At 43.5% G+C, this 144,179-nt stretch overlaps 3 protein-coding genes, 2 long non-coding RNA genes and 4 pseudogenes across 9 annotated transcripts; 6 read left to right on the top strand and 3 right to left on the bottom strand.

The window, feature by feature from the left end:
* Window positions 1–19,240: 19,240 nt before the first annotated feature.
* On the top strand, window positions 19,241–21,429 carry LOC128588486 (heat shock 70 kDa protein 1-like). Its single transcript, XM_053595317.1, has one exon. It carries the CDS (start codon window positions 19,358–19,360, stop codon window positions 21,281–21,283), a length of 1,926 nt encoding a protein of 641 aa, XP_053451292.1. The 5' UTR covers window positions 19,241–19,357; the 3' UTR covers window positions 21,284–21,429.
* A 19,110-nt stretch (window positions 21,430–40,539) lies between these two features.
* LOC128588391 (uncharacterized) lies at window positions 40,540–54,854 on the top strand. The gene is made up of 4 exons (XR_008380768.1): window positions 40,540–40,936; window positions 41,212–41,344; window positions 43,923–44,008; window positions 52,088–54,854. It is a non-coding gene; the product is annotated as an uncharacterized LOC128588391 (long non-coding RNA).
* A 585-nt stretch (window positions 54,855–55,439) lies between these two features.
* LOC128588390 (protein BTG1-like) lies at window positions 55,440–56,651 on the top strand. Its single transcript, XM_053595146.1, has one exon. The coding sequence runs from the start codon at window positions 55,758–55,760 to the stop codon at window positions 56,271–56,273; it is 516 nt and encodes a 171-aa protein (XP_053451121.1). The 5' UTR covers window positions 55,440–55,757; the 3' UTR covers window positions 56,274–56,651.
* A 21,226-nt stretch (window positions 56,652–77,877) lies between these two features.
* On the top strand, window positions 77,878–83,971 carry LOC128588051 (uncharacterized). Of its 2 annotated transcripts, XR_008380693.1 has the most exons (4): window positions 77,878–77,954; window positions 78,610–78,692; window positions 78,813–79,026; window positions 83,782–83,971. It is a non-coding gene; the product is annotated as an uncharacterized LOC128588051 (long non-coding RNA). The 2 variants fall into 2 exon arrangements; XR_008380692.1 differs by lacking the exon at window positions 77,878–77,954 and having other exon boundaries at window positions 78,286–78,692.
* On the bottom strand, window positions 82,085–83,290 carry LOC128588050 (cyclin-dependent kinase 16-like; annotated as a pseudogene).
* Window positions 83,972–86,678: 2,707 nt separating the features above from the next.
* LOC128588922 (tripartite motif-containing protein 43-like) lies at window positions 86,679–112,786 on the top strand. 4 transcript variants are annotated; one of them, XM_053595685.1, is made up of 8 exons: window positions 86,679–86,924; window positions 87,118–87,271; window positions 105,525–105,939; window positions 106,580–106,675; window positions 109,353–109,583; window positions 110,473–110,495; window positions 111,016–111,113; window positions 112,143–112,786. In XM_053595685.1, exons 3-8 carry the CDS (start codon window positions 105,529–105,531, stop codon window positions 112,634–112,636), a joined length of 1,353 nt encoding a protein of 450 aa, XP_053451660.1. In that variant the 5' UTR covers window positions 86,679–86,924; window positions 87,118–87,271; window positions 105,525–105,528; the 3' UTR covers window positions 112,637–112,786. The 4 variants fall into 4 exon arrangements, with proteins under 4 accessions (XP_053451660.1, XP_053451661.1, XP_053451662.1 ...); XM_053595686.1 differs by lacking the exon at window positions 87,118–87,271; XM_053595687.1 differs by lacking the exons at window positions 86,679–86,924; window positions 87,118–87,271 and adding an exon at window positions 102,530–102,679 and having other exon boundaries at window positions 105,539–105,939.
* Window positions 87,585–89,188, top strand: LOC128588921 (serine/threonine-protein kinase RIO2-like; annotated as a pseudogene).
* LOC128588920 (forkhead box protein K2-like) lies at window positions 99,007–101,447 on the bottom strand (annotated as a pseudogene).
* Window positions 112,787–131,450: 18,664 nt separating the features above from the next.
* Window positions 131,451–132,711, bottom strand: LOC128588793 (succinyl-CoA:3-ketoacid coenzyme A transferase 1, mitochondrial-like; annotated as a pseudogene).
* Between the last annotated feature and the right edge of the window lie 11,468 nt (window positions 132,712–144,179).

Raw genomic sequence — 144,179 nt, 5'->3', positions numbered from 1 at the left:
GGTGGGTGCTTTTTGATAATCATGCTCCTTCTGTATTCCACATTTTCTGGCAGATCCAAGAGGTCGCTTAAGGCATTGTGTTTTTGGTTTTCTTTTTTTGAGACAGAGTCTCACTCTGTTGCCCTGGGTAGAGTGCTGTGGCAACATAGCTTAAAGCAACCTCAAACTCTTGGACTCAAGAGATTATCCTGGTTCGGGGCTTGTAGCTCAGTGGCTAGGGTGCTAGCCACATACACTGGAGCTGGAGGGCTTGAATCCAGCCCGGGCCTGCCAAACAACAATGACAACTACAAACAAAATATAGCTGGGTGTTGTGGAGTTTGAGGTTGCTGTGAGCTGTGATGCCACGGGATTCTACCAAAGGGTGACATAGTGAGACTCTGTCTCAAAAAGCAAAAAAAAAAAAATAAGATTATCCTGCCTCCACCTCCTAATTAGCAGGGACTGCAGGCACCCACCACAATGCCTGGCTATTTTTTTCTATTTTTAGTAGAGATGGGGATTTGCTCTTAGTAATGATGCTGATCTTGAACTCCTGGGCTTAAGAAATCCACCCACCTCAGCCTTCCAGAGTGCTAGAATTACAGGCATGATTCACCACACCTGGCCAGTTAAGAGTTTTGAACCATCTGTACCATAATGTTGGCGGGGGGCTCAGCCTCACTTGCACTTGTTCTGTCCCCACAGAGTTTGGTGTCACTCGCCTGGTGCGCAATGTGGGCATTGTGAGTTTTCTTTTAAGCTCAAGAATAAAAGGCTACTGTGGAAACTAAGCCTTGTCTGGCCAAATTTTTGGCCAATTTATCTCCCTTCAGGTAACAGGGGTTGGAGGCCACTCATCCATTTGGGGGCAGTCATTTGCTTTAATCCATAGCCTACTGCAACCATGCAGCATTCCCCTCTGTGTCCTCCCTCCTCACCAGTCATTCCTGAATGCCATGCGTGCTTCACTTAAAAAGAAACAAACACCTCCGGTCTCCATCCTGGTGCAATTTCAGGTTACTGAGTGTTATAACATCTCTCCTCTGTTTTCCCTAAACAATCTAACATGGGCCTAGCACAATGGGATTGATCATCTGGGGAAATGAGAAACGGCCTGCCACCAGCGTGCACATAGTGACATTTAGTTTGTTGTCAGTAGATGCTACTATGTGTTCTCTCTCGTCTCATTTTTTTTTTTTTTCTTTTTGAGATGGAGTCTCAAGCTGTTGCCCTGGGTAGAATGCCATGGCATCTCTGCTCACAGCAACCTCAAACTCTAGGGCTCAAGCGATCCTCTTGCCTCAGCCTCCCAAGTACCTGGGACTACAGGCGCCCGCCACAATGCCTGGCTATGTTTTGGTTATAGTTGTCATTGTTGTTTGGTGGGCCTGGGCTGGATGTGAACCCGCCACCTCCAGTGTACACGGTTGGTGCCTTAGCCACTTGAGCTATAGGCGCTGAGCCTCTCTTCTCATTCTTCAAAGATAAGCACAGGAAAAGACTGCAGGATTTCCATCCCTGGCTCTTCTAGAAAGCCAAAATAATTGAAACACCACTTGCCTTTAAACATCCTATTCATCTGGCAATTGCAGAATGATCGGACGCCAACCATATGAGAGACACGTTGGGTCTTGCAAGGAATTGTAGACGTGGCCTCTGCTAGCAAGGAGCTTAGAGCTTCATTGGGGAAACCAGAATAGGGAGCACAACAAGTTGGAGATTAGCTTACAGGAGGAATGAGAAAAAAACTCACAAGGCCCTGTGTGCCCAATCCCTCCCGTACACAAAGGACAAGCTGCACCAGGGTTCTCTGGAAGAAGTCACTGTTGCTCTCAATCACGCCTGCAACTCCTGCTCCACACAGACCAAGAATCTTCACAAACATCTTTCCAAGTAACCCAGGCTATTTCATTACAGGAGTTAACATTCCGTTTGGCTGAAAGGGAGACATCAAAATGAATTCCCTCAGTCTTTTGCACGAGTGGTGTCCAGGAACTCCATTGCATTTGTTTTGGGAGGGGCTCAGCCTTCCAGGGAACAGCACAGCCCAGCATGACCATGGTGGGACTATGAGATCCAGAAAGACTCAGATCCCCAACACAACCTGGAGCATGCAGACCTATTTTCTTTCACTCACTCAGTTGTTCATCAGGTCAATCCTTCAGCAAATGTTTACTTGGCCAATGCTGCTTACTATGCTCAGAGTAAGACCAATACCAGCGACCAGAGTCTTTTTCTTAAAGATCTCCCCATCTAATGGTGTAGGTTTGTGTAAAGGGTGTTGGGGGTACTTGATGGAAATGAGAGATGGGATTTTGGATCTAGAACACCCCTGTCATTCCTAGGAGCCCCTGGGCCAGGGTGGCATCTGCAGACTTTCCCTGGAATAGCAAGCAAAGGTGCCCTGCCTTGGTCTCCATGTCTGACTCTGGACTCTCTGTGGGAGGATCCAGTCTTGGTCTCTGTCCTGAGCCCTGGCAGTGCCTTGGGGAAGGGGAACTAGGAAGCAGTGCCCAGTGATATCTGGGCACTCAGCCTGTTTGTTCCACTTAACACCTCTTCCCTGCTCCAGGTCCATTCAGTCACTCACTGGTTCCCATAAAAACTATTCACTATACTGCCTCAAACCCTTTCCAAGCCTGAAGCCCCCTTGATGCTCACCAAACAGTTAATGACTTTCCTTCCACTCCTCCAGGAAAATAAAAAAAAAAAGATGAACATAAAGATTATCACTGTTAACTATTGTCCTCAAGAAACCCCTACATTTCTCAGAAAGCTAAATTTCACATTATTACCACCAACAGACTGTGCAATGATTGCAACATTACAACAAGAAGTCGCTGCTCTGAGATGGGGCCAGGTCTGTGGTGCACGTCAGTACTAAGGATCAGAGAGGGAGCTTGGAAACACACAGGAACAGACCCAGGAAAGTACAGGGACCAACAGTCCTGGCTCATCTGAACCGGAGATGAGGGCCTGAAAACAAAACAAAACAAAACAAACCATGCTTTATTCTTCACTCTTCTCCCTTTCCAATTATTTAGTCTTCAATAAAAGAAGCCAAGGTGAACACAAACAGTAACAATGAAGGCACACTACAAAGAGATAGACATTAACCACAAAACTAGAAATAGTTGCTATACAAGGCAGTGGTCTCCTCGGAGGCAGGCAGACCATAGACTATTTAAATGGTGGTAAAACTATAGCAGGTGTGTAAGCAAGAGAGGGCGTTTAAGGGAGAGAAGAAAAATCACATTGCCAAGACATTGAACATGTGTCAGGTCCTCTGCTTGAAGTCATGACTTCAGTTAAAATGCATTTTACATCTGGGCGTGCTGCCTCACGCCTGTAATCCTAGCACTTGGGGAGGCCGAAGCGAACGGAGGCGGGTGGACTTCGTGAGCTCACAGTTTCGAGACTAGCCTGAGCAAGACCCTGTCTCTAAAAAAAAATAGCTTGGTTTTGTGGTGGGTTGCCTGTAGTCCCAGCTACTTGGTTGGGATGGTCCCAGCTACTAAGGTTGCTGTGAGCTGTGATGCCACCGCACCCTATGGAGAGTGACAAAGTAAAACTATCCCCCCCCAAAAATGCATTTTGGTATAGCTTCAAGAGATTAAAGAACAAATTCCAAAGTGACACATGGGTGCGTGGTTCTGACTACAAAGCCCTTTCTCCTTCCATACTGCCTCCCTAGAGGGTCAGGAGCAGGACTGGAGTCATTTGTGTATTCAGCAGACGCATGTTGAGTGCCAAGGTCCCGTGCTGGTGCTGGGATATAAGAATGCCTAAAACCTGAGGTGCCTCTGGGGGATTCTAGCAGTCTGTAAGGCAGCCAGCACCACTGAGCTAAGTGAACAGGGGACCTCCTGCTCTGCTCCTGCCCCTCCTCACCACTCTGACTTGCCTCCAGCAGCACAGGGTCACCCAAAGGGCAGACCACTGCTTTCCTCTCCAATTCACCTCTTCCAGAAGCAGTGTCCCCCAAAGCACAGTCTTCATGTTACCAGAATTTCTTTCTTCGGTAGGTCTTTGGTCTCCGGGATTCGAAGAGTGAACCCACGGATCACAGATTAGTGGTAAGATAGGATTTTATGAGACAGAAAGAAGGATTACAAAAGGAGTAAAAAGCATCAGAGCTTCTGGCAGAGGGAAACTCACAAGTGAGAGGTTTCTGTGCCGGTCTTTTGTCTAGGTGTACAAGGCCTAGAAAATTACATTTGGCCAGGACTTGCAGTTAATGAGCATTATCGACAGATGAATGAATGCAGTCCCTCCAGCTTGGGGCAAAAGGTCAGGGCTTTCCTTCAATGAATTTGCCCAGGCCTGGGAAACTGGGGTCCCCTGTCCAGTCTTGAATGGGGGAGCCCTGTATCACTCAGAACAGAGGGGCCATAGTATGAGCTTTAGGCTTCCTGGTCCCAGGTGTCTGAAGCATACATCCCTCTTTGAGACGCACAGTGAATGCGGGGGTGCAGCACAGGCTGGAGCTCCAATAACCAGTCAGGTCTCCTGAGACCTTTGCAGCTGTCTTTGGAACAAGGGCTTTCAGAATCTTCAGGCTGGGGTACAGCAAGAATACATTACACGTTGCAACTCTATGCAGATTCCCACACACATACAAACACACGGCTGAAGCCAAAGTTTAATAAAACAGTACTTACCTTTACTTTGAGGAATGTATTCTAACGATTTCTGTTCTTTTTATTTATTTATTTTTTTAGTGTTGGGTCATGACGCTGTAAATCAATTCCATAGACTGCACAGTTTGAGAAACACTAAAGGATACAAGAAGCCACTCAGACTGATGGCTAGATAAACCAGCCCACTCTGAGTCAGGGGATCAAAGAAAATGTCAGGAAACTACCAACCAGGAGATGCCGATACACTTCACTGCTACTGGTCTGTGTAAGTGGAACCAGTGGCTGTGACTTAATATGAAAACCTAATAGTATCAATTCATACTGATACATATTAGAATCCTCCTGGAAATAGATGGCACTCAAGGATCATTTAACAAAGGGACTGTTTGCAGAACGTGTGCAGCGTTAAATCCAAGGGCAGTGGAGGGAGTGTTCACTAAAACCTGGAGAGACCTACCCTCGAAACACAGCCACTGCCAGCCCCAGCCAGGCAGGGAGAAACCATGGCAATGAATATCCTCTTCTCCATCCCCTGTCGATGTCAACATAGGGAGGAGCAATAATGTGGCTTCTGTAGCCATGTACAATTCACAGAGTTGAGGTTCTCATGCCTGTGTCTCTTAAAGTTTTAAAAGGTGTTTCCAAGCCGTTTTCTGGTTTGGATTTTGGGTTTTTTATTTTTATTTTTGTTTTTTGAGACAGGATCTCAGTTTGTCACCCACCACAAAGCACAGTGGGATCAGCCTAGCTCACAGCTACCTCAAACTCTTGGACTCAAGTAATCCTCCTGCCCCAGCCTCCCAAGTAGCCACAAAGCTTGGCTAACATTTTATTTTTATTTTTGTTATTTTTTTAAAGTTTTTTAACTTTTCTGTTCTTTGTAGAGATGGGTCTTACTGTTGCTCCGGCTGGTCTTGAACTCCTGAGCTCAAGCAATCCTCCCACCTCAGCTTCCCAGAGTGCTAGAAATATAGGCATGAGCCACCACACTCAGCTAACTTTCTGACTTGATATTCCATTGTGTCTACTTTTAAATAGGAAGAGCCTCAGGTTTTTCACTGCAAGGGACAGACATGGGTCAGGCTGAGGCTTGGCCTCAGGGAGCTCATAAAATTAGGTGAAGAAAAAAGCCATTCCCTAGAGGACTGTTGCATGAAACAAGAGGTGGAGGGTCCCCAAGGAAAGTGTGGGCCCCTGACATCTGAGAACTGCTCTGACACAGCTAGACCATGCTGTCTTTATGTTACGTATACCGCATCTCCCAGAATACCGACAACAGGCAAGGTCACCAGACAATGAGAAGAGTACTGTCTGCAGCCTACTTAACATCTCCCTCTCTGGGCTAAAGTTAGTGACTGCTGCTTTGCTAATTGCAGCTTTGTTCTCACTCAGGTCTGTCCTGCCTGCCAGTAACAGTTATTAAGATACCAAATCAAAAAATAGTTCCTGCCTTCTCAGTGCGTAGCAAGCATCCACTTCCTTAGACTCTCTCCCCAAATTACTTAACCAAAGCCCAAACTCTATTAAAGGTTTGATCTAATGTCCTCTTACTGAGTGAACATTCTCCCTCACTGAGTCAATAATAAACCCAACATGTCAACTATAGGTGCGTCCTGCCAGCCTCTGAATGGTAGCACCAAGACTAAGAAGAAATGGAATCCATAGTGCTACCCCCAGAATGTCACTTCAGCATAGTGACTATTTTGAGTCAAAGACACATAAAAAAACAGCAAGTACTAGAAGATTACTCTGAATCTCTTTCACTTTCTTAAAAGGAAACTTAAAAGGAGATAAAATCTGCATATGAAAGATGTCCTTTCTGTACCAGAAGGAAAGTATCATTTTTATCACTGAAGATGAGAAGTTGAGTCCAAGGGAAATCTGTACAAACAAACCGGGTTAGACTAGCCCTATCCCCAAGGCCACTTCTCCAAGACATTAACTATACTGGCCCAAACCCCTTTGCCTTGTCCTATATTCAAAATTTACCACTCTTTCTCCAATTCAGTATTTAAATATTGAACTCCAACTGCATCTTCAGATCTTCATTTCCTTATGAAAGCTCCTGTGGTCAGGTAAAATTTGTATTAAATAAATTTGCATGCTTTTCTCCTATTAATTTGCTTAATGTCAATATAATACTCAGGCCCAGCCAAAAGACCCCCTAAGGGTCGAGGTAGAGTTTTGTCTCCCCAACAGTAGCAAGAAACCAGGGCAGGTCCAGAGTTCGTTGAGATCTGGGGAAGGACAAAGACAATGACTCCCTGCTTTTGGATGGTGGAAGGTCCAAGCAAAGCCACCGAGGATGAGGGTCCCAGGCCTGTTTCTACACAAGAAACGGAGGGCTTGGCCAAAGCATCATAAAAAGTAGGATGAGGACCTTGGAGAGTTCACACTTGACTCCAGAAAGAGTTTTGTTTAAAGCAAGAAAAGAACATGGCAAGACCTGCACTTTAAAAGAAGTCTACATGATAGTTCTGTACAGGATTAATCGAAAGGAGGTAAATACTGGAGGCAGGGAACTCAGGAGGGAGACTCTGAGGAGGAGGTGCATTGGAATGCCCAGAGACTGCTCCATGCTGGGAGGAAAGCTTGGAGTCCTCCTCTCCCTCTCTCTCTGCAAACTCAACAGGATGCTTTGTAGCAAAAGTGAAGAAAATCTGAGCAGCTCCCATTCTCACATTTGTTTGCTGGCCCTTGGTCAAAGAGCACTGAAAGAAAATCATTGAGATCAGATCAGATCAGATCAGCTCTCAGAAACGTTACATGCAGGTATCTGAAGAGGAAATTAACCCAGAGTTTGTGGATTAAATTCTCCTTCCATCATACAAGATATGTTTTTAATTAATGGAAAAAGATTTGTCAGAATGCCTTTGGTTTCATGAGGGGCAAATATTTGGGGCAGGGTGGATTTGTTCAAATGTATTTTCTTGTTGCTTCCTCCAAAGAAGCTTGAATAAGAAGGAAAATTAAATGCAAACTAAGTGTGAGTGATAACTGATGTTTTATATATATATATATATTTTTTACTGATAATATCTTGTTCATTTGCCATTTGGAAGAAAGACTTTTAATTCCAGTGAGTACCTAACCAGCCCTTAGCAGGCTCTCTGAACACTAATCAGCACCTATGAAAAGTGGCTCAAACTTGAACTATAGAAAGCTAAACAACAACTTGAGAGTTTGCTGTGATTCTAACTAAAGGCCTTCCCTGTGCTGGGCTGGCAAGGACATCTGCTAGGTGAATGCTGCATGCCACGTGTCATTATGTTAGACAACCACACTCCACCCAAGCCCCACACCTGATGATGGGTAAGCTGTGACAGGCCCTATTTCATGACTTCATGTGGAATTATTCAGCAACTAGAATTTATTCCACTTTTGCCTGGACCCATAAGCATACATATTTATTAAAAGCTTTTGCAATTCTGACATTACATACTTTAAGACACTGTCCTCCAATCTGTGGATAAGTGGCACTTCATGAGTATTAGATTTCTGCCTTAATTTCCCCAGTATGCCTTTTTTTCTTGACCAAGAAAGGTCAAGACTCAATCAGGTGAATACTGCTAAAAAGCAACAGGACAAACCCCTGCCCTGGGCAGGAAGACGTCATGATGCAGGTGGAGGACTGGGCCTTCTCCCCCAATTTTCTTGGGCTCTTTTCTCTGTTCTCAGTGCTCTCCTGCCCACACTCCACCCAACCTCCCTGCCACACTGTCCTGAGACACTAAGTGGCTAAGCGGCTTGCTCACTAAATAGAAGCAAAGACATATCAAAGGCATGAGTATTTGCATAGCGACAAAGATCAGAAATAAACTATGAGCGAGTTGCCAGGAGGGAGCTAAGTTTTGCACTGAGCTCTCCAGAGTAGAGACAGATCTCTCTGCTCCTGTCTAGGCCAGAGACTCACGTCCCAGCCCAGCCCCATGTCCGCGAGACACCAAACCCACTGAGAGGGGTGCTGATGAGGATGGTCTGTACAGCAACTAACACAGTGCTCAAAACATCCTAAAGTCAGCCACACAAATCCGAAACCAGAAATTGGGAGCCGGAATCAAAAATAAAGGAATATCCATTTCAATTCAAGTTGGGGGTCGGGGTAGTGAAGGAGGGGGAAGGGAAGGTGGTTGGGGTCCTCTCACTGAACGGGTATGGGGTGTGGGTGTTTGGCACACCTTTTGCTTGTGAGTCACAAACACAGAGGGACTGTACCTAAACTGGTTGATGTCCTGGATGTTTAGACCTGGATGTTTGTACCCTCACTTTAACCTGAAATTAATTTACTTAAAAAAAATCTGCAGGCATATCTGTTATATCACATATTTTAAAAAATAAATAAAGGAATATCAAGGGAATTAAACAGCTGGGCCCAGGAGTGGCAGTCCCAGGGCTGGGTGCTGTCTTAGCAGGTTTGGGGACCAGGCTGGGCCCAGACACAGCTGTGAGGCATTACCTTCATCAACCTTTGATCCAGCCAGGTAACTTGAATTCATGTAGCTACAAGCAAGTGAGCACCAACATCCACTAGATGTGGGGCTGAAAACTGAGGGTACAAAGACAAATCAGACATTGTCCCAACCTTCATCCATTGATCCTTTCATCCATTCTTCAAGCATACACTGATCACTGTTAGGCAACAGACATTGCCAGCTGTGGGTTTATAGCAAAGAGCAAACCAGATGTGGTCACTATTCCCATGAAGCTTTGAGTCTTCATGGCTGAACATAGCTTGTTTATGTGTCCATTTGCTTGATAATAAGTTCTAAATTATAATAAGCACTGGAAAAATGATACACTAAATTTTGTCACAAGAAAAACAGGAATACTCCAATCTAGCCTGGGACATTAGAGAAGGCTTGTCTGAGGAAATAAGTTGAGATGACAGGAGTGAGGGACCAGGTGAGGGGCTTAAAGAGAATTCCAGGTAGCAGGGACAAGAGGTGTGAAGACCCTTACTTAGGAAGAATTTGTTGCATGCAAGAAGGCACTGCCCGAAGGCCAGGAGCCTGGGGCAGAGTGGGAGAGAGAGGGGCAAGAGATGAGGTGGGAAGGCAGGAGTGCCTGACCAGCTAGCTTGAGTCCAAAGACAACCGCCCCCCCATCACCAAGGAGTCCATGGGAAGAATCCAGTGAGTCTGTGAGCATGGAAGGAAAAACTACTCTTTTCTGTTCATCATCCTCTAACTGAAATTTAGCATTTTCTAACAGTATTAGTAGTACCTGGGACTTAGCTGTCACAGCAAAATTGTTACAGATAACACAATGCATCAGTTACACTGATCGCTATTTTGAAATTATGATGCCGATCAGATACACTGCTATACTATATTAATAGAGAGGCATATCTGTTATATCACATTTTAATGTGTTGATAATTCTATTTCAGTGTAATTCATTTTCTTTGTTAATTCTGTGTGTTTTACTCCATGCATTTAAAAATATCATTCAGACAAGGGATCCAACTGGGCTTGCCCAAAGTACCATGCACAGCAAAGTGAAGGGCCCCCGGGCTAGCTAAAGCATCCTCAAGAAGCTTACAATCCATAGGAAAGGCAGTCTGGGGTCAGAATGGGCTGAACCATGAAAGAAGCGGTGCCAGTTCTGGGCAGACAGAGGAGGCAATCCTTGCCCAGTCATGAAGGGTCATCGGTCACCACCAAGGTGGCAGGAGGCACTCTTCTCAGAGCTGACCCTAGCCCTGCAATCAGCCAGAGGTGGGCTTAGCACAGAAGAGGCCTCTGAGCCAGGCCCTGCCCCAGCTCTTGTGACCTGGTTTGCTTTACTCCAGAAGGTCAGGGGCAGCCACCCCCCACTGCATCCCATCACTATGGGAGACCAGCAGGGCAGAACCCAAACAGACTGAAGACAGTGTGATCCTGGTCACCATTCATTCATTTCATTTATTTACTTTTATTCTCCCTCTCTCTGGTCCATGTGTCATTCTTTTTACCTCTCCCTTCTCATTCTGTCTCTCCTCTTTGATTTTTCTTCTCTGCCTCCCCTTTTCTCCATCTTTCTTCCCCTTGCCAACGCTCTCCCATCTCAGTTCACTTCTGCTTTATTCCTCTGCATTTAGTCCACAATCTTTTGCTTCAAAACCTACCACAGAGCCCCAGAACATTAGGAACGAGATAGTGAGGAAGGAGAAATAAATCTTACTTTTCTTAGTGGTCCTGAGAATGCAGCAGACAGCTGCAGAAGAATGCATCCTCCAAAGATCAAAACAAACAACAACAACAACAAAAAAAACTCTTTACACTGACCAGGAATAACCTTGAAAGAGTCAACGTAACAAATATCAGCACCCTGGTTTCTTGAGAAATATAATCATTAACTTTGTGATTTTTTTTCCCCTGCTACCTAAAAATGTTCCCATGATCTAATATCTGTATAACTGTAACTTTTTTAATTGTTACAGAGTTGAGAAAAAAAATATAAAAGAGTTTGAGGGGGGAAAAGAAAAGATTCCCCAGAACTTGTTTTACACCCCAAGGCAGCTGAGTTTCCTCCGTGATTAAAGTTCCTCCCTCCAGCATTGGTGTAAAAGTGTCTGTTGGTTTCATGGGGCAGTTTCCGTGCAGCAACAGGAGCACCCACATATGCTACCAGCTGCCTCAGGGTGTAAATGTCAGTTAGAGGATGGTGAACAGAAAAGAGAGTAGATGACTCAAGATTTGTTTGGCTGTTTGATTGCTTCTCAGAGTTCTTTTACTTTGCCGGTGACTATTCCTGACCGATTAACAAAGAAAAGACATTCTTCTCCCAAGAAAAATGCACGTGCCTCCTTTTTCTGCTGTAATTAAATCTGAGGCTGGGTGATTTTGGAGGACTACTGCAGCTACAGAATTAATTGATATTGTAGGGTAACTAAAGAGTTGGCTACAGAATTAATTTGGGATTGTAGGGTAACTAAAGACTCGGCTACCTTTACCATATCTTTGTTGAGTTCTAAAAAGAGTTGGTGGTAAAAGTGGGTTGATGTACCGATGCCTGCAATGCCTATGCCAAGTCTAGCTGCTACGCCTGTTCTGAGGAGTACGGGGAGGAAAAGCTCTTTTTTGTCTGGAAGTAGGGGGATGCATCAGGGCTTGAGTTAGGGAGGACTCATTCACAAAAGAGACTTGGGAGTGAGGAAAACTCAAGTGGAAAGACCAGAATGGTTAGCATCCAGGCACTGATAGGTTGAGTGGCTGCAGAGGAAACATATTCCCAGAAGAAGTTAGACCTAATGGAAAAGTTGAGTTGGGGGAAGAGAGAACAGGCTTTATAAACCCTCCTGTACTGGTGAGATTGAAGCAGGTTAAATTGGGGGAGGCCAGGGGTGGAAAGCCAGTAATTATGGGGCCGAACAGAGCTGTGTTATTTTCTGCTGGAATGGAAGAGTTCTATGTGTCGGGTATGCGTATGGGATTGAAAAGATGTTGGTATAAAGAAAGGCACATCCAGCATCCTGAAAGGGAGAGGAAGAGTTCAGTGCAGCTGAGAAGGAGGTGTTTAAATGCCGGGGAGTATGGAAGTGTGGTTGTAGGTCTGACAGGATAGTGAGGTCTAACCCTTCATAGGGTGGAGGGGTTGTACTGTAAGAGAGGAGTATTTTTATGCATTTTCCTGTTTCTTGCTGATGTGTATATCCTGGACTCCCCCTCCATCTGATAATCCCACATGCATGAGGTTGGTCCCACAGACAGTAAACCTCTGGGCCATCCAGTGCCTGTTATTTTGTTGGTCCAGTATTTCTTTCCTTCCTAAGAACATTCAGAGGCTTTGGTCACATCACAGCGGTGTTCTGGCATGTAAGTGTGGCTAGTGAAAGAAGGGGTATCAGGGAAGAATTGGACATAGTTGACGTGGGAATGGGAGTTGGTAAGGTATTCATGGATATACGCGGTTCAGGTAGCAAGATGACCTGTGCACACAGGGAAGAGGTTGATGGGAAGAGGAGATGGGCCAGGATTGACAGGAGAGAGATCCAGAAGGAAAAGGAGTAGGAAGAGGAAAAGTTGGGTTTTCTTACGGGGGCAGGATTGGAAGGTGCCTTGTAGCCACAGATGTTTAAAGGCTTCAAAAGAGGTCATCCCAGCTTTGAACATGTGAGAGTAGCCAGGCATCTCATGAGAAGTTATGGAGAAAAAGGAAGAAAGAGGAAGGAATGTTACGCATTTATGTGGAAGTGGACTATCCGGAATCCTGGTGAGTTTTAAGGTGGGGGCGGTAGTACTTACGATTTCCAGTGGGGATTTTCCAGGGTTGGAAGTTTTTCGGTAGGACACAGCTTTATTCAGGATCAGTAGAACCAGACTCGGGGGGGGGGTGTCCAAGAGGCAAATGGCCATGGGGTTGCTGTAGAGAATGATGTGAGGGCCTGTCCAGTGAGGGGACGACATCCTTCCTGGCAAAGGAGATTGAGGAAAACTTGATATCCTGCCCATTAGTCCCTGACTTTCTGCTGAGGGTTGGGTTAAGAGCTGGTTTATTGTTTTTCTAAGTTTGTCCCTGATTTCCTGGAGGATGGGAAAATAATCTCCTATGATGGAGTCTGGAGGGGATCCAGGGCCTAGAATAGTAGTTTTGCCATACATTATTTCAAAAGGGCCATAGCAGAGGGGTTTGTGAGGTGTAGAGCAAAGGTGAATAAAGCATTGGGGAGGAGTTTAATCCAATCTCGTTTGTGTTGAAATACAAATTTAGTGAGATGTTGTTTAAGGATACTGTTCACTTGTTTTACTTTTCCTGATGATTGAGGCCTGTAAAGCACATGTAAGTGCCCCTGGACTTCTAGGACTTGGGGTTTGGGAGGTGAACCTGGCTAATGAAAGCTGGGCCATTGTCGCTCTGAATGGTGTGAGGATCCAATCTAGGAATAAGGCGGTGGAGGAGAGTGGAGACAACTTCATGGCTTTTCTTGCCTGTTATGTGGAAGGCTTCGCAACCCACCCTGAGAAGGTAACAACCCAAACTAGGAGAGATCTATATTTTCATACAAGGGGCACGTGGGTGCAGTCAATCAGCCAGTCTTGTCTGGGAGTTTGGCCCCAGGCCTGACATGTGGGAAAAGGGGATTTTTTTTTTTTTTTTGGCCAGGGCTGGGTTTGAACCCATCACCTCTGGCACACAGGGCAAGTGTCCTACTCCTTTGAGCCACAGGTGCTGCCCAAAAGGGGATTTTTTATGCCCCCCTGGGATGAGACCCAGGTGCAGATTGTGCAGAGCTGGGTTATCTGTCTCAGCATCCATAGCTCAGTGCTTAGGGCACTGGACACATGCACTGGAGCTGGTGGGTTCAAACCTAGCCTCTGCCTGCCAAACAACAATGACAACTGCAACAAAAAAATAGCCGAGCATTGTGGCAGGTGCCTATAGTCCCAGCTACTTGGGAGGCTGAGGCAATAGAATCCCTTAAGCTCAAGAGTTTGAGGTTGCTGTGAGCTGTGATGCCATAGCACTCTACCAAAAGTGACATAGTGAGACTGTCCCCACATGAAGGAGGGGTCCTCAGGTGAAAGAGCGAGGTCCACAGGGGAAGGAAGGATCCCCAGTAAAGAAGAGAGGCCCCAGAAGATTGAGAAGTGTCTTTGGTGAAGGAGAAAGGGTCCATTGGTGAGCCCTCTCCCTCCCCACAGCTGGTGACCTCAGGGAAGCCCCAGGCACGGTGCTCACAGGAGGAAGTTGCCATCTGCCTACTGGAGGCGCATGGTGACAGGAATGCTCTGAGTCAAAGAGCTTTAAAGCAAAATAACTAAGAAAATGCTACAAAAGCTATGTTAACTAAGGTGATGAAAATGTGTCAAACAATCTACGAACCAAGTGTATGGTGCCCCACGATCATACTAATGTACACAGCTATGGTTTAATAAAAATAAATAAATATAAAAAAAAAGAATGGAAAGAGTTTATTCTTATCTTTCCCATTATATAAAAATAATGAGTGCTTATTTTTTTAAAATTAGGGGAATAGAAAAAAAGTAGCAAGATGGGAAAGGGGTGAGTCAGGGTCTCCAAGGTCTAGACAACTCTGCCTAGGATAATTTCCTTCTTGATTCTTCCTGAGCTTAGTTTTGAGGACATCTGGTCACAAGGTGGATTCTGCTTCTGTATATGGCACCATCCTACGATGAATTTTCAACAGGTCAGTGGCTTTCTCTTTAACGCCAAGGGTGGTATAGCCCCAAAAGGTGGATTCTTCCTGGCCTTGCCACTTTCTGGCTCTGTCTCCCAGCTGGAGTTGTGGCCTGACCAGTTTATCAGCTCAGTCAGTGCAGCTTGGCAGGAAATTCAAGGTGGTGCTGATGGTGTTTGATGGGGAGGGCCTGAGCTGGAAACACCTGTGGAAGCCAGCTGTGGTGGTCCACCAGCAGGTTAGGGAGGCAGCTGGTCTGAGGACGCGCCCCTCCACAACCCCCTCCCAGCCCCGGAACCCTGCCCACCTGCAATTGTCTTGGGCCTCTGTTCTGCAACTCCAGCAGAATTGCCCCAGAGCCACCAGCCAGGCAACCCTCCCCACTTGCATCCTGCCCATTTCACATCACCTCGTGATGCTAGCCTGTGGTCCACCTTCCAAAGAGAAAGAATACCTCAGAGAAGGAGGCACAAGTTCCTGGGGAAAGTGACATGGGCTAGGGACAGGCCTCTTGTCTCAGCAGCATCAGATACCACAGAAACCCATGATGTTGGGCCCCAGGGAAAAATAACCATTTTGCTGAGGGGTATATTTCCCTTCCACCAAGAAAAAGGCAAGTTGCAGAGCAAAGTCCTTGCCTGTGCTTCCAGTTCATGGCCAGTCCATGGCCAGTCCATTTCAGGCAATGAGTGGTGGCCCTATATTTTGTTCTTGGCTATCTGCAGGGCTACCTCCACCCACGTAGCCTGCGAAGTGGTCAGGATGCAGGTGGGGAGGGTTGCCTGGCTGGTGGCTCTGGGGAAATTCTGTTGGAGTGCCACCAGAAAAGGGGACCAAGACAATTGCAGGTGGGGAGGGGGCCAGGGCTGGGAGGGGGATGTGGAGGGCCACAGCCAGGCAAGAACAGGGGGCTCAGAGAGAGGTGTGGAGGGGGCCACCAGGCAGGAATAGGGGTCTGGGAGGGAGGTGTGGAGGGGGACACCAGGCAGGAATAGGGGGTTGGTGCTGTGCAACAGTGAGGTTGGGCAGGGACCAGAGGTGAGGAAGGGGACACATGACTGGCAGGGAACATGGACAAAGAGGGGTTGATGACCTAAACGGGTCCAGGGGGCACCAGAGGCGAGGAGGTGGCATGAGTGGGGTCAGGGGAACAGGCTCAGGATAGAGAGGGATGGGTGGGACATGTGGGAGGTTTGAAGGGCAGCAGGGGCAGGAGAAACATTGGTTTGCTGAAACAAATGAGATAAAAAGCAAGATAAAAAGTTAGATCTACACAACCCATAACAGAGAGATCAAGGAACATTCAATATATATAGATGAGTGAAATGTTAGTCTAAAACAGCTCCATTATATATAATTCCGACTACATGACATTCTGGAAAAGGCAAAACTACAAAAACAGTGCAAAATTCAATAGTTGCCAAGGTTTATGGACAAACAACAGAGATAAAGAGGTAAGATAAGGGGACTTTTAAGACACAGAGAGCACAGTGTGAGGACACAATAGGCAACACAGCTTTCAGCGTGTCACAATTTACAGAAATGCCCAGTGGAAACTGTGAAACTGAATGTAAATGATTAACTTTAGAGAATAATGTATCAATTTTTTGATTGATTTTAACAAATGTATCCCAGTAATTTAAAATGGTATTGATAGTTGCAAATATGACATTGACATGGGGGAAGAGAGGAAAGAAAGATAAGGGAACTCTGATCCATTTTTATGTCAATCCCAAACTCCTCTCGATGATATTATTCCTGTATTAAATATCATAATGTGGCACCATTTTTTCAGGAAGATATTTTCAGGGGAAGGGCGAAGAGAGGGTCTCACTCTGTCTCCCTGACTAGAAAGCTAGAGTGCGGTGGTGTCATCATAGCTCACTGCAACCTCAAAGTCCTGGCTCCAGTGATCCTCTTGCCTCAGCCTCCCAAAGTGCAAGGATTACAGGCATCACTCACCAAGCATGGCCCAGTGAGATATTTTTATGCCAATGGGCAATAATCAGGTAATATCTACACATGAGCTTGAATTATTGCCTGCCATTGAATGTGAACAAAGCTTGACTTTAAAATGTATATTGAATTCTGTGGTTGTAGCAGCACTAATGACTAAGAAAATTAAAATATTGATACATGAAACATAAAAGCTTATGCTCTTCATAGATTTGTCTTTCATGTGGGACATTAAGTAATACCAATTGTTGTTCTGAATAACCTTCATGGCCACTCTAAGTTTTTCCAGTGACCTAAACTGATGCAGTACAATGCTCTGGTCTGGGGCGGGGTGCACGGGGATGGGGGTGGGGCCGCTGTCAGAAAAGAACACAGTTAGTGCCTTCACAATAGAGAGAACTATAGGCATCTTCCTAACAAGTCCAGAGAGAACTAGTAAAAATTTATTCTGAGTTTGAATAGCTGATCTCATTGTTTACTGAGTTCCAAGCAGAGCCATCTGATGAAAGCTGGGTTTCAGGGAAATCATGCGGTTCAGGGAGCCTGTGTGGGCCATGTCTTCATGGAGATGAGACCACACAGAAAGGCAGCCAAGCAGAGAGACAGAGAGCAGGGTGCTGGTGGTGCAGAATTGGGGACGGGGTCCAAGCCCATTTATAGCACCTACTAACCAGAGAAGGTCATGACATTTCTCAGTCCTCAGTTCTCTGCACTGTCATATGAAAATGGTAATAGGCCTATTTCTTGTTATCACATTAGGAGGCTAAAATGCTTTAATCTAGGTGAATCATCAGGAAGGGGACTGGTACCTTAGTTGTCCCTCCTCTGTGTTTCCTAAATGGCATGGGGAACAAACTGGACACCAGGTAGGGTGCTTGCATCACTCCAGGGTGGTGGGGGGTGGAGGGTGATTTCTCATCCCTTCTGTGGGTATGATGCTCTGCAGCTGTTAGGAAACGTCTGGCATTATGACCTGTGATCCCCACATCAGCCAGTGGGTGAGCAGAGGAAGTGCTTTACCTCCTATTTCATATTGATTGGTTGTGACTTTTAGAGAAACATGGGAAGTGTACATGGTTCCATGGAGGCACAGACCTGTGACAACCGGGACTTCTCCATCATATCCTGGAGTCCTGATGAAAGAGCTCCCCTGACTCTCTTTCTTCAATTTTCCTATCCATTGTTCACAGGGAATCAAAGTTGATGCCCCAGAGGACATGCCTGGATAAGGAGGTTTCTCTAATCACAACACATTCTCTCTCCTCTACTTGACACATCCTCCATCCATAATACGGTTCTGTTTCCTCTAAAGGAAATCCTCTGAGGGTCTTGGCATCACATGTGTGGCCTTCCTCCCTCAGGACTGTCACACTGTGAGCTGCCCCTCAGGACCACACTGAATGACCCGTGTCTGCTTGTCCCCCAAGTGTGCTCAGACTGTAGGACATTGCGACAAAGTGCCTCACGATGTTTTCACAATTACCTTTCAACAACTGATTAATCCTTAGTAAGCAGCTAATGAGAAGTAACTGGAGGAGTGGCCATCTGGGCTAGTGCTTTGGTAGTTTATTGAATTAAACCAGTAACCCTCACTGCCTCCAAGACTACTTATCTGAGCAGCCTCAACAGACTTAAAGTAAATGTATTTTGTTTTGTATACTGGCACACATTAAGATTTTTTTGTTTTATAAATTAACGTATGAACAGAAATGACTAAAAGTTTACTGGACTCAGCACACATTTCAGGAAAAAGAAGAGAGAGAAGGGCAGTGCCTGTGGCTCAGTGGGTAGGGCGCCAGCCCCATATGCCGAGGGTGGCAGGTTCAAACTCAGCCCCAGCCAAACTGCAACAAAAAATAGCCGGGTGTTGTGGCGGGCACCTGTAGTCCCAGCTGCTTGGGAGGCTGAGGCAAGGGACTCGTGTAAGCCCAAGAGTTAGAGGTTGCTGTGAGCTGTGTGAAGTCATGGCACTCTACCCGAGGACAGTGCAGTGAGATTCTGTCTCTACAAAAAAAAAAAAGAAGAGAGAGAAGACATATAAAAAATAGACTTTAACATGTAAAAACCCACAAAGTCATCTCCTGCCTTCTGGATTTCCTTTAAATTTTTTAAAATGAATGGTTTTAGCAGGTACTTTGTTACGTTAAAATGACATTGAAATAGACGTTCCTATATTTTCCAATGTAGGGGACATCTAATTGAGCAATGTTTGAGGATCACAGGATATAAGGAAAAAAGAATCTATTTTTTAAAGGATGGGGCAACCTGCTTGACAGGAGAATCCAATCCTGTCCACACTGCCCTAAAATTTTTCCTTTATTGATAAAATTGTATGGATGGTATTTTCTTTGTCAAGACCTGAGGCTTTTCCAAGGTATTGGCATATGGCAAAATGCTTATTTGTTTCATAAGTACAATTTTGCCAGTGACTTGCATTCTGATAGAATGCAGATAGAAAGTCAGCCTCCCGAAGAATCCCAACCCGAGCGCAGGATAGAGGAGGTGTTGTGTTCTAGGTGCGACTCTGCCAGACTTAAAGCCTCCTTCAAATCCAGTCTCCGGCTTTCAGAAGAAACCGAGCTCCTGTGCCAGATCGCGCACGCAGATCTCTCCCGGATTCTCTCAGTCTCAGACCAGAACCCAGGGAACAGGCACCGGCATGGCCAGAGCCACAGCCATCGGCATCGACCTGGGCACCACCTACTCGTGCGTGGGTGTGTTCCAGCACCGCAAGGTGGAGATCATCGCCAACGACCAGGGCAACCGCACCACCCCCAGCTACGTGGCCTTCACCGACACCGAGCGGCTGATCGGCGATGCGGCCAAGAACCAGGTGGCGCTGAACCCGCAGAACACGGTGTTTGACGCCAAGCGGCTGATCGGCCGCAAGTACGGCGATCCGGTGGTGCAGTCAGACATGAAGCACTGGCCTTTCCAGGTGATCAACGACGGCGACAAGCCCAAGGTGCAGGTGACCTACAAGGGGGAGGCCAAGGCGTTCTACCCCGAGGAGATCTCGTCGATGGTGCTGACCAAGATGAAGGAGATCGCCGAAGCGTACCTGGGCTACCCGGTGACCAACGCGGTGATCACCGTGCCCGCCTATTTCAACGACTCGCAGCGCCAGGCCACCAATCATGCGGGAGTGATCGCGGGACTCAACGTGCTGCGGATCATCAACGAGCCCACGGCTGCCGCCATCGCCTATGGCCTGGACAGGACCGGCAAGGGGGAGCGCAACGTGCTCATCTTTGACCTGGGCGGGGGCACCTTCGACGTGTCCATCCTGACGATCGACGACGGTATCTTTGAGGTGAAGGCCACTGCCGGAGACACCTACCTGGGCGGGGAGGACTTCGACAACCGGCTGGTGAACCACTTCGTGGAGGAGTTCAAGAGGAAGCACAAGAAGGACATCAGCCAGAACAAGCGAGCGGTGAGGCGGCTGCGCACCGCCTGCGAGAGGGCCAAGCGGACCCTGTCGTCCAGCACCCAGGCCAGCCTGGAGATCGACTCCCTGTTTGAGGGCATCGACTTCTACACGTCCATCACCAGGGCGAGGTTCGAGGAGCTGTGCTCGGACCTGTTCCGAAGCACCCTGGAGCCGGTGGAGAAGGCTCTGCGGGACGCCAAGCTGGACAAGGCTCAGATCCACGACTTGGTCCTGGTAGGGGGCTCCACGCGCATCCCCAAGGTGCAGAAGCTGCTGCAGGACTTCTTCAACGGGCGCGACCTCAACAAGAGCATCAACCCCGACGAGGCGGTGGCGTATGGGGCGGCAGTACAGGCAGCTATCCTGATGGGCGACAAGTCCGAGAATGTGCAGGACCTGCTGCTGCTGGACGTGGCTCCCCTGTCGCTAGGGCTGGAGACGGCCGGCGGCGTGATGACCGCCCTGATCAAGCGCAACTCCACCATTCCCACCAAGCAGACTCAGATCTTCACCACGTACTCGGACAACCAGCCTGGGGTGCTGATCCAGGTGTACGAGGGCGAGAGAGCCATGACGCGGGACAACAACCTGCTGGGCCGCTTCGAGCTGAGCGGCATCCCTCCGGCCCCCAGGGGGGTGCCCCAGATCGAGGTGACCTTTGACATCGACGCCAATGGCATCCTGAACGTCACCGCCACCGACAAGAGCACCGGCAAGGCCAACAAGATCACCATCACCAACGACAAGGGCCGCCTGAGCAAGGAGGAGATCCAGCGCATGGTGCAGGAGGCCGAGAAGTACAAGGCGGAAGACGAGGTGCAGCGCGAGAGGGTGTCCGCCAAGAACGCCCTGGAGTCCTACGCTTTCAACATGAAGAGCGCGGTGGAAAACGAGGGGCTCAAGGGCAAGATCAGCGAGGCGGACAAGAAGAAGGTGCTCGACAAGTGTCAGGAGGTTATCTCCTGGCTGGACGCCAACAGCCTGGCGGAGAAGGACGAGTTTGAGCACAAGAGGAAGGAGCTGGAGCAGGTGTGTAACCCCATCATCAGCGGACTGTACCAGGGTACGGGTGGTCCCGGGGCAGGCGGCTTCGGGGCTCAGGCCCCCAAGGGGGGCTCTGGGTCTGGCCCCACCATTGAGGAGGTGGATTAGGAGACTTTTCCAAGATTGACACATTTTAGAGATGGTTGGAATTTGAGACTTTGGATTTCCTTATTTCTCCCTTTCCTCGGTTCTCGTCTTTGCATGTTGCATTATTGAACTGAGGTTTTTTTCCTTGTTTGGAGAGAACCTCCCCACCCCCGTCTCTGAATGTGGAGATGAATTCATACTGCCACCTTGTGTTTATTTTCTTTTTTGTAATACACTTTACTCGGACCTTATTTTTTTACTGCTGGCTACTTCGAAATAAATAAACTTTAAAATGGAAAAAAAAAAAAAAAAAAAAGAAAGTCAGCCTCCCAAGCAGCTGGGACTACAGGTGCCCGCCACAACACCCGGCTATTTTTTGTTGCAGTTTGGCCGGGGCTGGGTTTGTACCCGCCACCCTCGGCATATGGGGCTGGCGCCCTACCCACTGTTGTTCTTGTGCCCTGAGGTAGTGACTAACATACATGCTATTTTTCCTGAAAAAATTTTCTAAAACATTGCTGATAAAGATATAAGGAAATAGTTTATAATTTGTCCAAAAAGAAATAACCAGATTAAGTGTAATAGGATTTTAAGAAATACTATTCTTGTTATTAGAAGGGTGTCTGGACCTTAATTCAACTAGTAAACTAAAATGGTGTATGAAGAATAAATAGGAATTAATACCTCATTAGTGAGCAGTTGGAGGGTTGACTGTCAAACATAGTTAATGGATCTGTTAGTGTTCATTGAATCTACCTTTCCAAAATTTCATCAGTTTATTTAGAGATGCAATATCAAAGATAAAGAGAAAATTCAGCTAAATCATCAGTAGGTAGACAATAAGCAACTTAAGTTTTAGGATTTCGTTTATACTTTGGGTTATCAAATTATTGTCAAGAAGCATTATTTGTGTCCCCCAAAAGGCTCGCATTTAGTTTAAAAGTGCCCCCAGGAAATGTATGATTAAAAGTATCTTCCTGGATAACATTAGCATCATTAAACTGCAATTATGTCACATCATAAAAAAAAAAAAAAAAAAAAGAAGGGTGTCTGGAATTTTGGGAAATCCAGGGCAATTCATGTTTTAACCAGTTTAATTTTCATTTCTCTTGACTTTAGTCTCATAAGTGTATAATGATGTGCATACTCATGTGTTTTTTACTTACATTTTTATGGGGAAAGAACCTCAGATTCAAATTCAAAATTCATATATTGAAAAGTTACAGTGAGAAATGTAAGCACTTTTCCCTATGTGTTCGCTCTGTGTACACATCCTACATATCAGGAGGAGGGTACTAGGAGCTACGCCGAAGAGGTTTTAATCTTCCTCTGCACCAGAGAGTGCACGGAAGGCACCCCCAAGTTCCTGGTTGTATGAGCAAAGCATAGACAGTGCTGTTGGTGAGTCCTCCATATTCAAAAGAGGGTTAAGTTCACTTGATTCAAAGTGTTTAACTCCATTCACTTCAACCCATCTCTACTGAGACTGTCATCTTGGAACTGGACAAGTGCAAAAACTTCCTAATTTGTCTCCCTGCCTGTCATTGCATACGTCCCTGCCTCCAGTTCACCCTCCCCCTGAGCTCCTAGTGATATTGATGAAGTGCAGATGGGATCATCCAGTGTAGGTTGACACTTCAACATTTCCCTTGGTTTCCAAGACTCTGCAGGTGAAGATAAATCCTTAACATGGGCCCAGAGCCCTGGGGGATGCAGCTGCTGCTGACCTCTCACCCTCTTCTCTGCCTGGATGTCTGGGCTCCAGCCTCTCTGGGTGTCCTTTAAGCCTGAATGGTGCTTGTTCTTGCTACAGATCACTTACATCTGTTGTTCCTTCCCCTGCAACGGTCTCTCCACAGTTAACTTCTTACTCTTCCAATTTGATCTGGAGCGTCACTTCCCTGAGCTCTCTCTTGTTCTCAATCAGCTGGTTGTTGATTCTATCCCCCTGTGTACCTCCATGTTGCAGTGAATTCCTGTGTGACACATCTACATGTGTGTGAATGTGTGTTTATGGTGTGTCGTTTTCTGTAGAATGCAAGTTCCATGAAAGTACTGGTCAGCTCTCCTTGTTTGTTATTGCATGTTCAGTTTCTAGCATGGTGAAAGGCATAGGATCAAAACTCAATACATCTCTGAATATAGGAAAGAATAAACGAATGGATTTAAAGACCTAGTTAGCAGGTGCAGTTACCCTGCATAACCCTGTGGGTGCTGGTGATTAGTTCTCAATGACTGGTGTGTGTAGTGCAGTATTTTGTATTTGTTTACTCACATTTACCGGTGAGTTTTACCATTTTATATGCTTTGGAGACAGAGTCTCACTCTGTGCTGTGAGTAGAATGCTTTGGCATTATCTTGGCTCACAGCAACCCCAAACTCTTGGGCTTAAGCAACCCTCTTGCCTCAGCCTCCTGAGTAGCTGGGACTGCAGGCATGTGCCACCGCTCCTGGCTAATTTTTCTATTTTGGTCCAGATGATGTCTTGCACTTGCTCTTGCTTTTGCTCTTGCTGGTCTTGAAGCTCCTAAGCTCACGCAATCCACCTCCCTCGGCCTTGCAGAGCGCTAGGATTATAAGCATGAGCCACCGTGCCCAGCCTATTTTGCCTTTAATATAAACCCGTTTTAGCTGAGTTTGTGTCAAATGGACATATCTGTACACATTTGCAAAAATGAACACAGGGTGGAAAAACACCAATCCTGTCACTGAGTGTGGTTGTACACAAGTAACAGAGAAAGAAGAGAGCACACAGTGCTGTGTTAATTTGCTAGGGCCGTTGGAGCCAAGTGTCACCACACCCTGGGTGGCTTAAAACAGCACAAGTGTCTTGTCTCATGATTCTAGAGGCTGGAAGTCAAAAAACTCCAGATGTTGTCTGTGTCATGCTTCCTTTGGCAGCTCTAGGGGAGAAGCAGTTGCCTGCCCCTTTCCTAGTTTCTGGTGCTTTGGGGGCAGTCGTTGATGTCCCTAGGTTTAGATACATCACTAATCCCTGAATTCCATGTGACATTCTCCTTGTGCTCTTCACATGCTCTTCCCTCTTTGTGTCGCTCTGTGTCCAAATTTCCCCTCCTTTGAAGGACTCTAGTCGTATCGTACGAGGCCCATCCTACTGATGTCATTTTGACTTGATGACCTCTATGAAGACCCTCATGTTCAAACACAGTGACATTTGGAGGAATCAACAATGAGGATTTGACCTGTCTTTCCTGGGTACACAAGTCAACCCATAAACAGCTTTGTTTTAAAAGAACAGAAGGACAGAGTGGCTACAGGGACTTCCTGTGTGGGTGTGGGTGTGGGAGTCCCTTAAGCTGGGGTCTGAGTGTGAAGCACTTGTGACGTTACTATGGTAGCCAGCCTCCGGGATGGTTCCCGATGACCTTTGACTCAGCCCTTCACAGCCCGTGCCATCCTCTCCCTTACTGGAGCTCCTGAGCAGAGCTGGTCTGGGTGACCTATAGATTATGTCTGTAGTAATGGGGCGTCCCTTCTGAAGCTAGGTTATAAAAGACATTTGGCTGACCTTGTCCTCTCGTTGAGAACTTGCTGTGAGAAAACCAGCCACCATGTAACAGGGACACTCAAGCCATGAAGGGGCAGAGAACTGAGGCCTCCAGCCGGTCACCATGTCAGGAGCCTGGTCAGAAGGGGACCACTGCGCGAGTCAGGCCTCCAGACAACCACGGCCCCTCATGATGTCTTGATTCTGACATAGTGAGAGAGCCTGAATTAGCTTCCCATTGCTGCAGCAGCAAGTAAGCCCAAGTGTAGCAGCTAAAACAATGTAAGTTTATTCTTTTAATCCTAGAGGTCAGAAGTCCAAAATTAGTCATTAGGGGTTAAAAAAGCAAAGGTATAGTCGGGTTGATTTCTACTGAAGGCCAGAAGAAATCAACCCGACTGATCTGTTCCAGCTTCTTCCAGCTTCTTCCATCTTCTAGGGGCAGCCAGCCTTTCTGACATCTGGGCTGCATCGCTCCAATCTTTTCTTCCATTCCCATGTTGCTGGGTTTTCCTTCAAAAGACTCTCCCCACCCTCTTATAAGAACCCTTGTGATTCCATGTAGGGCCCACCTGGATAATCTCCCCAACTCAATATCCTAAACTCAATCGCATCTGTAAAATGCCTTTTGCATATAAGGTAACATAATTGCATGTTCCTGGATTAGAGCATGGACATCTATGGGAAGCCTTTATTCAGCCCACCACGATCTTTTGGGCCAGAACCACCCAAACAGGCCCCTCTTGAATTGTCAACCTGCAATAACCGTGATCAATAATAAATGATATTTGACCTTTCAATGCAAGAAGTGTTGAAGTAATTTGTTCTGCAGCAGTAAATAACTAATACAGAATAGGGATCTGTAATTCAGTATTTGGTTCTATAGCCCTTGAAAGTCATCATTCTGGATGTCTTATAACTTTTTTTCTGAAATACATATATAGAGAGTGTGCATATCTTCTAAGTAAACAGTTAAGTGACTTTTTACAAACTGAAAACAACATAATCTTCTTTTTTTTTTTTGAGACAGAGTCTCATTGTGTTGCCCTTGGTAGAGTGCTGTGGAGTCACAGCTCACAGCAACCTCAAACTCCCCTTGCCTCCGCCTCCTAAGTAGCTGGGACTACAGGTGCCTGCCACAATGCCCGGCTATTTTAGTTGTTGTTGCTGGGTTTGAACCTGCCAGCCCTGATGGATGTGGCTGGTGCCCTAACTGCTGAGTTACAGGTGCCGAGCTAACATAAACTGTCTTGAATAATAAAGCCTGGCTAGATCCTGGATGTTTTTACACTCCTTGTAAGTGATTTTGCCTGCTCACTCTCACATCCATTCTCCCCACTTTTTCACTCTGCTGCGTAATTACAGAGAAACAACTTTGTTTCCTGTTTCTTGCCTTCTGATGGGTTCAGCCAATGATTCCGGCAATGATGGACAATTAAAGGAGAAGGAGGAGGAAAGCCAGGGTATTTCTCCTTTGCTGGGTCTTGCTTGAACAGCTATACCTTCCCCTTCTGGATCCCATTAGGAACTCCCCTCCTCCCCAAAGCTAGCTTGTGCTGGGCAACACTGTTGATGTCCCTTGGATGCACCAACTTCTCAGCTTTTCCTTTTTGGCTTAGGCTGGCTGTGCCTTCCTGCTGATTACACAGACACTATTTCTCAAATCCCTCTCGTTGGAGTGTTCCCACTGAGTGTGAGGCACAAACCCAGCAGAGCAGCAGGCGGGCGGTGGAGCGGAAGGGCTGGTGGCAGGTCCCCAGGCTTCCTCCTTGGTAAATGTACTGCCCTCTACTGATAGCTTTCTTGGCCTCACCTCTTCTCACTCTGTCTAGATAATTCATGTTCTATGCTGCCCTCATTTTTTGTTCATATCCTTTCTCTGCAGGATGATGAAAAAGCGTTGGAGCCAGAGTCCTGCATTCTAATCTCAGTGATGTGGGAGTGAATCTGCCCTTTCTGAGGCTCCTCATTTCCCCCCAAGAATTAAATGATAGCAATGCCACTGTTGGTGTTTGATCTGCCAAACTCAGTTACTCCTCACAACAGCCCTGGGAAGATTGCCCCCATTTACCATAGAGACAACTGAAGGTCAGGGAGGTTAAGTAACTTGCAGAAGGTCACACAGCCAGTGAGTACCAGAGTTGGAACTTGAGCTCAGGCAGCTGGGCTCCAGAGACTTGACTCTTTTCAGGGCCCTATTTCCTCTACCCACATGTTTGGTCCCAGACCAGCCCTCTCTTCCCCAGGACCCAGGGTCTGTCTCTCTCTCCTCTACCCACTAGGAGGTTCCCCAAGGGTTAAACTTTAGACCTTTCCTGAACCTCCATGAACTGAGATGGGCCAGGTTAACCCAAATATAAATGGGAGGGGACGTCTGCACTCCTTTCTCATGTGTTGAAACCCAAGACCTGGATGCTCATCTCATCTTTTTTACCCCCCAGCTGTGTGACGTTGAACAGGACATTTTGCTGCTCTGGCCTTCAGAGCTGAGTGTGGGCAAATCCTCTTGTAAACTGTAGGGATTTTTTAGGCAGACACTTTCAAGGTGCATTTATGAGCTGACATGGTGACGTCCTGCGGTGAGCACCCCCTCTCTGTCCCTCAGTGTCCTTTATTTTCTCTGACAGCTGCTGGCCTCCAGCCTGGGGGCCCAAGATGGGGATTCCACAGTTGCAATTTCAATCAACCACAATGTACTGTCAGCCCCGTCTCACGCAGACTCAGCTTCCCTCCACACCACCCCTTCCCTCTCTGAACAGCTTGGCAGACACTCGAGCTGGCTCAGTTTTTCCTGCTGCCTCTCCATGTCTCCCTCTCTCTTTCTCTTTAAAATTAGAAGAGTCTAAATCATTTGAGAAGCTCAGACTTGCAATTTTGTGAGTGGACCAGCTGATCTGCAGGGCAGAGCTGAGTGTGTCTCTATGATGGGAGCTGCCCTGGTTCTCTCTGTCTTCATTTGGAGTGGGGCACTCATTGCCCTAGAAAGATCCCTGGACAGGGAACCCGGAAGACCAGGGCTCTACTCCTTACTTGCCCTGAATAGCCTCATCAGCCTTAGTTTCCTCATCTACCAAATAAAGCAGAATGACCCCAGCCTCGGGGAAGGGCAGTGAGCCATTCATGGTCACACAGCTAGTGAGTTCTGTGGGAAACTGGGAAATGAACTTACATCTGATCCTGAATCCTCACATTCTGTGTTCCTAATCCCCATCCACACTCTCCTCGGTTGATACATGTGTGTTCCTTTAAGCAACAGTCCAAAAATAAACTTCACATAGTTAGAACCTCTTACAAGAAAAATCCCATCCAATAGCCACACTTCACCCCGTCCGTAAATACTCTCAACTCTCTGAGTGAGTGTGCATGTTGTTTGCAAAATTCAGACACGATGTTCCTCTGCTCTATTGTGTTTGCTTCCCATTGTTTCACAGAAGCGTTCCATGCTGCCTGCCACAATTCTATTTCCAATGTTAATGTTTGCCTAATAGCTTCAAAGTGACACACTGTGATTCCCTAACTATTCCCAATTGCTTTGTGATGAAGGAGCTTTCAGCATCTCCTGTCATCAACAGCACCACTCCAGGCCTCCTCAGATACAGAGCTGTGCTCTGCCTTTTGATTTCACCCTCCTAGGATTAATTCCACAGAAAGTGGAATTCTGGGTTTAACCGGACTCAGCACTATTGACATTTGAGCCAGATAATTCTTTGCCGTAGGGTCTGTCCTATGTGTTGTACGATGTTGAGCAACAGCTTTGGTCTCTATCCACCAAATGCCAGTAATGTCCCTCAATTTGTGACAGGCAAAAATGTCTTCAGACAGCACCAAATGTCCCCCGGGGTGGGGGCCGCTGGTTCTGAAGTCACCCTCAGTTGATAGTCATTACATGAAAGGGTAGGGGTGTGTGTGAATGGATGGAACAGATTTCACTGACTCTAGACAAAGTTTAGGGCAGTCCCAGGGAGTACTGAGCACAGGGAAGGAGCACTGAGGGGGAGTCAGATGTTGAGCACGAGGTCCAGCCCTGCCACAAAATCTTCGCTTCTCAATGCCTCAGTTCCTCATCTGTAAAATGGGCGTGAGAATAGTCAACTCATCTACCAGGCTTGTGAGGCGCAAGTAAAGGCATGAGTCTAAAACACTCAACACAGCACTGGCCACAAAAAGCAGCCTGTCGTCTTTGCCTGTTCTGGTGGGAGCCCTGCCAAGGCTTTCCATCTTTGCCTTTGCTGATCTTGGGGAGATCAAAGTGGGGCACCCAGAGCACAGGGTTGAATGGAAACTATTCTTGGTTCTGCACGCACCCTACCTCTCCTCCCACCCACCCCCTTCCATCCATCCTGTGGGTTATTCCTCTAAAACTTGCTTCTGTGACCCTCGTGTATATTTAGTCATTCATCTGAGATGGGCTGAGCACACAGAGTGCCGGGCAGCGTGGCAGTGCAGATCCAGAGCATTATTGGACACACTAGGTGCAGCGTCTACTGCATGGATGAGCAAGCTATGTGTCCCTGAGCCATGCCCTGGCACATCCATTTCCTCCTCTATAAAATGCAGAGAACCTGGCTGAAGGTTTGATCAAGCGCTTCGCAGAGAGCCTCTCATGGAGCACCCACAATGTCACAGGTGCTCACTGGGCACCTGGCATGGCTGAGGGTGTGTCGCCTCCCCAGAGAATGTGTAGATAGGTGGGTAGGGATCTTATCTAAGGCCAGAGTGTGCATGACGTGGTCTCTCTCCAGGAGAAGTACGTGGAGGAGCTTGTAACAGTGAGGCAGACCCTCCAGACAGACTTGTAGACGTTCATCTAGTGCAGCAGTGCTCAACCTGTGGGTTGTGACTCCCAGGAACTGTAGTAAAGGGTCGCAGCTTTGGGAAGGTTGAGAACCACAGATCTAGTGCAGGCGTCCTCAAACTGCGGCCCATGGGCCACATGAAGCCGTGTGAATTGTATTTGTTCCCGTTTTGTTTTTACTTCAAAGTAAGATATGTACAGTGTGCATAGGAATTTGTTCATAGTTGTTTTTTTTTTAAAAAACTATAGTCTGGCCCTCCAACCATCTGAGGGACAGTGAATTGGCCCTCTGTTTAAAAAGTTTGAGGATGACTGATCTAGTGGTTTGCTGACCTGCAGGCAGACTTGGAAGAGGTGGCCAGTGATAGTAATATGGAGAGGTAAGCTGTAAGGGTCCTGGTGGGGCTGGGCAGAGCAGGTGGGCTACACCCTGGGAAGCTCTACAGTCTCTACCTGGACGAGGAGACCACATGAGCTGGGGAACCCATGGCTACTCTATAGGCAGAGGGACACCTTGCTTGCTTGGGGTGAGGACAGACCATTGAAACCGCCTGGCCCTGCTTGCCAAGCCTTTGGTAAAGCAATGTGTCTGGAAGAAGGACTGCAGTATGTGATGTTGGGCAATTTGATGTCTAATCTTGGCTTTATTTGTAAAGTGGACATAATAATATTAGGATGAACCACATAAACTTGCTGAGATTTGCCCTACGGACATGAGGTTTTCTGTTTTCAACCCACCGTCCACCTCAGAGGGCTATTAGGGAGTACATAGATGTAGATCACTTAGAACAGTGCTGGGTACATATGTGTGTGTAAGTGGAAGCTGTGTTTGCACAGAATAGTGAACATTATTATACAAAGACGAGGGCTGTTCAAGGATGCAAGTTCGTGCTAGAGTTCAGCAAAACCACCCAAATTTAATGTCAGGGCTTCTCACCTTTCCCAGAAGACAGACTGTTCCCCACCATCTCCACTCAAGTCCTAACCTGCCACAGCCCACAGGTGGGCTGCTCAGCTGCAAGGAGTTGGAGGTGTCCTAACTGTGTACGTAGGCCCCCGCTGGTCAGTCTCTACAGGTGGCTAAGCATCCTGTTCCCAGGAGCTGCCTTTGTAGCCTTGGCTTCTTGCTTCTCTGGGAAGCCATGGCATCTCTGCCCTCATCCCAGTCTCCGTGTCTAAGCCTGGACTTTACAGTACTTTGTAGTAAGGAACCTGCACGTGCAGTTTCTACCCAATGCTTACCAGCTGGCCCTGCACACACCTGACTGGGCCAAATTGGAAACCACTTTTTCCTGGTCTTCCTCTCTGTGAAAGCTGGTTTGTGCTACAGCCACAACAGTCAAATGATAGCTCTTAGTGTGCAGCTTTCTCAGTTTTCCCACAAGGGCCCAGACCTCAAAAAACATCAGGGTTACACAGCAAATTCACATCAACATTGAGGTGGAATCCAGTTCTCCTGAGTTTCCTACCCAGACCTTTGCTGTGTACAGCCCTGGGGACAGGTGGGGGCAGGGGGCAGGTGCTGGCCTTGGAGAGGTGTGGGTATGAGACAGGCAAGGGAGGGAGAGAGGGTAACAAGCAGAGATCCGGAGCCCAGGTTTTTTGAACTCCTGAGAAGTAGAATAGGAGAAAAGCCCCACAATGGTCCTGCCTTTCTAGAACCTGCATCTTGATGGGTTTATGTGAGTGTGTGTGTCCATGAATAAACTGGACAGCTGTGGTTTAGCCAGTAGGAAGAACCAGATGTCTATATTGACTATATTAGAATGGAGCTTGCCTAGTCAAGGAACAAAAAAATGGAAGGAAACACAGCAACATTCTAACATTGGGGGAAGGTAGAGCCTTGATATTCTTCCTATAGAATCCATGGTTGAGGGTTAATAGTCCTCTACCAAAAATTTCATAAGGCGCCATACTGGCAACATTAAAAAAAAGAAAGGAAGGTTACCAGTTATATTAAATGTGTCTGCTAAACTCTCTGCATGTAATAGAGAAAAATTACTTTCCACAAATAGAGCACTTGACTTGGAGTCAAGAAAACACACCCCTTACTTATCTGCTATATTCCTTATGTTATTTAACTTCACCAAAATTCAGTTTTCATGTTTAAAAGCAATAGGCCCCGTGTTGTGATACCCAATAACTGGTTAAGTAAAAAAAAACTTGAATTCATATTTAATGATGGAATGAAACAGGCATTTATTTAGTCACCTCAGTTTTCATATATATGTTTCATATTATATGTGTATGAATATATGTCTATATATGTAAGAATAAGTGATTTATCATACTGCTTTGTATACAAAGACATGTTAGGAAAGAGCAGTTCCAATTTCTACCCTGGGGGGTATTAATACAAATAGTGCCTCTCAATGTCTTATCTTCTGCACAATTTAAAAAGAATTTCCTTATATGGGTGTCATCCCAAGGATCCTGTCCCAAGGGTCTGTCCCTTAGCGGGTCATACCTCCAGAAATATTAGAGGCATTCTCACATATGTTAAACATTGGTTTATGGATTTATATTAAAATAATTCCTACTTCCAAAATTATCCAAACCCTGTAAGACAGACTAGAGATATTTGAACATGTCATTAAGAATAATGTCTATGTTCACATATTTGAAAACTTTATTTTTAAATCATACCCTGCAGAACAAATTGAGAAGCCTGTTCTCAAAACTGGAGTTTAATTTCAGCTGTGTATACACAAGAATTAAAATATTTTCTTTAAAATATATTTTAGAGTACTATGTTTATGACCATAATAAGTAGTAAATTCTTTTAAAGATAAAAACTATAATTTTGTATTAGACAATGAATTTGGCCTTTAGAGTAACAATGGTATAAGCCCCATGGAACAAATACGGCCACTGGCATAAGATCGCAATTTTCTTTTATTTTAGAAATTACTACAAACTATCTAGAGATGGATTTGAGATTTCATTTCATTTTGAAAATTCAATGAACTAATTTTAGATGATATTCTAGAAGTCAGAATCAAATAGTTAGAAAATAATATGTAGTGTAAAAAGTGAATTAATGGTTTTTACTGATTTTTATCAGTTAACTATTTTGCCAGTATAGCTGTTCCTCAACTTACAATAGGATCATATCCCAATAAGCCCATCTTAAATTAAAAATATCATAAATTAGAACATGCATTTAATACACCTAAACTACTAAACACAGTAGCTCAGCCCAGCCTCCCTTGAACATGCTCTGAACACTTACAAGAGTCTAGAGTTGGGAAGAGTCATCTCACACAAAGTTTATTTTATAATAAAGTGTTAAAAATATTTCATATTCAATTAAATACCATATCGAAAGTGATAATTAGAATGGTTGTATGGGTACTCAAAGTACAGTTTCTACTGAATGCTTATTGTTTTTGTGCCATCAAAAGTTGGAAAGTTGTTAGGTCAAACCATGAAAAAAAGTGATCCCTTGGAATTTGAGGAAAGAGCAGAAGTAGAAGTTCTCTCTGACTTTCTCCCATCCTACTCCATGAGGCAAACCATGAAAGAATTCTCTACCCTTTCCCTAAAATGGGCCTGAAGACTTCATTTGAGAGATGGCTTTTGGTACACTAAGGAAAGGAATCTCTTTATCCCTAAAGACAAAGGGACACAGAAACGAATCTGAACAAACACCGCTTGCTAAATTCCATTTACTACCATTAGGCCACATCTTCCTTGTCCAATTCCACTTCTGCTTTACTGTCCAGTCTTCATCAAACCAAGCATAATCCACTTATTCCTATCAGACTCTAGCACGTAAGAACTTACTCTCAGAGCTAACGAGCCCTTTAATGTTGACAGTATTTCACAGAAGGAGCATAAGAAATATAAGCAGGGTGTGCAGTAGATAAAACAATGGGAGGCCTAAGGTGGGAGGGAGATGAAAGAGCTGTGGAAAGCATCTGACCATGCACAGTATAGTTGGAGTAGAATCAAAAGGTCTTGCGTGCTTCAAAGTAACAATTGGCGTTGACTTTCAGAGTGTCCTGACCATCATCTAGGAGAAATAACTGTTAATTAATTGTTAAATGTTTTAGGTTATTTCCTTGATTACCTAAAGTCTTCTGTAAGTAAAATGTTTACTCTAAGAAATGTTGCTATAAAAATTTAAGAATAAAATATCACCAAAAGATGGAGGTCAAGATGTAGTCCAAAAACATACAGTGGACATTAAAATGTATTTCTGGCAGAGCACTGCAGCTCATGCTTGTAATCCCAGCCCCTTACAGGCCAAGTTAGAAGAATCATTTGAAGCAAGAATTTTGAGACCAGCATGTTTCTGGAGGGCACCATAGCATCTCTACACACACACACACACACACACACACACACACACACACACACACACATGCAATCAGCCAACATGGAGAACGGCACAGGCCTGTAGTCCCCGCTACTCAGGAGGCTGACCTGGGAAGATGGTCTGAGCCCAGGAGTTCAAGATTGCTGTGAGTTATGATGGTGCCCCTGTGCTTCCTCCTGGCAGCCTGGGCAGACACCAAGAACTTTCTCTAAACATAAAAATTTCTTATTTATTTGCCAAGAAAAAGAAGGCAAAGAACACACTTACTCCTGCCTTCAGGAGATCTCAGTAAAAATTATACAATTTATTCAGCAAGTCTGCACTTGAACAACAGGGCAGAACTTATATTGTATTCAATTAATTGGGGGTTTCCAATCAGACAGTCTCACTCTGAGAAAATGCAAAAGTGAGATACTTTCCAACAGATGTGATTTTTCAGGGAAGTTTTAGGTTTAGGGAAAAAATTGTTAAAATAGTTATTTCATTGATATAGATGAAAATATGACATTTTGCATGAACATTTATCACTATGGTGAGTATCTTTAGAAAGAGATAAAGAGAAAATGAGCACAATTTCCAAGATATTGAGGTTTCAGTTGAATGAAGGTCATAGTTTACTTTTTATTTGTACAGTACTTGGTTCTTATCACTAATTTATTTAAAACTTCCATCTTAAATTTGATTATTTTTCGTTCGACTCTTCTTCTGAGCAGTTAGATGCTTTTGGAGTGCAAGTATATGTCTTATTTCTTCATGATGTTTCTCCAGTGACATTGCACATTGCTTGTTATATAGTAAGCACTCATATGTTGCTTATTTAGGTTGAATTTAAAGACACAGCAAAAATCAATATTTTCATGTGCTTAGGCTTTAAATTGGTTCCCACAGAAACTATTATATTCCCCCAGCTACATACCTATTAGTGTGTTTCATATAAAATGGAATAACCTCAAGGAGCTAGTTTTCCTTTCATTTAACTAGCTTTATTACTTTTAGCGCACAGTGTTAGTGCTTTAGGATACAAAGGAGCCTATTTGGTTATTTGATAGCAGGCTTTGGACTGCCAAGTACGTTAACAAACTAAAGGAATGTCATAAATATATGTTAAAGTATATGTAATAAAACTGTCCTACACATGTAACGTGGCATGAAGTAACTTTTATTTTTAATCTACTAAGTGTAGCCATTGTGATTTTGATAGCAAGCCTAACAGTTTATATTATTGGAGCTCTTACTGACAATTTCCTTTAATCAATTAATAATAAAAAAAATTATAAATAAAAAAACAGCATAAAATTGTCTGTTACTTACAGGTCTAACAGTCTAATATAAATATGTAATCTTTCTTTCAGTAGTGGGAAGAAGGAGTCTTCTGTTAAATCTTACTCCATACTTCCATTTATTTTCCAAGAGTTAGGGTTTTACTTTGTCATAGGGCTGACCTGCAGTGGTAAAATCACAGTTCATAATAACCTTCAATTCCTGAGCCCAAGCAATCTTCCTGCCTCAGTTCCTCCAGTAGAAGTATAGGTCCATGACACCATGCCCAGATGATTGTTCCATTTTTAAAGGGACTTTTCAACACCATTGTTTGTTTTTTTGGCCCTTCTTGAAATTTTTCACACTGCTAGTTTTGGCAACCAGAATTTAGGCAATGCCACCGTTCTGGTTTAAAGTTTATTGCTACCCGCACTACTACCACTTTGAGTTATCAGATAAGCTAAACTGATGGGGAGTTTTTCATTTGCACATCAGCAAAATCTGCTTTCAACTAATTTAAAATAGGATGACTTTACTGTGAATAATGGCATATAGATCACAAAGATATAAGCAAAGTGGCCATGGGAAGCAAATAGTACTAAATACAACATATCTCCAGATTGCAAACCATTCCTCCTCTCCTGCATGTGGCCTCCTGTGTCCTCTCCTCCCCTGGATTTCCTTCCTTTGGCTTCCTCTCCTGGCCCCTGTCCATTTTCTTCAGAAATTGATTTTGTTCTGATAGAGCAAACTAATACTTTATGCTGAGGATTAGCATCATCAGACACCATCTCCATGTAGAGCACTGATCTCCATTTTCCAAATATGGGAAATACATTTGTATTGAAAAGCATTGTTACTTTGCACCCAGCACCTGGGTGGTAAATCAGGCCTGGGTTAGCAAACTTTTTCTATAAGAGCTAGGGAGTAAATATTTTGGCCTTTGAAGGCCATGTTGTCACTGCAGTGATTACTGACCTCTGATATGATAGTGCAAAAGCAGTCACAGACAATATATAAATAAATGAATGTGGGTGTTCTCCAATAAAATTTACTTACAAACACAGAAAAGGCTTCGGTTTAACCCATAGACCATATAGTTTGCTGTTTGGGGTTAGGCTAAACCACCTCCATTATCACTCCTGGTGGTCTTCATTCACTGAGGACTCATTTGAAGCAGCCTGTCCAGGTTATCCATTGCTATTTATGTTTATTGATTGGTTTTGATTTCTCAGATACCTCTAACCCTCCAAATTGGTCTAAGGCATTCACCAGTATAAGAGGTCACTTGATCTTATAACAGCCTGTTCTCAGTCAACAAAGAGTGAAAGTGCTGTGCATTCTTTTTTACTGCTTTGATGCATGATAATGGTAAATCTCTGGGACTGCTTACTTCCTCTGGTAGCTGGCTTAGAATTTCCAATGCTCCTGAACTTTCTTAGAAGGCAGTGCAGAATATTTGCTCTGAATTAAAAGCTCAATCTAGCATCAAAACTAGTTTCTTTTGCTTCAAACACTAGTACCGGCTGGGTGATGCTTCTTACAATCAAACTTTTCTGTCTGCTTCAGAAATACCTGACATAGGAGACCCACTCCATCTCTAATTCCCTGATGCTTTTCTGAACAGCCCTTTACCTACTGTTTCTTTTTTTTTTTTTTAATTTTTTTTATTAAATCATAACTGTATACAATGATATGATTATGGGGCATCATACACTCACTTCATAAACCATTTGACACATTTTTATCACAGTGGTACCTACTGTTTCTAATCTTCAGTTTAGATTATTGGTTTGTTAATTTTGTTCACCATTCTCATCTATTATCTTCTATTTCTAAGTGATTCCCAGGAATATATGTTGCTGGAATACGAGTCCCAATGGAGAGAAAGAGCACCCAAACACTGTATTTAAGGGAAAAAGGCTTTTATTCAGCTGGCAGAGCTAATGGCATAGAAGAATTTAAAATGGCCTCGCTCCTAGACTTGATCTTTTCCTTTTTATCTCTAAGTCAAAATGTTCCAACCCATGGGTACCTTTCTTACCGGCCAGATTGAATCAAGTGGGAGAAATTATTCCAGCCCCTTCAGAACTACAGTCCAGGATTTCACAGAAGTGGAAATTTTCAGGTTCCAGGAAGTTAAGTCTATATATTCCTAAGAGCTGAGTCACCATGGAGAGGACCCTGCAGGTGTATCCTGTGATCTCCTTGAGAAGACCTCTGTTCTCCTAGATGTCACCCTTCCTGTGTATCCTCTGTCATTTATAGTATCTAGGAAACTTTATTCATGCATTTATTTTTTGTTCCTCTTTCTGTTCACTTTGTACCCAGGACACTTATAATAATAATATATAAAATTTTATAGTATAAAAATATCCAGTAGCCAGATGAAAGCAGAACGACTTAAATACATAAGTCCAAATCTTGAATGACTAAAATGAGATAATGCAGATAGGTGTATAGAGGGGGAATTACAATGCCTCCTTCCACCCCCCTAACCTGTTCTAATATTTCCAAATCCCTGCAGTTTAGCAATCCTACACAGAAATTACCTATTCACTGGAAAGTGAGACTGGCAATATCCTTTGGGCCAATTGGCCCCTGACCCACTCAAGCCAAATATAAGCTTAGCAGTCATGATTAGCTTTTAAAATGTCCTGGCTAATAGGAAAAATAGTTAGGATCAGCAAAATTGTCCCTGGGAACTGAACCAGAAATATGCCTAGAGGATCACTCAGTTAGTGGCAGGGTCAGAGCAGATGGTCACTCAAAGAAAACAGAATTGTTAAATTATATTAATGCAGCACTGCTGTACGGTGGCCCTGCATGCACTCTGTCCCAGTAGGATGAAGGCCCATTCATCCTACTCCTGCTGGGGTGCATGAAGCTTCCTCCACACTCAACAGGCCTTTTACCTGGTCAGCGGCGCTGGGGCTGTCCTGCCTGCTGGACTCAGGGAGATGGGGAGAGATGAGGAGGGCTCCAGTGTGCCCCAGTCCCGAGCCAGAGGTGCCCTGAGCTGAATGACAGACAGAAGGTGAAACAGGGCAGACACGGGGAGCTGCACATCCCCCCATCCCTCCTGTACCCCTGAATATGGCAGCTAGGGTGATGCTTCCCTGTTCTGTCTGTCCCGCCCTTTCTGGCAGAGGGACACACTCCACATTGGGTCCCCCAATGTGTTGCACCCCACTGTCACCGCCTTTGCCTGGATGTACTATGGCTATTGTTTGAACATCTGTTTACTCTATGACCTCGTGGCATCCCTGATGGCCCCGAGTTGGAGGAAGCAGAAGGAAAGGAAAGCTGGGTTTTCAGGGCCTCGATTGGGAACCAGGGTCAGTGGGGAGAGGCTGTGTCTGTCCAAGGGTGCTTGGGGGTAGGGAGTGCCACTTAGCTTCTTGACACTGGGACAGAGAGGCCCCTGAGGATAAAGATTGGCTGGTCTGAGCTCCTTGCCAGTAGGCCTCTTGGCTGGGGCACAGTGAAGACTGCCCCAGTGTTTTCACTACTGCAGGGGGTGGAGCAGGTGGTCAGCCAGGCTGTGCCAAGAGTGGCTGCCCTCACTTGCCTTTGTCTAGGATCCACCGCATCACAGAGGACACCTTTATCAGGATGCTGTGGTCCCAAAGAGGATGACCACCTTGAGCAGCAGCACGATGGAACATTTCATATGCCAGGAAAGGCTGCCTGGCTGGTCGGGGTCATCAATGGGGATCCACCAGCTTGACCTGCTGCAGCACAGGGCAGCCCTCACTCCTCCCAGCTCCAGGTCTACTTCCGTGCAGTGTCCCAGTGACCAGCATGGCATGTGACACTGACTCAGGGTCCAGTAAGGGTGTGTGAAAGGTGCAAGTGACCCAGGGAATGAGTGACATGGACTGAAGATTCCCATCTCTGAGATGGGATCTCAGAACCCTGGAATGTTGCTAACCTCTTGATAGAACTCTATAACAGACACACTGGAGTAATCCCTGCCCCAAATGGACCAAAGCTACACTGCTTCCTCTTGGTAAGGAATCTAGCTGACTCACACGGTGGTTTGAAGTTCTGGGGACCTGGGCCACCAGCCATAGGGGCCACAGGAGGATGGCCAGGTGGTGGCCTCCCAGGCCCTTGTTTTCATGTGTCCATGCTCAGGTAATCCTAGAAGGGAAGACAGGGCCCTTCTGCCATTGAGCTCTTAAGTCCTAGGAGGAGCATAAAACCCTCAGCCTTGAGCTCATGCAGCCTCCACATGGGATCATGCTGTGACACAGAAGGCCTGCCAGGAAGGCTGGGGGACTATGTTGAGGCTGGCTGCCACCTTCCACCCTTAGGCAATGTCCAACAAGAACAAAACCAGGGGGCTGAGGCCATCCACGTGCATGGTGGCAAACACCAAAGTTGCATCTTCCTACCACGCAGACATGCTTCTTGTAGCAGCGTATGCAAAGCAGCCCCTGCCCCTCTGCTCCCAGGGCCACATAAGTTCCAGGTGTGACAGCAGTAGCCAGGAAGCCGCTATCCTGAGGGATATCAGGCCCATCTTTGTGTGTGTGGGGAAAGGCCAGGTCCTGCTGAGGCACTACATATGTCGCTCTCAGGGTGTCATCTAGCCTCACATTGCTACACAAAGGAGAGTGGACCTCGGAGACATGGAGGGTCACACTCCCCACCCCGTCCAGAGTCACGCAGCCTGAAGAGAAAATTCAGGGATGGTCGCGCGCCACACCCATGACTGCCAGGACAGGAAGGGTGATCTCAAAGAGCCTCTGAGGAAGGCCTCCAGCCAGCTGCCACCCCCTCTTCCACACAGCATCGGATCTGGCTGATGGAATATTGTGGCTACATATGTCCATCTATGTGCTGGAAGAGCTGGTGCAAATGTGCGCAGGGGCTGCCTGTTTCTGCAGGAGCCAGGCAGGGTTTACCCGGAACGGCCAATGTTCAGGGTTGTACAGGAGATCAGGAACTGATGTGGGCTTCCACATCTGCATAGCCCTGGCTCTCTGCAATGTGCAATTCAATCTGAGGCCCACAGGTGAAAGCCAGCAGGAGTCAACGTAGCTCCTGTGCTCAGGCTGAGGTCGCCACTGCTCCTGATGCACATGCCACAGCGCTGCCTTCCACAGTGGGTGCCGCCTGGAAAAGGTCAGACCCTGCTTAGAGAAAGGAGGGAAGAGAGAGAACGAAGGAAGAAGGAAGGAGGAGGCCTGAAGGGGGCGGGGCCGGGGCGGGGCCGCTGCTGACTGGCAGTCACCACCAAGCCGGTGCTCAGCTCTGGCGGCCATGCCTGTCAGTGAGGAGGCGGAGTCACAGTGGGTACTGGACCTTGGTCCCTGCCTGAGCACCGCAGCTGCTCTTTGGCCTGCGCCCTCCTCCCTCGCGCCACACCGGCCATAATCGCGCAGACTCCTCCCTGGTTGCATGTGCCAGAAGGTCCTTAAGAACAGATGTCATCTCAGCAGGAGGCTCCGGGGCAGCAGCGCAGGACGCACTGCGTGGAGAAGATGAAGACCTGGAGCCGCGCTCTGGTCCTCCATCCCACCGCCTCCACTCCCGCCCGGCCCTCCAGGGGTCTCCCAGGTCGCGCCCAGCGGCCGCCCGTTATTTAAAGGTCCCGCCCGCAGCCCCGTGCGCGGTACATTCTCTGCACTCTCCTGTGCCGACTACTGGCCGCGCCACGGTTTCCACAACCCCTCCAAGTGTTTCCCCGAGTGACTGAGATCCTTTCCGTGGAGAGTTCAGCGAGTTGGAGAGAGTTTTATTTTTTCAAGAAAAGACCCTACAGGCTCCATAAGTCCCCAGGTATGCAATCAGGTTCCTCCCTTGGGGAGAAGCCCAGGCCTCGGGTGGGAGGTGGGGGTGAGAGAGCCCTTCCCTTGTCCAGCTGTGTGCTCAGCCCTTAGTCCCCGGGGTGACCTGTGCGCCACTGCGCCTTCACGGGAGCCAGCCTAGAGATGCCACTGCCAGGGATCCCCCAGGTGACCTTTCCACCTCTGACCCTTGGACGGGGCCAGCTCAGAGATACCAGGGCCTGCAGCAATCCCTGAGGTGACCTGTTTGTCACTGACCCCTGGCAGGGCCAACTTGGAAATGCTGGCACTGGCAGGGGGCCCAGAAGTGACCTGTGGGCTACTGCTCCTCAAGGGAGTCATCTTGGAGATACCAGGACCAGTGGCGTGTACCGCAGGGCGGCAGCTGGAGCTGATGAAGGTGGGCATCTTGCTGAGGGCTTCTGGCTCAGCCCCTCGCCTGCATAGGTAGCTGCTCTGGGGGAATTTGGGGTTGGGGGGTTCTCGCACCCACCGCAGAGGTCTGGGCTTGACTTTGCCTCTGGGAGGTGGTGGTCAGAGTGGGAAGGGTGGTGTGGGATGCTGACCCTGGTCACTGGGGACATGGTGGTTTGGCCTGGCCTAGACCCAGGCCCACAGGTCAGCGGGCTATGAGGAGGGTGGAGAGGACTGAGGCAGGGGTCCCTAGCCCTGCTTCTCTTTGGCCCTGGTGACTCCCATGGCTGGAGAGGGGTATTGGCCAGTGCCAGTTTTGGTGCTGTGTGTTTCCTGCGAGAGCTTGGTGGTGGTGGTAGAAACAGGTGATGATTAATAGGGTCTCTCTAGACAAACACAGCCACTAAGTTGTGGGAGGGCTCCAATGGGGGCCAGAACTCCTTGGAAGGGTGCCTACCAGGTGTACCTGGGACCAGAGCCTTTCAGCTCAGAGAGGACTTGGTGTTGATGTTTCTGGCCATGTCCTTGGCTCCCCATCCCCCAACACAAGTCACTCTGATATTTGGCTCTGTTTTTGCTATGGCAGTGGTGCCCTTCCAGCCCCTCTGGGAACAAGTGGCCAATGGAGGGATCATCTAGCTCTTCCTTAAGACCCATGCCAAGGTCATGGGGACTTAGGGGTTGCACAGCCTTCCTACTTGTCCTGATTTTACTGCTTTTCTAAATCTTCTCTCCAGGGTCTTAGGTGGGCCAGAGGGCCATTGAAGAGGGGTGAGAGCCTTGTACCAGGGTTAGAAGTGTCTGAGCTTCCCAGGACCTTGGCTGTGTGGCAGAGCCATCTAGGGGTGTTCATGAACCTGATGTGTATGGGCTGTCGTGCCAGCTCATACTTTGATGTACTGAGGCCGCAGTTTGTCCTCATTGCTTTTCCCTTTCAGAGATGGAGGGACTGTGTGTGTGTGTGTGTGTGTGTGAAATCAAGTCTTCCCAACTGCCTCCTTTCGTGGTCAACTCAGTCCATTCCTTGGGGTTGAGACTCCCATGTGGGGAGCTGCCACTGTATTTCACTGCGGTCACACCAGCCTAACATGTCAGATTCCTGAGGGTGATGTTCCTAAAAGGTGTGGGTGATGGAAACAGTGATACGGGGCTTACAGGCTGTAAAATATAAACTGGGTTATTGAATCACTGCACTCGAGAGGGATTAGACTCCTCTGGCAATGTAATGGCACCTGTGGGCTGTTTCTGTAGAGAGGCACCAAATACACATTATGCCAAAAAAAAAAAAAAGTAAATTGACCTGAACCTGATTCATAGATAACAACTCCTGAATGAGTTGTTTGATATTCTCCATTTAAATCTGGAGGGCTCGGAGATTTTTTGAGATAAGAATTGTGCTAAAGAAGTCCACCCCTTTCCAGCTGCATGATTTCTCTTCAAATCCTATTGCTAGGTTTTATTTTCCTAGCTACGAAGCAGTTCTTTATAAATCATGCAATGGGATACTGACACTGAGCCAGCGACTTAGTTTTCTGTGGTTGCTATGGGAGCAACAGGCAGTTGTCATGCATGGCTGGCGTAGCCCCCAAGACAGTGGGTGAAACCTCTGGCCAGGACAGGGTGAGAGGGGGTGGCAGGGAGAATGGCTTTGGTGACACAGCCTGAACTCGTGGCTGCTTGTGACTCTATTGTTAATTTTACTCATGTATCTCTAGCGGCTGCTTTTAGAGGTGTTAAGTACATAAGATCAAATTTAAGGCATAATTATCTGGATAATTCAAGTTGAATAAAACCTCATTTACCACATGTTTTTGGTCAGTTGAAGCAGGGTGGCTGAATTATATTTATAGACCACCTAGAAAAATTAAGAAAATAACACTATCATTTTAAATATACATAAAAAATCTATCTGGAAGGAGGGATTCCCAAATGTGTAAACATTAAAATTGGAAAGAAAATTTAGAGGTTAATTTCATTTTTTTTTTTTTTTACACTTTTTTGTCCAGGGCTGGGTTTGAACCCACCACCTCCAGCATATGGAGCCGGCACCCTACTCCTTTGAGTCACAGGCACCGCCCGAGGTTAATTCCATGTTTATTTGAGCACTAGTCTGTGCCTTTGCTTTAACTGTTTTTTTTTTTTTCTCCCCTATATTAATCTTTTCTTGAAGACCAGCTTGGGACCTGTCCTGTCTGTGAAATAAAATAGTATCTAGTGGCATGACACTTTGGGGTTAAATAAGAGAATCTATATCCAGTCTTCAGCATAGGGCTGGGCACAAAATAGCAATAGTGTTTTCCCCCAATACTGTGATTAACCTTTAATTGTTTTATTCCCTGACTATAAAAAAAGAAGCTTGCTGCCTATACCACTTATTTATACATACTATTTTAGCTTTTTAAACTTTTGTGTTTTAGATGTTAAGTTTTACATGCATAATGGAACTGTAGGCTCCTTGGTATACAAAAATGGGCAACACAAAAGTCATTGAATTATATTAAATATCGACATTTACTTTCTTTACAAAGCACGTGGCTTTCATTTATTTATTTTGTACTCAACAGAAAACGAAAATGTTAGTAAGAAGAGAGAGGAGTGTTCTATCTCTTCTCCTGAACAAAATCCTTCAAAAACAGCCCAGTACTGGCAGGTAGGTGCAAGGCTTTGTACTACGCATGTGGTGTGTGCTTGAAACTTAGTATTACATGATGAGTTGTTCAGATCACAGTTTTTAATGTGGATGCTTGTTTTTTGTTTTTGTTGTTGCCCAGTAGCACCAGCATTCTCTGCTGGAAGAGAAATGGAAAATAATGATGGAAATTTAATAATGGAAAATTGGACTTCTGTCCTGAGCTTATTTAAAAAGACCCTTTTTGTGGGAATAATAAAGCCTTTTAGATCTGGTGTGTATGCTCAGTTGGGTTAAAATTGATTCAAAAGTGAATTTCACATCATATAGTACGAGAACGTGCAGGTTCCACATTTTACCAAGGTTTATTTGTAGAAACAATTGAAAATCAGGATACTGAAAAATAAATATTTTGTTTATTTCTGTTTGCAGAAAACATTACTTATCTTTTTTGAGACAGAGTCTCACAGTGTTTCCCAAGGCTAGAGTGTTATGGCATCAGCCTAGCTCACAGCAATTTCAAACCGTTGGAGTCAAGTGATCTTCCTGTCTCAGTATCCCAAGTAGCTGGAGCTACAGGCATCTGCCACCACACCTGGCTAATTTTTCTATTTTTAGTAGAGACAGGCTCTCTACAGCATGGTGGCTCATGGCTGTAATCATAGCATTTTGGGAGCCTAAGACAGAAGGATCACTTGAGGTCAGGGGTCCAAGAACAGCCCGGGTAATATAGTGAGAACTTGTCTCCATAAACAAACAAACAAACAACAGCAAAAATAATAATAAAAAAATAAAAAGGAAAAAGAAAAGAACACCCTCAATGTTAAGCTAGTTCTTTGTTTGTTTCAAACAATAGTAGGGCAATAGTCACAGATTGAAATGCTTTCAGGACCCTGAGAGATGCAGAGGACAGAGTAAAAAGTGACAGAGAGAGAATGTGATGAACTGGGCATTCAAAAACAAAAGTTTTTGAAAACTCAGTTTGGGCCAAGTGAAATATGATCATGGGCCATGTTTCTCAAACTCTACTATTTTGAGCTGAGCAACTAGAGTCAAAGTTCCACAGCAGCAGAGAATAAATCTAACTTATCTCCCCAGTACCTTAATTTAGCACAAAACCTATCCATTATATACAGATGCTCAGATGGTATTTCTTTGATGAAAAATTAAAAATAATAAGTAAATAAAGGCTGCCCTATTCTTTCACTAAGTCAATTTGTCTCCACTTCACCACCCACAACTAATCAATATAATCAATTGACAGATGTCAATACAGATGTCAATAATCTGTATTTTTATGTGTTCTTCTATATTTCCTGTCCATTATCCAAGGTGGATATGCAATGTTTCTTAGGTAAAATTACTGCAGTAACTTCCTGACCGTCTTCCTTCAGGATGTCCTCCTCTGTTTTCTTCAATATACAGATTGAATTTCCTTGATCCAAAATGCTTGGAAGCAGCAGTGTCTTGAACATTGGATTTTTGGGAGAATGTTTGCATATTCAAAATCAGATATCTTGGGGATGGGTCCCAAGTCTAAACACAAATTAATTTCTATTTTATATATAATTTATACATGTGGCCTGGAGGTAATTTTACACATTTTAAAAATATTTTTTTCCTAAAATAAAGTATGTATACATGAGGTCAGCTGTGGAATTTTTACTGTAGTTGCTTAAAAAGTGTTAGCTTTTAGAGAATTTCAAATTTTGTGGATTTGGGGGGTGGGGTGGGATTAGGAATGTGTAACTGGTATTACAAGACATTATGTCCTGCTCAAAACCCTTTAGTATTTTACACAGAGTCTAAGTCCCTTAGCATGGTAGGAAAAATGTTCATGGTCTGGTCCTTACCTCATCTGCTGCTCAACTTCCTCAAGTCCTTATAATTTTAGCTTTTCTGAATTTTTCAGTTACTGATGCACAATTTTTGACACATTCTTCCTTCCACTTACAGTGCCCTTCAGCTGTCATTTGTCTGTCTGTCCATCTTTTAAGACCTTGCTTCCTCCAAGACCCTTTCCTGACCAACTCACTGTCAGAGGGGGACGTCTGTTTTTGCTCCTCTTTGTACCACAGTGCTCTGCATTTCTTTCATTGCATTTATCTCACTGGCTCACTTTTGTGTTACTTGTCTGATTTGCCTATTTTATTGCTAACTCCTCGAGGCCAGAATCCAAATCGATTTCCCATGTCTGACACCTGGCAGGTGGCCAGCAGGTACCTTAATCACTATTACAAATAACTATTATATGGCAGTGTATGCTCAGTAAATGTTGAATGATAACATTTAGTATGAGTAAAGCAGAAGAGAAGTGCTAGGTGTCATATAAAAGATGCGAAGCAAGGATTTAGTTGAGAGAAAGTTCTTGTAGTAGAGATGACGTTTGGAATGAGCTTTGAGATATGGGTAAATAGAGAGGAAATAATGATATTTGTTATTCAACAATTATCAAGCAGTGACCATTTGCTAGCCACTGGGCCAGGCTGCGATGTTCTCCAGCTCCTGTCTAGTCGGTGTCATCTCATTGTAATCTCTATTTGATTACTACTTACAAGTGTAGACATTTTTAAGACATATTCTGAATTTTGGTTTATTTTCTTTTGTGATTTATGATGAAGATATACCACCTCTAAAACTGCACTTGAAAATGGACACATTTTTGCTTGTGACAGAGTCTCACTTGGTCACTTTGGGTACAGTGCTGTGGCATCAGGCTGGCTCACAGCAAAGTCAAACTCTTAGGGTCAAGTGATCCCCTTCCCTCAGTCTCCAAGGTATCCAGGACTGTAGGTGCCCGCCAAACAGCTCTGCTAATTTTTCTATTTTCAGTGGAGATGGGGTCTTGCTCTTGCTCAGGATGGTCTCCAATTTGTAAGCTCAAGCAATCCACCCGCCTTGGCCTCTTAGAGTGCTGGGATTACAGGTGTGAGCCAATGCACCCAGCCTTATACTCACTTTTACAATGAATGTTATTAGTGATAAAAATTGAGAGATACTACTGTGGCCAGGTTGCATGAAAGCTATTTGCTAGTTTTAGTAAAAAATGAGTAAGGTCATAAAACTCTTTTTTGCCTTTCAGAAGTGGCTTCCCATACCAATGTGAAAATAAATGTTAACACATAAGAAAAAGACGGCAGGTTAATTCGTAGACTCTGGTCATACATGTTAGATCATTTGAGAGCTCTCTTACTTTTTTTTCTTTTGAGACAGGGTTTGACTGTGTCACCCTCGGTAGAGTGCGCTGGTGTCACAGCTCACAGCAACCTCCAACTCTTGGGCTTAAGCGATTCTCTTGACTCAGTCTCCCAAGTAGCTGGGACTACAGGCACCTGCCACAAGGCCCAGCTGTTTTTTGTTGCAGTTGTCATTGTTGTTTAACTGGCCAAGTGGGGTTCAAACCCCCCACCCTTGGTGTATGTGGCACTGTAACTGCTGTGCTATGGGTGCCGAGCCAACTCTCTTACTTATACTTTGTGAATCTTAAGTAGCGGTCAATACGTTATCCTCTTATCATCCCCTAATTTTCATACTCTAAAAGACTAACATAAGTATTTATCTACATTGCACTCAAAATAAAAATAAACACCTCAGAATCATATAACTGCGAAATACATTTTTAAGTAGGAGACACTAAGGTTATAGGTTTAAAATAAAACACAAAGGTTGTTCTTTTTTCTTTTTAGAAAAGTTTTTTTCTTTTCAATTATGTGAATGCTGAGATGTTTACTTTTATTCTAGTGATTTATCTAGAGATAAATTCCCTAATCGCTTCACATTAGCCTTTATTTATAAGCATTAAAATAGTTCACAAGTTTTGCTTAAATCACAGGTCAGCAAACGTGAGCCAGATAGGCATCTTGGTTTTGTAAATAAAGTTTTATTAGAACACAGCAACACCTGTTTTTTGTTTATCCTATGACTGATTCTCCAGTACAAGGGCAAAGTTAGGTAGTGTTGACAGAGACTGCATTGCTTACAGAGCCTAAACTATTTATTATCTGACCCTTTGATTAATATTAATAGTTTAAAGATTCCTACTTAAAAGCATACTGCTATCTGATAGATTATTACTATAATTTTAAAAAGCAGTTATTTATTGATACCTAAATCAAAACACAAAAGGTGATTTTTCCACTTCCAAAGTTTTCCTGTTATGCAATGAAACATTAAGGCTGCGTGAAATTCTACTGCAGTTATTCTTCATGCTTTCTTTGATAGCATTGCCTTTGCTCTTTTGATGAGAGCAAGTGAGACTCCGTTCTTGTTGTATACAAATTTGAAGATCACCATATACTGAAAGATTCCATTATATCTTATCCATTCTCACACCCCCCAAAAAATTGAGAGAGAAAAATTTTCTCTGTGATGAATGTAGACCTTTTTTCTCTGCATAATTCTAATTTATATTATTGCATATAAAAATTCCCTTTTCTTCGAAAGGTTTGTGATGGGTTTACTTGCCTTATTATTGACATTTATGTCTTTATTACACAGAAGAAAGCTTATTTTGAAATGAAACCTTTATGTGTAATAACCTTAAAGTCATGTTATGTTTCATGAAATGTCTGAGCTATTTGTGAGATGAAGTACTTCAGCTGTTTAGTTTGTTTAGTAAACTGAGTCTTTTCTCTGTCAAAGAAGATTTTTTCCTCTTAAAATCTTCTACTTATCAACAATAAAATCTTGAAGAAAAAAAATCTTCTAATTATTAGTTTGGCTAAATGAATGATTAACTTTATAGTGAACTGTGATTCTGTTTTGTAAAAAGTGGGTTTTGGGGGTAAAAAAGACTAAACAAGAAAATAACATTATATACAAAAGAAACTTGTCTGGTAAACTTTTGTCCTGAAATAGAATGATTGGCTATTTAAGAAAGTGAAAGGAAAGATGAAACAGAAAGTTTAAGATGTTTGTAGATCGTGCAGTTGAAATAGACTCATGAGAGAGAATTTATGAAAAAGTGTACAGGTGATCCAGTAGGCTTTGCTTTATAAAATTTAATTACCTGTTTCCCTTTAATTTACAAATCACACTACTGAGGAGTTATCTTACCTTTTCAGTAAGTGGCCTGAAAGAAACAATCCATGTGTTGTCTGTATTGGTGAAGAGGAAAGATTGAACTTTAATTAGGTTTATAGCCATTAACCTCCTGTATTGTCTTGAAAATCTTTTGATTTGTGACTCCATTTAAACAAATGTTTTAAGCCTTTGATGTTTGGTAATTCTTCCAAAATCAAAAGTCTAAATTCATTTTTTTTTTCAAATAATACGACCATTGAATGTTGGAGAAAGACATATTTGGCTTATTTGGTGTATTGTCAAATATGAAATGGTGGTTAATTTTCTGTGGATTATGTTTATATATATACATATGTTCTAATATTATAAAATATTAGTCTACATTAGTGTATGTTATCAGTAATAATTATTAATTCATCTCAGAAAGTGTGGTTTTTTTTTCTAATAATGGGCTAAGTCCAAAATTTGTTCTTCAGGAAAAGTAATGGAAAGATTGACAGGTCTCTTAAATAGAAATTTCTGATAACTTTAGAAATCATATACCATTGGACTAAGAGCAAATTTCCAGGAATTTAATTTAAAAGCTAAAACAGAACAGAAATTAATTACATGGGCCTGAACCAATTTTTTTTTTTGACTTTTTTGTTTAAAACATTACTGATTCTTTCTGTGTTCTATTTTCCAGAAGTCAAAAACAAAGACTTTTCTGGCTTGGTGCCCATAGCACAGTGATTATGCCACCAGCCACATATACTTAGGGTGGCTGGTTCGAACCCAGTCCTGGCCAGCTAAACAACAATGACAACTGCAACAACAACAAAAAATAGCCAGGCACTGTGGCAGACACCTGTAGTCCCAGCTACTTGGGAAGCTGAGGCAAGAGAATTGCTTAAGCCCAAGAGTTGGAGGTTGCTGTGAGCTGTGATGCCATATCACTCTACTGACGGTGACATAGCTAGACTCTGTCATGAAAATAAAAAACCACTTTTCCATCTTTTGAGCTCGTTATAGCTTTCGACAGTATATGTACTTATAAGCAAAATTCAAAACATTTTTTTCTCTCCTTGATTTCTTCAGAACTTGAAAACCATTTATAAGTATTTTTAATTTCTGAGAATATAATTATTTATATAAGATCAAAAGAATTTGTTTTCTTCTATGAGATGCAATAAAAGACTGGTTATTTTACCAAGTCTTTGACTGAATGACATTTTCAGAGGTGACCAGACTGAGGTAAGGAATTAAGGCTGATAGAAAGCCCATTAGAAAAACTGGCCAGATACCTCATCACTAACATTTCCTGATCTGTAGTGAGTAAAACATGTCACTTTCTGACAGGTCTGGGAATTCCAATTTACTCTGAGACCTCGAGAGAAGAGGAATTTACCGAATACATATAGGTATCTTCTAGCATAGATAAAACCTTGGCTTGTGAGAGACTTTCAAGTCTGACCTCAGATTTTTTTATAAAATGTTCCAGCAGGGCAATGCCTGTGGCTCAAAGGAGTAGAGCACTGGCCCCATATGCTGGAGGTGGTGGGTTCAAACCAGCACCAGCCAAAAAATGCAAAAAAAAAAGTTCCAGGAAATGCAATTGTAAAAGAAAGCCTTTAGTTAAAGCCTCGGTAAAGCTGAGATGGTTAATCAATATTCTCACTGCACTTGATACAAATCATCAGACCTAGTATACTGAAAGTACAGTTTATTTTGACAATTAAATTGATTCTGCTGTAATTTGTTTTTAGTAAAATGGAAAATTAGAGAAAAATATGATCCAAAAATAAATTACTTTGATCCACCTGTATTAAAGTACAGCCTTGTCTACAATGCAGGCTCATAGAATGAGACATAGCTGTTTAACTAAACTGATCTGTTAACAGGCCTAAGAGACTGGCCGATGAATATAAAATTATATACAATTGTCAAATTTGCTCCAAGTCTTGTTTTTCTTCCTGCATCTTAGCCCTGAGACAACATAGTAGGTTTTAATATGTAAAATCTTTTAATTTCAAAGTGAGTACTGAGGAAAAAAACAAAATTCAAAATATTTACCCCAAGATACATGCCACTAACATATTTCAGGATGATGCCCTCAGAAATAAACCACGAAAGCTTGCTGAGAATACTTGTCCCAATCTACAGACTAGATGCCAAAAAAAGTCTGATTAGTAGGGCGGCGCCTGTGGCTCAAGGAGTAGGGTGCCGGTCCCATATGCCGGAGGTGGCACGTTCAAACCTAGCCCAGGCCAAAAACCACAAAAAAAAAAAAAAAAAAAAGTTTGATTAGTGATTTGCCTGACTCTAAGAATGATGGGAAAAAAATTCAAAAGCCTTAAGGCTCAACAAAAATCACCTGTTGGCTACACTGGATGGAATCTGTGCAATATTAAGCGCTATCTTCTGGGTCTATGTAGATATCTCAGGAGAAATTAGAACCCGAATAACAAATTTCCCAGTAAGTGGTGTCCCTACAACAGGGCCTTACAAGTGGCCTCACACCCAGCTGATTTTCAGGTATGTTCACTTAAATTTCCTAGAACTTCAGATCAGTTCTATGGTAACTCTTTTTTTTTTTTTGTAGAGACAGAGTCTCACTTTTATGGCCCTTGGTAGAGTGCCGTGGCCTCACACAGCTCACAGCAACCTCCAACTCCTAGGCTTAAGCGATTCTCTTGCCTCAGCCTCCCGAGTAGCTGGGAGGCGCCCACCACAATGCCCGGCTACTTTTTTTTGGTTGCAGTTTGGCCGGGGTCGGATTTGAACCCACCACCCTCGGTACATGGGGCCGGCGCCCCACCAACTGACCCACAGGCGCCGCCCGTTCTATGGTAACTCTTAAAACTAAGTCTTATTTTAAAGAACTGTGCTAAGGCAGTAAATAAAAATACTAATGTTCTCATCATGCAAACCTTAGCCTCAAAACCCAGAACTTGTAGATACCTGTAGGTTGACTACTAAATGGTTTCATTTTCTTAGCCTGGAAACAATCCTGACTTCATCCCTGTCAGTGTAAAAAAGCCAGGTTGGGCTTCTATTTACTTCTTTACCCTGGAGTAATTTTTGGGATGTATCTTCCAGATCCTACATTCCAGAGGACCCTGTACCCTCTACTCAAGATGCCCTCCCGACTGCCTCTAGTAGATGACCTTTGATCTCTGCCATGGCAAGCCCAGCCACCTCCTGAGCTACACTGCCACCCTTGTCCTGCTTCCTGAAATCTGCATATGTTCCATCTGGTAACCAGGTTATCCTCAGAACTTGAAGGGAAAGATATGATGAACTCAAGGGAAAGTGGACAGGCCTCCAGGACATCCTACTTATGACCCGTACAGTGGTCAAGTTGCCTGGATTACATCATTCCCGAATCCAGCCTTATCCCCCTAAAGAAAACCAAAAAACTCATGCTGGACCAGTGGACTGCAGAACTGTGCCGAGATGAAGGTTAAAACCTTCAGTTGTTGGAGCACCAGCTGCGGGTTCGCACTGCCCTGGGCCTGCTAATCAAAACAGTTTCAGTTGTTAGGATGGGAAGTATATTGTTCTCAGACATCTTTGTTTGTTGTTTTATTTAGTGTTCTTCTTATCGTCTTTAGTTAACTGTGCTTACAACTTTTGTTGTTCTCAATATAACTTAAAACTTAGCCATGGCCTAAAGAATTTGAATCCCAGGACAAGTGCAGTAAATCTCAGTAATTATTTCCATTTAAAGTCTATTTTATAAATATGAAATGTAGTAATATGAGTAAAGAATAAAAGCACATGTAGTGTGCAGACTAGGGCAGACTTGACACAACTGATCTGGTCAGTTTGGTCCTGACTGACCTTCACCCCATGGCCAGACAGGTTCATCCGAGGGCTGACACAGGCTCAGGAGAGAGCTGGGCTCTTTCTCTTCTCTAGCGTTGCAGGATTTCAGAAGGGCAGATCCCAGCCAGGACAGGCTGGTCTCTCTTTGCTTCTCTTTTCTCTGAGGCCTGCTTCCCTCTGGGAGAGCTTCGTGCTTTAGAAGGCTACTCTCTGTGGGGCAGCCTGTCCGGTGACATTGTCAACATCTGTGGATCAGCTTGATGTGTGAAGCACGAAGTCGAGTCCTGGAGGGAGAGGAGGACAGCTCGCTCCTCTGATTCCCTGTGTGTTGCCCCATTTTTCTGGATATGTGGTCAGTACGTGACAGACACGGTCCTCATCCAACACTCTTCCTTGGTCAGCACAGTTCTTGGTTCACACCTGGCACACAGCAGGCGCTCAGTAAATGTCCATCTGGTGATTAATGCAGAGCCCATGTCACAGAGTTTGCTAACAGGACGATGGATCACCTCACTCCTGACTCAATCAGCATGTTGTGAGTGGTTCAAAATACAGGCCCAGTGTTTCAACTTCAGAGACACCCCAGAATGGAAAAATTGCTCCTTGGATGAAGTGATTTAAAGTATCACTGCTCTGCTCTCCAGGAAACATGGTGAGAGTGAGAACAATGCTGGGGTGTGATGCGGGTTTGGAGGGAAAGCAGACGGTGAGTCTCCAACTTGGCATCATGCTCCATGTGGGCTGCTCTCCATTTCTAGTTCCTCCTTCGTGGAGACACACTTGTGTTGCCTTCTCTTGTGTCCTGGGGAGAATGGACTAGGGCAGGAGGAACTGAGCTCAGGGTGCAGGGCAGTTACACGCCCGGTGCCTCCTGAGATGAGCTGTGGGGTTCTCTCCTCTCCCCTGCTGAGGCCTGACTGTAGCTGTGTCAGCATCACTAGCTGTGGGCCCTCAGCCTCTTCTTTATCAGAGAATCCTGGGGAATGGAATTTGATGGATTTGCTCATTAGCCTCTTGCATTACTGAGGTTGATTTGATTGTGTTTTCTTTCCCTCATTGTGCATATGAATCAAATTGTTAGAATACATCTCAGCAAATCCTTTTCCTATATCCTGGACAGATGGAGAATGCCATTGTGTGGGAAGTGCAAGGCAATGGATTTCAAATGTCACCACATTGGCCCATCTCTCTATTTTTTATTTTAGATTGATATGAGGTGGCAAATGTTTAGGTTACATTATTTTCATTTGTAAGGTGAAGTTCAAGCTGTAGTTGAGCCCTTCACCTGGGGGCCTGCTGAGCCCCCTCACATTGCGTATATTAGGTGACATCCCACCACTCCCCCCTGCCTCCCCCTCCCCCTCCCTAGACTATACTTGTGTTTTTCTCTCATGTGGGTGTGTAGTTGTTTATCTATTTGGTTTCATATTAATATTGAGTACATTGGAGACCCCCCCCAATTCTTGAGATACTTCACTAACAATGTGTGTAAACGACATCCAGGTAAACACAAAAGATGTAAAGTCTCCATGTTTTCTTATGGCTGAATACTATTCCATGGTATACATATACCACAATTGGTTTATCCGTTCGTGGGTTGATGGGCACTTGGGTTGTTTCCATGTCTTGGAAATTATGATTTCAGCTGCAATAAACATTCTGGTGCAAATGTCTTTGTGGTAAAATGATTTTTTTCCCTCTGGGTAGCATCTATCTTCTTACAGGTGAAAGCCAGGCCATCATTTCTGTTAGTCCTTAGAGTCAGAGCTGGAACATACAGGGATTGTCCAGCCAAACCTGCAGAGTGGCCACCGGCTTGGGACGCTGCATGGTGAATTGGAGGGAGGTGCTAGTAGCCCTGCCTGGGGGTCTGCTCCATCCCTGCCAGATCCTGTCACTGAGATCTCCTCACAGGTGGGGTGCCAGTTGCCTTGTTGCTGCTGATTCCCCTCCCCCTCCACCCGCGCCTTGGAGTTCCCTGCCTCTACCACCTCCCTTCTCCTGCTCCTTTGCATTGTGGGCCCAGCAAGTCAGTTTAATCACACCTCTCAGCTCTCTCTCTACAGGACTTGGAGAAAGTCCCCTCTTATATTTTATAGGTTTCTTTCTCCCTGTAGCCACGGGCCACTTTCACTCCTCACCTCTTCCCACTCCCCCCATACTGTGTCTGGTACATGTCCTGCAGGAGGCACGTATCCAGAGGTTTATAAAACAGGGAGAGGTGTTGGGCATGTGTTCCTGATTCACACATAAGCCAAGCTGTGAGGGCCTAGCTGTTCACAGTGCGGCTCCTGGACCAGCAGTGACACCTGGGGACTGTCAGAAATGCAGTCTCAAGCACTGCCCACCCTGCTGAGACAGCCTGCATTTGACAAGACCCCCCAGTAAATCCCTCTGCCCAGTCAGGTCAGAGCAGCTCTGATCTGGTATTATTCTGTGTCTTCCTTTTTCGACTTAACAATACACAGTTGAGCTCTATCTGTACTGCTCCATATGCAGCCTGGGTTTTGCTTCTAATTGCTGCATTTCATTGACATTTGCCCACGTTGTTTACTTCTCCACTTCCCTGTGACGACGTTTCCTCTGGCCATCACGATCGTATTAAGTGACCCTTCCCGGCCCCTCGGAGCTGGAAATGCCACTGTTGGGGTCTTCGGAGGCTGCGGAGCTGAAGGCGGAGGCGGCTGGGGAGGTCCGAGCGATGTGACCAGGCCGCCGTCGCTCGTCTCTTCCTCTCTCCTGCCGCCTCCTGTCTCGAAAATAACTTTTTTTTTACTCTAAAGAAAGGAGAAAAAAAGTAGCCGTCCGCCCCTCACGCCCTCTCTTATTCTCAGTCCTCTGCCCTGTGAGGGAGCCGGGGGTGGCCGCTCCGCCATCGGGGCCGCGCCGCCGAGCCCCGGCCGCCCCGGGCCGCCCCGGGCCACCCCCGTCCGCCGCCCCCATGCATCCCTTCTACACTCAGGCCGCCACCATGATAGGCGAGATCGCCGCCGCGGTGTCCTTCATCTCCAAGTTCCTCTGCACCAAGGGGCTCACGAGCGAGCGACAGCTGCAGACGTTCAGCCAGAGCCTGCAGGAGCTGCTGGCAGAACATTATAAACGTCACTGGTTCCCAGAAAAGCCATGCAAGGGATCAGGTTACCGTTGTATTCGCATCAACCATAAAATGGATCCTCTGATTGGACAGGCAGCACAGAGGATTGGACTGAGCGGTCAGGAGCTGTTCAGGCTGCTCCCAAGTGAACTCACACTCTGGGTTGACCCTTACGAAGTGTCCTACAGAATCGGAGAGGATGGCTCCATCTGCGTGCTGTATGAAGCCTCACCAGCAGGAGGTAGCACTCAGAACAGCACCAACGTGCAAATGGTAGACAGCAGGATCAGCTGTAAGGAGGAACTTCTCTTGGGCAGAACAAGCCCTTCCAAAAACTACAATATGATGACTGTATCAGGTTAAGATATAGTCTATGGATGGATCATCTTATAATGGATGGATAAATTTGATTTTTGCTTTGGGTGGTCTCCTTTTGGGGATGGATTATGGAATTTAACCATGTTACAGCTTTGAAGATCTGGCACAAGATAGAATGGTAAAAAAAATTTTTTAAGTGATAGTGCCATAGTTTGGACAGTACCTTTCAATGATTTAATAGCCTGTGAGTCCAAGTAAATCACTTTATTTGCTAGGGAGTGAAGTCCTAGAGTGGTTTCAGTTTCTCCCAGACATCCTTAAATTTTACATCAACCCCTTGAATGAAAATCTATATTTCAAAGAACCTTTCTCTGCAGTAGATCTTGCAGAGGAATTTGCACTATTACACTTGAAAATTGTTATTGTTAAGAGGGAAGGAGGGAGGTGGGTGGGGCCTTGGTGTGTGTCACACTTTATGGGGGCAAGACATGATTGCAAGAGGGACTTTACCTAACAATTGCAATCAGTGTAACCTGGCTTATTGTACCCTCAATGAATCCCCAACAATAAAAAAAAAAAAAAAGAAAAAAAAAATAATCCTACAGTAAAAAAAAAAAAAAGAAAATTGTTATTGTTAACCTTTTTGGCAGCTCAGTAGGAAAGCTCCACGTTTTAAACATGGTAGTACTGGAAATTTTACAACAAGACTTTTACCTAGCACTTAAATATGTATAAATGTACATAAAGACAAACTAGTAAGCATGACCTGGGGAAATGGTCAGACCTTGTATTGTGTTTTTGGCCTTGAAAGTAGCAAGTGACCAGAATCTGCCATGGCAACAGGCTTTAAAAGACCCTTTCAAAAAGACACTGTCTCAACTGTGGTGTTAGCACCAGCCAGCTCTCTGTACATTTGCTAGCTTGTAGTTTTCTAAGACTGAGTAAACTTCTTATTTTTAGAAAGTGGAGGTCTGGTTTGTAACTTTCCTTGTACTTAATTGGGTAAAAGTCTTTTCCACAAACCACCATCTATTTTGTGAACTTTGTTAGTCATCTTTTATTTGGTAAATTATGAACTGGTGTAAATTTGTACAGTTCATGTATATTGATTGTGGCAAAGTTGTACAGATTTCTATATTTTGGATGAGAAATTTTTCTTCTCTCTGTAATAAATTGTTTCTTATCTTGGCATTTTAAAAAAAAAAAAGTGACCCTTCCCTTCTGGCCAGAGATGATTCTCTGCTCCAACTTGGGATCATTCCTTCCTCCAAGGAATTTGTGCCTGGGTCTGAGATGTGGCTGCCCAGCCTGGGCAGATATTCTCTGAATAAAAGCTTGGCAGCAGTGACATGGGCATAGGCTGAAAGAGCAGGGCAAGGGGGAGGCCACAAGGGAGGAACAGAGAAGAGGGACACAGAATGTCCTAATCCCTTCGCGAGGCCCAGTGCACTAGTGCCTTTAAAATGCTCTCTTTTATTTTTTCTATTCTTTTCATTTCTTTTCTCATCTTGTGTTTTCTTTTCTTTTCTTTCTTTCTCTTTTTTTCCTTCTTTCTTTCTGTCTCTCCCTTTATTTTCTTCTTTCTTTCTCTGTATTTTCTTTCTTTCCTTTTTCTTTTTTTTTCTTTCTTTTCTCCTTTCTATATTTGGCTCTCTTCTTTTTCTTTTTCATTTTTGTATTATGGTTTTATATATTTATATATAACATAAAATTTACCATTTTGAAAATTGTTGTGTGTACGATTCTGGGGCATTCGCACTGCTCTGAAACCAGGATAACATCTCCAGAACTTTTCCATCATCCTAAACTGAAACTGGGTACTTCTTCCCCTTCTTTGCTGCCAGCTTGTGTTGATTTTTAGTCTGTGTAAAACAATAAAATGTAAAGAATCGGGCATTCTTTGTCAGTCAGCACTCAGGATGTCACCTGAGACTGGCCTGGGGGCTAGAAACTGCTTACCTGTAACAAGAGGCATGTGATGGGTCAGGAGGTTATGACCTCGGCTCACAGGGAGGCTCCAGTTGACACAGGGATTTTCTGACCTCAGATAGAGCATCTGATTTCATAAATGCATATTTTAAGGAAGAAGACAATTGCTTTCATTAACTTTCAAAGGGTCTCAAGAGTAACCTCAAAGAAAGGTTACTTATGGATGGGTTTGTTGAGGAGGAGAAATCATTGTTTCCTCTCAACTCCCACACAGCGCTCAACACACCACTTTTGATAGCCAGTGTGTGGGTCCCTGCCCTCCAAAAGGAAGCATTTACCAGTGGTGTGTCCACACAACCCAATTCTGATACCACCTACCCGGGGTTGTAGAGGACGCTGCAGGCTATAGGCTCAGTGCCCAAGATGGCCCCATGGTAGGTGCTAACTGGAAGTAGCAGGCTGTCACCCACACTGACTGACTGGCCGTATTGGAGTTCCCACAGTTTGCTCAAGTGGCTCACAGAACTCAGAGAAATGCTTTCTTACATTGACTGGTTTATTGTATTAATAAAGGATACAATAGTCTGGGATTACATAACCCCTGTAATCCCAGCACTCTGGGAGGCCAGGGAGGGTGGATTGTTTGAGCTTAGAAGTTTAAGACGAGCCTGAGGAAGACTGAGACTGTGTCTCTACTAAAATAGAAAAACTGGTTAGGTGTTGGGCAAGTGCCTATAGTCTCAGTGACTGGGAAGGCTGAGGCAGGAGGACCACTTGAGTCCAAGAGTTTGAGGTTGCTGTGAGCTATGATGATTCCAGGGCATTCTACACAGGGCTACAGAGTGAGACTCATCTCAAAAAGAAAAAAAAAAAAAGGATGTAATAAAGAACACAGAGCAGGGGAAGATGAAAGGACACAGAGAACGAGGTGTGGGGGCTCCCTGCCCTGTTTGTGGTGCCACCCTGCAGGGTCCTTTGGAGTTCCCTAAAGGGTTAATTACCTAAGTATGATTGATTAAATTACTGGCCATTGGTGATCAACTTGACCTTTATCTCCTCTCCTCTTCTAGGAGGTTGGGAACTGGGGCCAAAAGTTTCAACCCTCCAAACATGTGGTTGGCTCTCTTGACAACCAGCCACCAATTATCACTTCCACACTCCCCAATTGTCTCCTCATTGGGACCAAAAATGCTCCTGTCCCCCAGGAAGTTCCGAGGGTTGTGTCTGATGCTCTGTGTCCAACGCTTAAGTCACCCAGGACATCAGAAAGATCTTCAGAGCTCTGTGTGACAAACAAGAGCTATAAGGGAAAAAAACTAAATGTATATTTCTTATTTTATGAGAGTGTCACAGATGATCTCTTCCTTTATTAGGAGAAATATACCTGAGAATTTGCAGCTGCATAGGACACAGTCCCTGCCCTGCCTGGGCTCAGTCCTCAGAGGACATGGGTGGGGAGTGGGAGCCGGGAACTGACCACCCTTGAGGAGCAAATTCAGGGGCAGGACACCTCTGGGCTCTGTAAGCAGCCCCAGTCCTGCTATTAGGGACACCCCAGGGAAATGCAAATGGAACCGCCACGTCCTATCGGAGACTTTCTCAAGGACAGCAGGGGGCACCATCTCCACCTAGTCTTCCTCCAACACCCAGGGACCCTCAGAGTCTCTGTGAATCCGGTGGCTGGGAGTTTTCCAAGCAGGAGACCCTGGGCCTGCATTCACACACCCCTGCCTTTGAAACATGACTCCCTTCTTCCCTGCTTGCAACCTCACAGTCACTTTGCAGCTCTGCATTGCAGTTTCTTCATCTGTTAAACAGGGACGCTCCATTTCCCTACTGCAGGACAGGGTCGCTGTGCATTCCAAGCCAGTTAGTGAAGGTGGAAATGTGTCTTCACCTGAAAAGCTGCTGGAGGTGCAGCCCCTGGAGGGGCCGAGGAGCCCCACCAGCCACACCAGCCATTAGCTGAGTGATCTGACAGATGCTTACACTTCTTGAACCTTAGTTTCCTCATCTGTCAAGTGGGACTAAAATAGTTCCTATATAATAGTGTTGTTCTCAAAATTAAATGAAGAAATCTGTGTATAACACTGACTGTCTTGCACATGCAATGTACAGACATGAGAGCTACTGTTATCATGAGACAGAGCAAAGGTTGGGGAATGAAGTTTTTCTATGTTTGATACAGTGTCTTTAAGACCAGATGTCACAGGCTGGTAGACACACAATGTTTGTGGCTAGTGAATGTTTTGTTTGGCCCAAAGTATTTGTAAAAAGAAATTTTTATTTGCTGTCAAGGATGAAAAATGAGGAGATGTTGTAGAAAGTTCTGACCTTCAAGTCTTTAAATTCTTTTGGAAAAAATTGGAAGAGGCGACAGTGGTGGGCGGGAGCCCAGCAGCTGTGACTCATGGGTGCTTGCTGTACACATGCTGCAGGCCTCACCCTGTGTGGCCTCCACTGAGCTGGCCCCTGTGGATGTTGCTCGCCTGGTACCTGGGGGCCTATGGGTTTGACCTCCAACTTAGAAATGCTTTATCCAGTTTGGAGCTGGGATGTGAAGAAGGTGGAATGAGCAGGACAAAAAAAGAATAAGAGGAGAAAGACTTAGGTTGAATTAAATACTTTGAAACAAACTTTTCTGTTATTTTAGATCTAAAAAAACTCCATCACTACATCTTGCCTCCCAGTCAGAGCAGCCGTGGTAAGAGCTCAAGCTGTCTATGTGCCATGAAGCCCTGGCCACTGTCTCCGCTGCTGCCACCAACTCTGCAGACCGAGAGCCCCTCATGTAGTGTTGAGGGACAGGAGACACAGCTGCCTGAGGGCACTGGCCAGGCCAGGTCACTGCAGCCCTGGATCCTGACGTCCATGTGACCTGTGTGTGTGTGGGGGGTCATTGCAGACTCTGACAAGGAGATGTCACTGGTTAGTGACCAGCCCGGCTGACTGTACAGTCACAGCTCCATGTGACCCGTGTGGAGAGGTACTTAGTGGCTGTGCCATCAGCTGTGATTGGTGTCAGGCTGTGACCGGCTAGCAATTGTACAACCCGGTTTTGTTTTCCTTTTGCCCTGCCTCACTCTTTCTTCCTCATTCTTGCTTCCCCGGGGATGCATTTCCAATGAAGCTTTAAATTCGTGATTTTCAACCTGTGTGCCATGAGAGGTTCTCAGGTGTGCTGTGACAATTCCTAAAGATCATTCATTAAACTATTTTGGAAAGAAGTTCCAAGCACAGTAAGTATATTCCTTTTTAAACTCTTTCTTTTGATCCATATAATTTAAGGGCACTGAAGAAGTTAAACTATAGGTTCAAGTGCGCCATGAGATAGATTGAAAAACATTGCTTAGCCTGTAAGCTTTTCCACAGGCTCTGTTTTCTAGGGAAACTGAAATAAAATGTATACATTCATAGTAGAAATCTTGTAAAATGCTAAGAAAAATAAAGATCGTAAGAGAAAAATAAAGATGGTAAAATAACTCACTTACAATCCTACTACCCAGTGATACCACTGTGGATACATTGCAGGGTTCCTCAAAATTTTTAAACAGGGGGCCAGTTCACTGTCCCTCACACCATTGGAGGGCCAGACTATAGTTTAAAAAAAAAAAAATCTATGAACAAATTCCTATGCACTCTGCACATATATTATTTTGAAGTAAAAAAACATAATGGCAACAATTACAATGACACCGCCTCATGTGACCCGCGGGGCGCAGTTCGAGGACTCCTGCTAGAGAATTTGCTGCAGCTTCCCCTCTCCCCCCTGCTCCTCTCCCCCACCCCCTCTTCCTCTGCCTCCCCTTCCTCGCCCTCTCTGTCTCTCTCACTTCAACTGGTGAGACTAGGAGATTTGAGGCTGGCAAGAAACAACTTGACAAGGTACCTCAGAGAGGGCTTCATACTTGCCTTGCAGTAAAGAAGTAGCTTTTATAATGAAGATGCAGAAGAAAAGGACAATAAATTTAGTAGCAAAATGAGAAAGAGAGGTTAGGTGCAGGAAAGAACTTCAAGACTGCCTGCCTGGAGGGAATCTCCGCTAACTGGGGTTTCCAGGACAGGGAGAGCAAGGACCACTCAGAGCACTACCTTTTCTGGCAGAAGAGAAACTAACTATGAAAAAACTGGCATTTTAAGCCAAGTAATTCATGGAAAAGGAGAGACAGAAATAAGAGAAGGGGAAAAATAATGCAAATTGAGTTTATTGTGTTTAGCAAAAACTCTTATAGGATTAATTGCTCTTTGAATTTTCAAAAGAGGTTGTTTGGCAATGTGGAAAAGAAATTGTAAATAAATATGTATACTATGTAAATACATTTGTAATAAGACACCTGTGAGTGTCAAATGACGCCATCAGTCTGAGCGCGTGCAGGGCCCTGTAAGGTATGAGAAATAACAGGCACACAGACAACAGAAGGCTAAAGACTTCCTCCTTGGTATTGTTTGCTAACTAGTTCTGGAGGTGACTCAGGATGTTTGGCAGAAAAAGTTGGGGGAATGTATTTTTGATTGATCCCAAATGATTTGGGGGCAAAATTTAAATGTAGTGAGCATTATGTGGAGCTCATTCTCAGGAGAACTCTAGAGGTTTTTCCATTTGCATCACTAACGAGATCAATTATCCTGATTACATGGAGAACTGAGGGAAGTAATTCTCCTGTACTGCCTATTATAGTGCTTCCAAATGAATTAAAAACATCAAAGGTATAGAAGTTTGAAAATCAGTTATGTGGCATGCACAATAGCATTCGTTTTGAAAAGCAATTGTAAATGACCCATGAATCAGAGATGCTTTCTTAGAATCGTGGTAATGCTTTTTATTCCTTTCCTTTCCAGCTTGTTAACAATCAGCTTTTAACGTGCCTGAACCCGGGCGGCATTTCCCAGGAAGGGGCTGCACATGACTGTCTGAGCCCCCAGCGCTGACCTGTGGCCACTGACCTCACCAGATGGGCATACACTCATAGCCTGTGTCAGAGGCCTTCCTCAGATGCAAACACTCACTTTATGCAGCCTTAAAAACATTTTAATTCAGTGCCAATAAATAAAAATCAGATTTCACATGAAAAAGCAGACTTTCGATTTCTCTTTGAAAATCAGAAGCGTTGGCCATGCTGCCTCTGCATTCTGTCAGGACAGAGCCTGCTAGGACCAATGTGTTTGTCCTTCTTGTATGTGGGGTTGAGCTTGTGCCCACCCTGACTACTCTATTCATTTTTTCTATCTTACTGAACTCAGTAGACCAGTGTTTCTCAACCTTGGTTATCTCATAGCACACTTGAACCTATAGTGAAACTTCCAAAGTGCACTAACAATTATGTTGAATGAAAAAAAAAAAGAGTAAAAAAAAAAAAAAGAATGTATTTACTGAAAATAATATACTTTGAACTTCTTTCAAAATAATTTAATGAATGATCTTTAAACATTTTTATGGCACACCTAACATCCTCTCACAATACACTGGTTGAAAATCACTACTGTAGGCATTTGAACTTGGAACCATTATGATTACAGCCCTGTTATGGTGGGCTGAATTGTGTGTTCCCCTCCAAGTTAATTTGTTGACGTTCTAACCCAAAATTTCTCAGAATCTGACTTCACTACATCCTTGAAGTTAGGTCTTAAGTGTGGTAATTAAGGTAGAATGACCTTGGGTGGACCCTCATGCAATCTGACTAGTGTCCTTATGAGAAGAGGAGATTAGGATGCAGACACACACAGGGAGACGACAGACACCTTCCAGGCAAGGAGAGGCCCTTAGAAGAAACTAACCCAGCCAGCCCCTTGACACAGACTTGGAGCCTCTGAAAGTATGAGAGGATCGATTTCTGTTGTTTAAACCACTCAGTCTGTCTGCCATTGTTACAGAAGCCTGAAAACACACCCACACACCCCTCCGCCACTGTCAGCAAAATGAAGGCTCTGTGTCATTGTCCCTTCTTCCAAGAGGTGGAGAGGGAGGTTACCCAGAAAAATTAAGTCTAAAGGAACAGAGGTTTTCTCAAGAGGACCCCAAGGATATACCTGCGAGGTCCTCCCTGTGGTGACTCAGCTGTTATAAATTTGTAGAAACTTAACTTCCTGGGACCTGGAAACAAATGCTTGCTTCACTTCTGTAAAAGCCAGAGCCAGCTTCTCCAGCTTGATTCAAACTGACCAATGAGAAAGGTACCTGTGGGCCAGAACTTTTTGACTGGAGGTAAGAAGGAGAAAACTGAGCCAGTCAGGGAGCGTGGCTGTTACGAATTGTTCTGTGCCATCGCTCCCCTGTCTGAAATACAGCTCTTCCTCTTTTAAACGCAGTGTTTGGGTGCTCATTCTCTCCACTGGACTTCCTCTTCCTGCAACAGTGGGTCGCTGTGAGTAACACCATCACCATGTCCTTATCATTCTCATCCTACTGTTACCTTTGAGAAAAACAAAAGTGCAACAAATTTAGTGCAAAAATCTTCATGTCCTTTCATTTGTGATTCTAGAATCTATCAACGCTTCACTTCATAAAGTACAATGAGAAGAACGTTTATGAACCTGTGTATGTTAAACCAGCATTGCATCCCTGGATGAAACCTACTTGATCATGATGTATGACTTTTTTGATGATAAGCTGTAATCTATTGGCTAGGATTTTTTTTAGAATTTTTGCATCTATATTCATTAGTGAAATTGGTCTGAAGTCTCCTTTGTAGTTGGGTCTTTTCCTGGTTTTGTATAAGGGTGATGTTTCCTTCATAGAAGGAATAAACATTATTCACCATATCAACAGAAGCAAAAACAAAGACCATATGATCCTCTCCATAGATTCAGAAAAAGCATTCAACAAAATCCAGTATCCTTTTCTAATTAGAACACTGAAGAGTATAGACATATTGGCACATTTCTGAAACTGATCAAAGCTATCTGTGACAAACCCACAGCTAATATTTTATTGAATGGAGTAAAACTTAAAGCTTTTTCACTAAGAACTGGAACCAGACGAGGTTGTCCTCTGTCACCATTACTTTTTAACATAGTGTTCAAGGTTCTAGCCAATACACTTAGACAAAAGAAGGAAATAAAGGGCATCCAAACAGGAGCAGAGGGGGTTAAACTCTCCCTCTTTGCTGTTGATATGATCTTATACTTAGAGAACCCCAAAGACTCACACTAGACTCCTGGGAGTCATCAAAAAATACAGTAATGTCTCAGGATATAAAATCAATGCCCACAAGTCAGTAGCCTTTGTATCTGCCAACAACAGCTAAGATGAGAGTCTAATTAAGGACACAACTCCCTTCACCATAGCTTGAAAGAAAATGAAACACCTAGAAATATACCTAGAAAAAGAGGTGAAGGAACTCTATAAGGAAAATTATGAAACCCTAAGAAAGGAAATAGTAGAGGATACGAACAAATGGTAGAACATACCATGCTTATGGCTGAGAAAAATCAACATTGTTAAAATGTCTATACGTCTCAAAGCAATCTACTGATTCAATGCCACCTCTATTAAAATACCAATATCATACTTTCAAGACTTGGAAAAAATGATTCTTCATTTTACAAGGAAGCAGGAAAAAACCCCGTATATCTAAGGCAGTTCTTAGCAATAAAAACAAAGCCGGGGACATCAGCATAGCAGATTTTAGGCTGTACTACAAGGCCATAGTGATCAAGCCAGCATAGTACTGGCACCAAATAGAGACATAGACATTTGGAAATGAATAGAAAACCAGGAAATGAAACTAACATTTTACAACCACCTAATCTTTGATAAACCAAACAAGAACATAAACCAAACAAGAACATAAACCAAGGGAAAGAATTCCTATTCAATAAATTATGCTGGGAGCACTGGATATCCACACATAAAAGTCTGAAACTGGACCTGCACCTTTCTCCACTCACAAAAATTGATTCAAGATGGATAAATGACTTAAATTTAAGGCAAGAAATGATAAAAATTCTCAAATAAAGCATAGGAAAAATACTTGAAGATATTGGCCTGGGGAAAGACTTTATGAAGAAGACTGCCAAGGCAATTGCAACAACAACAAAAATAAACAAATGGGACTTAATTAAATTGAAAAGCTGTACAGCTAAGGAGACAGCAACCAAAGCAAATAGACAACTTACACAATGGTAGGGATGTTTGCATATTTTGAATCAGACCAAAGCTTGATAACTAGGATCTACAGAGAACTAAAATTATTCCACATGAAAAAAGCCAACAATCCCATATATCAATGGGCAAGAGAGATGAATAGAATCTTCTCTAAAGAAGACAGACGAATGGCTAACAAACATATGAAAAAATTTTCATGGTCCCTAGTTATTAGAGAAATGCAAATCAAAACCACACTGAGATACCATCTAACCCCAGTGAGAATGGCCCACGTCACAAAAATCTCAAAACTGCAGATGCTGGTATGGATGTGCAGAGAAGGGAACACTTTTACACTCCTGGTGGGGCTGCAAACTAATACAACCTTTTTGGAAGGAAGTATGATGAACCCTCAAAGAACTCAAACTAGACTCCCCATTTGATCCTACAATCCCATTACTGTCATCTACCCAGAAGGAAAAAATTCCTTTTACTATAAGGACACTTGCATTAGACTGTTTATGGCAGCTCAATTTATAATCACCAAAATGTGGAAATAGCTTAAATGCCCACCAACCCAGGAATGGATTAACAAGCTATGGTATATATGTATACCGTGGAATACTATTCCACCATTAGGAAATGTGGAGACTTTACACCCTTTTTATTAACCTGGATGGAAATGGAACACATTATTCTTAGTAAAGCATCACAAGAACGGAGAAGCAAGAGTCCTATGTACTCATTCTCATATGAGGACTGTTGATGACCTAGTACGTGGTGGGGGGTGGGGAAAGGGAGCGCAGAGAGAGCAAAGGAGGGAGGGGATGGGGGTCTTGGTGTGTGACACAACTTTTGGGTGTGGGACATATAACATGAGGGACTTTACCTAACAAATGCAATCAGTGTAACCTGGTTGTTTGTACCCTCAATGTATCTCCAACAATAAAAAAAAAAAATACAATGAGAATGGCTGAGGAAAGCAAAACAAGAACAAAATGCACATTGATCATTTCAAAGTTGCTCTCCTCATAAAGGTGAAGCAGAGGGGACTTCCTGGTCTGTGGTTAAAACTGGCCTGCTTGGAGGTTTGGCTATTCCCTCTCTCTCTCTTCTAACAGAGGGAATGGCCTAGAAAAATGTCAAAAAGTATTTTCTGTCTGTGTAAGACTTTCACCATTCTTTTGGGGTATTAAAACCTATAACTCGGGCTCATGCCTGTCATCCTAGCACTCTGGGAGGCTGAGGTAAGCAGATTTCTTGGGCTCAGGAGTTCAGAGACCATCCAAACTAAGCAAGAGTGACTCCCCATCTCTACTAAAAATAGAAAAACTAGTGGGGTGTCATGGTGGGCACCTGTAGTCCCAGTTACTGGAGAGGCTGAGGCAGGAGGATCACTTGAGCCCAGGAGTTTGAGGTTGCTGTGAGTTATGATGCCATAGCACTCTACTTGGGGTCAATGAGTGAATCTCTGTCTCAATACATACGTATATACATACATACATACATACATACATACATACATACATACATACATACATCCTTCATTGTCCATGCCTCAGGCCAGCGGTCAGGAGGGGCAGGTGTCTTTAGTTCTTTGTGCCATTGAAGATGGCTCAGCTGAACTGTCTGCATGGAGGCCAGGGGAGCTAAGGTCTGGGCCTCTCTGGTGGGTGGAGGTCACGGGGTTATAGCTCATGGAGAAGGTATTGTTGTTGCTGGAAAAATGGTGACTTAAATCTGGCAGACACTTACACCAACAGCACAGAGTAAAGAACTGTGGGGTAAACTGCTGGGGTGAACTCAGGTGCCTCAGGGCATAAAATGATGAGTTTCAGGGAAACAGTTTTTTCAAACTATTTTTTCCTTTTTATTTATTTATTTAGACAGAGTCTCACTTTATGACCCTCAGTAAAGTGCCATGGTATCACAGCTCATAGCAAACTCCAACTGTTGGGCTCGAGTGATTCACTTGCCTCAGCCTCCCACGTATGTGGGACTATGGGTGCCCACCACAACGCCTGGCTTTAACTTTAGACATGTGGTCTTGCTCTGGCTCAGGCTAGTCTCCAACTCATGACTTTTTTCTGCAGCTCAGTATCAGCTGCATAGGTATAGTTACAACAAAGGGTACAAACAGTTAATGATTGTAATACTCAAGAAACTAAGGTGGTCTTGTTCCATAGTTTTTTTCCAAGATTATTTTAGCTCAGTGAAAAGTTTCTTCTTATCTTTGGAGGAGTTTTTCTGAAGCTGCCTCCTGCTTTCTCAGGATCATTAAGAAGTATAAGATTGATTTATTTATCTCTCCTTCCTCAGCATGATACAAATTGTTAATTGTATAGGCAAATGACAACAGCCTATACAACTGTAAGCTCTCCATTTGAAAGTTCTATCTTTCTGCTTATGTGGGCAATGATGGCATTTAGACAGTGGTCTCCATCCTCCTCCAATGAAGAAATTAATTCCTAAGGTCCTCTTTCCTTCTCCTCAAACCGCTTGACTTCTTAATTGTGATGCGATGGCCTGGAGGACAAGGGCTGAAATTTTGGTAACATCCCGATTTCTCTGAAGGGCAGACAAGTAAGTCAGTTTAGGCTGGGGGTGAGGGACTTTAGTTGAGAGACTCCACTGTGGTGTGATCTTCTGGGCCCAGTGCAAGAACTCAGCCCAAGCCCATGGCCTTCTAGCCTGGGTTTAGCCTTTTGGTCTTTCTCAGTCCCCCTGACAGACATTTGATCAGTATATCCACTAAGCAGGCCTGGAAGGCTATTTGAATGTCCATGCCAATTTCTTCAGATGGGAAAACTGAGGCCTGGGGGGTTTGCACTGTGGCCCTCAGGACCAGAAGGACAAGAAGACTGAAGAGCAAGAAGGGAAAAAAGAAAAGAAAAAAAAGGAGAAAAAGAAGGGGTTGAGTAAAAGGGAATATTGACAAAAAGAAGAGAGGCACAGAAAGAGGGAGACAGGAGCAGTACAGGTGTACAGTAGGGTACTTTGACCAAACCTTAAACCCCGCCAACCTCAGGGGGTCATGGGTTTGGTAGTTCCTTGAGGTCAGCAGCTCTTTGCTAGACTGGACACAGAAACCCACCTCACCAAGTAGACAGAAAAGACAAAAATGCTACAAATGAAACCATAACAAGCAAACAGAAAATTTTATGGGATAAAATTGGGGGAAAAAACAAATAATATGGGTAGAAACACTAGCAAAAATGAAGTTCTAATTGGTAAAGAAGGCAACAATAGAAAATTATATTTCAACTAGAAAAATGAAGAAAGAAAAGAAAGAAAAACGAATGGGAAAAATCTAGAGGGAAAATGTTGAAATTTAAAAAAAACATAAAGACAGCAGTATATATATCTTGCTGAATATTGTCTGGGCAACAGGTGATCTTCTGGGGTATGAGATGTCAATCACAAAGCTGACATGACTATATGAGAGGAGACTGGAGGCCTCTGCTGATTTCTCAAACCCACAGGGTGGAGAGCAAAAAATCTCTCCTCAGTCCACTTTAAACTGCTTAACCTTGGCTAAACAGAAGCTTTCGCAGGAAAGCACTTGTTGCTGGGATTACTCCTGAAGTGGCTGTCCACTTACCCAGTATGTCAAATGGGTCTCACTCTGTGCCCCTGAGGGCCAAGGCTGTAAGGCATTTTAGTCCCCTCCTTTAGGCTGCTCAGTCACTAGATTACTCACCTAAGGTTTCCTGCCCGATCCTTGCTCTGTGACCCTGAGGGAAGAGCTTGTCGCTGCAGTTCTCCCACAATGGCTCCGCGCGGCCCATAGCTGAACAGTATTAGCTCCGTCTGGCTCATCGCTCAGTCTGGGGCCCTAAAACAATGCTAAAGTCCTCTGCAATCTTGCCCAAGTTCTCCCAAGATGGTACAACTGAGTGCCAAGTCCTAAAAAAAGAAGAAAACAATAACAACAAAACCAGCTCACAGGTAAGGCCTTTCCAGTTTGCAATCTCACTGCTGCTTTACTTACAGTTGCTGGGTGGATTAGACCAAATGAACACATGCAACCACTTGCCAGTTCTCCACTGCTTTTGTTCTTCTGGGGTCCAGAAGTCTCTCACTGATTCCCTGTGTCTTCAAAGGGGGTGTTTCTGGGCAGATCCTGCCAATCAGAAATGTCTGGAGTCTTCTCACGTCAGTCTCACCATGCCCAGTTGCAAAGAAGCTGTTACTCGGCCGCCATCTTGCTCCTTCTCCTCTTTCCATTCTCTTGAGGAAGAATTGCAGTGCTATAAATTTAGCTCTTAGGACTTCCTTGCAGTATCACAGAGGTTCTGGTAATGTGTGTCTTCATTGTCATTTTTGTTCCAAAAATTTTAATTTCATTCTTAATCTCGTCTATAACCCAGCTATTGTTCAGCATAAGGTTATTTAGTCTCCATGTTTTTGTATGAGTATATAGATTGCTGTTGTTACTGAGTTCAACTTTTATTCTATGATAGTCTGAGAAGATAAAATTAAAATTCTTTTAAATTTGCTGAGGTTAGACTTGTGACCTAAGATGTGATCAATTTTGGAGGATGTTCCATGGGCTGATGAAAAGAATGTGCATTCAATTTTGTTAGAATGAAATGTTCTGTAGATATCTGTTAAGTCCAGTTGTCGAATGGTTAAGTTTAAGTCTAACATTTCTTTTCTGAGTTTCTGATTGGAGCATCTATTCAACACAGCCAAAGTGTTAAATAGTTAAAATCTCCAACTATTATGGTGCTGGAGGAAATCAAGCTGCTCACGTCTGTTAGAGTGTCTTTTGTAAATTGAGGCATATTCTGGTTAGGTGCATAAATGTTAATAATTGAAATCTTATCATGTTGAATGTTACCCTTAACAAATATGAAGTGACCACTCTTATCTTTCCTTACTTTCGTTGGTTTAAAGCCTATGGTATCTGTGAATAAAATTGCAACCCTGCTTTTTTCTGATTTCAATTTTCCTGAATTATAGATGAATAGATGACCATCCCTTCACCCTGAGTCTATATTTATCTTTTAAATAGATGTAGTAGGAAGATCACAGTACAGATATTTTCTATTTTTAAATGGGTAAGATGAGATTCTTCTATGCAGCAGATATCTGGCCTGAGTTTTTGTATCCAGTAAGTCAACTTGTGTCTCTTTAGAGGACAATTTAAACCATTCACATTATTTTAGAATATTGATAAGCCTTGCAGATTTGGGTACTGAGTTTTTCAAAAGTCCAGTGGACATTTTGAATCCTTTCACCACTGTGGAAGTTGGAATTTGATCAAAAATTTCTGAGTGAGTTTAGATTCGTTCATTTCTTTAAGCTCATCCATATCTTTTCTATATTCATTTTTTTTCGAAGTTTTTTTTTTTTTAATGTTGGGGATTCATTGAGGGAACAGGAAACCAAGTTACATTGATTGCGTTTGTTACATAAAGTCCCTCTTACAATGGTGTCTTGCCCCCAAATGGTGTGTCACACACCAAGACCTCACCCCCCCTCCCTCCTTCCCTCTCTCTGGTCTTCCTTTCCCCACCCTTCCCTTTTCCATATTCTACATATCTCTCAACTGACCTTTGGTTCTGTACTTCCATTTTCTCTTCCAATCCGTTTATTATCTTAATCAATCTTATTTACATTCTCTTTTTGTTGAATCCATGAATTCTTTATAGGAAGAGACTTCTTTATAAATTGCTTCATGGTCCATTAGAAGAGTTGCTCTAATTTGTTTTTTTGTGGTGCCTGAGTTTTTCTGTTGGTTCTTCCTCATGTGTGCTTTCTTCTGGTTCTGTTCTTTGTGCACTTTTGTCCTTCATAATTCTTCCTTTGCTTCAAGTTACCTTGTCTCAGAGTTTAGGTGAGGAAGAGGCCTCTTGGTATAGGGTCAGAAGGCAAAGAAGGGTACATCAAGCAAGGAGAAGTGAGGGTACAGGAGAAAGAGAAGAAGAGAAAAAGGAAATAAAAAATAAAAGGAGTAAGTGTAGGGGAAAAGCAAAAGGAAGAAAAAGAAGAAAAAGAAAGGGAAAAACAAGGGGAGAAGGGAGGCTAATAGAACAAAATTGAGGAGCAGGTGAGATGGAGGACAGGAAGGGAGGATGAGAGTCATGGAAGAGATGTTGTTGTTCAGCTCTGTCCTATGGCCACTCCTACAGCTTGAGGGTTGTGACAAGCTGAGCTGTGTGGGTTTCTCAAAGATAGGTCCACCTTACTTTTCTGACCACAGCCAGACTCTTCCTTTGCCAAATAAATAAATAAATAAGAAGACAAGAAGAAGAGCAAACACAAAACCCAAGAAGTAATAGTTGGGTAAGGAAGAACTTAAGGGTGGGGGGGGAGAAAAAAGTAAAAAAGATCTGTACTGTGATCTTCCTACTACTCTCTTTATAGGGCCAAGATTAGAAAGTTCTTCTGGCTTCTTTCAGCCAGGCTACTGCTGGGGTCAACCTTCTAGGCCACCACTGTGTCCCACTTGTCCTCAGCAACAAAAGTCTGAAAAGAGAAAGAAAAAAGAGGAGACTATATATATGCATAGATGAAGGAAAACTAAATGTACTTTTGGATCAAATTAAGGGGAGGGAGGGAGGAGGCATAAGGAAAGAAAACAGAAATGGAACAAACCAAGAAAAAGAGAAAGGCAATACTAGAAACGGGGTGGGAGTTCATATCTTGGCTGATGCTGAAGTACTTTATGTGGGAGAGATGGGGTGAGTAGAAGGGACTCTATCAACTGAGAGAATGCCATGGGGAGTACTAGGGTGAGGGAGTAGTCCAAGCTAAAATTCTGCAACCAAAGCCAAACAAAAAGAAAAAATTTAAAGAATATAGATGTCCTTGCTCTTGTTGAATGTAACAAATGGGATCTAGGAGAAAAATCCAAACTTAAAAAGCAACACGCATTGAAAGAAATTATTAGAAAAGAAAAACAAAGTAAAATTTTTAAAAAGCTAAGATAACCTGATATAAGCACTCTCAGCAACCAATTGAGGAAGCTAAACTATAGACAAAAGAAAAGAAAAAAAAAGAGAAAAGAAAAAAGCAACAGCAACCAAAAGAAAAAAAATTATATACAAGACATAGGGATTAGATTTCTGTAGTATATTTATGCTGTAATATACTTCCTGGACAACAAGTGGTGCTGTGAATTTGGGGGACAAACAACACAGGTATTAACCTCTGTCTGGTTCCAGGCTTAGAGCAGTATGCCAGCTTACTTGCTCCTGGTGGCTGCCCGTCCACCTCAGCACTTAGCTCCCACAGACCTGGGATTCCACAGTTCTCAACAGTTCCTCAGCAGCAGGCCTCTACAATGGGGATCAGGGGTCCCTGTGCCTGTCCCGAGTGAAGGCTCACTCCCGCAGGCAGGATGCTGTCCACCTTGCCCTATGTCCCCAGCAAGAAGCCCGCCAGCACCATGGCACAGTGTTTCCAACAATGGTATGACCCTGATAGGAAACGTTCTCCCCCTACGAATGTCTCCCCCACTGCCAAACCACAGAGAGGCTGCACCAGACAGGACCCCAAACTGGTTCCCAAATTCAGCTCGGGAGTATCTACTTCTTCATTCCTTTCAGAATTCCTGAGCCTGATAAGGGCACATGTTCATTTCCCGATGTTGCCCAGCAACATGTCAGCTCACACTCGCTTCTGTGGCTCTCCTCTATCTGGGAACCCCTCCCCTGTGTATGACCCATGGGTTGCCACCCTCGTCAGAGTGGCTCCAGCCAGCAATCCAATCTGGCCACCGTAGCCCCGGGCGTCTTCCCTCCCAGAGGCACTGCAGCATGGGGCAACCTGCCAAAACTTGCCCAGATGTGATAGTTCTCCTCACCTCTGGCCAAATCCTGCTGTCTGCTTCCACGCCGCACACTCCCAGCCACCACTGTACTTGATATGCCACACTGGGACTGATCCAGCCCTCTCCCTTTGCCCCTTTGCTCTAGGACGGCTCCACTAAAGGTCCTTCCCACCTGCCATCATGCACAGCCACCCATGAAAGGCATTTGTAACACATTAACTACTGTGTGACTCGCATTTAGCATATGCTGGTTATGAGCCTGGGGCCTTGTGAAGCATATATAACTCACACATTTCTTGATCTAATAACACATCATGGCCCCAAGGAATTTTTTTTCCTGGTATGGCAGTCAGTGTGTTCAAATGATATTTTCCTACTGTGAACAATTCCCTTGAGAGGAAACCAGAGAATGATCCCCTGACACTCTATAATAAAATTATTTTTGTACTGCTTCCCCTTTTATTTTTCCCAGGTAGAGAATGTGATGTGTTTGAATTTAAATTCTGTTGTGTGAATGATTCTTGCATGGGCGATGCCACAGAGATTAAGCCTGGGATTCAATGTGGGAGAATAAGGAAGGCTGAAAGCACGCTCAGGCAAACAGCAATTTTATTTCTTCCACCAAGGCTTATATAGGCACATAACTTAATCAATAAACATGTGACTTAAAACTTGGCCCCAGGCCTCTTACTGCCTGGCACCTAGTGGCCTACAGATTAACTGGATTAACTGATAACCACTTCACTAACATTATCTAAAGTTATTTTTGTGCTAAATAATCAAAAACAAAACCACAAAGCAAGGTTCTGGGGAAATAAGATGTTTGAATGCTGGACCTTTAATGGACCATCTGGAGGCAGTCAATCACCTTTAGGGAGTCTTCTGGAAACAGCTGAGCTATACAGGTCTCTGCCTGCAGGCCTGCTCCACGAAGCTCGGCCCTAAATCACTTCTACGTGATTAGGCCCTAAGCCACATGTGGAGTTCTATCCAGGTTCTTTCCCTTCCACTCACAAAAGACTTCAAACTTGCCTTCACAAAATGGAACCATTGAAAGGTTTACTTATAGGATTTTTGTCTATAATTCCCTTTCGGAAACTTTGCAGTGTGACGTGTTCTCAGCCACCTTCCTGTATTTTCATGGCTCTGTATTTCATAACTGTCTAGAATTAACCAAGATGCCTACAGCAGCCATCTAGCAGACGTGTCCCTGAGTCATCTGCTAGCGAACAGCCTGAGATGCTAGAGGTGAAGTCTCTCTTGAGAGTAGCTACGTGCCCTGGGGCCAAGAGTAGTCCTCTGGTATCCCTTCACCTAAAAAAGCTAACCTCTTTGCTTGTTAAGATGTTCATTCCCTCCCTTATTTGGATGCTAGTATTGAGGGGGAAAGGCAGAAATGAGTCTTGCCCTCTGGAATTCCTCACACTTGTAAAGGAAAAAAAAATACTTTCTAAAAGGACAAGGAAAACCCACCTAGAAGGTGGTGTAAAAACATACAATGCAAAAATGTACTTTAGGCACAGTGCAGTGTCTCCTGGGAGGGTGGTCACCTAGCACTTCACTGAGCAGAATAGGGGTGGGAGAATGTTCCCAACGTTAGGAGGCCCTTATTGACACGGGAGTCAGACATGTCTGTTTTCCAACCAGTCCTGCCCCTCCCTGGGTTTGCCACCTTAAAAAATTTTGTTTTCTTATTTGAGGCTCTGTCTTCCATTAAATATGAAAGCAGGCCTCATCATAATGTATGATAAGAGCAAACCTTCAGAATATTATGTTAACTGAAATATGTTGGCAACAAAATGATGCATATTACATTAATTTCACTTACATAAGCTATCTTAAGTAGTCAAACTCATAGAAAGAGAAAATAGAATGGTGTTTGTCAAGGGTGTTACTCAAGGGTTGAAGAGAGGGTAAAAGGAGTTTTTACTTAGGGGGTATTGCGTGGTAGATCTGAATGATTTCAAAGTACTAGAGATCTGTATAACAGTAAGTAACAAATATACTTAACACTACTGAAATGTAAACTTAAAAAGATTTTTAAGGTCAGATGCGGTGGCTCACTCCTGTAATCCTAGCACTCTGTGAGGCCGAGGTGGGTGGATAGCCTGAGCTCACAGGTTTGAGACCAGTCTGAGTCAGAGCGAGACCTCATCTCTAAAAATAGCTGGTCATTGTGGTGTTTGCCTGTAGTCCCAGCTACTTGGGAGGATGAGGCAAGAAAACTGTTTGAGCCCAAGAGTATGAGGTTGCTGTGAACTATGATACCATAGCACTCTACTGAGCCAAGGTAGACAAAGTGAGACTCTGTCTCAAAAAAAAAAGGTATTTTTTTATAAGATAAAAGTTCATTTTAATAAAGAAAAAATTCAACATTGAAAAAAAGTATTTTTAGGAATACTTTTGGCTGTGTTTTGTTGTGAGACAGTCTCACTCTGTTGGGTAGAGTGCCACGGCATCATAATTGCTCACAGCAGCCTCAAACTCTTGGACTCCAGAGATCCTCTTTGGAAGCGGGGATTAGTGTGCTCCCACTAAATGGGCACAATGTAATGGTAGAAGGCATGACTCCTTAGTGTGGGACACAATCACAATAAGGACTCCTTTGTGAGTCCTTATTGCAAATGCAAACATTGTAACCTAATTGTACCACACATTGATCTGAAATTAAAAAAAAAAAAAGAAAGAAATCCTGTTGCCTGTCTTCTGAGTAGCTGGGACTCTAGGTGTGAACCACCACAGCTGGCTAGGGTCTCTCCCTCTTGCTCAGGCTGGTCTTGAACTCCTGAGCTCAAGCAATCCATCCACCTCAGCCTCCCAGAGTGCTAGGTAGGATTCCAGGTGTGAATCATCCAGCATGATAATACCTTTTGTTATATGTTCTTTTAATAATACAATTTTAAACAGATAACAAAAAGAGACAGTCAATAAATCTTTCCAAAAATTACCTTCAAATAACAAGTGTTTCTCTCACACACATAAAAATATAGATCCATCATTGAGCACATGGTGAAATTAAGACGATTTTTATGATCATTCAACTAGATAAGATAAAACAAACATTATAAACTAAGGAAGAGCTGGGGCTCAGTGGCTCATGCCTGTAATCCCAGTAGTCTGGGAGGCCTAGGCAGGTGGATTGCCTGAGCTCACAGGTTCAAGACCAGCCTGAGCAAGTGCAGGACCCCGTCTCTAAAACGTAGCTGGACATTGTAACGGGTGCCTGTAGTCCCAGCAACTAGGGTGGCTGAGACAATAGCCTGAGCCCAAGACTTTGAAGTTGCTGTGAGCTATAAGTACACGACACTCTACCAAAGGTGACGATGTGAGACTCTGCCTCAGAAAAGGAAAAGAAAAAAAAAAAAAACTAAACAAGAAAATAAATATATAAGATAATCATAAAGGAAGTCTGTTAAGAAAAACACATACATATATTATTAGTGATATACATATGCCTAATATTTTGATTGAACCTCACCTTGACTTAAAGTGTATATATAGAGTTACACACTCTTATCTAAGAATATAAGACATAGACAAACCAAACACACAATAAACTGATGTTAAGGTAACTGGCCTACCAAGAAACACAGTCATAAGGTGTTAGAAAACAAGAATATTAGAAACTTTAGCTTATGAAATTCTGTATGGAAATTAATATGACATTAAAAAAGAATGTTTTTCTAGATAACTAGAAGGTTCAACTATGACCTATGATCCCTATGTATCTATAGAGAGCAGATATTTTCAATCACTGGCACATGGTGTATGAAAATACAATTTCACAGAAAATATACTATAATCAATAATAAAGTACCTCAGGTAAGAATTTTTTTTTTCTTTGCAGTTTTTGGCCGGGGCTGGGTTTGAACCCGCCACCTCCAGCATATGGGGCTGGCGCCCTACCCTTTGGAGCCACAAGTGCCGCCTTCAGGTAAGAATATTTTAATGCATAGCACTTAAAAGGCTTTACGAATAATAGGTTTTGACTGGATGCTGTGGCTCGTGCCTGTAATCTCAGCACTCTGGGAGGATGAGGTGAGTGGACTGACTGACCTCAGGAGTTCAAGATCAGCCAGAGACAGAGTGAGACGCCCTCTCTACAAATGGCTAGGCATTGTGGACGGCACCTGTAGTCCCAGCCACTTGGGAGGCTGAGGCAAGAGAATCACTTGAGCCCAAGAGTTTTACATTGCTGTGAGTTATGACACTACTGCACCCTACTGTGAGTGACAAAGGAAGACTGTCTCAAAAAAAAAGAAAAAAAGAAAAACCACAAAGTAGCTGGCAATACAGACATGTATCCATTGAGACTTTTCACTCTCCAGAAGATGCTCTGGTGAACATATGGCCCCTCTCACCCCCACTAATTTACTCAATGAACACCCAGTTATTTACATACACTTGGAAAGAGAAATTCCTCCTTGAATTCACAGAGCTTGAGCTAGAACTAAGGGCACAGTAATACATGTAAATATCATGAAAGTGCAGTTTGATAAGTATATTCTTAACTATGACATTTTATAATTAAATATCTGTAACTACTGTATTTTATCTAATCCTGAACAATATGGCCTTATTGATTCTAGAACTATTTGATGCTGCAGGAACAGTAGAAATGTCCAGGGATGTGTTTCAAATCAAGAATGGAACCTCTGCTTGTTGTCAACAGGTCAGTTTTGTATCTTTTTCCTTTCAAATCCTCACTGTGGACTCTATTTGGGGGTACACCGTGTCTGTGCTATGACTTATTTTAAGAAACAGAGAATACAATGTGGGGGATTGGGTTTAGTTTTTCAGATAAACTACTTCAACTTTGATGACACTTTTGCACACTGAAAGCCCACTTGCCTGCAGAGCAGCAGTTGGACCTCACAATGTGGATTGTGCCTTCACTGGGAAGGTTCTGTGATGCCCATCACCGTGGTTACATGAGAGTATATATCTTGGCCCCTCCTGCTGCCACTTGCCATTCAACATGGGAAACCTGAAAAGCCGATTCAAAGGTATGTTCATACTGACCTGTGGGACGCTCTGCTCCTTCACAGTGACTAGAGTATTTCTCACAATATTTTACTTACAAAATTATCCTCGGCATTTTCCCATGGGTGGTTATAATGTGTTTCTGGTTTTGTTTGATTCCCCAATTTATAGTTGATACTCCTGTCAAGCAGGTTGCCCTGAAGTTTATCTCCTCCTTTCAAAAATAGATTCTTTTTTCTTATGTCCTGTGATCCTCAAACATTGCTCAATTCGATGTCCCCTAAATTGGAAAATATGGGAACATCTATTTCCATGTCATTTTAACTTAACTGAGTACCTGCTAAAACCATTCATTTTAAAAATTTGAAGGAAATCCAGAAAGCAGGAGATGACTTTGTGGGTTTTCACATGTTAAACTCCATGTTTCACATGTCTTTTCTTTTTCCTGAAATGTGTGCTGAGTTCAGTCAACTTTTGGCATGTCATTTCTGTTCATATGTAAATTTAAAAAAACAACAAATCTCAGTGTGTGCTCCCTGGTGTCACTATATAAAACAAAACACGCATTGACTTTAATTCTATAGAGGCTGGTCAGATAAGTAGACAAGGAGGCTACTAGTTTATCTCAATAAACTACCAAAGCACCAGCCCAGATGGCTACTCTCCCAGTGAATTCTCTTGCCTGCTAACTTGGGTTTAATGAGTGGTAGTAAAGGTTATTGTTTGTGAAAACATTATGAGGCAGCTTTTCACAATGTCCTACAGTCTGAGCACACTTGGGGGAGAAGCAGACACTGGTCATTCAATGTGGTCACCTGAGGGGCAGCTCACAGCATGACAGTACTGGGGGAGAAAGGCCACAGTTGTGATGCCAAGACCCTAAGAGGATTTCCTTCAGAGGAAACAGGGCCACATTAGGGACGGAAGATGTGTATGGTAGAGGAGAGAGGATATGTCATGATTAGGGCAACCTCTTTATCCAGGCATGTCTTCCGGGGCATCAACTTGGATTCCCCTTGAACAACGGGTAGGAATGTTGGAGAAAGAGTCAGGGGAGCTCTTGAATCAGGAGTCCAGGATATGGTGGAGAGGTCCCAGTCATCAGAGGTCTGCGCCTCCCATGGGACCATGTACACTTCCCATGCCAGATCCATCACTCATTCATGATGTGATGCTAAAAGCCACTTAGCTTCCCTCAACGTCACAACCACTCAGTAGAGAACAGGAGGTACAGCACCTGCTCTGCCCACCCACGGTCTGATGTGGGGATCACAGGTCATAATGCCAGACATTCCCTGACAGCTGCAGAGCATCATACGCACAGAAGGGTTGAGAAATCACCCTCCACCCCCACTGCCCTGCAGTGGTCCGAGCACACTACCTGGTGTCCGGTTTGTTCCCCCTGCCATTTAGGAAACACGGAAGACGACTAACGGACCAGTCCTCTTCCTCACGATTCACCTGGATTGAGTCATTTCAGCTGCCTCATGTCGTAACAACAAATAAGCCTATTACCATAGTCATATGACAGTGCAGAGAACTGAGGACAGAGGGACCTCATGACCTTCTCAGGTGTAGGTGCCTGTCAATGGGCTTGGACCCCGTCCCTAACTCTGCACCACCAGCGCCCTGCTCTCTGTCTCTCTGCTCTGCTGCCTTTCTGTGTGGTCTCATCTCCATGAAGGCTTGGCCCACACAGGCTTCCTGAACCCCACGATCTCCCTGAAACCCAGCTTTCATCAGATGGCTCTGCTTGGAACTCAGTAAACAATGGGATCAGATGTCCAAACTCAGAATCCAATTTTACTAGTTCTCTCTGGACTTCTGTCAGGAAGATGCTTACAGTCGTCCCTATTGGGAAGGCACTAACCATGTTCTTTGCTGACAGCACTGACCCTCACACCACCCCCCAAGAGCAGAGCATTGTACTGCATCAGTTTTGGCCACCTGAAAAACTTACTGTGACCATGAAGGTTATTTAGAATAGAGACTGGGTATTACTTGGTGTCCCAGATGTAATACAAACCTATGAAGAGTGTAAGCTGTGTTTTTCACGCAGCAATATTTTAATTTTCCAAGTCATAAGTGCTGCTGCAACCACAGAATTCAATATACATTTTCAAGTCAAGATTGGTTCACATTCGATGGCAGACAATAATTGAAGCTCGTGTCTAGATACTACCTGGTTATTGACCATTGGCATAAAAACATCTCACTGGACCATGCTTGGTGGGTGAGGCCTGTCATCCTTGCCCTTTGGGAGGCTGAGGCAGGAGGATCACTGGAGCCCAGGACTTTGAGGTTGCAGTGAGCTATGATGACACCACCCACACTCTAGCTTTCAATCCAGGGAGGCAGAGTGAGACCCTGTCCTGCCCCGACCCCTGAAAATATCTGCCTGAAAGAATGGTGCTAAATGATGATTTCTAATAAAGGCATCACCTCATCTAGAAGAGTTTGGGGTTGACATAAAAATGGATCCATGTTCCCCTATCAATCTTTCCTCTCTCCCTTATGTCCTATTGGCAATGATCAATAACATCTTCACTTACTGAGATACATTTGTTACAATTAATCTAAAACTTGACATCTGATTCTCTAAAGTTAATCATTTCCATTCAGGTTCACTCTTTCCACTGGGCATTTCTGTCAGTTGTGACACCTTCAAAGCCCCGTTGCCTATTGTGTCCTCATGCGGTGCCCTCTCCCTGCCCTCAAAGGCCCCTTACCCTTTGTTGGTCCACAAACCCTGGCAACTATTGAGATTTGCACTGTTTTTATATTTTTGCGTTTCCAGAATGTCATGTAATTGGAATGATAAATAATGGAGTTGTTTTATTATTATTTTTTTTTGAAGGAGTGATGAGAGCTTTGTTAGCACCCAGCAGACAGGTCAATGGGTGGGTTGACAGGCCAATGGTGGGGTGTTCAGGTGGGCAGCAGGGGACCAGTGGGCAGGTGAACATGGCTCAGGCAGGTAGGCAGGTAGCAAGCAGAAGGATGCAGTTGGGGGCTGCCCTGCGAGGGGTGTGGCATCTCTCCAGCTGCTGCCTGCTGGGGCCTCGGTCTGTGGCTTAGAACTCAGAACTCGGTGTCCACCACGTGGAAAGCTGGCCTGCCTGAGTCAGGCATTGATGAAGACTGAAGGCTGGCCACCTTTTGTAGCTGAATCTCCTTTAGTGCAAATATGGAAGTAGTGCCAGGAAGTGTGTGGATCCGCTCCCCCAGACTGAAGAAGAATGGATGTTTCATGGCATCCTCTGCAGAGATGCGATTTCGACCCTCAAACTGTAGCAGCTTAGAAAGGAGGTCAGCCCCGTCGCTATCAAGTCCGGGTGCATGGTTTAAAAGGGCCTCGGCTTGGTACTGGGGATAGTTGTATGTCTTAAACTCCTCATTGGACGGGACGCCTGGCCACGTGTCCTCAGTTGCGGTTCCTAAGATGTCGAAGATGAAGGGCAGCTGTTCTTCCACTGCGGAGCCCGTGAAGAGGGGTCGGCCATCTCATAGAAGATGCAGCCCACACCCCACATGTCAATCTGAGTGGAGTAGTCTGTGGACCCAAGCAGGATGTCAGGTGGCTGGTACCACAGTGTCACCACCTCATTAGAGTATGTCTTTGTTGGAATTGACTTGGCCCGGGCCAGGCCAAAGTGAGCTAGCTTGAGCTCTCCCCTCTCGATGATAAGCAGGTTCTGGGGCTTGAGGTCTCGGTGTAGCACCTTCTGCCATGGCAGTAGGCCAGGCCATGGAGCAGCTGGAACAGGAACAGTTTCACCTTGTGCATGTTGATTAGGTTCCCACAGTCGTCCAGGTACTCAAAGACAAGGGTGAGGGATTTCTCCGTGTGGATAATGTCACGTAGCATAACAATGTTGGCATGTTTGAGGTCCTTGAGCAGAGATACTTCCCGGATGGCAGTGCAGGGCGCCCCCTCTTCGTGTTCAAGTCTGATCTCCTTGAGTGCTACAAGGTTGTCTGTAAGCTTGCTTTTGCCTTTGTATACCGTGGCATAGGTATCGTCGTCCAGTTTGTCCAGCTTGATGTAGGTCTCTAGTTTTCCAAAGCCAATCTCGGACAGGCTGACACGACGGAGGCAGCGGCAGCGGCTGAGGGGCTTGTCAAAAATGGGACTATTTAGAGTCAGCTTCTCAAGGTAACCCTCAGGCAGCCGGATGTCAGCTGGTAGTGACAGGCGCTTGTTAATGTCCTCAGTGGAGATCTGGAGTGGGGGATGTTTGCGCATGTGCACCCTCACTGGAGCCTGCACCTCATCCTAGGATGTGGCCCAAGCCTGGTCACCCTCCCCATCAGACCCAATCTTCAAGGACTGCTGGGACCAGCGCCTGCGGCCAACAGGAGGAGAAGGAGGTCGCACGGCCTGAGCCCGGGCCGTCGCCCCAGGCACCACCGCGCCAGCCCCGCGGTTCTGAGGCTGCTCGCCCCACCCCCGCCGGTGGCCATGGATCGAATGAAGAAGAGCAAACGGCAGGTGTCCATGACACTCGGAAGTGGCCGAGGCATAGATAAGACCACAGGTGCCTCTGAGCAGATAGGCCTGGATGAGAGTGGCTGTGGTGGTGGTAGTGCCCTTGGGGAACCTCCATCTATATGCGGCCCACTCAGCTCTCACCAGAGATTGTGCACGAGGACTTGAAAATGGAGTTGTTTTAGACTAACATTTCACTCATCCATATATATTGAATGTTCCTTCATCTCTCTGTCATGGCTTGTGTAGATCTAACATTTCATCTGGCTTTTTATCTCCTTTGTTTCAGCAAAGCACTGTTTCTCCCGCTCCTGCTGCCCTTCAGTCGTCCCACGTCTCCCACCCATCCCTCTCTATCCCCAGCCTGTTCCCCTGACCCCACTCATGCCACCTCCTCGCCTCTGGTGCCCCCTGGACCTATTTAGGTCATCAACCCCTTCTCGAACACGGTCCCTGCCTGCCCCTGCCGCTTCATGTCCCCTTTCTCGCCCCCGGTCCCTGCCCACACTGACTGTTGCACAGTCCCTCCCCAGCCCCCTGTTTTTGCCTGGTCACCTCCGTCCACAGTCCCCTCCCAGCCCCCTGTTTTTGCCTGGTCACCTCCGTCCACAACCCCCTCCCAGTCCCCTGTTCCTGCCTGGTCACCTCCGTCCACACCCCCCTCCCAGCCCCCTGTTCCTGCCTGGTCACCTCCGTCCACAACCCCCTCCCAGCCCCCTGTTCCTGCCTGGTCACTTCCGTCCACAACCCCCTCCCAGCCCCCTGTTCCTGCCTGGTGCCCTCCCTCCACAGCCCCCTCCCAGGCCCCTGTTCCTTCCTGGTAACCCCCCTCCACAGCCCCCTCCCAGCCCCCTGTTCCTGCCTGGTAACCCCCCTCCCCACTCCCCTCCCAGCCCCCTGTTCCTGCCTGGTCACCCCCCTCCACAGCCTCCTCCCAGCCCCCTGTTCCTGCCTGGTCACCCCCCTCCCCACACCCCTCCCAGCCCCCTGTTCCTGCCTGGTCACCCCCCTCCACAGCCCCCTCCCAGCCCCCTGTTCCTGCCTGGTAACCCCCCTCCCCACTCCCCTCCTAGCCCCCTGTTCCTGCCTGGTCACCCCCCTCCACAGCCTCCTCCCAGCCCCCTGTTCTTGGAGGGCCATGCCCCACCACAGCCCTCTCCAAGTCCCGAGCCCCTGCCCACGTGCAATTGTCTTCAGTCCCTCTTCTGCTGGAGATCCAACAGAATTGCCCCAGAGCGACCAGCCAGGCAACCCTCGCCACCTGCACACTGCCCACTTCGCAGGCTGCGTTGGTGGCGGTAGCCCCGTTACAAGTCCAGGAAGAACCAGGATGTGGGGCCACCAGGCATTGCCTGGAATGGACTGGCCATGGACTGGAAGCACAGGCAAGCACTTTACTCTGCAGCATGCCTTTTTCTCAGTTGAAGTGAAAGATACCCCTCAACAAAATGGGTCTTTTTCCCTGGGACCCAACATCATGGGTTTCTGTGGCCTCTGATGCTGCTGTGACAAGAGGCCTGTCCCTAGCCCAGGTTGACTTCCCCACCAACTTGTGCCTCCTCCTCTGAGGTATTCTTTCTCCTTGGAAGGTGGACTGCAGGCTAGCATCACTACGTTGTTTATGTTATAACCTTGTCAATGGCCACCACACCCAACCATTGATAAGGTTATATTATAAATTTTGAGGGGACAGAAACAGTGTGACTATAGGAGATGTAATGGTAGAAAGACTCACCTTCACATTATTGGTTCTCCAGGAATGTGTTTTGGTGTTTCTCTCACCATTAGTGTGAAATTGACTTTTGCTCAGCCCTACAAATGCTCTGGAGTCATTTCCATTCTCATTAGCATTTTCTGTGCTGCACATGGAAGAGGGAACGCAGAGCAGTAAAGCAGCGCTGTTGAAAGAGTAAGGACAGGAACTCTAGGAGCAGACGCGGTGGGGGCGTCTTACCAACGTGACAGTGGAGGTGCTGGTGTTTTGTGCACATCAGTTCTCACTTACCATTGATAGGTCCTTGGAAACTCCAACTTTAAGTGAAATGACATTCTCTATTCCATAGAAATTTATCACTTTTTTTCAATTTACCTATGGTAAAATTGCTTTCCTTAATAAGTACATCATTTTGCTTGAAGTCACAGTTGCTTTGAACGTATCAATGACATTAACTGAGGACTTACTACATGTGTGTATATATGCATAGAAGAATTTAATATATATGCATACACATTATATTTGTTATTTGGCTTAAATAATGCTGATGCAGTGTATATGTGTGTGTGCGCATGCCTGCATACACTGAGTATGTACACTGACGCATTATATCGGGTGTCCATAAAGTTTGGCTGTTTTGCGCACAAAATTTATAGACACCCTGTATACTGAGGCATCATATGAATAAATACCTATATAATGCTAAAACTGTATATTTTTAAAACAATGTTATTGAATATTTATTTAAACAAGTGAAATAAACATCTGTGATAATAAGGATTTTAAATTTGAAATAGAAAAATAAAAATTAATACATTAGGAAAATTCTATTTGATGACTATTTTCACGTATGGGTAATAATTTTAAAATGACACATTTTGTGTCAAAATATACATACCATTTATGGTCCTAATTTCCATCGTAATGTATGGAAAAGTGTTCAAACTTGAATCCCTTAATTAAAGGCCTTTTTTTATATTCTTTTTTATTTCATAATTGAAAACAGCTGGTTTTAAATTTCATAAGTCCCTAACCCCAAATAATACTTAAAAAATAATTTTTCTATTTCATGCAATCACACACTGGATATTTATAGAAATATAAACTTATTTTGTTGGAACTGAAAATTCCATTAATGAAATCAAATACATTGTGCAAGTGAGATAAAAATGTACATACCACATCCAGCCTTCCCTGTGCAGCTGTATTTTTAATCTTTTCTATCACATAGGAAGAGTTAATCGTGGGGAGAAAAAAGCCTTATGGTGGTGATAATTTTGACTATAAAAAAACACTGATAATGTCTGTTGATGTTTTCAGATATACAACTATTTCACTTTTAGTACAACAATGAACTTATTTTTCATTTATGCTACCGTCTAAAACTGCATGATTTTACAAACTGGTATTGGAATCTCAGCCAACACCTTTCTCCTCCTCTTCTGCATTTTCATACTTCCTCTGATCACAGGGTGAAACCCACGGACCTGACCATCTGACACTTGGCCTTCGTTCATGTGTGAAGTTCTTCACCGCACTATTATTGGGGTCTCCAGAACTCTTTGGGTCATTGAACTTTCAGAATGACCTTACATGCGAGGCATTTTTCTACTTGAGCAGAGGGATCAAGGATCTCTCCATATGCACCACCAGCCTCCTGATTATGCTCCAGGCCATCACTGTCAGCCCCAGCACCTCCTGGTTGGCCAGATTTAAACGTAAGTCCACAGATTACATTATCCATGTTTTATTCTTTTTGTGGTCCTGCACCTTGTCTTTTAATCATAGCATGATCTTCTACACCATAGCTACTTATCATTTGATCAGACAAATCTACTGAAGATAAACACTTCTCACTTTCCCCCATGAATCCCATCATCAGGGGACTTCTTTTGCTCTGTCATTATCCAGGCGTGTCTCCTCTGTAGGAATCATGCTGCTCTCAAGTGCTTAGGTGGTGCTCCTCCTGCTCAGGGAGCAGAGACGATCCCAGCACCTTCACAGCACCAGACTCTCTTCTAACGCCTCCCCGGAGAAGATGGCCACCCAGACCATCCTGCTGCTAGTGAGTTGCTTTGTGGTCATGTAGTGGGTGGATTTTATTATTTCATTCTCCTCAACCTTGTTTTGGGCATATGGCTCAGTTATTGGAATGTCCAGAAAATGCCACATTTGATCCTTTGGTGCTACTCAGTTCAAACAAAAGAATAATGTTCTCCAAAATATACAAAATAAGTGACATAAAATAAAATTAATTCTCTGAAGAGTAGGTTTTTCTCTCCTCAGTTACCTTTTCACGTAGAAGATAATTTGTTTGATTTAATTACCATGTATAAAAATTATACTCTTATTATATATCAGTTATTTAAGAACTGATGCTACTTAAAAGCTTCATGATTGGACTTTCGTCCGCTGCCTCCATGGGGAAGGTGAATGTGGCCAAGTTGCGCTACCTGAGCCGGGATGGCTTCAGGGTTTTGACCGGTGTTGAAATGACCATGAAGAACCATGAGATAGTTCCCTGCAGTTTGATCACCTCTATAGCTGGCTGTAATAAAGTTTTAAGAGAATTAGTGAAACATAAACTCATAGCTTGGGAGCGTCCCAAGACTGTCCGGGGCTATTTATTGACAAATGCAGGCTATGATTATGGCTTTGAAAACACTTTGTTCCAGACAAGTAGTTGAGTCTGTTGGAAACCAGATGGGTGTTGGCAAATAATCAGATATTTACATTGTTGCAAATGAAGAAAGACAGCAATTTGCATTAATACTTCACAGACTAGGAAGAACCTCCTTTCAAAATCTAAAAAACAAGCCTGATTACCATAAACACAGGCATGACGTGTCTTATCTTTATTTATCTCTTCTCTCTGCGGTGAAGGAATTTGCTTATAGGAAGGTGTTATATGGGAGGAAATTTCCAGTTTCAAAGCTAGTTGATTACAATTGCCATGCAGTGGTCATGGAGATCATAAATGGTTATCCTCTATGTCAGATACACCATGTTGAAGAGCCTGCCTCAGTCTATGATGAAGCTATGGAACTAATTGTAAGACTTGGGAATCATGGGATGCTTCATGGAGATTTCAATGAATTCAATCTCATTTTGGATGGAAATGATTGTATCACCATGGATTGATTTCCCACAGATGATCTCAACTTTTCATCCCAGTGCTGAAGGGTATTTCGACAGAGATGTCAAGTGCATGAGAGATTTCTTCATGAAGTGTTTTGGCTATGAAAGTGAGCTTTATCCAACCTTTAGTGATGTCAGGACGGAAGGCTCTCTTGATGTGGAGGTTTCTTCCAGCGGCTACACAAAGGAGCTACAGGCTGGTGACCACCTGCTGCAGCTAGTGGGCCCAGATGAGAGGGCCACTGAGACAGAAGAGGGACCTCAGTTTTCATTTTCTGATGGAGAAGTGTCAGAAAAATCAGAGGTTTGTAGTTCCAAAGATGAAAGAGAACAGAACTGTGTGGACCAGTCGGGTGGCTACAGATCATTCGAAGACCTGGAACACATCAGGGAGGACAGTTCATCAGAGCAGAGTGCTGGCGCACACCACTTTGAAATGACTGACTTCAGCCAGGTTTAGAAGAAATGAAAGGGCAGGTTGTTGACAAAAATTCCATACCTGAATTTTCTGAGGAGAAAAACAGAAATGAAAATTACCTGAGACAGGGTGGTCAGACACATCAAGGAGAAGCCTCTGCTGGCTCTGAGGAGTGTGTGGATGAATGCTCTCATCTAACTGCTTTGTGTCACTGAGTAAAGAATCCAGGCCTCTCAGAAATGAAAAACATATGGGAGACATTAATTGGTGTAGAACAAGAACTCTGAGTATTACTTCTTCTACGGGCAGTGTTGTCAGCTGTTCAACAATTCTTCCCGAACTTGTGAAACAGAAGGTGAAACGTCAGTTGACAAAACAGCAAAACTCAGCAGTCGGTGATTACAGAAAACAGAAGCAAATGTGTTTACCGAGCAATGAAGGGAAAACATGCAAAGTATTAAATCAAGTTGGAAGCAGCTAGCTTTTGGGGAGAATAATATATATTTTTGATATTTTTTTAAAGTTACTCTACTCACTTTGAAGTCACTTTTAGTCTTCTTTTTGCATCAAGGCCAATATATAAAAAGATGAATCTGATTTCATTTATAAAAAAATGAAATGATGGTGAATAGAAGTCATATGTTCCACTGGCTTCTGATTATGATGCTCTGTATGTTGCCAACAAAATTGAGATCATTTAAACCAAGTCCAGGTGGCTCATTCTAAATATATAACTTTTCATCATAAAAAAAACCAAGAAATTTGTTATCTTTTAATTTGCTTCCCTGAACTTCATATCAGAAAACTTTTCTATCTAAAGAAGCTCCCATTAGTAATTAAATTTATCAAAGTTTTACATTATTCATTTATTTTTTATTTCCAAAAAAAAAAATGTTACCCTTATTTTGTAAAGACATTTTAGTTAGGTATCCAATTATAGCATGGACACTATTTCTCTCAGCACTCTTTATTTCCCTGTTTTCTGTACTATGCAGGCTCTAGAGATGACCTTCTCACCTTGCTTCATACTCCATAAGAAATTACAATTTGAAAATAATTTGGTTTGCACATTTGAAAAAATTTACATTTGGGATAAGTTCATTTAGCAATTTTCCTCGTTTAGTCAAAAAGAATAAGTTGAGAAGTTCCCAAAGCCTTGAGGTCCACATGGTTATAAAGTTTCTGAAGGAAAACTGACTTGTTGATTTGACTACTCCTATGAATTCTTCTTTTAATTTACTTGTGCTCTTCGAAAGTGCCCATATTTTCCAATTCAATTTGTTAAGTAATGTATGAATAATGATAACATTTGAGTATTTTTAGATGTCTTCACCAAATAGTATTTATGAATATTCCTTTGCCCAAAACATGAACTATAAAGTGGCAATCTTCCCCTTAATGTATGAGACCTGATTACAGCCAGACTTATGTTTTTCAGTCCCATAAATTCAGTATTGATAGAATTAATTATGTAAATGTAGGCCCTTTGGCTCCAGTGAAAATGCTTTCTTCTTATCAATACTTGAACTCTGGGGTTGCCCGTAGCTCAGTGGTTAGGGCACCAGCCACATGCTCCGGGGTGGGTGGTTTGGAAGCCACCCAGGCCTGCTAAACCAAAATAATGTAGCCGAGCATTGTGATGGGCACCTATCATCCCAGCTACTAGGGCAGCTGAGGCAACAGAATCATTTGAGCCCAAGAGTTTGAGGTTGCTGTCACGCCACGGCACTCTACCAAGAGTGACAAAGTGAGGCTGTCTCAAAATAAGAAAAAATAATACTTGAAGTCTCCTAAAGTGATGTTGGTTTAAATTTTCTCCAGTAGTTATTTAAAATTATCTTAGAGGAAATGTGCATGAGGTTATTTACATATTACTTATGGGTTATGCTGTAATTGATGGTTTCTACTGTCATTTCACGGTACTTACAAAAATCTTTCCATAGGGTTTAAAAAGTATTTTATCTTCTGTTTAGTATCAAAAATGATGTTTATGTGTGTACCTAATTACCAAATCAAACTTTTTAACAAAATTACTTAACACTTTTTGTGTTCATTAATTTGTTTTGTACCAGAACAGTTGATTTCTATGATGCTTTTAAATCACCCAAATGATTGTAAATATGTCCTCACTCTGAGCTATAGGCCAAACTTATTATCATTAAATATATATACATAAACACATAAGAGTTGTGTCAAAAAACAGGTATAATCTAGGTATTAACAAATCTGCTTTGTCAGAGTTTTATCTCTTTGTACCGTTCTTTATTTACTGTGTCATTTTCTATTTTTATTCAAATTTATATTTGTCCACCTAAATATTGATGAGGAGAGATAGGCTCGGATATATATATATATTTTTATTTTTTGGCCACGGTCGCATTTAAACCCACCATCTTCATTATATGGGGCTGGTGCCCTACTCCCTTGAGACACAGGCACCGCCCATGGCTCGGATTTTTATTTTGAGTACAATTAGAACATTCTTCAACTTTCTATAGATTATATACCGCCATTTATTCCATGTAGTAAATATAGGAATTAAATACAAGAAGTACAATAATGGCCTCCTCCTGCCCACAGGAGACCCTGAGACATTGAGGAAACTTTGCTAAAAACCTTTATTTTTGCATATTACTTTTTAAAATTTTGATCTCAACTGCCTTAAAATCTAGAAATGTGCAATAAGATAAATTAGAAATAAATCCCTATACACTCTCTACAAATTAATATAATAAACTCAGGCAAAAATTAAAATATTAAATTCATTTGAAACTTTTCCATATACAGAGCCCAGATGCAAGCTAATTCACTGAGAAACTCTATCAAATACTTAATGCAACAAAAAAATAGCCAGGCATTGTTGCAGGCGCCTGTAGTCCCAGCTACTTGGGAGGCTGAGGCAAGAGAATTGCTTAAGCCCAGGAGTTGGAGGTTGCTGTGAGCTGTGACACCACAGCACTCTACCAAGGGAAATAAAGTAAGACTCTGTCTCTAAAAAAGAAAGAAAGAAAGCAGCAATGTTGGAGGTAAAATGACACTTCATGAATTATGATCATTGGGTAAATGTAAAATCATGTACTGTAAAATCATCAACTACTGCAAAAAATATATATATCTGTACCATGGGAACTTAAATCTAGATGCTGATCGGTCTTTTTATATTCCACTGTGGTTGATGTGAAGACTGCCCCTTTGTGATAATAACATGTATGTTCAAAAAAAAAAAAAAAACCCCACAACACAGAGAATGTAAATCATAGGAAACTTTAATGAACTGTATTGACTGAACTATGCCATGTATCATCTTTTGTATTATTAAAGCTATTGTAATATATTATTTTCATTAGCAAACCATCCCATGACAATGGATTGTGTAGAGAAGAACATTAAGAGAAGAAAATATAGTGAGGATTTTTTACAATATGATTTTACCTCAATGATTATAGCAGGAATTGAGAAACCACAATGTGTTATTTGTTGTGAAGTTGTATCAGCCGAATCTATGAAACCGAACAAACTCAAATGCCATTTTGATAGCAAGCATCCTAGCTTTGCCAGCAAGGATACCAAGTATTTTAGAAGCAAACCTGATGGATTCAAGCCAGGCTTGACACTGGTGGCAAGTACCACAAACAAAACATAGCAGCCATTGAAGCTTCACATTGGGTGGCACTCAGAATCACCAGAGCTATGAAACCTCACACCACTGCTGAGGATTTATTGTCACCAGTGGCCAAAGACGTTGTTCAAGTTATGATCAGAGGAGAATTTGTTATGAAATCGAGTGCAACTTCCTTATCTAACGACACTGTCGGCAGAAGAATAGACGACAGGTCTGCTGATGTTCTTGATCAGGTAATCCAGGAAATTAAATCTGCTCCACTTCCAATATTTAGTATCCAGCTTGATGAATCTACGGATGCTGCAAACTGTTCACAGTTACTCGTTTACATGATGATGGCAACTTTCAAAGAAATTCATCGTTTGTCAGCATCATAACACTCATAAGGACCACAAGTATCTTAAATTAGAGGGAGAGACATGAAAGGTTGTATTGCAGAAATCAAAGCTATAAGGCAAAAGCAAATATATATGTTAACCAACTATTTGGATGAATTAATTGATACTGCCAAGTCAGCATAGGCTTACCCTTCATTGTGATCAAAAGGGAAGATTTTCTTTGCTACCAAGAGTTACTTATTTTGAGCACTCTTGCAAACATAATGCAGGAACAGATATCTTCAACAATTTTCAAGACACAAATGTACTTGAGTAGAATCTGGTTTAAAAATAACAGTTCAGAGGATGGTGCCTGGGTCTCAAAGGGGTAGGGCACCAGCCCCATATGCCAGAGGTGGAGGGTTCAAACCCAGCCCCAGCCCAAAACTGCAAAAAACAAACAAACAAAAAACGCCAAAAAAAAAATTCAGAGGTTTATTATGAATGATGCAGAGATGAGGGGCAGGCCACGTTGTGGTCTGCCAATAGTACTATTGATATTTGGAAAAACATGTCAAAAGAAAGCAAAATTCAAGAGAAAGTCACTTTCATTACATTGATATTTTCCTTCCAGAGACACCTGGGAAATTATATGGTTTTAATTTCTCAGGAAAGTTAGCACTCTATGTCTCAGGAACTGTTTTGCGCATTAGTGAATCAAAGGAAATCAATAATGAACAAACGAACAGGAAAAACTGGCCAACTTTTCCTGAATGCTCTGACTGTAAAATGGGTGTACTGGTCAGGTTCTCTAGAGGTGGGAAAAACAGTTTACCTGTATATATAGTTCCACTGTAATCTTTGGGGCCGTCTATGTGCTGAATAATGGTGTTTCAGTTAACAACAGGCCAAATATACAAGGCCAGTCTCAAAAGACTGTACTGGAGCTGCCCAGGATAGCGATGAAATTCTTTTATTCTTTTTTCTTTTAAGGCAAGTTCTCATTATGTTGTGCAGGCAGCAGTTTGGTGGCATGATCACAGATCATTGTAACCTTGAACTCCTGAGTTCAAGTAATCCTCCTGGTTAGCTTCCCAAGAAACTGGGACTACAGATATCCACCACCATGTGTAGATAATTTTTTGTTTGTTTTTGTTTTTGTAGAGACAGGTCCTCCCTATGTTTCCCAGGCTGTTCTCAAACTCTTGGACTCAAAGCAATTCTCCTGTCTTGGACTCCCAAAATGCTGGGATTATAGGCATGAAACTCCATGTCCAGCCAATTTTTAAAATCTTGTAATTTCAAGATTACATGTAATTTCATGGCATTTTTTCTATATCTAGATATACAAATACTTACCTCTGTGCTATGATTTCCTAGAGTGTTCAGTACAGTAACATACTGTACAAATTTGTAGCCTAGAAGCAATAGGCTATACCACATAGCCTAGGCATATAATAGGCTAACTCGTCCAGTGTTGCATCCGTCACAGCCTGTAAAGATAGACTCGGACCCCACTTTGGTAAAATCAGATGGTGATTTTATTACACCTGTGCAGGGGACTGCTGCTCTGAAAGGCAGTCGGCCCTGAAGTGGAAGGCAGGTTGACTTTTATACCTTTTTTGTGCCACGTGGCAAGCAAGTTAGTACAGAAGCAGAATATTGCGGCTAGCTCAGGGCAGGGTTACAGCTTGAGAAACACAGCTTGAGTAAGTTTCTACTATTGTTTGTTCACGAGAACCTATAGCTTGAGAAACACATCTTGAGCAAGTTTTCACTATTGTTTGTTCACTGGGAACTAGGGGAGGTTTCGGGAACTTGGGGACTTTGTGCTTTCTCATTCTGAAGCCCTTTCTCGGAATCTACGGGGGTTGGGGGGACACGCTGAGGTTTTGGGAGCTAACAGGCTTTTACACTAGGTTTGTGTAAGCATACTCAGTAGCAGTCTCACAATGATACCATTACTTAGGAATGCTTTTCTCAGAATGTAGTTTCATCATTGAGCAAGGCATGACCCTATAGGCATAAATCTACATCCAAACACATATATATCTTGATCTATCAAACTGGAGTATTAGGAATTGACTTACATGATTTTAGAGACTGACAATTCTAAAATCTGAAAGGTAAACTAGTAGGCTGTCGACTCAGGGATAAGCTGATGTTGCAGTCTCCAGTGTGAAGGCTGACTGGAGGCAGAAATAATTCCTCCTCAAGGTAGGGTAGTCTTCACTCTAAAACATTTAGTTGATTGGACAAAGCCCAACCACCTCATGGAAAAGAATCTGATTAGCTCAAGTCTATTGAAATGTTAATCACATCTTAAAAACTGTCTGCACAGGGACATTTAGACTGGCTTTCGATGAAAACCTGGGTGCCATGGAGCTCTGGTGTGGCTCATCCCTGGCAACGCTATGTCGAAATAGGAGGCAAAGTTGGAAGGTGAAGCTAGTGCTGGGTGCTCTGATCCTCGAGTGAAATCCACATCTATAGATTAGTACCTCCATCGGGGTGAGTGAGGTGTAGCTCTTTTGAGAATGGACTCCCTCCAGAGAAAGTGGGTTGTTAAGAAGAGGCTAGTTCCCTAGGTTTCCCTCTCTTGCTTCCTCTGTGGCCACGTGATGTCTTAGGACATGCTCACTGCCTGTGTGAGTAGAAGCAGCCTGGTGGCCTCACGAGATGCCGCTGCCCAATCCTGGACTTCCCAGCCATTAGAATTGGGAGCCAATTAATTTCCTTATAACTTGTGGAGACTCTTGTGTTCTGTTATGGCATCATTAAACAGACTAAAACATGTGACCTAGCCAAATTAATACATAAAATTTAACATCACAACAGAGCAGACAGACAATAAGAGTATAAGAATAGGATTATTATTAACAAAATTCTTCGTTCTGTTTCGTTTTGTAGTGTTAACATTTACTGATCTAATCTTCTGGAGTGTCTAATCTCTCATTAATCCCAGTCAATGCATTTTTCCTTTCAGAAGTTGTAGATTTTATCTCTGTAATTTAAATTTGTTTTTTATGCTTTCCATATTCCTACTTACTTTATCTGAACAGAGGAAGTATGGTTAGTTTAAATGCTCTAATGTCCTTATCTGCTAGTTCTAATATCTGTGTCAGTTCTGGTTTTGAATGACCACTTTTCCTCCTTTTGACTGGCCTTCTTTTTCTGCCCCCTTGCATTATTGATACTTTTTACTGTATTCCAGATATTGTGAACCTTGTGGGGGGTGTTGCATAGTTTTATATTCTTAGTCATATTTTTCAGTGCTATTTGGAATCACTGTTAAATAGTTTAGAAATAGTTGAATGTTTTAAGATCTTCCTTTTAAGATAGAATAGCCTAAACTGGAGAAAGATTCAATGTGAAGATAATTATTCCCCACTGCTGATGCAAATCTTTTCTGTGTATTCTACCCATCGTCCTGGAGGATACTTCTGATTAGTTCTGAATAATACATATTGCTTTATTCACAAGTATATATTTCTGTACCTCATTTAGGAAGAGATGCTCCTAAAATTATTGTAAACCAAGGAATGAACAAAAGGATTTGGGAGTCTTTGTAAAATCATGGGTCTCAGGAGAGAATAGTCATGCTTTTGAAATTCAAGATCATTTCTCAGAACACGATGGCTGAAGCTTAATTACCTTCTGAACATAAACTATACATGGATCACTATAGAAGTTTTGAGACAGACTGTGTTGTGGTCCATTATTTCATGTCTACGTAACACAGTCAACAGTGTCTTTTCACATTCACCCTGCCAGTTTCAACTTGCTAGGTTCATTGGTGTTGCGGGGAGGGCTTCATCTGTTTTTGTCTGCATGGATTGTATGTGTTGTGATTGTTGTGTCTCTCAAAAGTTTCAACCTACCTATATGAGTGTGCTATGGGAGGTCTAAGACCAGGTAATAATTCTTGTTCCTTTAAAGACAATTTTTTTCTTTAAGCAAAACATCCCAAACCTATCATCAACTCTTTATGATCACCTGAATCCTTAGGTGGGGAATGCTTCAGGAAAGGGAGACATACAGATTCAATTATTAAATTTTACTGGAGTTTCGATAGAAATAATTCATTAAAAATAAGGTCTATCCTTGTTCTTAGTAAAGTATCTCAAGAAAGGAAGAAAAAGTATCCAATGTACTCAGTCCTACTATGAAACTAATGTATGGCTTTCATATGAAAGCTATAACCCAGTTATAACCTAAGAATATGGGAAAGAGGGAGAGGGAGGGGAGGGAGGAGGGAGGATGGGCAGAGGGAGGGTGATTGGTGGGATTACACCTGCGGTGCATCTTACAAGGGTACATGTGAAACTTAGTAAATGTAGAATATAATTGTCTTAACACAATAACTAAGACAATGCCAGGAAGGCTATGTTAACCAGTGTGATGAAAATGTGTCAAACAGTCTAAAAAACCAGTGTATGGTGCCCCATGATCACATTGATGTACACAGCTATGATTTAATATTAATAAAAAAATGAGCTCTATCACTTTTCCACTATAGTAGATTTTCTGTTATAATGATTTATGAACTAAGTAGTAAAAGAAGACATTAAAGCAATTTTCAAGGAAACTGGCTTGGGAACAAGCCCCAAGCTGGGAAGTGAGACTTTTTCACAGATATCTTCTCATATTTGTGAAACTGGAGCAAGAAAACAAATTGAGGCACACATACCAAATGCCCAAATGTTCAAAATGTGTAACTATAGCTACCAAACTGTCAATACACATCTTCTATCCTTTTGAGAAATATTTTATACTTTCATAACATAGAAGGCTGAATTGGAATTTAGAATGGTCAGACCTATGTATGGAGCCAATGTTGTGCTGTCTGCTCTGGAAAAACAAACCAGGAGAACGATCAGAGCAGCTCCTGGTTCACACAGTCAATTTTGGATTTAGAAATCCTAGAGAGACTCTAGGAACCAGAACTCCTCACAGACGTCTCTGTCAGTTGGGTGACGCTGGGTGGTCTTGGAGGAACCAGAGAAAAGTGCTCTGCTCTGTAGGCCCCAGAGCACCTGCAGTCCTTGTTTCTGAAACTAAGAGGATGCTCAGTCCAGTGAACAGTAAAAACTACAGTAGTATTTCACTTCCCTTTGTTGTAAGCAGTGTAGGACCCACAGCCACCTGTTAGAAAGACTTGGACCCCACTTCAGGTATAAATCAGATGGTGATTTATTACACCTGTGCAGGGGGCTGTTGCTGGGATAGCAAAGGGCCCGAAGTGAGGGGCAGGTGGACTTTTATACCATTTGCGCCATAGAAGCAAGCAGAAACAAAAGCAGAACGTGGCAGTTAGCTAGAGGCAGAGTTACAGTCAGGGGGCTATAGCCTGGTGACTGCATGGCCTACATCGTGATGGTTGGCACGGAGACAGCGTGGGAGATACAGTAGCTCGGGAACTTCGTGTAGGTGATTTTTCCACCATTGTTTAGCTGTTGCTAGGGGGTTGGAGGAACTGGGAGAAATTCAGTTTAATTCTGAAACCTGCCTTTCAGATTAAACGGGGGAACATGCTGGGGACTAAGGCTGAAACAGGCTGAGACAAACCTGGGTCTTTTAGGGGGGCTGCTCTTTATCACACATTCTCCCGTGTTTCCCCAGGCTTCCACTATCACGGGATCCATCCACTGGTGATAGGGTCGGGGGGGGGTGTTCTGGAACTTCCAGGTTCTGCAAAGTTATCCCTACTCTACCTCCACTGTGCCCCAAGCATCCAGGAATCTGCTCAGCAGGGTCCCCTTCCCTTCGGGGTTCTCCATCCCAAGTCCCTGCTTTAGGCTCCTAGAATCAAACCTCTTGTCACATCCCTGGATGGCCTCATCCAGAAGAAAACCCAGATCTCAGAGGAGACCAGGAAAGACCTCAAGGTGAAATCATCCATGTTGCCCATGCTCAAAATGAGGCATCCTAGAAGACAGGGGCTTCCTCAACTTCATTTTCTTTCCTTCCTATCATTATTATTTTCTTTTTTTAGGAGACTGGTTTTACTTAGAGTGAAAATATTTTGCCAGGGACAAAGTTAACACAAAGAAACAAACAATAAAAAATACCAAGAAAGAGAACAGTTAAGTGCAGCTCACGAGTCCCGGCAGCTCTTTTGCACAACAGGCTCATCCCTGGGCCCTCACATGTGCCTCACGCACCTGGGCCTGCATGTGTGGCTATGGCACCGCTGGTCTGTCCCACCCACGGAGACCGAGGTGGTGGAATCCTTCAGGCAACCGCTCCTCCAGGGGACATCTCCAGCTGTCACAGACTAGCTCCCTCTGAACTTTAACAAGACAGGCAAAAGTAAATCATTCCATGGGCTGGGCTAGGCTAGGGGATGCGCTCTGAGCGTAGGTGAGAGGCAATGTCTCCTTTTGGCACCACAACGTTGGTATCTTTGAAGTCAGAAAACTCTCCCAGACGCTAGTTTTGGATGCCCTTCTCCCTCGCAGCTGCCGGTGGCGTGGCCATGCTCAGGGCCATGACCATACTCTCGTTGTCCTCCATTTTCAGCCGCTGCTGCTCTGGCTGCTCTGGCTGGTTGCCATTCTGGCGCTTTGTGGACAGGGCGGGGAGGCTGATGCTGACCATGGACTGCCAGCATGCGGAGGGCTCACTGCCCCATGGTCCACCTGACCGTGGACTGCACTGGGGATTGGTACCACGTGAGTACCATTTTGTGTTACAGATTTTATTGGTTGCTGGTGTTGACCTAGAGGCTCCTGTTGTGCTATGTTGACCGTCTGGACATGGGTGGTCTGTGAGGGCTGAATGATCTGGCTGGACACGGGTGGTCTGTGAGGGCTGAATGATCTGGCTGGACACGGGTGGTCTGTGAGGGCTGAATGATCTGGCTGGACACGGGTGGTCTGTGAGGGCTGAATGATCTGGCTGGACACGGGTGGTCTGTGAGGGCTGAATGATCTGGCTGGACACGGGTGGTCTGTGAGGGCTGAATGATCTGGCTGGACACGGGTGGTCTGTGAGGGCTGAATGATCTGGCTGGACACGGGTGGTCTGTGAGGGCTGAATGATCTGGCTGGACACGGGTGGTCTGTGAGGGCTGAATGATCTGGCTGGACACGGGTGGTCTGTGAGGGCTGAATGATCTGGCTGGACACGGGTGGTCTGTGAGGGCTGAATGATCTGGCTGGACACGGGTGGTCTGTGAGGGCTGAATGATCTGGCTGGCAGCGCCTAGTGTGGCATGGCTAGTTGCGGGAATAGGTTCTACTTTCACTTCCCTGTCATGGCCGTTCTCCCCCCGGCTCCGATGTTGTGGGGGGCAGCACAGCCACCTGAGTGACCACAGCTTGTCCCGCAACAGTGTAAGTGTTTGCTGGGGCCAGTCCAGCCACACTGGTGACCAACACTGCTGGTAACTGGTGGACCACGTGAACTGTCCACACAACGGACAGCTGGGAGGTCGGAGTGGTCACTGGGGCTGCAACCGTGTAAGGGACGGCCTTAAATGGTCTGTGGCAGCTGTCGCTGAACAGCAATGAGGACTGGCTGGCTGGGCAGAGGTGACCCTGGTGGCTCTGGGCACACCGAGCTTCCTGGATGTCAGCGAGTTTGGGCTGTGAGGCGCCAGGCTCAGGCTCCATGGTGTGGGCGAACCTTCCCTGGACAGGCTGCGGGGGTCTGGGTGCTGCTGGAGTGAGCACAGGGGCCCCAGTGTGACTGGGACAAGCCGGGCGCTCCTGGAAGAAAGAGGTGCCAGGGGGGTTCTAAAGTAAGGCACGCTCCTAGGACGTCTTTTCCTAAAAGCCTGCTCTATTGATTTACTTTCAGAGGCAGAATCTATCCTCCAGAATGAGCTTTTGCCTGGTTCTTCCTGGGAACGTGCTACTTTGATGAAGTAACAATTCAGAGAGAGATTGTAGCGAATTGAATTCTGGCAGCCCTTGTCCGCAGTCCTGTACTGGGGGTAAATTTTTGTGATGTGCGTGTAATTCCATTTAGGGTAAGTTGTTTATCAGGAGCCATCCTAATTGCTTGTACTATTAACTGTGCACAGGAATAAGGTGGCTTTGAGCCACCCTTTGGGCTTTCTCCTCCGGAAGCTGCCTTCTCATGTTCTGGCTGCGAGTTTTCGGCCATTAAATTGAGGTCAGGCGGCATCACTCGGCCCACTTTGTACCCTGAACACCCTGTTCCGTGGGCTGGATGGGCAGGAGTTGGCAGCAACGATGGCCCCCATGGGGGAGCGGAGGGGCCACGGTGTCTGGAATATTGATGGTCAGGGGCAAGATGGGCGGCTGACCAGCTTTCACTGGGGTTTCAGCACTTCCTGCTTCTCCCTCTTGTCGCTGCACAGGGCGGTGAATGTGATCTTGACGTTAGTGCTCGGCAACCTGAACCTGCACATGGGAGGCAGCAGCCGCCAGGCACCAAGTGCCTCTGGAACAGCAGTCCACACACACGCTGTTCTTGCAGAGGCAGTGCAGGTAGAAGTAGCCGCCAGTGTCCAGCCTGGGCTGTGCGGCCAGCAACTCTGGGCGTGAAGATCTCGACGTGGCACAGGGAGATGAAGCTCCAGCGCCCCATACTCACGTCCACCGAGCCCTGCCACGAGTTGCACCGGAGGGTCACGGAGCGCTCCTTCATCAGATACTCGAACTCGCGGCCCTCCAGTCGTGCCACGACCCAGCCGCCTGTGGGGACCCGCTGCCCCAGCCGGGCTGCCCGCCAGTGGGGGACCCACCCCCGAGAGCGCCACCGCTGCCGCAGCCATTGGCCTTTGTGAGGGCCCACTGCTGCTTGGTGCGGGTGCATGTGGGAGGTGGAGGCCCAGGCGCCCGGCCGAGCTCCACAGCGAGGCCTCTGGTCAGCGAGGCAGAGCCAGGCCTTCCTTCCTCTAGGTCCTCAGAGCCTTCGCGTATCATCCCACTGTCCCAATTTTCTCTGTGAAGCCAAGGCAGTTGCCTAAAAACTCTTGTGCACAGATCTGAGATGCTGCTTCAGAATCCAGTTTGGCTCTCTCAGACAACATGGAAGATGTTTGGAGGGAATTGTCAGGAGAAGGGTTTTCCTTAAGGCTCCAATGTGTCATCTCTTCCCACCCCATAAGCAGTGAACTAAATGAGTTGCGGAAAAGGCTCCCATCATATTATATTCTGGGGTAGAAATAAATTCTGATTAACCTCCACATAACTTCTCTTCCCTGCTCAGACCCAGGGGCACCCTGCTTCTGGCTTCCCAGCAATTTCCTGGCATTCCTTCCCTCTGACATGGGGTTGGGGGGTGCCTGGCAAAGAATTCTGTATTATGCTCTGGGAGAAACCCTTAGGCAACATTATCTGGAGTTTCAGGAGCAGGAGAAATCTGTGTTCTGAAGTAAGGGCCAAAATTGTTCTCACATTACATTTTTACATTACAATACAAAAATAAATCAATATAAAAAATAAAACACTTCCTACAGTAACAAATACATGTGAAGTCACCCTCAGGCACATCATCATCAATGTTTCTTAGACATTTGACAAAATTACTAACTGTTGAAAAATTTTTTTTCTTTCCGTTTTTTGTTATAAGTTAATAATTAAAGCTACCAATCCAGAAATCATTTTTTTAGATACTAAATTACCAGTAGGGAGTTTATTTGTTGCAAAAATATGTGATTCTTGATGAGATGACTTTGGTAGAAATTTATTTCCGGAGATATCCAAGGTGATAAATCAATCTTTCCTTTTGTCTCAGGGAAACCTAATCGCCCATACTAACACCCACACATCTGATGAGTAATAATCACTTTGACATTATGGGTGTGGTCCTCAGAGGTCCTATAAATTAGAGACTGTAGGAGTCAAGCTCATTCTTCTCCATAACAGGCAGAGTTGAGTTGGGAGCTCACTTGGCCTTGCACACTTCTGAAAGCTACTACCCCTACCCCTGTGAGGTCCTGATCCTAACCTGACTTCATACTGCTCCAGCAAGCACTGGTGAGGTCACAGATAGAGTCATTAGGTGAGTACCGGATCTGCATGAGTCCCTACTACTTTCTATCACTGAAATAAATAGTGTAATTTTAATTTGCAGATCAGTCAATTGAAATTGTTTTTATGGAGTGATTGTGCTCAGTTAGTAAAAATGACTCCTATACTCTAGTTGAAAGATAAACTATTTTATAAAGTCATCTTACTAATTTTTAATTCATATGATGATTTTTCTGTATTATTTTAGGTATGTCTTCATTGTTTACCTGGTAATATTCAAAGATAGGTTGCCAGATGACTTATAATTTTGTGCTTTTTGTAGATTCTACAAATTGGCTAGGAATATTTTTTCCTTTTTTATTTTTCTTTCTTTTTTTTGTTTTTGAGATAGACTCTCACTATGTCACCCTTGGTAGAGTTCTGTGGTGTTTGCAGCTCACAGCAACCTCAAACTCTTGGGCTTAAGCAATTCTCTTGCTTCAGCCTCCCAAGTAGCTGGGACTACAGGCACCTGCCTTTTTCTTTACTTTTTTTTTTTTTTTTCCCGCTGCTGTTGCCATTTTTGTTTTAGTAGGCTCGGGCCATGTTTAAACCCACTTGCCCAGGTGCATGTGGCCAGTACCCTAAACACTGAGCTATGTTTGCAGAGACTGGCCAGGAACATTTTATTCTAGAAATATGTTATACATGCATACATACATTACATACTACTTTATAAGTGGTGCTTCATGTACGCATAGAAGAGATATTCAAATAAGTGATAACTTTCTTAGGAAAATATTGCTCTTGACGGTGGCAATATTGTCACTTTAGAAGCTTCCATTTATAAACTTAAGTACTAAAAATGAGTAAATGTTTAGGCACTGAAAAAGATGATATTAGTGATCATGAAGGAACCTCAGTAATGAGAATGCTCTCTGTATTTATCTACTATAGAAAAGAGAACTCCAGTTTTATTGTACAATGAATTTTAATACATGATATTTATTATTTCTTCTCAATGTGAAAGTATGCCTGGTGTTTTTCAAAGACCTGGAAGATCTCATTTCAATGGTGTATTTACTGGTCTGTGGTGGAGAACAGTCATGAGGTGGTGGATGCCCCCACGACTTGGAAACATTCTAAGAATGACACCCAGCTGCCCTTTTCCTTCAAGAACAACATGTTTTTCTTCACCTTGTTTTTCATCCTCTCCCAGGAAGCTTTTACCTTTTACTTCACTGGACAGAAGTCTTGTGATGAAACAATTGTAATGGACTAGATTGTTTTTCATTACCTTCTTTGTAACCTTTTCCTTAGCACCTACAGAAGCCCATAAAGTTGAAGATATTTTTCCTTGGTTACACTGTCTCTGCACAAACAACTTTAACTTTCCCTATATACTAAAGCTGATTTCTTTGCTTGAGGCTGGTGATGAGCATGGCTGCACCACTCCTCCCAATCCTATATTTATGTTTCTCTTGTTATTCTTAGTTGCCCACCATTATCACTTTGGTTTTTCTCCATCAAGCAGGCTCTAGATATTCAATTTGTATGCAAGATATAGATAATAAAGATAGAACAGATTCAACAACTTAGGGTATTTATATAAAAAGAGACTGGTCGAAATACGATCCAATTTTACAAAGTTAACTTTGTCTCCTGTATTCAAAAGTTGATTTTGGGAGGGAATCTGTTAGAGACAACAAAAGACATCAATGGAGAAAATTTGTTTTATAAACATGTTGTATATACATTTTTCTTATTCATTTTTATCAATTGGTTAGCTGCAAGGTATTTTCTACCTCATAAGTGAGACACACAAGACACAGTGGCATTCTCTACATTACTGCATTTTATAATTTTTTTTCTTTTTGTGAAACATTTCCTATCTATTGATAAGGACGTTGTAGTCAGCAGCATATCTTTGAGTTGATTGAGACATAGGGCTTGGAAGAGGAAATATACCAGAAAATAATTGCTGATTGAATTAAATTGTTGTTTAGAGAATAACAGGTGCTTGGTTAGCTGACTTTAATTTAGATCTGAAACCTTAACACTTACTTTAGAGTGATGTTGGAGACGTGTCATGGTAGGGGGATTCTAACAATTAACTGAGATCAAATCTCAGCCTCTACTTCCATTGTCAAGTCAATGACTGGCAATGAGAATTGACTGATTACCTGCAGACCAAACTCCTGGAGGTACAGATTGGGTTAAGCTCCTGTAGTTTGAGCAACTTAAAGGAAAGTAATACAGCACAAAACATGCACATTTCTTTTCTTTTTTCTTTCTTTTTTTTTTAAATTGAGACAGAGTCTCACTTTGGAAATTCAGTAACCACTGGGCTTTGCCAAATTTCTCAATATTGATTCAAAATCAATCTGATGTCAGAGAGGAAAATAGGTGATAAAACTATGGGCATCATAGCTTACAGCAACCTCCAACTCTTGAGCTGAAGTGATTCTCTTGCCTCAGCCTCCTGAATTGCTGGGGCTACACGTGCCTGCTACAATGCCCAGCTATTTTTTTTTTTTTCTTTTACCAGGCATGGGCCAGATTCAATTTTAACAGACCCAGGCTGGATTCGATTCACCAGCCCTGGTGCATGTGGCTGGTGCCCTAATCACTAAGTTATCGGCGCCCAGCTGAAAACTGGTACATTTCTAGAGGAGAAACGGTTTGGTAAGGTAGATACATGTTAGATAAGTACCCAACCAGTTATCTACAAAGCTTGAGAAATGTGTTTGTGCCTCAGTTTCCCATTTGTGTCATGCAAAGGAAAGCCTATTCTGCTCTAGATAGGAGTTTATTATTCAGTCAACATGTGAGTGTATTTTTGGTTAGACTTTTGCTTCTTTAGGGCAGAAGAATAAATTCTAATTTTCTTTCTTTAGTAACATGGACCTAGATATACTGCAAGCCTTCCAGAGGGAAATCACCTGTGCCATCTGCCTGCACTACCTTATAGACCCAGTCACCATAGGCTGTGGACACAGCTTTTGCAGGCCCTGCCTTTCTCTCTCCTGGGAAGGAGCCCCAAATCCTGCCCACTGCCCAGAGTGCAGAGAACCATCACAGCAGAGAAAGTTCAAAACCAATATTGTTCTGAAGAATCTGGTGTCCATTGCCAGAAAAGCCAGTCTCTGGCAATTCCTGAGCTCTGAGGAACAAATGTGTGGAACCCACAAGGAGAAGAAGAAGATGTTCTGTGAAGTGGACAGGAGCCTGCTGTGTTCGCTCTGCTCTAACTCCCAGGAGCACGGGGCTCACAGACACTGTCTGGTTGAAGGGGCAGCTGCGGACCAGCGGGTAAGGGATGCTTCTGAGATCACGTTGAGAGCTGGAGGGTGGTAGAATTAAAGAGGGTAGAAGGAAGATGAAGATCATGAGGAAGAGTTTTCCATTCTTTACCATGCCTAACATGTACTGGTATATGCCTAACAGCTATACATATAGCCGCCTCCATGAGGTTAGCATTCCAATAGAAGGATGATAATGTGAATTGATTATTGTTTTCATTAAGAGGATTATGTAGACATCAACAGAAAGCTCTCATGTTCAGAGATCATTGACTATGAAAACTATGTAAAGAAAATTTTGTATTGGAAACACATTTACCAAAACTTGACAAACATGTTAGCTTTAAGTACATTGGAATGGGCATTTGAAAAGCAGTTGTAGATGGACATCATGAGGCAGGATGCTTACCTGAAACTTCCCCAAATATATCAAATATTTATTTGTTTTGCCTTGATAGTGGTTACATTACATGTGGGCTGCAGTCTGAAATCTTCTAATATAGAAAGTTATGCAGAGTAAAAGTACAAAATAATCCTGCTGCTCTTCCCAACATACTTTTATTGAACATCCCTTGACTCTCTGCATCAGTAGGGGTCAGAATTCTATACTGTTTGTTTTTCTACTGCTCATATTTGTATCTTTCTGGCAGGCTAAACTCGAAAAGCAAATGAGATCTTTATGGGACAAGATCCAGGAAAATCAGAGAAACCTGAGAGAGGAACAAATAATGATTAACCATTGGATTGTAAGTACAGGAAATGTTTCCATCAGATTTGGCTTGGGACAGACATGCTACAACATTAGCCATTAAACCCGTGACCTGAAACCATGAGTTCTTACATTCAATGAATTGATAGGTTTATGGGAAAAATGCAGGTTGTCTTAAAGACACATACATAGGGAAGATGAGAAATTTTAGCCAAATGTAGCTTCATATGCAAAACATTTGTTACAAAATTTTATAATACATTTCTCTATGTGTAGATACATATATGTATAAATTAAGTCATATAAAATATAAAAATATAAAATATAATATGAATATATGAATTTTGCTTATATGGTGACCTTTGGGACACCCTGCTGTTGGGCTTTTCAATGGAGGGTCACATTTTTCTGAGGATTTCTAGACCCTAAGGTAAGAACAACCACAAAAATTACCCAAAGAGAGGTGGAGGAGGCACACACACAGGGTTTGAGGAAATTCAGTAACCACCGAGCTTTCCCAAATTCCCCAATATTGATTTAAAATCAATGTAATTTCAGGGCGGCGCCTGTGGCTCAAGGAGTAGGGCGCCAGTCCCATATGCCAGAGGTGGCGGGTTCAAACCCAGCCCCGGCCAAAAAAAAAAAAAAAAAAAAATCAATGTAATGTCAGAGAGGAAAATGGGTGATAAAAATTCCATGGGTGCCTCAGGCAAAGATTTATGTGGGAGATGAATTCTAGAAAATAGAGAGTATGTAATTGCGTATTGTAAGCCTTTCATTGGGGATGGAAAAGCATGAACAGCAATTTTAGAAGTGTGCCTGCCATGGTTAAAACGGTTTGCACAGAAGCTAGACAGTGATACTGGTAGGAGAACATAGAACATGTGGAGAGATTGACAAAGAAGGACAGAACAAAGCAAAAATACTCAGCGGACTTAGAAAACAAATACGTGATTACTGGGAGGAGACGCAATGAAATTAGAATTCCTGTTTTTAAAATGGCTGGCCATATGAGGCCCAAGGTCATATTTAGGAGCACCATGGAAATTAGGAGAATAGAAATCTTTTTAAGGGGTTAGGTTCAGAAATTTTAGATATGTTGTTCTTGTCTGATGGCTTCTAATCCTATATGTAATAAACAATATTTCTTCTAATTTAAACAATCAGGTTGAAGAGTGGGGAGACTAATGAGTTAAACAGATCACAATAACTCATACAAAGTTTTAATAAGAAACCTTAAATTTCAACTGTTTGAATGTTGGATTTCAGATTTGAGAGGATATGTATTAAAGAAAGTAACTGGGGAAGGTGACACTCCAGTGCCTGTCTATTTTTAGAGATGAGGTCTTGCTCTGCCTCAGGCAGGTCTTGAACTGGAGACCTCCAGAAATCCACCCACTCAGAGTGCTGGTATTACAGGTGTAAGCCACACACCCAGCCTCAATGGGTATATAAAGACCAGAGATATAAAATCAAAGAGCATAGCTATGAATGCCATCAAGTTTAGGAATCATTCATTAAAACTTTGTTATATTTCCCCCAACCAATATTACCTTTACATGCCAAAATCTACAACCGGGATCAGTATGGTAAAATTTTATCTAATTATCATTGCTTAATGAAATACCAAGGAATAAATAATTGGAAAAAGATTGCATATCCCATAAAATTTTGGTATCTTTTTCCCAGAATTTTACACTGAATAATTAACTAGACATTTATGTTAAAAGGTATAATTGTTAATATACTCATGGATGCTTTCTATTGAAAGTATTTTAATTTATTCAAAAGTGAATATTGATGTAATTCAGTTCTCAAATTACTGGATGCTATACTTTTATTCGTAATGTTTACTTGAAAAATATGTGATCTGCCTCAAGCCTATGACAGGCTATTTAGTATGATTGTAAATATGATTAGTATCAATTTTATCCAAGAATGTTTAGTACTAAATGTAAACTCCACTAAGAAAATCTAAAGAAATACTTTGTCGAGGGTGGTGGTTTGAATCATAAGACGATGCTACATCTAGGCACACGTTGTGTAATCAGGGCACTTATCTTGTGTATTGAATAGAAAAACATTCTAAATTTTTAAAATATATTACTTCACCAATTGTTTCTTAGGTAGCAAAAAACAGGACAGTGTAAATAATACTGACATATCTTTATAGTAAAATGAATAAAAGCCTTGAATAATATTTGATATGATAGAGGACATAGAAATCTTGAATGGTAATTGATGTGATAGGAGCAGAAATAAAAACACCTTTATCGATAGGACAGAAAAATAAAAATAATGCCATATCTTTACCAATATTAGAGGTGAGTAAAGATGACTCCTGTCAAAAGGTCACATAACAATGAAAATCAATGTGCTCCAAATAGCCTCCATCTTTAAAGAAAGAATAACTAAGGTTACTATGAGAAATAATGCTTCCTGAGTGCTCGTGACCAAGGAGCACATGGTGGATTTAAAAATGATTTATTTAGGCTGTGGGCTAATAAACTGGTCACGATTAACAAAGAAAAAAAAGGAAGGAAGAAAGGAAATAAAGAGATGAATTGTGGACTGTGACAGATGGACAATATGAATTTAAGCTGTGCACTGCTAATGGGTGAAGGGCAAGAGCCAAAGAGAAACAGGCGAGGTGTGCGTGCAAGTTAAGGTGGCCTGGAATGTGACATGGGTAACCCATTTCTATCTCCTTACAGGAATATGTGCTTCTAGTGAGAAAAATGACCAGGACCGAATATGCAGAGCTTCACCCAGTTCTCTATAAGGAAGAAGAACAACATTTGGAGGAACTGGAAAGGGAGAGCTGGAATATCCTTCAGCAACTCAAGAGAAGTGTGGCCCAAATAAATCAAAAGCGGAAACAACTAAAGGAAATGCACGAGGAACTGATGGGCATGTGCCACAAACCAGATGAGGAGCTGCTGCAGGTCAGGACTTGCCCTCAGCTCACTGGCTACATCTTTTTGTTGTTGTTGTTGCAGTTTTTGGCCTGGGACAGGTTTGAACACACCACCTCTGGTATACGGGGCCAGCGCCCTACTCCTTGAGCCACAGGCGCCACCCTGCTACTACGTTAATCTCCATTATTACTTTGGTCCCCAAAATATTTCTCCTTATTTCCACATCTTTGTTAGGAGTCATTTTTTGTTTATTTTTGTTTAGACAGTCTCACTACGTTGCCTTTGGTAGAGTGCCAGGGCGTCACACCTCTCAGCAACCTCCAGTTCCTGGGCTTAGACGATTCTCTTGCCTCAGCCTCCCGAGTAGCTGGGACCACAGGCGCCTGCCATAACACTCGGCTATTTTTTTTGTTGTTGTAGTTCGTCCAGGGTCAGGTTTGAACCTGCCACCCTTGGTATATGGGGCTGGCGCCTTACTCACTGAGCCACAGGCGCCACCCTCCATTTTTGTCTGTAAGGGAAAATACAGAAATATCTGGCACAAGCTCCCACTGATTTCCTCATTCTCTGTGGATGTCCTAGATTTGAATTGTCCTAATTCATTGGCCTTGGGGGATAACCCCTAGCAAGAACCCCTGGCAGACATTGGATGGTGGCAGGAGGCTGGTGACTGTGGTTCCTATCCATTAGTTTCTCTCTCTTCATGTCACCCTCAGGGTTATGAATTCATCAAGACTTCAGTCTGTTACCAGGTTGTACTGGGCTCATCCTTTAAGAGGAAAAAGAGACGTGGTTGATAAGGTTTAGGGAATGTTTGTGATGAGTAATTTTCTTTACTTTCCCAAACCCTAAGCCTGGATAGGCACAACATCCAATGTCTGAGGAATCTAACTTGTCCTTTTTTCCCTCTTTACAGGATTTGGGAGCCCTACTGATGAGGTAAGTTGGACCTTCAATGTGAACTGGGGTACCTGGTTAGGACAGAGATCAAGCTGTTTCTAGCAATTGAAGCCATTACATACTAGATTATAGCTATTACATTGTTTATGTGACCAAGCATTTGTGTGCTGTTCTGAATACCATGTCCTGTACTCCCTTTACCACAAGTTAGTCTTGATCTCTGCCTGGTGGCTCAGAGGGGTATGATGAAGGGCTGAATTCACAAGTGGCCAGAAGGCATCAAACTCAGAGAAATCTTCAGGGGTGTGGACTAGATTTCCCTAGGATTGTAGTTAAAATCAAGTGTCTCTGAGAGTCATGAGGTAAAAGTATTTAAGCAAAGAGAAAAGTAAGAAAGGTACCCCATGAATAGTAGAATCCTGTAAGGAGTTTGTGGAGGTAAGCATAATTCGGAAGTAGTCTTTGAGAAAGTCTTTTCTGTTGTGTACTTATGTCTCTCTTAAGCATCATGATGAAATGTTTGGGAGCCAAAGTATCATCTGAATCCTTCTTCTTCCAGGAGTGAGTCTGTGCAGCTGCACATGCCCCGGCCTGTGCGTCCAGAGCTCAGCATCAGAGCCATCACTGGACTGATGGACAGATACAGCCGCTACCGGGGTGAGTGTCAGCCTGCGGTGTGACTGGGAATGCCCAAGTCCACTCTGATCATGTTTCCTATAGCCAGCGTTTCCTTCTTCATTGGTCTTTCCTTTAGGAGAGAAAGTAATGCCGTGAACAGGATAGACATGTGTTTATTGCACTACAGTAAAAGGAAGCTGGTGCAAAACTAGAATGAGAAAAAAATATCAAGCAAAAGGTCTCCATTAGAATTGGAATCATTCTTAGGGAGCTTGTCAATGCATGGAATCGTGCAGAACTGTGAATGTGTTCAGTACCTCTGAGCTCTTGTTAAATGCAATTAGTGATGCTGACGTTTCATTTTAAAATTTTAAAATTTCATCTGTAAAATTTTGAAACATTGGACTTCATATAATGGGAATTTCAATTGAAATTATCATAAAAATGCATGAATAAATTAAGTAAATGCAGACCGCATTTTATAAACAGAAAGAAAGTCAGTGGTTAAGGAGGCAGGACCTAGAGCCCAGCAGCACATCTAAGGCTAAGGCAGGTGTGCTAAGCCTGAGGCAGAGTGGCAGATTAGGTGTAACAGGAAACTAGGAGTGAAAGGCACAGAATTCCTAGTAGGAAGTCACGTTCTCACAGGCATATTTAGCTTAAGTGCTCAGGAGCTAGCCTACAATAACATGGGCAGGGTGATCACCATTTCTCTAGGTCTCAGATCCTTCTGAGAAAGCAGGTAGCAGGAAGGGAAATGTAGGGAAGTTTATTGCTATGGAATTATAGCTCCAGAATTCCATGTGCCATGAAATGTAACCAGGGAGCGGTAGGCATGGCCTCCTTCTCTACAGTCTCTGAAGTTGAAGGAATCTGCCCACTGTGATTAGATCCTTCTTTCTGCTTCATTTTTATGGGTAGCTTGTGAATTGATACAGTTCTGCCAGAACTGCCTTCTTGGTTGTCTTGGCCTATTTATTCCACTGACCATCCAGGTAGACATTCATATCTCAGAGATAATTTATTTGTAAAATAGCTGTTGACTGAACTATTGTCTTCTTTCCACAGTGGAGATTTCTTTCCACAATGAAGTAAGCAATCAGCACATCAGGCTGTTTGACGATTTGAGAGACTTCACATTTAGATCTCACAGTCAAGATCAGTCTTTGAATCCTGAGAAATCTAACTATTTTGCTGCTTGGGGAGACCAGGTCTTCACTGCTGGGAAGCATTACTGGGAGCTGGATGTGGACGACTCTTGGGACTGGGCTCTAGGGGTCTCTAGAGATTACCCGATACGCAGACTTGGCACAATGCTTGTATCTGGGGACATGTTTCTTCTTGCATGTGTGAGGCAGGATAATCAGTACACTCTCTGGACAACCTCCCCAGCGATTCCTCAGTTTGTAGAGAAACCTGTGGGCCGGGTTGGTGTGTATCTTGATTTGCAGAGTGGGAGTGTGAGTTTTGTGAACGTTGCCAAGAGTTCCCTCATATGGAAGTGCCGCGCTGGCTCCTTGTGTTTCCCTGTCAGGCCTTTCGTTATCACTGGACACAAATGAGCAGGGATGAGGCAGGAACCTGACTGCAGGTCTGGGACCTCCATGTGCTGGGGAGCCCTTCTCAGCTGAAGAAAATCAACCCTACTTTATTGTCTTGAAGGTTTTGTACTGTCATGGAATCTCATTTTATTGTTATTCAGTAAAACAGTATAAAACGCAAAATTCTGTTGTCCCATTTTCTTTCAAGAAAATCATCTCTTGTGGTCTGCTATCTAAACGTGCACTGCACTCAGCTTGCTCACGTGCTTTGTGAGCTCCCTGTGGTTCTGAAAATCTTTGGGTGTGTGATTCCACCTTAATGAACACAGTTTCTACATTCTGGACAGACCTGGTTGGCCACACTGCTCTTATCAGCCTGATGTTAACTCCTGTCAGTCTAATAAATTCTATACATCAGTCCACCTTAGGAGATAAAATTATTTCACGGTGAAACTTCGACTGACCCTCAGAGGGAGGACAGTCTTTCTGTGTATAAACACAGAAGAGCTTGTCGTTTTTCAATAGTGTAAATTAGAAGACATACAGGTTGTATCTCCTATTCAGACCCCATTCTCAGCAGGTAACATACTGTGCAGGACATAGTGGTACTTAAAAATATTTGATGAGTGAATAGGTGTAGGTGAATAAAGGTATAAGCAAGCTGCCTCCAACAGTGTGAGTTCACAGTGTGTTGTTCCATCATCTCTGCTAGTGGTCACATAGAGTACAATTCCTCAGGGAATTACATCATTACAAGGAAAAGGTTATTTCAGACAAAACGTGGTTCCCAAAGTTTGTAGATACTGATCAAGAATATTAATCAAAACCAAAAGTAAATTAAAAATTGCTATAAAGCACATGCAGTGCTAAAATACAGTGTAACCAGTCAGTTAGAAAATGCTAAGGACAACCTGGATTGAATAAATGTTTGTGGCTAGTGGTTTGCTGCCAGCTCCAGCAGAATCGGTATCACCTGGAACTTGTTGGAAATGGAAATTCGGGGCTCCTCCCAAGACCACTTGAATGAGACACTCAATGGGTGAGGACAGCCATCCATGGTTTAGCAAATCTTCCAGAGGATTGTAATGAACAATAATGATTTGAGAAACACTGATTTGGCTGATGTACAGAGGCAAATCTCAGCACGTTTCTTCCACCTGAGGACCTAGGTATCCATTGAGTTGATTTGATTCTATATAAGTGATCGTGTATTTCTCAGTGAAAAGAATATAATAGGAGGGGTGGCACCTGTGGCTCAGTGAGTAGGGCACCAGCCCCATAGAGCTGAGGGTGGCGGGTTCAAACCTGGCCCAGCCAAACTGCAACAAAAATAGCCAGGCATTGTGGCAGGCGCCAGTAGTCCCAGCTACTGGGAGGCTGAGGCAAGAGAATTACCTCAGCCCAGGAGCCAGAGGTTGCTGTGATCTGTGACGCCAAGCACTCTACAGAGGGCAACGGAGTAAACTCTGTCTCAAAAAAAAAAAAAAAAATATATATATATATATATAATAGGCGAGATGAAGTTTTCTGAGGGAGAATTTTGGGGGAATCAGAAAATAAGTCCATCATTTTCAGTGAAAGATTATGTTCATGGAACATCCACATGGCCTTTTATATTTTGAGTCATTCACTTCATATAATAAAGGGAAAATCTCCTTTCTTTAGTTTAGAAAATACAGGAAAAACACAGTATCCAAAACAGTCCTGGTATAAGCAGAACAATGAATTCGTGAGTTCCATCTATTTTCTTAAATATTAGTTGGAGAAGACATTGCAATCAAATATTCATTTCTGTCATAGTTAGAATTCTTCCTTCCTTCTTTCCTTCCTTCTTCCTTCTTTCATACTTCCAGTAGAGATGACAGTCTAACTATGTTTGCCTAGGCTTGTCTAGAATTTCTGGACTCAAGCAATTCTCCTGCCTTGGCCTCCCACAGGGAGGGATTACAGGTGTGAGCCTCCATCCTTAGCCAGTTGGTTGCATTTTCTTACCTCTCTGAAAAATACCATTGAATGATGACCAGACTCCAATGGCTTTCTTTATGCATATAAATGTTGTACATGATGTGAGTAGCAGCAATGCTAGAGCAGTGTTCTTTTACGAGTGAAAATATCAAATATGTATTCTGAAATATCAGTGGCAGATGCTATAGTCTCCAAGTGCTGTACCAATTAAGCCATGGTCCCTTGGTGTGGGGATGGAGAATGAAGACCCCAGAAACCACAGAGAAAGGCTCAGGCTCAGCTGATGCGTGAGTGCTGGCTTATGACTGACCTGTCAGGTACTGCAAGTGGATCACAGCAAATATGCTGAGATACTGACCTGATAGCCTCAAAAATCACCTTAGATGAATCAACTTAGTTCAAAGTGAAGGGCAAGTTTAGAGTTTTAAAAACGTGAATAGGTGTCTATAATTTTAGCCTTATGTTAGAAAGACACTTCTAAATAAAGAAACAAAACTTACATAATAAATAATGCAAATGATGATTAATTTAACATGACTTGGAAAAATAAGAAAGTCCTTAAGACACAAAAATTGAAGAGAAATGCTGGGGAAAATATTATAACACAAAAAATGTGTAACAAAGTATAAATATCCAGAACATATAGCCTGCAGACTGACAGTACAAAGATATACAGTCTCCTCTCCTAGGTATAACAGTCTACAGTAATGAGTTCACAGGAAAAATGTCTGAAATACATGTAAAAAGATGCTCCAACCCACCTGCAATCAGATAAATAAAAACCATGAAATAAAAAATTACTTCCGGGAGAGGGAGACAAGATGGCGGACTGAAGCCAGCTTTCAACAAAGGCTCCCGTCCAGAAGGAGAGTTAAGGGACAGGAATTTAGTAAGTATCCTGGTGGACTTGAGCCTCACCAAGAGAGAAGGCTGAAGAACGCACATCAACACCGCTGAGGCAAGTTGTGATCACAAGGACGCAAACAAAAGGTACAAAATCCACCACCAAGCGGACGGGAGTCCCCCTCCCCCATGAGACCGGCTCTGGAGCCCCACAATTTAACAAGCGGGCAGAAATTAAAGGCCCTCCCACTACACTCCACGGGAAAGACCTTCTAAAAACTGGACCTACCTCCCCTACTGGGGTGCCGTGGCGTTCTCCTGCCGGACATAGGGCTGAATAAAACTTTGGGAATCCTTTGCCGGCAACCCTGAATCCCCGGCGCTCCCCTCCCGCCCACTGAGGTCTGGAGGCCTGTCCCCCAGGACTTCGGATCCTTGGGTGATTTCTCAAGGGGAGTGGACAGTCCCCGAGTTGCGACTGGTAGCATTGACTCTGAGGCCCGCGAGTGAGGAGAGGGCACCGGGCTGAGGGGGAGTCACGCCTTGCGGCACTTCCCTGCGGTGCAGTGCACCAACTCTCCCCGGGCATACGGGGCCCAAGACTGAATAAGACTCTGGCCTCCCCGCTGAGAGCTGAGAACCCCTACTCTCACTCGGGGTCTGAGGGCCTATCCCCCAGGAGTTCGGCTCCTTGGGTGATTTCTCGAGGGGAGTGCACAGTGCCTGAGCTGCGTCAGGTCAGCGCTGACTCTGGGATACGTGAGCGAGGAGAGGGCACTCCGCTGAGGGGAAATCAAGCCTTGGCGGCACTTCCCTGCGGTGCAGTGCAGGAGCCCTCCCCGGGCACAAGACTGAATAAGACTCTGGCCTCCCCGATGAGAGCTGAGAGCCCCTACTCTCACTCGGGGTCTGAGGGCCTATCCCTCCGGAGTTCGGCTCCTTGGGTGATTTCTCGAGGGGAGTGCACAGTGCCTGAGCTGCGTCAGGTCAGCGCTGACTCTGGGACACGTGAGCAAGGAGAGGGCACTCCGCTGAGGGGAAATCAAGCCTTGGCGGCACTTCCCTGCGGTGCAGTGCAGGAGCCCTCCCCGGACCGTAGTATTGCGTGAAACTGAATGAAACTCTAGCTTCCCCCCGCCCCACTCCCAATCCGGGTCTGGGGGCCCATCCCCCAAGAGTTCTGATTCTTGGGGGATCTCTTAAGGGGTGTGGACCCAGCACAAACTGCAGCCGCTCAGTGCTGACTCTGGGGCGCGGGACAGAGGAGAAAAGGGTCGCCTGAGTGCCCACACCAGAGCAGCAGTTCCCTGGAGGTAGATCAACAGCCGTTTTTTCTTTAAGGGCAGAACGCTCACTTCTGGATATTCTGAGGCCACACCCCCTGTCTCCCTGGGCAACCAGAGGAGGCCACCGGTGTCACGGCTCACAAACCCAGAAGCCTCCAGGGCGGGGCCGACCCAGAGAGGTGTTCAGACGCAATTCTCCAGCAGCAAAGACGTTTGAACTCAAAACAGCCCGTCTCCTGTAGGCGATGACAGGAACAGAGACAGAACCTCACAAAGTTGTCTGTTCTGTTCTGTTCTGTTAGCAGCATCCATCAGGGACGGGGCTAAGCCTGAGTGAACACCTCCTTCCCATCACCTGCATCAAACACTCAAAGATGTCAGGCCCCATCTCCTCCTGCTAGATAGCGGCAGTCTGCGGGGGCCTGGCAGACTTCCTCGCGATTCAGGCAGGTGCAAACCCCTGGAGTGTCTGTTCACTGCAGGCAACTGGGTTAGCCATCTGCAGAGATACCAGTGACTGGGTCCGACGGAGGGGCAAAGTGGGGAAGGAGACGTCAACCTTCCCAGACTGCTCTGTTTGCGGGGTGGCTCCTCCTGATTCCACGCTGCACTGGGGTGAGCTGTCTCAGAGGAGTCACCAGGCCCCTGTGATCCAGTTCCCAGAGACCTCTTGAACCCTTCCACCTGAGACAAGTGCCGATTGAGACAGTTGATTCGGACCTTTTGAACTGGGCTAATAGACTGAGGACTTTTCAGGTGGTGCCCTGGGTGTGCGATTGTAGGAAGGTTTGATTCTCCTTTTCCAACTGGGGCCAGAGGTGGGCAGGCGGGGTGACTTAATTGCTGATTTTTTCACACAGCTGAGACTTCAAGCCAGAGTAGAAGTTGCAATAGGATCGAACAGAAACCAGCTGAAAACAAGACAGAACCACTTTGCTCCACCACACCAGACAGGGCCCCAGTTTCTCAGGCCACAACACTGTACGGGCCCTCGATAAAACCCCAGGGGAAAAACCAAAGGGAGTAAACCATGGGGCGGAATCAGCGGAAAAACTCTGGTAACATGAATAACCAGAATAGATCAACCCCCCCAAGAAAAGATACGGCAGATGTGATTGAAGATCCCATTCATAAACAACTGGCTGAGATGTCAGAAGTCGAATTCAGAATTTGGTTTGTAGACAAGATTAATAAAATGGAATTAGGAATTCGAGGAGAAATTCAAAAGTTGTCTCAAGAATTTAACGAATTTAAAGACAAAACCACCAAAGACTTAGACACACTGAAACAAGAACTTACAGCCCTCAAAGATATGAAAAATACAGTAGAATCCCTCAGTAACAGAATGGAGCAAGCAGAAGAAAGGATTTCTGACATTGAAGATAAAGTCTTCGAACGCTCCCAATCTCTCAAAGAGGAAGAGAAATGGAGAGCAAAAACGGATCACTCACTCAGAGAGCTCTCAGATAATTCGAAAAAACATAACATAAGGGTTATAGGAATTTCGGAGGCTGATGATGTGGCAGCCAAGGGCACAGAGGCCCTTCTACATGAAATTATGAAAGAAAATTTTCCAGACATGCCTAGAGAATCTGAAATTCAGATAGCAGACAGCTTCAGAACCCCAGCACGATTCAACCCCAAAAAGCCATCTCCCAGACATATCATAATCAGCTTCACTAAAGTTAACATGAAAGAGAAGATTCTCAAAGCAGCCCGGCGAAAGAAAACTATAACGTACAAAGGTAAGAATATTAGAATAACTGCAGATCTCTCTGCTGAAACTTTTCAAGCAAGAAGAGGCTGGTCATCAACTTTTAATCTCCTAAAGCAAAAAAACTTTCAACCCAGGATCTTGTATCCAGCTAAACTGAGTTTCATCTATGATGGAGAAATTAAATACTTCAATGACATTCATATGTTGAAAAAATTTGCCATAAGTAAACCAGCTCTTCAGGATGTTCTCAGACCTATCCTCCACAATGACCAACCCAATCCTATACCACAAAAGTAAACTCACTCAGAAACTTCGGATCAAACTCCAACTTCCACACTGGCGAAAGGATTAAAAATGTCCACTGGACCTTTGAAAAACTCGATACCCAAAATTCCACCAGACTTATCCTTACTCTCCATCAATGTGAATGGCTTAAACTGTCCTCTAAAGAGGCATAGGTTAGCTGACTGGATACAAAAACTTAAGCCAGATATTTGTTGCATACAAGAGTCACATCTCAACTTAAAAGACAAATACAGACTCAGGGTGAAAGGATGGTCATCCATATTTCAGGCAAATGGTAATCAGAAAAAAGCAGGTGTTGCAATTTTATTTGCAGATACAGTAGGCTTTAAACCATCAAAAGTAAGGAAGGACAAGAATGGTCACTTCATATTTGTTAAGGGTAATACTCAATATGACGAGATCTCAATTATTAATATCTATGCACCCAACCAGAATGCACCTCAATTTATAAGAGAAACTCTAACAGACATGAGTAACTTGATTTCCTCCAGCTCCATAATCGTTGGAGATTTCAACACTCCCTTGGCAGTGTTGGATCGATCCTCCAGAAAGAAGCTGAGCAAAGAAATCTTAGATTTAAACCTAACCATCCAGTATTTAGATTTAGCAGACATCTACAGAACATTTCATCCCAACAAAACTGAATACACATACTTCTCATCAGCCCACGGAACTTACTCCAAAATTGATCACATTTTAGGTCACAAGTCTAACCTCAGTAAATTTAAAGGAATAGAAATTATTCCATGCATCTTCTCGGACCATCATGGAATAAAACTTGAATTGAGTAACAACAGGAATCTGCATACCCATACAAAAACATGGAAGTTAAATAACCTTATGCTGAATGATAGCTGGGTCAGAGATGAGATTAAGAAAGAAATCACCAATTTTTTGGAACAAAATGACAATGAAGACACAAGCTATCAGAACCTCTGGGACACTGCAAAGGCAGTTCTAAGAGGGAAATTTATAGCACTGCAAGCCTTCCTCAAGAGAACGGAAAGAGAGGACGTTAACAACTTAATGGGACATCTCACGCAACTGGAAAAGGAAGAACATTCCAACCCCAAACCCAGTAGAAGAAAAGAAATAACCAAAATTAGAGCAGAATTAAATGAAATTGAAAACAAAAGAATAATACAACAGATCAATAAATCAAAAAGCTGGTTTTTTGAAAAGGTCAATAAAATAGATAAACCTCTGGCCAACCTAATCAGGAAAAAAAGAGTAAAATCTCTAATATCATCAATCAGAAACAACAAAGACAAAATAACCACAGACTCATCAGAAATCCAAAAAATCCTTAATGAATATTACAAGAAACTTTATTCTCAGAAATATGAAAATCTGAAGGAAATAGACCGGTACTTGGAAGCACGCCACCTTCCAAGACTTAACCAGAATCAAGTGGAAATGTTGAACAGACCCATAACAAGTTCAGAAATAGCATCAACTATACAAAACCTCCCTAAAAAGAAAAGCCCGGGACCAGATGGTTTCACGTCAGAATTCTACCAAACCTTTAAAGAGGAATTAGTACCTATATTACTCAACCTGTTCCAAAATGTAGAAAAAGAAGGAAGACTACCCAACACGTTCTATGAAGCAAACATCACCCTGATCCCCAAACCAGGAAAAGACCCAACAAGAAAAGAAAATTATAGACCAATATCACTAATGAATATAGATGCAAAAATATTCAACAAGATCCTAACAAACAGAATCCAACAACACATCAAACAAATTATACATCATGACCAAGTTGGTTTTATCCCAGGGTCTCAAGGCTGGTTCAATATACGTAAATCTATAAATGTAATTCAGCACATAAACAAATTAAAAAACAAAGACCATATGATTCTCTCAATTGATGCAGAAAAAGCTTTTGATAATATCCAGCATCCCTTCATGATCAGAACACTCAAGAAAATTGGTCTAGAAGGGACTTTTCTTAAACTGATAGAGGCTATCTACAGCAAACCCACAGCCAATATCATATTGAATGGAGTTAAATTGGAATCATTTCCACTCAGATCAGGAACCAGACAAGGCTGCCCATTGTCTCCATTGCTTTTCAACATTGTAATGGAAGTTTTAGCCACCGCAATTAGGGAAGAAAAGGCGATCAAGGGTATCCATATAGGGTCAGAAGAGATCAAACTCTCGCTCTTCGCAGATGATATGATTGTGTATCTGGAAAACACTAGGGACTCTACTACAAAACTCCTAGAAGTGATCAAGGAATACAGCAGCGTCTCAGGTTACAAAATCAACATTCATAAATCGGTAGCCTTTATATACACCAACAACAGTCAAATTGAAAAAGCAGTTAAGGACTCTATCCCATTCACAGTAGTGCCAAAGAAGATGAAATATTTGGGAATTTACCTAACAAAAGACGTGAAAGATCTCTATAAAGAGAACTATGAAACTCTAAGAAAAGAAATAGCTGAAAATGTTAACAAATGGAAAAACATACCATGCTCATGGCTGGGAAGAATCAACATTATCAAAATGTCCATACTACCCAAAGCAATATATAATTTCAACGCACTCCCTGTTAAAGCTCCACTGTCATATTTTAAAGATCTTGAAAAAACATTACTTCGTTTTATATGGAATCAGAAAAAACCTCGAATAGCCAAGACATTACTCAGAAATAAAAACAAAACAGGAGGAATCACACTACCAGACCTCAGACTTTACTACAAATCGATAGTGATCAAAACAGCATGGTATTGGCACAAAAACAGAGAAGTAGATATCTGGAATAGAATAGAGAACCAAGAGATGAATCCAGCTACTTACCGCTATTTGATTTTTGACAAGCCAATTAAAAACATTCAGTGGGGAAAAGATTCCCTATTTAACAAATGGTGCTGGGTGAACTGGCTGGCAACCTGCAGAAGACTGAAATTAGACCCACACCTTTCACCATTAACTAAGATAGACTCTCATTGGATTAAAGATTTAAACTTAAGACATGAAACTATAAAAATACTAGAGGAGAATGCAGGGAAAACCCTTGAAGAAATTGGTCTGGGTGAGTATTTCATGAGGAGAACCCCCCGGGCAATTGAAGCAGCTTCAAAAATACACTACTGGGACTTGATCAAACTAAAAAGCTTCTGCACAGCTAAGAACACAGTAAGCAGAGCAAGCAGACAGCCCTCAGAATGGGAGAAGATATTTGCAGGGTATAACTCTGACAAAGGTTTAATAACCAGAATCCACAGAGAACTCAAACGCATCAGCAAGAAAAAAACAAGGGATCCCATCGCAGGCTGGGCAAGGGATTTGAAGAGAAACTTCTCTGAAGAAGACAGGCGCACGGCCTTCAGACATATGAAAAAATGCTCATCATCTTTAATCATCAGAGAAATGCAAATCAAAACTACTTTGAGATATCATCTAACTCCAATGAGACTAGCCTATATCACAAAATCTCAAGACCAGAGATGTTGGCGTGGATGCGGAGAAAAGGGAACACTTCTGCACTGCTGGTGGGAATGCAAATTAATACATTCCTTTTGGAGGGATATATGGAGAACACTCAGAGATCTAAAAATAGATCTGCCATTCAATCCTGTAATTCCTCTGCTGGGCATATACCCAGAAGACCAAAAATCACAACATAACAAAGATATTTGTACCAGAATGTGTATTGCAGCCCAATTCATAATTGCTAAGTCATGGAAAAAGCCGAAGTGCCCATCGATCCACGAATGGATTAATAAATTGTGGTATATGTATACCATGGAATACTATGCAGCCTTAAAGAAAGATGGAGACTTTACCTCTTTCATGTTTACATGGATGGAGCTGGAACATATTCTTCTTAGTAAAGTATCCCAAGAATGGAAGAAAAAATATCCAATGTACACAGCCCTACTATGAAACTAATTTGGGACTCTCACATGAAAGCTATAACCCAACTACAACTTAACAATAGGGGGAAGTGGGAAAGGGGGGGGTGGGTAGAGGGAGGGGAATCGGTGGGATCACACCTGTGGTGCATATTACAGGGGTATTTGCGAAACTTGGTAAATGTAGAATATAAATGTTTTGGCACAGTAACTGAGATAACGCCGGAAAGGCTATGTTAACCACTGGGATAAAAATGTGTCAAATGGTTTATGAAGTGAGTGTATGATGCCCCATAATCATATCATTGTATACACTTATGATTTAATAAAAAAATTAAAAAAAAAAATAAAAAATAAAAAATTACTTCCTTTAGATAAATATTGAAAAAATAGAAAGGTTTGGTGACACGTGGAGAAACCCAGAATATGTCACGATATGGGAGTTACATTTTGTAGAAATCTCTTAGAGCCTAATCCAAGCGTCCTCAAACTTTTTAAACAGGGGGCCAATTCTCTGTCCCTCAGACCGTTGGAGGGCCGGACTATAGTTTAAAAAAAAAAAAACAACTATGAACAAATTCCTATGCACACTGCACATATCTTTTTTTGAAGTAAAAAACAAAATGGGAACAAATACAATTCACACTGCTTCATGTGGCCCATGGGCCGCAGTTTGAGGACGCCTGGTCTAATATCTAGTAATGCTCATTGTATGCAATTAGACTCCCAATTAATCCTCTAAACTAGATTATGTGTGCCAGGTACAAATTTATTCTAACAACAAAATTAACAGTCATGGGAGGAATAACAAGTCTAAAAACGAAAACCAGAGATCCATATCAATTTCCCCAGTGCTGAAATTGATGAACAAACCATAGTACAATCCTATTAAAGAAAACAGTGTGTAGTGACAGTTACCAAACTACAGCTACCTGCTACAAATTGGATAAATCGAAAAACCAAAATCTTGATGTAACAAAAACAGAAACAGTAGAATAAATGGAGTATGTTGTTTCAATAATTTTAAAGCATGCAAAACTGCACAACTGTACAGTCTAACATTGAGGGTTAGCAGTGCAGATGGTGAGAGATGAAGGTGAGCAAATGTGTGGTACAGGATGAGCCCCCTGAAAGCTGATGCCCTGGGCAGGAGGGCCATGGGCCAGGGAAGAGGCACACTCTGGACCTGAGAGATAAGGATATTTTATTTTTGAATGTGTGGAGAATACAGGTGTCTGACATGCTAGACCTGAGAGATAAGAACCACAGTGTCTGACAACCTGTTTTTTATAAATAAAATTTACATATTTCATAATTATTTTGTATTTATTAAATATGAAATCAAAATTAGCAACCCTATATTCAATGACTATAACCACAATAAACCACATAAACCAAAGTATGGTCCTGGCACACTGGTGTTCCCTCTCTGCTCCTGGTTCTGCTAATGCTACAAACAAGATTTTTTTTTTTTGAGTTATTAAAAGACTCTCTACTCCTGGGAATTGCCAGGCAAGGAGGGTCATGACTGGACCATATACTTCTTGTGTTAGAAGAGCAAAGGTGAAAAATTATAAACAAACATGAAAAAATATGCTTCAATCTTCATTAATTTTCCTACAGTCCCTGCAGCACAAAATATATCCTCACGATGTTTTATGTGTTTGCTTCTCAGTTTAATTGAAGACACCCAAGCAATGACAGAGGACGGCTGTCAGTGCTGACCTGTGACCTCTCCCACACCACCCTCCCTCTCACTGTCACTTCGGACTCTGGAGAAGCAAGGGAGACAGGAAAGAAGCAATTCATATTAACTAGGGAATCGTAGAAAGAAATACAGTTACTTAAAAGGAGAAACTAAAGAAAAAAAGGGCCGATTTCTTTTCCATCTGTTTCCACTGCAACCTTCTTAAAAAGTAGAAACAAAAGTGTGACAGCCCATAAGCATTAGAGCCATTATTATAATCACATGGGCAAAAACGTGCACTGCATTCACACTAGACAGTGCCAAAAAGATTGAATGAAGTGCAAAGAATCTCACTGGAAACAGAAAGACAGTGTAGGGAAAGCAGTGAACACGGGGGTCTCAGCAGAGCTTATTTGGCCTGGAGCACACACAGCCCCCCAGCAGGTGAGCTGGAGGAGCCCATCTCTGCCGCCCAGGGGAGCACACACCTTGCAGTGTGGGTGCAGAGCCGCACTTACCTGCCACCCACCTCCAGTTTATGACCAGCCTCAGGTGTGAAGTGCCGTGGGCGCGGCCGACCCAAACTGCTCGTTTCCTGCTTCTCACAGGATGGCAGTCGGCTCCCATCACCACCACCTCGCACACTGTTTAATATCAGTGTGTCATTGATAAGAAACCACTAAGAGAAAATCGGCTTAACTGCACAGAGTTCTTTATAAATATGAAACCAAATTTCTAAATTATAAGAATAATGATATTTCAACAGGAAAAAAATACTGTTTCAGAAAATAGCATCTGAAAACCAACACATCTGGATAAACTGCCTCTTCTGACTGTGCTTCATGGTCACCCCTCTATAAACACAAACACCAGGGAACTCGCCTGTGTGGAACCGAAAACTGCCAGAAAGGCGGGGGGAATGATGTTCTAAGTACATCCGACAGATAATAGCTAAAAACAAGATCAGAATTTACAGACCACACAATGTTCAGTGCATTGACTGGCCCACTGAAAACTAAGTGCCTAGGATAAATAAGTGACCGTTACACTCACAAAGAAGCGCAGGGCGTCTGGCATAATCATAATGTCTGTTTAACGGAACAGAGCTACCACCGCACAGAGTTACACTGGGCCGGAGGCCCGGGGACACTGCTGACACCTGGTCATGTCTGTTTAACGGAACAGAGCTACCACGGCACAGAGTTACACTGAGCCGGAGGCCCGGGGGCACTGCTGACACCTGGTCATGTCTGTTTAACGGAACAGAGCTACCACCACACAGAGTTGGAATTTAATCAAAATTTTTTTGGGTGGGTTTACTTTTGTGGTGGAGAATTATGCTGGTCTTTATGGAGGATAGGTCTAAGAATGTCCTGGAGAGCTGGTTTAGTTGTGGCAAATTTCTTCAACATGTGAATGTCGTTGAAGTATTTAATTTCTCCGTCATAAATGAAGCTCAGTTTAGCTGGGTACAGGATCCTGTGTTGAAAGTTATTTTGTTTTAGGAGATTAAAAATCGAAGACTATCCTCTTCTAGCTTGAAAGGTTTCAGCAGAGAGATCTGCAGTTATTCTGATATTTTTCCCCTTGTAGGTAATGGTTTTCTTTCGTCTGGCAGCTTTCTGAATTTTCTCCTTCATATTAACTTTAGTGAAATTGATTATGATGTGTCTGGGGGATGTCTTATTTGGGTTGAGTCATGCTGGAGTTCTGAAACTGTCTGCTATCTGAATTTCGGAATCTCTTGGCATGTCTGGAAAGTTCTCCTTCATAATCTCATGGAGAAGAGACTCTGTGCCATGTGAAGCCCCTTCATCACTTTTGGGAATCCCTATAAGACGAATATTGGTTTTCTTCAAATTATTCGAGAGCTCTCTGAGAGAGTGGTCTGTTTTTGCTCTCCATTTCTTTTCTTCTTTGAGGGTTTGGGAGCGTTTGAAAGCTTTGTCTTCAATGTCAGAAATCCTTTCTTCTGCTTGCTCCATTCTGTTACTGGAGGGATTCTACTGTGTTTCTCAGATCTTTGACGGATGTAACTTCTTGTCTCAATGTGTCAAAATCTTTGGTCATTTGGTCTTTGAATCTGTTTAATTCTTGAGATAACTTTTGGAATTCTAATCCGATCTTATTTGCTATCCAGATCCTGAATTCAATTTCTGACATCTCAGCTATTTGTTTGTGCATGGCGTCTTGTGCTGTTTCTGCCCCATTGATCCTTGGGGGAGTTGATCTACTCTGATTATTCCTATTGCCAGAGTTTTTCTGTTGATTTCGCCTCATGATTGTTTTTCACCATTGCCTCTGGCTGTCCTCAGAGTTGGGGAGGTGTCTCTCCAAGATTAGACCCCAGCGGGATCACTCTATTGTTGCTGGATCTTTGTAGGGAGTGACCCTGTGTAGTTCCTCTGGGGCTACTCTAGCTAGGGAGTTCTGGCTGTGGAAGCAGCTCTGGTTTGTGACACACCCGTATCCAGCAACGGGGCTGGGGGTGGTGCGCACGGTTCTGGGAGTGACAGGTGCCCAGTGACTTTGACACAGAGCCCAAGGCTCCAGCTGTCTCTGGCCAGGAGAAGAGCTTTGTGCAGAGGCAGGGAGGGCTCCAAAGGGCACACAGTTACCAGAGTTCCTGTCTAGATAAACGGGCTAGTGGAAGCTGGGAGGACACAGGAGGGAGGATGCAGGGTTGCGTGGCTCCCGCAGTTCCTGCTCAGGGAATACGGAGGCCCGGTGGGTGCAGGTCACCAGTTGGGGGTCACTGCACAGCTCTTAATGGAGGTCTGGGTGGCGCCAAGCCCAGGAGTTTGAGGTTGCTATGAGCTGTGATGTCACGGCACTCTACCCAGGGCAACAGCCCAAGGCTCCAGTGTGCCAAAACTGTCTCACTCTGCCCCTAAGGATTAAGGCTGTAAGGCAGCTCAGTGCCCACCTTTAGGCTGTTCAGTCTAGGTTACTTTGACCCCACCAATCCTCGCTCTGAGATCCTGAGGGTGGAGCTTGCCAGGGCAGTTCTTTCACAATGGCTTCCTGCGCCCAGCTCTGTGGCTCAGTGTGGGGCCCCAGACAATGCCCAAAGTTTTCCACACTCCTGTTCAAGCTCTCCCCAAGGCAGTTCAACTGAGTGCCAAGAACACCGAAACAGTTCACAGGTAAGGCCTTTCCGGTTTGCAGTCTCACTGCTTCTTGTACTTATGGTTGCCGGCGTGATTAGGTCGATCGAACACACGCAACCACTTGCCAGTTTTCCACTGTTTTTGTCCTCCTCTTGGGGTCCAGAAGTCCCTTGCTGGCTCCCTGTATCCTCAAAGGGATGATTATAGGCAGATCCCACCGGCCAGAGATGCCTGGAGTCTTGTCTCCCCAGACTCGCTGTTCCCAGTTGCAGGGAAGCTGTTACTTGGCCTCCATCTTTAATCTCTCCTGTATCACCTATTTTTATATGCATAGGCCCTCTGCCTGCTTTTTTGAGTTTAACAATACTTATTAAACATTTCCAAGTAAGTACCAAAAAAAAAAAAAAAGGCCCCACGCCTATAGCTCAGAGGCTAGGCACCAGCCACATACACTTGGGTTCGAACCAGGCCCAAGCCTACCAAACAACGATAACTACAACAACAACAACAAAAAAATAGCCGGGCATTGTTGTGGGCACCTTTAGTCCCAGCTACTTGGGAGGCTGAAGCAAGAGAATTGCTTAAGCCTAAGAGTTTGAGATTGCTGTGAACTATGACCTCAGCGCACTCAACTGAGGGCAAGATAGTGAGACTCTGTGTCCAAAAAAAAAAAAAAAAAAAAGAGTCAGTGGTGGTAGAAGGAGGAAAAAAAAGAGAAATTGTACCTCAGACACATAAGCCCACCAAATGCAGGTACATGCCCACACACACACATACTATAGGTGGAGGGGATGCAATTCAAAGAGGGCCCACAAGCCAGGCATGTTTCCCACCATGGCCTTACACTGCTTTCCAACCTCCCTCACTTCCTCTGGGCTCTCCAGGGCCTCTGGGAATGTCGCCCTGGTGTTTCTGTGATCTTCCTGGTACAGCAAAGCAAGTGGCTGAGTGGCCCAGAGTTGGGAAGTGGGTAGGGAACCGGAGGGGGAATCTGCAGCAAGAAGCCAAAATGACCCATGCCCCTTGACCACCTGTCATCTCACAGTGAGGAGATAACCCCAAGAGAAAAATCAGCACCAGCCACATAATTTGTACAAATCTATCTGTAGAAGTGCCATATTTTCATTGGAATAATAACAGTAAAGAGATTTTTTTAAAAGAAAAATAAGTATATCCCCAACTTGCAACCCTCCTGTCCCAGCAATAACGGCTTTCACTTGGGTGTGCAGATTTTAGGAAAGCTGATATTCGAGCACCTCAGGGAACACTGGTCAGGCTTTTTGGAGGGAGCCTTGGGTTCAACTCCTGGTTCAGCTATGAGACTTTGGGCAAGTCCCATCTCTGAGGCTTTTGCCCTCATGTTAGTTGGAGGCACATTCCCTATCCCATGAGGACTGGCGATGATGCTTGTAAAAAACCTGGCTTTATCTCAGTGCCTGTGACTCAAGCAGTTAAGGCGCTAGCCACATACACCTGAGCTGGTGGGTTCAAATCCAGCCCAGGCCTGCCAAACAACGATGGCTACAACCAAAAAAAAAAAAAAAAAAAAAAAAGCCAGGCATTGTGGCAGGTGCCTGTAGTCCCAGCTACTTGGGAGGCTGAGTCAGGACAATCACTTGAGCCCAGGAGTCGGAGGTTGCTGTGAGCTGTGATGCCACAGTACTCTACCCAGGGCAACAGCTTGAGGCTCTGTCTCAAAAAAAGAACAAACAAAAAACCTGGCTCTAGGCCTGGCACGTGGTAGATATTTGGCCAAGGAGCAGAAGCTGCCTCCTAAAAAGCTTCTTAGCATCCTGGCCTCAGTGCTGCCCCCCAACCCTGGGCTCCAGTCACTTTTCTGGAACTCCCTGGGCTCACATGTCTTTGTGAGTCCATGTTCCAGCACTGGTCATGCATCTGCCCTCACGCATTGGACTTCCTGATGATGGAGACAGGTGCCTCTCTCTCTTTCCTGGTGCTCTGGACTCACCCTACAAGGTGTACTCATAGGTTCACACCCAGTGAATCATTTGCAGCCCAGCTCAGCCCCCCCCCCAGGTGACCTATGCCCCCAGCACTGTCTTGGTGCCTCTCCCTGTCTGAGATCTCCCATGTCCCATGAGCTTCTGGGGATAGGATTAATGCTGACCCAGCTTGGCCTCCATCATCATGCCCATGAAATGCCAGGCACAGATTGTACAGCATCCTGCAGGCCTTCATCCAATAGCTCTTTATTAAGCACCCACCATGAGGGGTAAACAGGGTGACAAGCACAGTCCCTGCTTTCATGGAACTTTCTTTTTTTTTTTTTTTTCAGTTTTGGCTGGGGCTGGGCTTGAACCCACCACCCCTGGTATATGGGGCTGGCGCCCTACTCCTTGAGCCACAGGCGCTGCCCAGGAACTAACTTTCTTATGGTGGCAGGCTGAAACAATATGCCAACAAATATACAAATTCTGGTTAGAACAAGAGCTATGAGTAGAACTGATGCTAACACTGGGGACCAATAATCTTCTACTACACACAACAGGGATGAGCTTCACAGACATAAGCAGCCAGGCGTTAAAGTGCACACACTCGATGTTTCCATTTCCATGGACAAGACTACCAGGTGCTGGTAGAAATGAGTATAATGGGGCAGCACCTGTGGCTCAGTGAGTAGGGCGCCAGCCCTAAATACCGAGGGTGGCGGTTTTGAGCCCAGCCCCGGCCAAACTGCAACAAAAAAATAGTTGGGCATTGTGGCAGGCGCCAGTAGTCCCAGCTACTCAGGAGGCTGAGACAAGAGAATCACCTAAGCCCAAGAGCTGGAGGTTGCTATAAGCTGTGATGCCATGGCACTCTACCAAGGGCAACAAAGTGAGACTCTGTCTCTAAAAAAAAAAAGGAAAAAAAGAAATGAGTATAATGGTTACCCTTGGAGAATGGAGAGGGACTAAAGGGACATTAGATGAAACATGAGGGGCCCTCTGGGGATGCTGCTTGTGTTCTGTTTCTTCATGTAGGTCAAGTCATACATTTAAAATGTGAGCATGTATATTACATTAAAAAGATTTTTAAAAGTCCTAGGGTGGGCGGCGCCTGTGGCTCAGTGAGTAGGACGCTGACCCCATTTACTGAGGGTCGTGGGTTCGAACTTGGCCCTGGCCAAACTGCAACAAAAAAATAGTTGGATGTTGTGGCAGGTGCCTGTAGTCCCAACTACTTGGGAGGCTGATGCAAGAGAATCGCCTAAGAGTGCTGATGTCACAGCACTCTATATGCACCCTATGTGTTGAGGGTGACAAAGTGAGACTCTGTCTCTAAAAAAAATAAATAAATAAATGAAGGGGGGGAAAAAAGTCCTAGGGTGATGAGAGGAAAACTTTGGGCAGAGGTGGGAGTAGGGTTTGGTGATACAGGTAGAATGGTCAGGAGGACTTCCCGGAGGAGGTGGCATTTGATCTGAAATCTGAAGAGCAAGAGAAAAATCAGTCTTTGGAAAACCTGGAGGAAAACACTCCAAGGAAGTACAAAGCTCCAGAGAGAAGAAAAGACTTTGCCCACTGGAGGACGGCAGGGGCCAACATGGAGCCCGGCACAGGGCTGGGTGGGGTTAGAGACTTTTAGATGAGGTCAGAGAGGTGAGCAGGGGACAAGTCAGGCAGGGCCTTGTGGCCACATGAGGAGTAAGGATTTTATTCCAAGTGGGATAGGATGCCACTGGAGGGCTTCCATCAGGGGCTATGACCTGACTTACCTTCTGGCTGTTAATGGGAGAGTAGATCCCAGGCAGAAACACCAGCAAATTCTACACAAATGAAGATGAGGTACAAAAACTGAACTCTACAAACAGGAGAACAAGAAGGGGCCGTACAGATCATTTTACAGATGAGAAAACTGAGATCAGAGGGCAAATAACTTGATTTCACACAGCAAGTTAGAGACCAACACAAAGACTAGAACCCAGGCTACCTGGAACTTGGTGATACTTCCCATTAGAGAAAGAAAAATTCCCAGGCTCCCAGCCCTAGTGGAAGGAAACCCTGTGAAATTAAGAGCTAAGTTTGCAAACTCTATATCAGATTACCAGTTTAGCCAGCCTCTGGCCCAGTCTCTGCAGCTGGGTTATTTAGGTTAAGCTCCCCTTCTCGGAGCACTGGGCAGAGAATCTCACTTACTGCAGATTCCCTATCTCCTGGACAAGGGAAGCAGAGGCCTGGGAGTGACAGGGAGGCTGTAGCAGTGATAGTTGATGGAGGAAACATGCAGAAGGCCTTCCCCTGAGACCCCCCAGAAATCATCCAGTTAGCCACGTCAGTTTATCTAGAAACCTGCATTGTTCCTAGCATTGTTAGATTGACATATCCCCCTCTAATCATTGCAAATGAGTCATGGCTGGGGAAAAAGAGGCACCTGGAAGAATAGTAACTGTTTCCCTGCCTGCATTGATTAGATCTTTATCAGCTTCATGTTGTAGTGGATATGAACCATGCCAACCTCAAACTCAAAAGCTGCCAACTCTATGATACGTTCCCTTATATCATCTCCAGATTTTCCGAATTTGGCTTTTCCATCTACAGCTTTGTGGATTGATAAACACTCAATTCTTTTCTCATATTTTTCTCTCTTTACAAGGTGATGTACATAAATCTGAGGAATATGAATGTCTTCTGGAGCAAATGTGCCAATATCCACAATTTCTTCAACCTCTACCACTGTTGTTTCTGCAGCTTTGCACACTGGCAAATTGAAATTCCTCCTGCTTTTTTGAAAGTTACATTTCCTGCTCTGTCTGCCTTCCAGGCTTTCACCAACACAAAATCCCCTGTAATGCATCCTCCACAGGAAAGTACTGACCATTGAACTCCCCCACCTCTGATTGATTGGTAATCCTCCTCCTTGTTGTGTTGGTGTAAAATGCAGGAACCCCAGCCCCATCTACAGAAATTCTCTCTGCAAGTGCACCCTGAGGTGTCAGCTCTACTTCTAATTCATCAGGTTAAGTACTGTCATTCATATTCTGCATTTTCTCCCTCCTGGAGGAGACCATAAGTCTCATCTGCTTGGATTGAAGTAAAAGGCCAAAGTTGTCAACCCCCCCGCATCGTTGCTAACTGTAGATGGTCCTTTTACTCCAGTGAGATTCTCTGGAATTCCACACAGACCAAAACCATCAACCAGAACTGCTGCACCATCAGGTTTGTCATTTACAGCTTCCACTGAATCTGTATAAAATTTGGTATGGTGATGCGTACTGGTAGAAAAATAGCAAACATCCCTGGGACCAGGCACCCCAGAGGCGTGGGCAGAGGCACAGAGCCACGGCCCACAGGAGAGTTTGAAGGAGGACATCTGTGGGCTGGCTGCAGGAGGAGGCCACGGGCTGGAGCGCGTGTCTGAGTGTGTCAGTGTGTCTGGCCCAGGCCACCAAGTCACTGGGAAGGACAGGTCCGCCAGGGGCTTGACTCCACTTCAGCTCTGACTTGAGATCAATGACCTGAAGATTGGTTATCTTTTTACCTTCCGCCTGACCCAAAGCAGCCAGGGTTGCCATAGCACAGGTAGTAGCTGACATCTTAGAAGAGCAGTGAGCTGTTGAGGCAACAAGTGGAATGGAATATTATTTGACAATAAAAAAGAACAAAGTACATCTGATAAGTACTGCAGATGAACCCTGAAACCACTGTTAACTGAAAGTAGCCAGTCACAAAGGACCACATATTGTAGGATTCCATTCATACAAAATATTTAGAGTAGGCACATCCACAGAGACAGAACACATCTTTAGTGGGTGCTAGGGAATGGAGAGTTGTGGAGAGTGACTATTGATGAGCATGGGGTTTCTTTTTTTTTTTTTAATTTAATTAATTTATTTATTTTTGAGACAGAGTCTCACTATGTCACCCTCAGTAGAGTGCTGTGGTGTCACAGCTCATAGAAACCTCAAACTCTTGGGCTCAAGTGATTCTCTTGCCTCAACCTCCCAAGCAGCTGGGACTATAGGTGCCTGCCTCAATGCCTGGCTATTTTTTTGTTGCAGTTGTTTAGCAGGCCCAGGCTGGGCTCGAACCCACCAACCTCGGGGTATGTGGCCGATGCCCTATCCACTGAGCTACTGGAGCCAATGAAAATGTTCTAGAATTAGATAGTGGTGATGGTTGCACAACTGTCAATATACAAAACCCACTGCAAAACCGTTATAAAAATAATCATAGCAAATGAGGAAAAGAAGAGAAGGGACTTTCCTTAATCTCAGAATGTCTCAGAAACATACAACAAACACATAAATAGTGACAAGCAGACAGTCTTCATTCTGAAATCTGGAAGATCTTGATAGCTCCTTTTAAGGTTTTGGGCGTTATAGGTATCGTGGTCAATTTTGGGGCGGGGAGTCAGCTCAGGGATGGGGACATAATAGGTGGGATTGTAAAGAAAGAATAAACCTGTTATTCATAAGTGATGTGACAGTTTGTAAACATCCCAAAGAATCTACAGGTAAAATAAAAATTGAGAAGCCTGCAGCTTGCTGGGTATTGCTGTGTTATACAGATGCTCATAGACTTTTGATAGGGCTATGGCCCAATATATTCATTGTAAGGTGAAAATATTTAAGTCAAAAATGCACTTTTAATTTATGATAGTTATCCAGTTATAATTCCACCAAAAGTCAAGGAGTGTACTGAATGCCTATCACTTTTGTGCCATTGTTAAGTTAAATCACAGTAAGTCTGGCACCACCTGTATGTATTATCACCTATATTAAAATGAAATATAATATATTTATTATATATTTAAACTTATATTCTAGATTACCTATGTTAAACAAAATATTGACAGATCATATATGCTAATATAAATGTTAAATATATTAAAATAATTGCTTTGAAAATAAAAAAATTCAAAACCAATATAAGGCCGAGTATGGTGGCTTACAAGCCTAGGTTGTCGTAACTCTCTACTTTCCTGAGACAGATTTGTCTTCGGAACTGACCTTGGCTAATTTTGGGAGACAAGCTTTGAAATCCATGGACTATCTGGCTAATCCTAAGTGTTTTTTATGCTTGAGGTCTTGAACCGCACTACTAGTGTGACAAGACAGTGTGTTTATGCTAGCAACACGATTTATGTTGAAAACCTGTTTTTGTACATCTGAGACATGGGGCAACAATCTGTAAGTCTGAATTTTTGGGGGGAGGGGGGAAGGTAGACCTGAGTGGATGATGTAAGTACAGAGTTGCTGAATGCTTACATGACCGACCTTCAAGAAAAACCTAAAGTTCAGGTGAGCTTCTGTGGTTGGCCACACTTCTCATGGACATCATACACTGTTAGTAGGGCAATTAGGTGCTATCCATGTCACTATACTGGGAGAGGAGACCTGAGAGTTTGATTTCTTCTGATTTCATTCCATAAATAATTTCCCTTTGTTGATTCTAATATGTATCATTTTGTTGTAATAAACTATTATTATGAGTTTAATAGCTTCTGAGTCCTCTAAGTGCTTCTTGTAAATCACTGAGCACAAGGGTAGACTTGAGGACCCTCAACAAGTGGTTTACAGAATTCAGGTATCTTTGAGCTCGTCCAATTTGCACAGCTATGTAGGCCAGGTTGCTTCCCTTCAAGTCCCTAGTTGAGACTTATGCTTTCATTCATTCTGCAAACATTTATGAAGGGCTTTCTTTGTGCCAGGTATTATACCCGATACTGAGGAGAAAGCAATCAATAGTTAATAGACATGCTATTAAAAATATGCATGTATTTAAAAAGGGTAGAATTATAAAAGCATAGTTTATTATCATGAATTTCTATACCCTTACACACTGATTATGCCACATCTAAATCATTACCCTTATCTCTTTCCCAACTGGGAAGCACTATTTTGATATTTATTTATTTATTTAGACACGGAGTCTCACTTTGTCGCCCTCAGCAGAGTGCCATGGCATCACAGCTCACAGCAACCTCCAGCTCTTGGGCTTAGGCGATTCTCTTGCCTCAGCCTCCCAAGTAGCTGGGACTACAGGCACCTGCTACAGTGCCCGGCTATTTTTTTGTTGCAGTTTGGCTGGGGCCAGGTTTGAACCCGCCACCCTCGGTATATGGAGCCAGTGCCCTACTAATTTGAGCCACAGGCGCCACCCTATTTTGACTTTTAACAGCATAGATTAATTTTGTATATTTTGAACTTCATGTAAATGAAATAGTATGGTGTGTATTAGTTTGTATCTAGCTTCTTTCATTCAATATTATGTGTATGAGATTCGTTCATATTGTTGCATGTGTACATAGTAAGTGCTTTTCCTTCTACTAAAAACTACTCTGTAATATAAATACATGTTGAGGATCCATAATCTGAAAATTTGAAATCCAAAATGCTCCTAAATCTGAAAGGTTTTGAGCACTGAAAGGATGCTAAAAGGAAATGCTCATTAGAGCACTTTGGATTTGGGATGCTGAACAGGTAAGTATAAGGCAAGTATTAGAAAATATGAAAAAATCCAAAATCTGAAACACTTCTGGTCCTGTCAGTGCAACTCAATACAAAATGAATAACACTTACTTGGTTCATCAGGGTTGAACTGAGGGATCCTGAGAGGCCTATACCAAACAAGCATCTGCACATGGAGATGCAAGGGTGCAAACCCTCTCAATGATCTTTACAGCTTTTATTGAAGTCAGACAGAAAATGCAGCACAGCAGAAAGTTTCAAAAAGAGGGTAAAGGTTATAGAACAAGGAATCTTTAGTTGCATAATTTAACTCTTAACACACTCTGTTTGCTATACTTCTGTCTTGCCTTTTTCTTATCACTGTTAGTATGTGACTTAGGGTTGGAACAGTATACTGTGTCTAAGGAATGTTGCTTTTAGTACTCAGGGCCAACAGGGATGCTTGGCTTTTGTCCAGATTACTCTTTTTCCTAGAGCCTAGAACTTTTAATACTATAATGCTGTATCCTACATTTCCCCCTCTTTTGGTTTTTTTAGAGCAGATTAAAATTTATAAAGGAAAATGTAAGAGAGGGGTTTGACAATCCAAAGTATTTGAGATAAGAAATACTCAAACCACATATTACAATTTATGTATGCATTCTTGAACTGATAAACATTTGAGTTGCTTAATTTGGGGCTATAGCAAATAATGCTGTGATATGGTTGTATTTAAGAGTATACTCCTATGTTCAAATTTCATAGATGCCAAAACGTTTTTTAAAACACATATCTACTAACCACACACACACTATATCTACTTTATACTCCCAACAAACAGTATATGCAAATTCCAGTTTCTCTACCTTGTCTTTAATACTTGGTATTGTTAGCTCAGTGCCTGTGGCTCAAGCGGCTAAGGTGCCAGCCACGTACACCTGAGCTGGCGGGTTCGAATCCAGCCTGGCCCCGCCAAACAACAATGATGGCTGCATCCAAAAATTAGCCAGGGGTTGTGGCGGGCACCTGTAGTCCCAGCTACTTGGGAGACAGAGGCAGGAGACTCGCTTGAGCCCAGGAGTTGGAGGTTGCTGTGAGCTGTGATGCCATAGCACTCTACCCAGGGCAACAGCTTAAGGCTCTGTCTCAAAAAAACAAACAAACAAACAAACAAAAAAAAACTTGGTATTGTCACTCTTTTAGCATTTAGCCATTCTGGTATGTGTGCAGTGGCAGATTTAATTTTTATTTGATTGGATAAAAAACTTTTATTTTTCATGTTTATTGTCCAATATTACAGTTTTATAAAGAGTCTGGTCAAGCCTCTTATTATTTTTCATTATTTGAGTTTTTGGAATTAATTTATAAGAGTTCTCAATATATTCTGGGTACCATAAAAACTTCTGTCAGTTCATGTTTAGTAATTCTCTCTTCTCATTCTAAGGCTATCTTACAGGTATGTTCTGATGAATAAATTTTAACCTAGTCCAGTTCATATATCTTTCTTTATATTTAGTCATATTTATGAGTCATATTTATATCTTATTTAAGGAAGTATTTCACGACCCCTAAGGCCACGAAGATATTCTGCTATGTTACTTTAGGTTTAATTGAATCCATTTAACTTTTATGAAAGATGTGAAGTTGGGGATCAAGTTACCTATTGGAGTAGAAGAAATATCCATTCAGTGAAGTTTTCTCACTGAACTGTTAAAATACAATTGCTAAATGGTGATTTCTTAATTTCCTTACTCCTACATTTACTGGCTGACATTCTACCCTGTTACTCATAGGCAGTGTGACTTTTTAAAATCATATTATTATGGAGAAAGGACCTCTTTACCTTGTAGTAGGGCTGAGGTATCAGAGTTTGTCATCCTCCTTAGCTTTATGTTGACTCCTCAAAAGGCAAAATCAAGACCTAAACAACTTTTTTTCAACCTGCCGGAAACAAGGACACTCACGTCTCATTCTCTGGATTGTTTACAAAGTCTGACAATTAAGTTCACAAACTTTCCTAGAAGGAGTGCTACACACCTCACTGCTGCATGTCACTACAGTCACCTTCAAAGCACTTCCCTGGGGTAGTTATGCACCAATGACAGAGCCTAGACCACCTTTCAAAATAATTCTGGAACTCTTTTTTTGGGAATGGCCATCAAAGCTGTTATCATATTACCCTTGATGTTCCAAATGTCATCAAAATGTCTTTCTTACACTACTTTATCTTTAGGTAAAGAAAAAAATCATTGGAGGCCAGATAAGGTGAGTAGGAAGAGTGTTCCAATACAATTATTTGTTTACTGGCCAAAAACTTCCTCACAGACAGAGCTATGTGAATTGGTACATTACCATGATGCAAGAGCCATGAGTTGTTAGCCAAGATTTTCAGTAAAGATTTTCCTGTCTCTCTATTGATGTTTACTTGGTCTGGTATACTTCTCAGTCTGCTGACAATTCTGATGTATAATTTGATAAATGTTTGTGATGTTTTCATCAGTTTTGCTAGTTACTGGCTGCCCTGACCTCTCTTTATCAGTGACACTTTCTCTTCCCTCAGAAAAACATTTAATCCATTTGTACACTGCCATTTTCTTCGTGGCATTATCCCCATAAACTTGGACGAATAGGTCCCTGATTTTACTTCCATTTTGCCATTTTTAACAAGAAATTGACAAATATTTCTTCATTGCTCTAATTAAAGCTCCAACATTCTCCAAGCACACAAAAACATGGAACAACAATGAATGACACTCAGCAAGACACTGCCACACACTGACATGAACACAACTATAAGACACTATACCAAGATTATGAAACCTGAGTTGTTTGTATGGTGCTGCCAGTGTAAGAGACCCCATCTCTACTAAAAATGAAACAGCTAGCTGGGCAATGTGGCAGGTGACACAAAGTGGAACAGCTAGCTGACATAATCCCAGCTACTTGGGAGGCTGAGGCAAGAGGATCACTTGAGCCCAAGAGTTTGAGGCTGTTGTGAGCTATGATGCCACAGCACTCTACACAGGGCAACAAAGTGAGACTCTGTGTCAAAAAAAAGTAAGCATATCGAAAATAAGCACAACAAAAATTAATAATGTATAAAGTATCTGCCTGTAATACAAAATAAATCACAATACCATTTAAAAATATCTATTTAATTATTGTATAATTTAATAATTATTGTATTATCTTATTTAAATATTGTATATGTATCACAACTGTGCCTAGAAGATGCTTTTTTTGAATTGAGTCATACTGAGGTTCTAAAACTCTCTGCTATCTGAATTTCAGTATCCCTTGCAATGCCTGGGAAATTCTCATCCATAATCTCTTAGAGTAAAGCATCTGTGCTTTTTAGGACCATCCTCTTCTGCTTAAGGAAATCCTATAAGATGAATGTTGGTTCTTTGGAGTGTCCCACAACTCTCTCAGGGAAAGATCAGTTTTGCTGTCCATCTGTCTGCCTCTTTGAATGTTTGGGTGGGTTCAAAAGTTTTGTCTTCGATTTAAGAAATCCTTTCTATAACTGAGGGATTCTACTGAATTTTGGAGCTCCTTGAATAACTTTTTAATTTCACTGAGCTCTGCTATCTGATTTCTCATTATATCCATATCCTTGATAAATTTGTCTTTGAATTCATTTACTTCTTGAGACAACTTTTGTACAACCTTTTGCATTTCAATATCCATCTTTTCCTCCAATTTATTCATCTTATTTTCCACCCATATTCTGAATTATACTTCTACTATTTTGGCCATTTGTTTATAAATAACATCTTCTGACGTATACCTTTTGTCATTTCTTGGGGGAGTTGATTTTCTCTGATTATTGATGCTGTCAGAGTTGTTCCTCTTCATGTTTGGTTGGTTCTGCTTCATGCTTAATTTCTGTATTTGGGTATTAAAATTGGAATGGTGTAATTGAATTTGGGGTTCCACGAATGTCGTTTACCTGCCCTTTACCAAAGAGCAGTGATTAGTGCTTGTGGTTTTTTCCTTACAGCTTTACAAAGGTCCCTTTCGGACCTGCAGGTAGAGACGCTGAGAAGCAAATTGGGGTGATAGAGCTAGCCGGCTCTTACTTGTCATGTTGTATGCTACTGAGTAACAAGAGAAGGATAAAATCTCAGCTATGGGGATTTACTGGAACCTAAGATCCCTCACCCCTCTCCAGCACGTATTGCAACCTATTGTAGGAGGGGTCAGTCACTTTCAGTTCAACACAACCTCTGTTCAATTTTGGAGGGTCTCCTTGTGGACTGCCCAAGTCAATAGTTCCAAAAGCAATTATCCCAGGCAGTACAAAATACTGCTCAACTGTGAGAGTTCGATTGGTGATCAGTAACCTGGCGATGGGGTTCCACAGGCAATTTGGACCCAGAAACCCAAAATGCTGGAGTTTGGCTCTCTGTGGTGGTCAAGGGGATGGGAAGGTTCACTCAGGCCAATAGTCAGGCCAGAGGAATTGGTGCCTCCTCCCCTGCCCTATGCTGCAGCCTCACCCTGCCACTGGTAGCCCCACAGGACTATGGCCCTGGTCCCTTCAGTGGGTGGAAGCAACAGGGATATGGGTCTGCCTGAGAAAAGGAAGATCAGTGTCTCCTCTGTGTAATAATCTTCCACCAGAGTAACCTCATGGGTCTGAAGCCCGGCTCACTGGTTCCCTCTAGTGTTCAGTAGCTTCTCTGCCCAAGGCTGGTGCCACTGCTGCAAGTAATCTCATGGATTTTCTGCCTCTGTCTCCACTGTGCTCTGTGGTGGGCTGGGTGTAACTAGAGCTCAGCGGGGGATACATCTCTGTCCCAGCCCCACTCTGGGCTGGTGCTGCTGTCCTGTGTATTCTCGTGGAGTTTGCAGTTTCTGTCTCTAGTGAACTCTGCAGTGGGCTGGGTGTAATTAGAGCTCAGAGAGGGTGTCTCTGTCCCAGCCCCACCCAAGGCTGCTACTGTGTATTATAACAGAGTTTGAGACTCTGTCCCAGCTATGCTCCACTGTGGGCCGGGTATATTTTGATTCCACAAAAGCTGGGACTCTGCCTCAGCCCTACCACACTGCACGGTGAGTGCCAAAACTGCACGGTTACTCTCATCTTCGTCCCGGCTTCATCCTGCCCAGGCAGGTACCACCACAGGCATACTCCCAGTTTACAGAGCCTGTTTTTTTGTGCCAGTTCTGCTCGACATGTGGCTCTCTTCAGGGTAGAGGCCTGGCTCCCTCTGATTGCCAAAAAAAGAATAGGAGTGCTTCTCCAAAGTATGACCCAGGGTGTGAGCCCTGTTGTCACTGCCACTGCCACATTCTGCTGTGGGCCACATTACTCCCTTTCCTGCTTGGCGCCCTTTGTCTGCAATCCCGGCGTTATGCCCGTGTAGCTGTTTCAGCACAGACATATAGCACCCAAAGCTAAGCCCATACCTCTCAAGAAATTGCCCAATCTGAACTCCACAGGGGATAGACTTCCAAACCATGGGGTAGGAATGGAGGGGTGGGCTGGGAGTTCAGAATTGCAGGTATGTGTTCAGTTTTACATTGGGCAGGAGGATGCCGAGGCTCACAACTGGGATCTCTTTAGGGAAGGAGATCCCGTTTATAGTGACTCTCTCCCATGGGGTAAAAAGGAGATTGAACTCTGTTCTCTTTTTTGTAGAAAGTTCAGTATGAGCCATTCTCATGGGGGACAGGACTCACGTTGGCTTGGCGATGGGTTTTGAACCTACAGCTTGTTTCCGTGGGGTTGCAGCCTGCCTCTGCAAGGGTGATGTGCATTCCTCAATCTTCTTTCTTAGATCAGCTCCAAACCATCAGCTTTCTTGAGAATCTTCTGTTGTTTATCTCTCCTTCTGGATGGAGCCTCTAACCTTTAATCTTTTAAACAAAATAAGTTTCATCCCAGGATCCTGTATTTTGCTAAACTGAATTTCATTTGTGATGGAGAAATCAAATACTTTACTGACTTCCATACATTAAAGAAATTTGCCATAACTAGACTAGCCCTCTAGGAAGCACTCAGACATATTCTTCATAATGGCCAGCATGACAGTCCTCACCAAAGCAAACTCACTCAAAATTTAAACAACAGAGCCTGGCTTACACTATGTTGAAAAGTTTAAAAAATATGCATTGGATCTCTAAAGAACAAGATGACCAAAATTCTACCATAGCTATCAATTCTCTCAATCAATGATAATGTCTTAAATTCTCCTGTAAAGCCATACAGGTTGGCTGACTGGATAAAAAAAAAGTCAGGCCATGTATCTGTCCTCCTCTAGGAGAGATAAAGGATAAAATAAGAGCCAGGGTGAAGGGATAGAAAACAGTAATCTAGGCAAATGGAAATCAAAAAGAAAGCCTGGGTCTGAATCTTATTTGCAGGTACAATTGGTTTTAAACCAACAAAAAATAAGAAAAGACTGGGATGGCAAGGGAAACACACAACATGAAGAGATTTTGATAATTAACATTTACATGCCCTACCTGAATGCTCTCCTTGATTTCTAAAATAAACCCTAACTGATCTGAACAATATGGTATCTTCCTGCACTATCATAGTTGGAGATTTGAACACCCCTGTGACAGTTCTGGATAGTTTCTCTAAGAAGAAACTAAACAAAGAAATAATGGACTTAAACTTGACTCTAGAACAAATGGACATAGACATATACAAAATATTTCATCATAAAAAAGTTTGCATTTCTCAATGCATGCCATCAGGACATGGATCATACTCCAAACTGATCATATTTTAGGACACAGTCTAACATCAACAAATTTGCAAGAATAGAAATTATTCCTTTATCTGCTCAGACAATCACAGAATAAAATTTGAACTCAGTAGCAACAGAAATCTTCATATTCCGATAAAGTCATGGAAGCTTAATAACTTTATGCTAAATAACCAGATGTCTGGAATAAAATGTTAATGAAGACACAAACTATCAAAACCTGTGGCATACTGCAAAGGCAAAGGAATTCATAGCACTAGAAGCCTTCCTCAGTAAAACAGAAAGAGAGGAAGTCAGCAACCTAATGGGCCATCTCAAGCAACTGGAAAAAGAAGAGCAATCTGATCCCAAACCCAGCAGAAAGTAAGACATAGCCAAAATCAGAGCACAAATGAATGAAATCAAAAGCAAAAGAATCATTTCAAAGATCAATAAAAAAAGCGGGTTCTTTGAAAAGATTAATAAAGTTGATAAAACTTTGACTAGACTAATCAGAAACAGAAATGTAAGATCTTTAATAATTTCTGTAAGAATTTCTATAAGATCTTTAATAATTTCTATAAGAAATTATTAAGGGGAAATAACAACAGATACCACAGAAATATAAAAGATCCTCTACAATTACTATTAAAAAAGTCTATTCTCAGAAATACAAAAATGTAGAAGAAATGGACCTATACCTAGAAGCACACCACATTCCTAAACTCAACCAGAAAGAATGAGGAATTTTAATAGACTTATATCAAATAGTGAAATAACATCAACTATACAAAATCTCCTCCAAAAAGAAAAGCCCTGGACTAGATGGTTTCACATAAAAATTCCACCAAACTTTCAAAGAGGAACTATTACCTATAATGTGTAATCTATTCTCAAACATAGAAAAGGAAAGGGTGCTCCACAACACATCTTACAAAGCAAATATCACCCTGATCCCTAAACCAGGAAAGAGCCAAGAAAGAAAGAAAACTGTAAATCAATATCATTAATGAATATCAATAAAAAAAAATTCAATAGGATCCTAGCAAATAGAATACAATGACACATTAAGAAAGTAGCACAACATGATCAAGTTGGTTTTATCTCATGATTACAGGGTGGCTCAACATATGTAAATCCATAAATATATTTCACCACATAAATAAAATAAAAAACAAAAACTATATGATTCTCTCAATTGATGCAGAAAAGTCTTTTGATAATATCTGCATCCTTTCATCATTAAAACACTTAAGAAAATAGACTTATGTGCGACATTTCTTAAACCAATAGAGGCCTTCAACAGCAAACCCACAGCCAATATCATATTGAATGGAGTAAAAATGAAAGCATTTCCACTCAGATCTGAAAGTAGACAAGGATATCCATTGTCTCCACTGTTCTTGAACATAGTGCTCAAGGTTGTAGTCATCGCAAACAGGCAAGAGAAGGAGATCAAGGGTATTCAAATGGGATCAGAGGAGGTCAAATTCTTGTTCTCTGTGAATGACATGATCTTATGTCTGAAAAACCAAGGAGACTCAATTACAAAGCTCTTTGAAGTGATCAAGGAGTATAGCAGTGTCTCAGGACACAAAATCAATACCTTCAAATCAGTAGCCTTCATATATGCCAACAACAGTCAAGCTGAGAATATAATGAAAGACTCTTCCTTTTACAGTAGTGAT

This window comes from Nycticebus coucang, chromosome 6 (assembly GCF_027406575.1).
Source record: "Nycticebus coucang isolate mNycCou1 chromosome 6, mNycCou1.pri, whole genome shotgun sequence".
In the NCBI taxonomy this organism is placed as follows: domain Eukaryota; kingdom Metazoa; phylum Chordata; class Mammalia; order Primates; family Lorisidae; genus Nycticebus; species Nycticebus coucang.
Note: the sequence above shows the minus strand (reverse complement) of the source record. Positions and strands in the feature narration are given on the sequence as shown.

Excerpts from the sequence above, each read along its gene's own strand:
- LOC128588390 (XM_053595146.1), top strand. The coding sequence starts at position 55,758 with ATGCATCCCTTCTACACTCAGGCCGCCACCATGATAGGCGAGATCGCC.
- LOC128588486 (XM_053595317.1), top strand. The coding sequence starts at position 19,358 with ATGGCCAGAGCCACAGCCATCGGCATCGACCTGGGCACCACCTACTCG.
- LOC128588922 (XM_053595686.1), top strand. The coding sequence starts at position 105,529 with ATGGACCTAGATATACTGCAAGCCTTCCAGAGGGAAATCACCTGTGCC. Across the intron at positions 106,676-109,352 it reads TAATGATTAACCATTGGATT|GAATATGTGCTTCTAGTGAG; the intron begins GTAAGTACAGGA and ends ATCTCCTTACAG. Across the intron at positions 110,496-111,015 it reads TTGGGAGCCCTACTGATGAG|GAGTGAGTCTGTGCAGCTGC; the intron begins GTAAGTTGGACC and ends TTCTTCTTCCAG.